Below are 144,179 nucleotides of genomic sequence, written 5' to 3'. Positions count from 1 at the left end.
TGCTGGACTCTAGGCACCTCAAACATTGTCCTTAGCTGAGGGAGAGGTTCAGAGAATATTTTTATTAACTCATGGGATTTATTGCCCATCCCCAGCTGCCCATGAGAAGATGCTGGTGAGCTGCCTTCTTGAACCACGATGAGGAGGTACTGGAGTTGGACTAGGTTGGACAAAGTTAAACATAAGACACACCTGTTGGGTCATAACCTGGTGTTGTGTGATTTTTAACATCTTGAACCACTGCAGTCCATTTACTGCAGATAGACCCACAATGCCCTGGGGAAGGAAATTCCAGAATTTTGACCCAACGACACTGAAGGATATATTTTCAAGTCAGGATGATGAGCGATTTAGAGTGGAACTTGCAGGTGGTGGTGTAACCATTTATCTGCTGTCTTTCTCCTTCCAGATGGAAGCGGTCAGGGGTTTGGAAAGTGCCATTGAAGGACCTTTGGTGAATTTCTGCAGTAGATCTTGTAGCATATACACACGGCTGCTACTGAGCAGTTGGAGCTGCACTCATCCGGGCAAGTGGGTAGTATTCCATCACACTCCCTCTGAAAATCTGAAGTTCATAAGGCCTTTTGTTCAGAATCCATCACTTTCAATGCTATGGCAGGCTTTCTGGGACAGGGTAAGATACCTCTTGGGTTCAATGTCAGGAGGCAGCCACACTCACTTCAAAATCCAATGCATCACGAAATCCTCTCCAGGAATTTGGTCAGTCACTTGGCTAGAAAAAAAAGTGTGAGACCAAAATCACCTCACCTGCAAGTTCCACTTGGCCTGACCCTTCAATCAATGCTATTGAGGGGCAAAGATGTTAGGGGTGAGGTGGGGTGTTGTGCAGTTATTGCAGGGCATCAGGGAGATCAATGTTTTTGCAGCAAGATTAGGAAAATTTGCTAGTTGGATCTGCACACTCTAAACTGCAGAAAGTATGTCACATGAGTTGTGGCCCACCACTGCTCGATGTTTTTTCCAGTGTGTGTACAACACACCCATTATTGAGGCCTTACATAGGGTGTGCCATATAGGCTGCACCAGGACTGCCTATTTTCAGTCCTCTGGCAATGGTCTGGAAGTGAAATCTTTCTTTAAGAGGAGAAAGCTGACAGTAATGGAAGACCCCATGGATTTACAAGAAGAGCTGGGAAATGAGGAAGTGGGAGGCATGCCCCCAAGATCAAATTTTAGCCTGTGTGGAATTTATTTTTGCTAAAATATAAGGAATTGTCAGGAGGTCGCACTGTCAATTAATCTGATAGTTGCCAACGCAAAGGCTCAGACTAGGCAAGTTGGACAGAATGAGCTCCCACAAAATATTTAGATTTTATTGTCACCTGTACTCAAGTATGTGGTATAAGAATACTCTGGTGCGGCCGCATTTGGAGTATTGCATACAGTTCTGGTCACCACATTATAGGAAGGATGTGGAAGTGTTGGAAAGGGGTTAGGGAAGATTTACTAGGATGTTGCCTTGTATTGAAGGGAGGTCTTATGAGGAAAGGCTGAGGGACTTGAGGCTGTTTTCGTTAGAGAGAAGAAGGTTGCAAAGTGACTTAATTGAGACATTTGAAATGATCAGAGGGTTAGATAGGATGGACAGTGAGGGTCTTTTTCCTCAGATGGTGATGGCTAGCATGAGGGGACATAACTTTAAATTGAAGAGTGATAGATATAGGACAGATGTCAGAGGTAGATTCTTTATTCAGAGGGTATGAGAGGCATGGAACGCACTGCCTGCAACAGACCCACCAACTTTAAGGGCATTTAAATGGTCATTGGATAGGCATATGGATGAGAATGGAATAATGTAGATTAGATGGACTTCGGATTGGTTTCACAGGTGGTCGCAACATCAAGGGCCGAAGGCCTGTATTGCGCTGTAATGTTCAATGTTCTGTGTCCTATGTAATACAGTGAAAAATGTACAATATCGCTACACATCTGAGGAACAAAGTGTAGGTACAGAAGCTTAGTTACAGAAATGGAAAAATAAAGAAATAAGTTAAAACAATTCAGCAATACAGTCTTCTTAGTATAAAAATGGAAAAATAAAAAAGTCAAACATTGCAGTTCTTTCTTAAGCCCTGGGCCGGCAAATGCTCTAAGCTCTGCTTTCCCAAAGAAGGCTCACTGTCCCTTGCACTGGGCTAAGACCTGCCCAGGATCATCAGCTACCCTCACTGCTGACCACCATCGGGTACACCAGGCTTCACTGCTGCTCACAAGGCATCAGCCCTTCCTGCCATTGTTACTGTTTCTCACTGCTACTGCCATCCCAACCACTGCCACGCTCCGTTCCTGCGTTAGCTGCCTTGCTGCTCCAATGCTGCTCTGGACATGCAGAAGGTAAGTCAAGGAAGATAGAAAAAAACTAAAGAGCTAAGAGAAAGAAGGAAGAGAAAAAGCTAAGAAGAAGAAGATTGTAAAGCGGTCAAAGCAGATGAGAACTGATCAGGAGCCCTACTCCACCCTACTTCAAGACTGATTCCTTCCATCACTGTGGTACACACATCTACAGGGTGTAACACAGTGACTCACCAAGGCTCCGCCAACAGCACCTTCCGAACCCTGCAACCTCTGCCACCTAGGAGCTGGTGCAGGCAGCAGAATGTCCTGCCCGATCCCCTCCAAGCCGCTCACCACCCAGATTTGGAAATATATCACCACTCCTTCAGTGTCACCAGGTCAAAATCCTGAAACTCCCTCCCCAACGGCACAGTGGGTGTGCCTACACCCTTTGGACTGCAGTAGTTTAAGAAGACAACTCACCACTACTTACTAAAGGACAATTAGGCATGAACAATACCCTGTGAAAGAATAACAAAACAGCAATTTGCCAACTCATCCCAAACTCATAAAATCCCTTCCACCTATCTTTGACTTTCTCTGTGGTTAATATCTGTGAATGGCCATTTGTTCTAATGCAATTATCAGAAAAACAGTTGCTAACAAATTCTATTTCAATGTAACTGCAGAGGGCGTCCTATGACACTCGGTCAGTGAACAAGAAAATCAGGTATGACTCATTGCTAATCTAAATCCTACCCCAGTCCCAGAACCCTGGCTGTAAAGCAATGAAAAAGATGCAGTGTACAGAGTACGAAAACTCAAAAGTTATTTGGAGCCTGTACAAAACATTGCCCCTGCCTCAGCTGGACATTTTTATCCAGTTCTGGGAATCCCACTTTAGCAAACTTGCAGAAAAGATTTACAGGAATGGTTCTAAGGATGAGGAGCTTCAGTTACATGGATAAATTGGAGAAATTGGGCTTGTTCTCCTTAGAAAAGGAAGTTTTAGAGCAGTGTGTAAACATTTCTAAGAGTAGAATAAAGAAATTAGAATAAAGAAATCACTTGGTAGATGTGGCAAGTGATCATAGAATCCCTACAGTGTGGAAGCAGGCCATTCAGCCCATTAAATCTATGCTGACCCTCCCTTTCCTATGACCCTGCATTTACCATGACTAGCCCACCTAACTTAGACATGACTGGACACTAGGAAAATTTAGCATGGACAATCCACCTAACCTGCACATCTTTGGACTGTGGGAGGAAATTGGAGCACCCGGAGAAAATCCCACAGACATGGGGAGAATGTGTAAGCTCCACATAGACAGTCACCTGACGGTGGAATTGAACCCAGGTCCTGTGAGGCAGAAGTGCTAACCACTGAGCTACCGTGCCACACTGGGGTGCGATGGTGAAGTTAGTACTGGCAGTCCAGAGATGAAGGTGATGTATTGTGGACCAGGGTTCAAGTGGAACTTGCATTTTAATAATCGGGAATTAATGATGACCCTGAAATAATTGCTGTTAAATCTGGTTTACCAGTTGTCCTTCAGGGAAGAATATTTATCATCCTTACTTGGTCTGACTTATGCTTGACTCCAGACGAGAGCAATGTGGAGTAACTTCTGTAATGGGCCCAGCAATTCAATCAATTGTATCAAATTCTTAAAATTTTCAATAAAGTAAGAAAACCAGATGGATCACCCAGTTTTGACCAGAATTGATAACGGTAAACTTAGCCTTGTTAACCCTGCACAGATCTCCTCACTAACACCTGGGAGCTGCTGCTAAAATTGGGAGAGCTATCTCACAGACTGGTCAAATAACACCTTATATAGTCAGACTCACAAAATCGTGCCTTATAGACAATGTCCCAGACACCATCATTGTCCCTGTATATGTCCTATCCCATTGGTAAGAGCTACCCCTCAAAGGTGGTGGCACAGTGGGATACAGTTGGGAAAGAGTTGCCCTTGGAGTCCTCATTGTGGAGAAGCCGGTGTTGGACTGGGATGGACAAAGTTAAAAATCACACAACACCAGGTAATAGTCCAACATCTATTTGGAAGCACTAGCTTTCGGGGCGCTTCTCCTTCATCCTGTGTAATATTTTATAAATTCCTGCTTTGGAAATAGAACCAGCCTGACTCGAGATTGGGATACAGACAGCCTCTAACCTCACACCTTTAATGCATTGTCTGGGCTGAGATGTCACCTTTTTTTTAATAAAACCTAAAGTTATCTCGAGAATGTGACTTTAAAAGACGTTCTGGGATTTACATATTAATGAACCAAAACCTGCAACCCATTCTAAAAGATGAAAGATTTAACAGCAATTTTGGTTTGTTTAATATATCATTTCAGTTGCATGACACTGTAATCTTTTGCTATAAATTCAACGTCTTATGATCCTATTTCACAACTACCTGATGAAGGAGCAGCGCTCCAAAAGTTAGTGCTTCCAAATAAACCTGTTGGACTATAACCAGGTGTTGTGTGATTTTTAACTCTGGGAGTCCTCAACATTGACTCCAAACCTCATGAAGTCTCATGGCATCAGGTAAAATATAGGCAAGGAAACCTCGTGCTGATTACCACGTACCATCCTCCCTCAGCTGATTATTCAAGTCTCCTGCATGTTGAACATCATTTGAAGGAAGCACTGAAAGTGTTAACAGCACAGATTGTAATCTGGGTTGGGGATTTCAATGACAATTACCAAGAGTAGCAGCACCACTACTGACTAAAGTGGTCAGGTCCTAAAGGACACATTTGCTAAACTGGGTCTGTGGCAGTTGATGAGGGAACTAACAAGATGAAAAAACACATTTGGCCTCAGCTTCACCAATCTGCCTGCTGTAGCTACATCTGTCCATATCAGTGTCAGTAAGATTGACCACCCACTCCTTATTCTGATGAAGCCTTCACATTGAGGATACCTTATATGGTGTTGGGTGGCACTATCATCATGCTAATTGGGATAGGTTTTGAACAGATCTAAAATCTCAACACTGGACATCCATAAAGCACTGTGGATCATCAGCAGAATCATACTCCAACACAATCTGCAACCTCATGGCCTGATATATTTCCTTATTTCATTAGGAAGACACAGCATCAGAAACAATATTGCCAGTAAGAATTAATTTCAGAGAAAGACCAACACAGAGAGTTGGGCATCTTGGAAAAAACAACTTTTAAGATACAGAACAGCTTCCAAATTAGCTGTTAAACAACAAAATGAAAAATTTAGTACTCGTATATACATAATTGGGGGTATAGTTAATGATGTTATAGCTTACCAGAGTGTAAACGAAGCAACAGATTCTCTTGAAGAAGTACTGATGTTCTCGAAAGAGCAAGACTCAACAGAAGAATTCAGAATTAAGGGGAATCCACAGATAATCTCATTAATGCATACTACAGATAAATGGGAAAACATACTGTAGTGACTTAAAGCCATGGTTCACAAGAGACAAAATTGTTTTTGGAATTGTTGCTGAGACATGTCAGATTTATTACAGTCAAAAGAAGATTTGACTCCAGAAATACCCAGAGATGCTAAGTGAAGTTCAGAAGCTGCACAGGTCATTCCTAAATTGAGAAGCTTAATTTTATCATAAGAGTTCAGAAGAATCCATTTAGTTTTTTTAATGTATAAAACTACAAAAGACACAGGTGAGAAAACACATTGAGCAGGACAGAGACCAGATACTGAAGGTCCTCATCAGTACTGTAAAGCAAGGAAACCTCACAGGCACAGACAGTGCCTAGCTATTAAAAAGGAACATTTTAACTCTAACACAATGGATAACTTGCAAAAAATATGCTGAAGTAGGACACAGTCTCAGAAAAGTATGAAGTCAAGTAGCCACCCAAAAAATGCAGGTGAATTAACTACAATAGAAGGAAGGCCTAATGTGTTCCTACGGGAAATAGGTAATCCAGACCAAGCCTTTTTGGTGAGAAGACATTTATGTCATTGGTCATCTCATTATTTTAAATCAAAATGCAGGTACAAGTCTTATCAGATAGGGAACATTTGTTCATGATTATTGGACTGAATTTTAAGATTTTTGTCCTACAGCTCCATTTATTTAATTAGAATTTAAGATTAAAGGCATGATAAATGTTACTTTCCATTGGAGAGCTAAATACTAGAGAACATATTTGCTTCACAATCAGGATTTTAATTCTTTCTGATATCTTGATGATCTCAATCTTCTTTAAATGTGGAAGGAGTCAAACTATTTAAAGTCAAGGAACAACTGATTCGGGAATAGCCAGTTGTGGGACAACAGGTCAAAGGCGACTGGTAAAACTCTAATCCTATTGGCTCTGCTGTTTTCCCACAATTGTGCCTTTTAATGTCTATCCAATTCCTTTTTAGAAATGATTATTGAATCTCCTTCCACCTCACTTTTCAGTAGTATGTTCCTGATCACAATAACTCGCCGTGCAAAACAAAACCTTTTTCTTTTCCCTCTGGGGTTGCAAACACTGGTTTTATGGTATTGTGCTGTTTGCACAAATGTTCATCCCAACTCATGTTCAGTTATATTTTAAATTTCTCGCTTACGATGACAGTATTTTAGAACATAGTATAATGATGACCGGGAATTCATTGCAAATGGGAATGCAATTTCAATCTGGTGCTTGGCCATTCACGCAGAGCACACATCCAAGTCCAATAAGGGGTCTAGACATATTTGGACAGCATCCCTAGGTTATCCAGTATTTTGCACAAATATTTTGTAATTGCATGAAGGTATGTGTGCAGTCCCTTTGCTGCATTACACACCGGTTCCTACAAGCAGCTCATATTCTCTCCGTGCAAAGTTATGTGTTGTTCGAGAATGTAATCCATTCTGCAAAAATGTGGTTAGCTACTTTAATTGGTGCAAATCACTTTGTTTATGTGTTTATGTGTTCCATTCCTGTAGTGCGTGCATGCAATATGACCAGTTTTTCCTCCAAACATTTAGTTGTTGGCATTGTCACATTTCAAGCTCTCTTGAAGACTGACGTGCAGCCATGCGCACACACTGAAACACGCACACAGAAATATACAGTCACACACTGTCATGCACACACAAGATTCAACACACGTACTCCACCTGAGCTGACCCACACACACACTCACAAACACACACACTCACAAACACACACACACAAAAAGAAACACAGCTCAGGCTATTTGTTGTACTGACTGCACCTAGCCTGTTTGTCATGCTAAGTCAGAGAGTCATAGAGATGTACAGCAAGGAAACAGACCCTTCGGTCCAACCCGTCCATGCAGACCAGATAACCTAACCTAATCTATCCCACCTACCATCACCCAGCCCATATCCCTCCAAACCCTTCCTATTCATATACCCATCCAGATGCCTTTTAAATTTTGAAATGTTACTAGTCTCCACCACATCCTCTGGCAGCTCATTCCATACACGTACCTCCCTTTGAGTGAAAAAGTTGCCTCTTAGGTCTCTTTTATATCTTTCCCCTCTCACCCTAAACCTATGCCCTCTAGTTTTGAAATCTCCAACCACAGGGAAAAGACCTTGTCTATTTACCCTGTCCATGCCCCTCATGATTTTATAAACCTCTATAAGGTCACCCCTCAGCCTCCACACTCCAGGGAAAACAGCCCTAGCCTATTCACCTCTCTCATTAGCTCAAATTCTCCAACCCTGGCAATTGTAAATCTTTTCTGAACCCTTTCAGGTTTCACAACATCTTTCCGATAGGAAGGAGACCAAAATTGCACACAATATTCCAAAAGTGGCCTAACCAATGTCCTGTACAGCCGCAACACGACCTCCCAACTCCTGTACTCAATACTCTGACTGATAAGGGAAAGCATACCAAACACCTTCTTCACTGACTGTTCACAGCCTGTTTGTCATGTTGACTGATTCCAGCCAGTTTGTTATTTGCCTGTTCGCAGCCTGTCTATCCTGCTGAGTGTATCCAGTCAGTTTGATGTACTGACTGCAGCCAGTTTGTCAGTCATGCTGAATATGCTCAGCCTGTTTGTTGTATTGACTGTACCCAGGCTGTTTGTTACTGCCTGTACCCAACCTGTTTGTTACTGCCTGTACCCGGGCTGATTGTTACTGCCTGTACTTAGGCTATTTGTTGTACTAACTGGAAAATGTGCTGGTTCAAAGGGTAGCTCTGCACCTGACCTATTGAAAGGGAACTTGGATTATAGCTCTATCTCCACTTTACAAGTGTGGCTAATGGCAGCTGACCTTTGAATGTATCAACACTCTAGCCTGAATGCAATGCAGACAAGGAGGAAGGATACGACATAAGATATCAAATATAATACATACCACAGGGTAAATATTAGGGCCACAAATCCACTCCTCCTGCCTCCAACCAGTGCAGGATGTTGCAAAACCTGAAAGGGTTCAGAAAAGATTTACAAGGATGTTGCCAGGGTTTAAAGATTTGAGCTACAGGGAGAGGCTGAATAGGCTGGGGCTATTTTCCCTGGAGCGTCGGAGGCTGAGGGGTGACCTTATAGAGGTTTATAAAATCATCAGGAGCATGGACAGAATAAATAGACAAGTTCTTTTCCCTGGGATGGGGGAGTCCAGAACTAGAGGGCATAGGTTTAGGGCAAGGGGGAAAAGATATAAAAGAGACCTAAGGGGCAACATTTTCACTCAGAGGGTGGTGCATGTATGGAATGAGTTGCCAGAGGAAGTGGTGAAAGCTAGTACAATTACAACATTTAAAAGCCATCTGGATGGGTATATGAATAGGAAGGGTTTAGAGGGATATGGGCCAAGTGCTGGCAAATGGGACTAGATTATGTTAGGACATCTGGTCGGCATGGAAGAGTTGAACCAAAGGGTCTGTTTCCGTGCTGTACATCTCTATGACTCTATGACTCAACAGAGAAACTAGCATGCTCTTGATGGGTTGAGTTTTGGCCACGATGGCTCCATGACTTCAGTCTATTAGAAGAATCATTACCAGAAGTTGACATCTAAATAAAATAGGACAAGGAGTTGACCTTCTTCTATGCTACCCCATTGAGAGCAAACCCATTGACTTTGGTTCCACTGCTGTTTCGTTTCCTGCTTCTCAATTGGCAAGTTCCCTCTGTGCCCAAAGTGTACAGGAGAAGGTTGTGGTTTCAAATCCTTCGCCAGAGCCTGGAGGATATTAATCGGCCTGGTGCTGCGCTGCAGTATTGAGGGAGAAGCTGTCTTGCAGGTGAGGCATTAAACAAGATTCTATCTGCCCTCTCAGGAGGCCACAAAAGGTCTTTGCAGAGGAGCAGGGCAATCCTCAACCAACATCACTGCACAAAGGTTTGCTTGGCATCTTGCTGTGTGTAAATTGGCTCCGTGTTTCCTACTTTATAAATGCCCACTTTGTTGGCAGTAAAGCATTGAGATGTGCTGAGATAACAAAGTGTGCTGTATTATTCTACATCTGTCTTTATAAGGAGTGTGGTTAGTGTCAGATTTTTGCCTTTAAAGTGATGCACAGCCACGTGTGAGAGCTGATCAGATTTCCCCTTGACTATATTACAATACTTTTCCCATTACCTGTCTACGGCCTGAATGATACATTCCTCCCATTATCGCAGCAATTACATCATTGGTGAAGTTTCCACTGAAGAGCTGGTGTTGATTATGTTTATTATTAGCTTTCGTTGTGCATCTAGAATAAGGATCTGCATTAAACACTGTTGACTACTTCAAAGACATTTAATTTGCTTTCACTGCAACAATAAGGAAAGAAAGCTCCTTATTTTGCTCTGAATAAAAACGAAAGCATAATTTGGAAATGAATCTTTAATTCCATTAAGGAATAAAAGAGGCACCTTTTAGGCAGTGAAATGACAACATTTCAGTAATGAGGTGGAATTTTAATTCCTATAAATGGAAGGATGCCAGTGTTAAAATGTTAGTTCCCCCCCGCCCCCCCCACCATCTTTTTAATGAATGATGTTCCATTTTCCAGCTATTGATTTCAAGAGAGAACTGAGCACTCAGATCTACTTTACAAAGACAAAATATTACAAAGGTTGAAAATCTGAAGTAAAAACAGAAAATGCTGGAAATACTTAGCAGGTTTCATATTCATTTGCTAAAAGTAAACATTAAATCCTTTTTAATGCATCATAAAGTAAAAAGACAGCAGGGCTGAGATGTGATAGTGATCAGGAAAGATTGAACTAATAGGACTGTTTTCTGTAGAGGTGATGGTGATCTGATAGAGGTCTTCAAATTTATCAAAGAGTTTAATAGGATAGACATGTAAAACATGCTTATTTTTGCACCTGAGATGTGAAGTACACTCTATCAATATAGGGGAGTCACTAATAAATTCAATAAGGAATCCAGGAGAAATGTCCTTTCCCTGAGAGTGGTTAAAATGTGAAGCTCATAATGACAGGGAGTAATTGGGGTGAATAACATGGATGTATTTAACAGGAAGCTATGTAAGCACACAAGAGAGAAAGATATGGATAAGTACATTGATAGAGTTAGATCCAAAAGATGGGAAGAAATCCTTGTAGGATAAGGAGATATAAGTAATACAGTGAATAGCGTCAGGGGTCTGAGGCAGGGTGAAGTGTAAGTGGTTAATGTGAATGTGTAACCAAATAGTCAAAAAGATTACGTGACTGCTGAGAGATAGTTCTCGCTCAAAGCCTCATGTGAGATCTTGTCCTGAATATAGTTGGTATTTAGAATGTTGAAGAAAAGTTAATGACTGTGACAACTAAGCTTTCATAACCATGATCAATCCCACAACAAACTGGGACAACAGAAAAACAATTATTATTATACATAAATACCTGTTGAGCGAAATGACCTCGTTGTGTGCTCTGAATACGGTGTAAACTTTGAAAAATGTTATTCTTTTAAATGCATGTCACTGAATACATTACTCACTGTAAAATTTGTTCTAAATCTTCCAATGTTTATATCGAAGTTAAAAACTGCTCTTAATGTTATTGTGGACCAGTTAATGTTGGACAAGGAGCCAAAAGATTTTAAGTTCGTGACGGCAGCAAATTTGACTCAATATTTTGAATGCCATATGTTTGAATATATGGGAGAGCACAGATGTACCCAGTGCCTAGAACATAAACAGAGATAAGTTCCACCTCATGTTTCCAAGTGACAATGAAAAATCTCAGTGTCTGTCTCATTTTCTTCCATTCTTAGTGAAACTATGATAAAATTAAAATAATGTGAAGCCACATTCGATGCAGAAAATTTAGCATCTGGGAGTAATTTTCAACCACTGCGCTTCCTAAAAGGAAGCTTAGCAAGTCAACGGAGTGTACAAAAGAGAAGCTGGACATTCCTGAGCAGGAGGGAAATGTTCTTCCGATAGGGCAGGCTCAGAAAAATGTTGCATGCTTTTCAAATTGTTATCCTGATATTTGTGCTCTCCATAAAAATGTTTTGTTCACAATGTTTCCTCAGACTTTGTATTATATCTCTGCTGCAACTTAACCAGGGATTCTGAGCACTCGATTGATCCAAAATAAAACCTTTGTATTCATGCTTAAAAATCTCAGTTTTGCATTGCTGTAAATGTGTAAAACCAGTCATTGTAATTACTCCTTTGTCACCATTTCTATGACCAGTAGGTGTGTAAACAGCTCCAAAGATATGTCTGCAGCTCAGCTATCTTTTTCATTTTAACCTCTTCTACAACTGTTGCCAAATCACAAGCTCAGCATTCAGTTTGAACTTGCACTGATCAATATGAAGCTGAGGACCACTCCGGAAAGAACCATTAACTGAGCCCCTACCACTCAGCAGGATGTGAAAGTTCCCATGACACTACTCAGAAAAAAGAGAGTGGAATATTCTACTAGACAGAACTATTCCTCAGCCACTATGACTAAAGTATAGATTTGGAGATTCCTCTGAGATCTAAGTTTGCAGGGTCACGTTCAAAGAAGGATGCAAAGAGTCAGGCACTGAGTGGTAGGCTTGAAGGCCACAGGATAAGGACATTGGGGATCAGGGTACAGTCATGCTGGGGGTTGGGCGGGAGGTCGTTTGACCGTCAATGAAGGAATTTTGATGCTTAGTCACTGTTGTGTTGTGGGAAACATGGCAGTCAATTTACACACAGTGAACTCGTACAATCAGCAACAAGACCGTAACCAGATATTGGGTTTTTTTTTGTCTGATGTGCAATATATATGGTTCAGGATACCAGGAGAACATACCTGGTTTGACTTCAAATAGCGGAAGAGGCAGACTTAGTTTAGTGTCTCAACTAAATCTCCTTAGGCCTTTATTGTAAGGGGTTGGCTTATAAAAACATGGAGGTCTTGCAACAGCTGTACAGGGCATTAATGAGGCTGTACTTGGAATACTGTATTCAGTTTTGGCCTCTTTACCTAAACATGGAAAAACTTGTATTGCAAGCAGTAGGAGGTCCAGTAGATTGACTCCCGGGATGAAGCAGTTGCTGAACAGGAAATTTGGAGCAGATTGCACCTACAGTTACTAAAGTTTAGAAGAATGAGCAGCAATCTTAATGCAGCTTATAAGACTCTGAGGGGCCTTGGAAAGGTACTTGCCTGGGTTCTGACCTCTCTCTTCATCCACTTCTTGTTGCTTCCTCACAGCAGATTTTGAATGGTCACTTTCTGTGTTGCTGCATGAGGCACTACCACATAGCATCATTTGCAGCAAATCCCTCCCAGGAATCAATGCCAGTTTGTCCCTTTTCAATAAGACCTTCAGAGTCTCCTTAAAATCTTTTCTAGGCCCCATTTGAGAAGAGGATCTGGTTTCGAAGCCATTTTGGTGCAGTGAGCAGACACACGGAGCTGTTATCGTGTGATTATGTTGTGATGCTGGTGGACTTGGCTTTGGTGAACAAGCTGGAGTTGGTTCACTTGTTTTCCCATTTGACTTGGTGTATCCTGCAGAGACCCCTGTGGTGGAAATTCTCCATCTCTTAGAGATGCCTTTGGCAGGTCTCACCATCATATAGAAGCCTGGTGCCAGCAACACCATTGTAAACAAACGTCTTCATTCCCCTGTGACAGTCTCTGTGTTGAAACCTGGTTTTACAGAATGTTGGAAAGGCATGATGATTGTGTGCCAAATCTCGTCTCTATTTGAGAAAGCTAGATCCCAAGATATGGGCAATGTTCAGTGTCTTCTAACGTCCTCCCCCTGTCAATAGAAATAACTGAAGATGTCGGTGCATGTCCAAGGAAGGGCTGCTGGAAGATTTTGCTCATATTGTGGGAGAAACCACCCCTTTAGAATGTGGAGTTGAAGAGGTTGAGGCTTGTCTGAATGGCCTTTGCAGTGCGTGGTCATCGGCAAATTGTAAATTATGGAGATGCTGAGGGTCACCTTCATCTTGGCTCACAGCCTGTTTGGGTTGAAAAGCTTGCCCTCGAGTTGAAACTCCAGCATGAGCCCTTATAGAAGTTGGTCAAGTATGTATTCCTTGACCGTGCTGAGGTAGCTAGTAGTGAGAATGGGTGCAATCACACAGTCTTGTTTAACGCCACCAAATATGAAAGGACTCAGTCTCTAACACATTGTAAAGAATGGTTCCTGTGGACGTAAGATTCAATATACTTTGTCTGGCAGCCATTTTGTCACAAAACTAGTCTCACAGATTGCTGACATGTTATTTCGGAGAATTGCTGCCAGATCTGTTTTGTTAAAATAACCTTGCAACTGCCTAAGATTCCACACTTGCCCCCAGATCCCAGACTGGGTTCTGCTTTCATAATGAGGTATGGCTCATTGTGTCGCCTATCTGTTCTGATTCCTACAGAGCCTTGTGTAAACGATTTGCTATGTGCTCACATTCGAACCTGCTTGATCGGCAAACATCTATGGAAACAACAGGGACTGACCGTTAACTTCGCCTGACCGAATGACTTCAGGGACTAATGGTCAGCTCCTGCCTAAAGTGCTAGAAACTGTAAACTTTTGTATGATTTCGGACTACATCTGTCTCTCTCTGTGAGGCATGATATACTCCCCATGGCCATACAATAAAGACTGTTCATGCTCAAGGTCCAACTCCTGAGAATTTCTCCAACAGTTCCTGTCATATTATCATGCAACAGTTGCAGGTTTATCACTATTTGTACCTTATCATTGTTCCCATTGGTAATGTGACTGTCAGTATTTCTCATGGATTATATTCCTTCCACATTCAATGTTCCATAGAAAACATCAAATTAATGTGAAGTAATATCCAGTGTTATATGCTCATTTGCATTATGGGGTATCTCTTTTGACACCTTATGTATGCCTTAGCTCTCTTCCTGCTTTGATGTTTTTATACTGCATGCCCTCTACCATAGGGTCCATTCTAAACAACACCCAGAGACCCATAGACCAACACTCACCAGGTCAGGAATGTCTAACCATAGTTATTGGATATTCCAGTTTCAGGAGGAATTTTACAGGTCAAACTCATACCAGCATTGCACTGGGAAAGGTCCCCCAGTTCTACACGAAGCTTCCTCTAGGTTGTTGAGATTTTGTTTCGTCTGTACATTCCAGCTACTCTCCTTCTATGTGAGCCAGCATTTCTTCTGAGAATTTCCCACTTTGGTGGTTGATACTTCCTATTTTCAATTAGACATGACTCTGAAAAGGATATGCTATATATAGAGTCAGAGAGTCATAGAGGTGTATAGCATGGAAACAGACCCTTCGGTCCAACCCGTCCATGCCGACCAGATATCCCAACACAATCTAGTCCCACCTGCCAGCACGCAGCCCATATCCCTAAACCCTTCCTATTAATTTACCCATCCAAATGCCTCTTAAATGTTGCAACTGTACCAGCCTCCACCACATCCTCTGGCAACTCATTCCATACACGTACCACCCTCTGTGAGAAAAAGTTGCCCCTTAGGTTTCTTTTATATCTTTCCCCACTCACCCTAAACCTATGTCATCTAGTTCTGGACTACTTGATCCCAGGGAAAAGACTTTGTCTATTTATCGTATCCATGCCCCTCATAATTTTGTAAACCTCTATAAGGTCACCCCTCAGCCTCCGACGCTCCAGGGAAAACAGCCCCAGCCTGTTCAGCCTCTCCCCATAGCTCAAATCCTCCAATCCTGGCAACATCCTTGTAAATCTTTTCTGAACCCTTTCAAGTTTCACAACATCTTTCCGATAGGAAGGAGATCAGAATTGCACGCAATATTCCAACAGTGGCCTAACCAATGTCCTGTACCGCCGCAACATGACCTCCCAACTCCTGTACTCAATCCTCTGACCAATAAAGGAAAGCATACCAAACGCCTTCTTCACTATCCTATCTACCTGTATAATTCTTTGTAAACCCACTTCAACCAACAAAATCACACCACATACAAATGAGAAGGGTTCTTGTGGTGTAGTGGTAGTGTCCCTATCTCTAAGCCACAGGCATTGGTTCAAGTCCACCTGTTCCAGAGGTGTGCAGTAACATCTCTGGACAGATTGATAGAAAATACCTACCCTGCAAGAACCCACTTTAACTCACAAAACTGTCACTCTTGAGTGACTACTGAATGTATGATGTTGACCAAAGATGTGCATCCTGCACAAAATGGCAGAATGTAGCAGAAAGACTGCAGTGTTTAGATAATGTGAATCCTTCCAGGAACTCCACATATAGAGTTATAGAGTCATCCAGCATGGAAACAGACCCTTTGGTCCAACTAGTCCATGTCGACTAAGTTTCCCAAACTAAACTAGTCTCATTTGCCTGCATTTGGCCCATATCCCATTTCCTATTCATGTACCTGTCCAAATGCTGTAACTGTACTGGCATCTACCACTTTCTCTGGCAGTTCACTCCATATACGCACCACCCTCTATGTGAAAAATTGCCCCTCAGGTCCCTTTTAAATTTTGCCCCTCTCAGCTTAAACATATGCCCCCTAGCTTTGAACTCTGCCACCCTAGGGAAAAGACCCTTGCTTATGCTCCTCATGATTTTACAAATCTCTATAAGGTCACCCCTTACTTACATGTGTTCAGAACAGAATGAAGATATTGATAAGTGCAACATCCAAATTAAACTGTTAACCATTCATTCAATAATGCTTAGAAATGCTAGCTGACAGTCACTAAACGCTGAGTTTTATAAAAGCCCTCTCCCATTCACAATTTTGGGGTAATGTTGGTTGGCTGTGACCTTTCTCTAAAGAGATGATGAACTCAGTGCTCAACACGACACTGCTGTTAGCAAGAACAAACTGTATCCCCATGCTGCATCAATGTCAGTTTCCAATAGTGTTTGCCTGGTCAGAAAGCACCCTGAAACAAGCATTTGTGCTGGACTTCCATTGTCTCATCAGTCTCTCACTGCCCAGACCTTCACAGCCTCTCTCTCAGCACCACTAAATCCAATAGCAGCTCATGTGGAGGAAAGCAGCCTGAGACTGGAGGAAGAGGGGGAAATGTGAGTGATGGTGTACTGGTCAGAACACTGGAAGATATGTGTGACTGGAAGAATTAAGTTGCAGAACTTCATAATCCATTGCATGGTCATGAAGCTACACAGTTTAAAGGACATGACTCGGAGATGCCGGTGTTGGATTGGGGTGTACCAAGTTAAAAATCACACAACACCAGGTTATAGTCCAACAGGTTTAATTGGAAGCAGCAGCTTTCGGAGCGACGCTCCTTCATCAGGTGATTGTGGAGGGCTTGATCGTAACACAGAATTTATAGCAAAAATTTGCAGTGTGATGTAACTGAAATTATACATTGAAGAATTGATTGTCTGTTAAGCCTTTCATCTGTTAGAATACAGTGATAGTTTCACTTCTTTCATGTGTAAATCACTAGTTACACTAGCACATCTGCAGGCAGGAGTGTGAATTAACACTATGCCACTCTCACAACTAGTTGCTAAACCTACTAAACAGGACAAGAATCCCTCTGGTTGTCTTGGTGACCTCAGAGGTAGTAATCTCAGGATTGCTGCAGTGCCATGTGCTAGTCAGAGTTGGAATGATACAATAAGCAGGATGAATGCGTGGCTTGACAGATGGCTTGAGAGAAAGGAGGGGTTCAGTTTTTTGGGACATTGGGACTGGTTCCGGGGGGAGGTGGAACAATTACAATATGGATAGTCTACACCTGAGCCAGACTGGAACCATTCCCCTGAGGGTGCTTTTGCTAACGTTTTTGGGGAAGGTTTAAACTAATGTGGCAGGGGGATGGGAACCAAATGAGGAAGTTAGTGGACAGTAAGGGCATAGTGACTAAAGCCTGTAAGGAACTAGATAATGACATCAGCATGACTAAGGGGCAGAGTAGGCAGTGAGCTGATGATGAATACAAAGGGACTCCTGGTCTGAAGTGCATTTGTTTTAATGCGAGAAGTGTAGTAGGTAAAACAGATTAACTTAGGGCTTGTGTTAGTACCTGGAAGTATGATGTTATTGCTACTACTGAGACCTGGTTGAGAGAGGGGTATGATTGGCAACTAAATATCCCAGAATACCGATGCTTCAGGCAGGATAGAGAGGGAGGTAAAAGGGGAGGAGGAGTTGCATTACTGGTCAGAGAAGCTGTCACAGCTGTGCTGAAGGAGGGCACTATGGAGGACTCAAGTAGTGAGGCAATATGGGCGGAGTTCAGAAATAGGAAGGGTGCGGTAACAACGTTGGGAGTGTACTACAGGCCGAAAGTGAGTACTGCAGATGCTGGAGATCAGAGTCGAATGTGTTGTACTGGAAAAGCACAGCAGGTCAGGCAGCATCTGAAGAGCAGGAGAGTCAATGTTTCAGGCAAAAACCCTTCATCAGGAATGAGACTGTTGGCCAAGGGGGTGGTGAGATAAATGGGAGGGAGATGGGGCAGTAGGGAAGGCAGCTGAGAGTGCAATAGGTGTGATAGGTAGAAGTGGGGGTGAAGGTAATAGGTCAGAGGGGAGGGTGGAGTGTATAGGTCGGAAGGAAGATGGACAGGTAGGACAGGTCATGAGGTTGGTGCTGAGCTGGAAGGTTGGATCTGGCATAAGGTAGGGGGAGGGGAAATCCACATTGATGCCGTGGGGTTGGAGGGTCCTGAGGCAGAAAATGAGGCATTCTTCCTCCAAGCGTTAGGTGGTAAGGGCGTGGCAATGGAGGAAGCCCAGGATCTGCATGTCCTTGGCAGAATGGGATGGCAGTGGAGTTGATTGATGGGGGTGTCCCAGAGATGTTCTCTGACGTGCTTTGCAAGTAGGCGTCCTTTCTCCCCAGTGTAGAGGAGACTGTATCGGAAGCAACAGATACAGTAAATGATATTGCGGAAGTGCAAGTGAAACTTTGATGGCAGGCTCCTTTGGGACCTTGGATGGAGGTGAGGGAGGAGGTGTGGGTGCAGGTTTTGCAATTCCTGTGGTGGCAGAGGAAGGTGCCGGGAGGGGAGGGTGGGTTGATTGGGGGGGCGTAAACCTGACGAGGGAGTCGCGGAGGGAATGGTCTTTACAGAAAGTGGATAGGGGTGGGGAGGGAAATATATCTCTGGTGGTAGGGTCCGTTTGTAGGTGGCGGAAATGGCGGAGGATGATGCGATGCATACTGAGGTTGCTGGGATGGAAGGTGAGGACCAGGGAGTTTCTGTCCTTATTGTGGTTGGAGGGGTGGAGTTCGAGGGCGGAGATGTAGGCCGTGGATGAGATGTGCTGAAGGGCATCATCAACCATGTGGGAGGGGAAATTGCATTTTTTGAAGAAGGAGGCCATCTGGCATGTTCTGTGGTGGAACTGGTCCTCCTGAGAGCAGATGCAGTGGAGGCAGAGGAATTGGGTATAAGGCATAGCATTTTTGCAAGAGGCTGGTTGGGAGGAGATGTAGTCCAGGTAGCTGTGGGAGTCAGTGGTTTGTAGAAGATGTCAGTGTTGAGTCGGTCACCGTTGATGGAGATGGAGAGGTCCAGGAAGGGGAGGGAGGTGTCTGAAATGTACTACAGGCCTCCCAACAGTGAATGTGGGATAGAGGTACAAATATGTAGAGAGATCATGGAAAGATGTAGGAGCAACAGGATGGTGGCAATATGAGATTTTAATTTTCCCAACAATGACTGGCATTCACTTAGTGTTAGATGTCTGAATGGAGCAGAATTGGTAAGGAGCATCCAGGAGAGTTTTCTAGTGCAGTATGTAAATAGTCCAACTCGGGAAGGGACCATACTGGACGTGGTGTTGGGAAATGAGCCCAGCCAGGTGATTGAAGTTTCAATCGGGGATTACTTTGGGAATAGTGATCATAATTCCATAAGTTTTAGAATACTCATGGACAAAGACAAGAGTGGTCCTAAAAGAAGAGAGATAAACTGGGGGAAGGCCAACTATACCAAAATTCAGCAGGAGCTGGGGAATGTAGATTGGGAGCAGCTGTTTGAAGGCAAATCCATATTCGATATGTGGGAGACTTTTAAAGAGAGGTTGATTAGAGTTCAGAAGAGAAATGTTCCTGTGAAAATGAGGGATAGAATTGGCAAGATTAGGGAACTATGGATGACAGATGAAATTGTGTGACTAGCTAAGAGGAAAAAGGATGCGCACATAAGGTCTAGGCAACTGAAGACAGTCAAAGCTTTGGAAGAATATTGGGAATGTTGGACCGATCTGAAAAGAGGAATTAAGAGGGCTAAGAGGGGTCATGCAATATCCTTAGTGAGCAGGGTTAAGGAAAACCCTGAAGCCTTTTATTCATATATAAGGAGCAAGAGGGTAACGAGGGAAAGAGTTGGCCCACTCAAGGACAAAGGAGGAAAGATATACGTGGAGTCAGAGAAAACGGGTGAGATTTGTAATGAGTACTTTCCGTCGGTATTCACTGAGGAGAGGGACATGGTGGATGTTGAGGTTAGGGATAGATCTTTGATTACTCTAGGTCAAGTCAGCACAAGGAGGGAGGAATTGTTGGGTATTCTAAAAGGCATTAAGATTTACAAGTCCCCCGGTCCGGATGGGATCTATCCCAGATTACTGAGAGAAGCGAGGGAGGAAATAACCGGGGCTTTAACAGACATCTTTGCAGCAGCCTTGAACATGTGTGAGGTCCCAGAGGACTGGAGAATTGCTAATGTTGTAACCCTTGTTTAAGAAGGGTAGCAGGAATAATCCAGGTAATTACAGACCTATGAGTCTGACTTCAGTGCTCGGGAAGCTGCTGGAGAAGATACTGAGAGGTAGGATATATACTCATTTGGAAGAAAATGGGCTTATCAGTGAGAGGCAACATGGTTTTGTGCAGGGAAGGTCATGTCTTACAAACCTAATAGAATTCTTTGAAGAGGCGACAAAGTTGACTGATAAGGGAAGGGATATAAATGTCATATGCATGGACTTTAGTAAGGCATTTGAGGGTTCCCCATGATAGGCTGATGGAGACGGTGAAGTCACATGGGGTCTAGCTGTTCTAGCTAGATGGATAGAGAACTGGTTAGGCAACAGGACACAGAGAGTAGTAGTGGAGGGGAGCTTCTCAAACTGGAGACCTGTGACCAGTCCTGTTCCACAGGGACCACTGTTGTTTGTGATATACATAACTGATTTGAAGGAAGGTGTAGGTTGCCTCATTAGCAAGTTTGCTGATGACACTAAGATTGGTGGAGTGGCAGATAGTGAAGGGGACTGTCAGAGAATACAGCAGAATATAGATAGATTGGAGAGTTGGACAGAGAAATAGCAGATTGAATGAGAGTTCAATCCGGACAAACGCAAGGTGATGCATTTTGAAGATCCAATTCAAGAGCAAACTATATGGTAAACGGAAAAGTCCTGAGGAAAATTGATGTCAATAGAGATCTGCTTGTTCAGGTCCATTGTACCCTGAAGGTAGCAACACAGGTCAGTAGAGTGGTCAAGAAGGCATACAGCATGCTTTCCTTCATCGGACGGGGCATTGAGTACAAGAGTTGGCAAATCATGTTACAGTTGTATACGACTTTGGTTTGGCCAAATTTGGAATACTGTGTGCGGTTCTGGTTGCCACATTACCAAAAGGATGTGGATGCTTTGGAGAGGGTGCAGAGGAGCTTCACTAGGATGTGCCTGGTATGGAGGATGCTAGCTATGAAGAGAGGTTGAGTAGATTAGGATTATTTTAATTGGAAAGATGGAGGTTGAGTGGGGACCCAATTGAGGTCAACAAAATCATGAGAGGTGTAGACAAGATGGAGAGCAAGAAATTTTTTTCCAGAGTGGAGGACTCAATTACCTGGAGTCACGAGATCAAAGTGAGAGGGGAAACATTTCGGGGGGATATGCATGGAAAGTTCTTCACACAGAGGATGATGGGTGCCTGGAATGCGTTGCCAGCTGAGTAGGGGTGGGAATGATAGCATCATCTAAGATGTATCTTGACAGATACACGAAGGTCAGGGAGCAGAGGGATACAGATCCTTAGAAAATTGGCGACAGATTTAGATAGAGGATCTGGATTGGCGCAGACTTGGAGGACCGAAGGACCTGTTCTTGTGCTGTAATTCTCTTTTTCTTTGTTCTTTGTAATAGTTATAGCCTCTAAAATGAAACAAAGAACTGCGGACGTTGTAAATCTGAAACAAAAACAGAAATCGCTGCAGAAATTCAGGAAATCTGGCAGCATCTGTGAAGAGAAATCAGAGCTCATGATTTGAGTCCGGTGACCTTTCTTCTGCTTTCTGTTTGTCGTTAAAGCCTCATCAGGTTTTAGTTGATCTTATTTCATTTCAGTGGACCATTCCTTTTCAATATGTCTAAAAACTTCTACTACAATGAAGACAAGCCATTAGCAATGGGGACTTGATCTATTATCTCCAAGCCCCCACCCCCTATCTAAAATGCTTATCTTTGTTGAAAATTATGTACTTAGGAATTTGTCTTGCTGCTTGAGCTCAGAGAACAAATGCTTTTTTGTTGAACTTCTTATTAAGCTAAAACATTATTTAAAATTAAGTACAAATCTGGGAAATTCATGTGGGTTGAATCATTATAAAGTTATTGTGCCCACATATACTTAATAAAATCAATAAAACTTTGAATACCCTATTAAACCAAAGTCCACCTTTCTAATGCTCTAGTGATCACCCTCCCATCTTCCGCCCTCCATAACAGAGAGCTTGTTCCAAAGCTCTGCTCCCAAGATCTTCAATCAAGGACAGAACCTTTTAAATCAATGCACAGCCAGGCTGGATGCTGGAGTGCATTGAGAATTGTGTTATGCGTTTTATTCACTTGATTCTACCATACACAAATGTACCAGCAAAGAGAATCTTTTACAAAGGGATAATAAAGGATTTATGTTCAAGAGCTTTCACTGTTCCAATTTTAATCATATTTGGCTGAATATACAATCATTGCTGTCCTAAGAACACCGGAGGTACCAGTGTGGGTCAGCAATTATTGAGTTGGTGGGTGAATGAGACTCAGTGTGTATCAAGTTACAGTCTCCAGCGTTCTGTCTGAACTCATATTTATGGAAAGTGCAACATGAGAGGTCAGCCACAGAGGGTTTAGAGTCAAAAGGACATGGATGAGGGTTCATCTGCTGATGAGCAACAGCAACAGTAAATCTGGGAGATTTTAAAGAGGTGGAACCCTGTTGATAAATAAACAAAGGCAGAGAATACTGGAAATGCACTGCAGGGTTTGTTGACATAGGTAGAGATCAAGTGAGTTAATGTTGGTAGTTTTATACTGCATTATCAAAACTAGTCAACACCGGAAACAGTATTGAATGCTATTGTTCTTACTGACGTACTTATTCAAAGTCATGTGCATGGGAATATTATTCTGGCAGCACATTGATCCATGACTAATTGACAGGATGTAGGCTTTCCCACACAGGAGAAAAAGGAAACAGACCATGCTGAAGGACTTGTTCATGAATTACAAAAATATCAGGATGGGAAAAGAGCTTTGGACAGGGCGGAGGGAGATCACATGATTAAAACCTTCAAGAATGTGTCTAGCCAGAGTTGGGAATCCTGTGTAGGAAAGGGAAATATTGGGACTTGAATCGGGGAGGATTTAAACTGAAAAGGTAGTGGTGAAATGGTAGACATAATTCTCTGCTCTTTTGGATAAAAACAATAGAAATATAGATAGTGCTCAGAAAGTAGTGTATAAGTGGATGAGTCACCATTCCAGTGAGAAAGATAAATTATTATTGGTCAATGTGTCTCACAACAATATCTGCAATATTAATTGTCTCAGATGTCATTTGATCTAATCCATTGTGTGCTTCCAACATTTTCACTTTTATTTCAGATTGAGAGCATTCAAGGAAAAAATTATGTTCAAGTCTTGATTTATGTTGGTTAATGAATTAAAGCTGCTTTTACTTTTTTCAATATTAATGTCAATTTTACATCACTTTCATCCTACTAACAGCAATTAACTGGGGATTTGTGGTTATTTAGGATGATACTGAAGCCAGTATTAAAGAGATTGTGATAATCGCATTTTGCAAATGCTCTGTCCAACTGTTCACCTGTTAATAAAGTGTACATTTTATCCTTTGGGACCAATTCATTAATAAATATCACTGGATGCATTTTTGCCACTAAAATAATGCTGGGTTGGGAAGCTTCAACAGGAGAACTCCAATAAAACATTAAAAGTATTTGCTTGACCCATGCAGTCAATCACAATGGTAAATGCCAAATAGCAATCGCAATTTTGTCAAATCAAACTGATGGCATTCAGGGGAGTTTCAGAATTGCCAACTCCAGAAATGAAGAAACTCAATACCATTCAGAGCGAAGAAGCCTGATTGTACTCCTTAAACGGTCTCACTGTCTACCGCTGACACTCTGTGGCTACGTTATGTACCATCTAAAGATGCACTGCAACTGGGAGAAACTGAGGACTGCAGATGCTGGAGATCAGAGCTGAAAAATGTGTTGTTGGAAAAGCGTAGCAGGTCAGGCAGCATCCAAGGAGCAGGAGAATCGACGTTTCGGGCATAAGCCCTTCTTCAGGAATTGATTCCTGAAGAAGGGCTTATGCCCAAAGCGTCGATTCTCCTGCTGCTTGGATGCTGCCTGACCTGCTGCGCTTTTCCAACAACACATTTTTCATGCACTGCAACTGACAAGGGCTCTTTAGAATCACGATTTGGAGATGCCGGTGTTGGACTGGGGTGTACAAAGTTAAAAATCACACAACAGCAGGTTATAGTTTAATTGGAAGCACACTAGCTTTCGGAGCGTCGCTCCTTTATCAGGTAATAGTGGAGGGCTCAATCCTAACGCACAGAATTTATAGCAAAAATTTACAGTGTGATGTAAATGAAATTATATATTGAAAAATTGATTGTCTGTTAAGTCTTTCATCTGTTTGAATACCATGATTGTTTCACTTCTTTCATGTGTAAATCACAAAACCTTTTATAAAAAGTTGCATTCTCAGGTTAGCTGTTAACAATGGTGATAGCATATACTTTCTCACACTCACGACCCCCAACCCAGACAGACACACCCACACCCACACACACACACACACACAGACAAAGACTCACATGCACACATATATTTTGTGGGGTGAATTTGTACTTGCAGGGTTACATTGTACTTTGCTCAAAAACTGCATGCATTCATGAAGAACTCTGAGCTCAAAAACTGCATGAATTAATGTAAAACTCCATTATCTCACTTCTTAGATTAGAATCAAGCTAAACATCATGGCGTAGACAGAGAACACAGGGGGCTAACACCTTCAACATATTGTCTAGCTATCACCATTGTTAACAGCTAACCAGCTCATTCCATACACATGAAAAACTTAACAGACAATCAATTTTTCAATGTATAATTTCAGTTACATCACACTGTAAATCTTTGCTATAAATTCTGTGTGTTAGGATTGAGCCCTCCACTACCACCTGATGAAGGAGCGACGCTCCGAAAGCTAGTGTGCTTCCAATTAAACCAGTTGGGCTATAACCAGGTGTTGTGTGATTTTTATCCTTAGAGTCACAAAATTGTTGTATTGCACAGGGAGGCCTTTGGCCCATTGTTGTCTGCAGTAGTTATCTGAGTATTTTAATTTGAAGCCAATCTCCCGCTTCTTCCCCATAGCCCGACACATTGTTTTCATTTCAATAATCACCTGCACCCTCTTGAATACCAGAAATGAACTTTTCCAAGCACTGCATTCTAAACTCTAACAAACTCACTGTGTGATTAAGTTTCCTCTCGGTCAGTTTTGTATCTACATGGTCACTGGCCATGAACTACAGCTTTCCTGATAAGTCCATCACCTAGCACTGTATCAAACATAGAGTCATAGAACTGTACAGCACGGAAACAGACCCTTTGATTCTACTTGTCTATGCCGACCAGATATCCTAAATTAATCTAGTCCCATTTGATAGCACTTGGCCCATATCCCTCTAAACCCTTCCTATTCATATACCCATCCAGATGCCTTTTAAATGTTATAATTGTCCTCCACCACTTCCTCTGGCAGCTCATTCTATACACGCACCATTCTATACACGCTCATTCTATACACCGCTGTGTGAAAAAGTTGTCCCCTAGGTCCCTTTTAAATGTTTCCCCTCTCACCTTAAACCTATGCCCTCTAGTTCTGGACTCCCCCACCCCAGGGAAAAGACCTTGTCTATTTATCCTATCCATGCCCCTCATAATCTTATAATCTCTATAAGATCACCCCTCAGCCTCCGATGCTCCAAGGAAAACAGCCCCTGCCTATAGAGCCTCTCCCTATAGCTCAAACCCTCCAAACCTGGCAACTTCCTTGTAAATCTTTTCTGAGCTCTTTCAAGTTTCACATCTTTCCTAGAGGAGGGAGAGTGGAGTTGCACACAATTTTCCAAAAGTGGCCTAACTAATGTCCTGTGCAGCCATAATGTGATTTCGAGGTCCATGTACATCATATCAACAGCCTTCCCCTTACCAACCCTCTCCATCACCTCTTCAAAAAATTCCAGCAAGTCAGTTCGAAATTATTTTCCCGTAACAAATCCACGTTGACTGTTTCAAATCAATCCACATTTTTCTAAGTGACTGTTAATTTTTCCTATCGCTGAAGTTACATTCATTCTCGAATTTCTAGACTCTCTTTACACCCACTTCTGCGTAATATTTGAATTCTCCAATCCTCTGGCACCACCCTGAATCCAGGGAACATTAAGAGGTAATTGCTGGTCTCTCTGCAAATTTCCAGCCACATTTCCTTCAATATCTTTACATGCAGCTCAATCTGGTCCCACTGTCTTATTAATTTTAATACCGACAGCCTCTTCTTTATTAAATCTAAACCTTTCTGGTGACCGAGTCTGTCCTCATGGCCTGGACAGTATTCCTCTCGTCGGTAACGAGAAATGGAAAATGTTCACTTAGTACCTCACACATGTCTCTTGTCTCTAACTGTAATCCTAATTAGCCTTACTCCTCCTTTTACTACCCTTTTATGATGTTGATCCATTTCTAAAAAAAATTGTGATTTCCTTTTACATTAGTTGCCAATCTTTTATCATAATCACTCTTTGTATCTGTTATTTTGTTCTTACTCTCTTTCTATATCATATATTTATCTGTATTTATTGCTGGAGACCTCTTATAAGCACACTTTTGCTGCTCTAACTTGTTTGCCATTGAAGGAGCTCTGGATTTTTTTGCCCTATCTTTCATTTTGAGAGAATATTCTTTGACTGTTGCCAATCCATTTCCAATTTAAAAGTAGCCCATTGCTCAGTTACTTCTTTGCCTGCTCGCCTTTAGTTCCAGCATCCGAGGAGCATTCGAGCTTAGGCCGAAACATGGATTCTCCTGCTCATCGAATGCTGCCTGACTTGCTGTGCTTTTCCAGCACCACAGTCTCAAATCTGATCTCCAGCAACTGCCGTCCTCACTTTCTCCTAGCCTTTAGTTCTAGTCTATCCAGCCGAGCTCCGATCATGCCCCATTGAAGTTGGCAGTCTGCCAGTTAATTGTTCTCATTCAGGATCAACCAAAGTGTTTCTAGGTTTGTCTAGAAGTGCCTTTCCAAAGGAGTCAATGGGTGTGGAAGCAATGACCAGTTCCATAGACCTTTCAATTAAGTTAGCTTCAGTGGAATTACACTCTGTGGCTCTGCATTGACATCTGCCTGTCTGGCTACTGTTGGTATGAACTCAAGTCTTGGTATTCTGAAGATGGATATCACTGTTCTTCTAAAATCTAGAAAATGTTGTCAGAATCTTTGCAGTCATCAGAGAATTTAATTCTTCTTAATGCCTTGCTTCCAAAAACAATAAAAAGTTTGATTACAATAGACAATAGATGCAGGAGTAGGCCATTCTGCCCTTCGAGCCAGCACCACCATTCATTATGATCATGGCTGATCATCCTCAATCAGTATCCTGTTCCTGCCTTATCCCCATAACCCTTGATCCCACTATCCTTAAGAGCGCTATCCAACGCTTTCTTGAAAGTATCCAGAGACCTGGCCTTCACAGCCTTCTGGGGCAGAGCATTCCACACACTCACCACTCTCTGGGTGAAGAAGTTTCTCCTCAACTCTGTTCTAAATGGCCTACCCCTTATTTTTAAACTGTGTCCTCTGGTTCGGGACTCACCCATCAGCGGAAACATGCTTCCTGCCTCCAGAGTGTCCAATCCTTTAATACACTTACCTGTCATTCTTTGTCAGCTGTCTATTGATCTACAAAGTACAGATTCATTCTTTGTTTAAATAGCTGAAGTTCCAACAGAATGTCAATCGAGTGTCAATCCACATCTAGATGTTTGACCTCCATCTCTATGATGCAGCTCTATTCTCTTTAGAAATGTCACTATACAAGAGATCTGTATTGCATTGGTAATGCTTTTTTCTTTTATCTTGTTGGCTAGTCTTTTTTTTTGGTTCTCTACATGTCGCTGCTTCAAATGCTTTTAATAAAAACATTGCACGGTGCCTGTATGTGACACTCATGCCAAAAGAAGTGACATAGTTCTGTCACTTCATAATTTTGTGCCATTTTTGAAGAAAGTGACAGGACGAGTGACAATTTCTTCTAGGGCTTTGAGCTGTACTTTGTAATAAGATATCTTGATCAAAACTGGAGCTGTCCTAGAACTCTTAGAGACTATCTTTTTAAATATCAGGCACATCATTTTCCCCGGTTCTTTTCATAAAGAGTACTCACAATTATTCCCTCTCCCCTGAGATTCCTGTCCTTCAGCACAGGTTATAGCTTTCAGTCTTGGCCGTTAAATGTAATCTTCAGCCCTGAACCCAGATGGATGATGAATACTATTACAACTGTTTAGAGCCACCAGCTTCTAGTATTCACTTGCTGCCACCAGTGCTGGCATCACAATGTGGTTTCTTCAAAGGAAAATACTACAGCCACATATGTTAGTCCATATAACACTTATTATGAAGACTGGGTACTTGTTGAGATGAGTGTATTGAAGTTTATTAACATTGACAATGTACACTGATATGATATCTCAGATTTACATATCATCTGAGTTTTATGCTTATTTATGTTGCTGTTACATTATCGACATAGTTAAGTGGCTGATTAACTGATTGACTGTTTAACTGGCTGACAAAGAGGGAGATGGGAGACCTCCTATTCGAGAGTATCGCAACCAGCTGTCTTAAAAGGTATTATGTCTTTCTGATATCTGTGAGATAATACAACAGTTGTGGAGAACGAGAATGTTACAGAGATAGCAGGGAGGGTGAGGCCATGGGGGAATTTGAAACAAACAAAATGCTTGATAAGGTGCATTTACAGGAGCATGCATTTAGTTATTCCAAAATTCCAATCTTTCTAACATTTTCCTTGAATCCAAAAGAAGCAAAGTTTCAAACAGCTTATGATCTAACAGGTAATTCCTATTTTTATGCCACCCAAAATGGAGAGAAAAAGACAAAGTGATTACTGAAATTAAATAGGGGCCATAACTGGGGGAGGCCTACGCCTAGTGGATGTCAATCCAGAGACATCCAGATCACTGGATGTTAATCTAGAGACCCAGAAAATATTCTGGGGACCCACCACGCCAGATTGTGGTATTTGAATTCAATAAAAATCAGGAGTTAAAAGTCTAACAATCACCATCAAATCATTATAGATTGTCAGGAAAAACCCGTCTGGTTCACTAACTTTCTTTAGCGAAGGAAACTGCCATCCTTACCTGGCCTGGACTACATGTGACTCCAGACCCACTGCAATGTGGTTGACACTTGAATTGAATTGAACCGAATTGAATTTATTGTCATGTGTACTGAGGCACAATGAAAAGCTTTGTCTGCGAGCAATACAGGCAAACAAAGCTCTTCACTGTGCCTCGGTACACATGACAAAAACTTCAATTCAATTCAATTCAATTCAAGTGTCACTTAACCACTCTCTTGAAAATTAGGGATGGGCAAGAAATGCCGGCTTAACCAGCGATGCCCTCATCCCATGAATAAATGAAAACAAAACTGACTAAGAATAATCTTGCTTTAAAGAATTGGTTCAAGAATTGGGCAAAGTCTCAACAGGGAAGTGGTGGCTCCAAGTATGCTTATGTTTGCAAGTAAATTGACCTGTCACTGACAATTTGGATTTTGTTGTGAATTCTGCCAATATTTTGGAGGATGAACCTGATGAAGAAATAGTTGACCTTATAAAACTCAGAATAAAATTTAAAAAGTCATCTTCATCTTTCTCATCCATATATGGTTATTAATAGGGACAGTGGTAGGAGGAGCTCATTTCATTTCAGCAATAAGTTTGGTTTAAGCAATATTTTATTATTCATCATTTCATTTCCGTGGGTGTGTGTGGGCAAACTTATTTCCATCGTCTATCTAAATGGTTCCAGCTCACTGGGAGATTTAACCACTGATGCGACAATCAGGGTCTTAGTATTTCCCATTGTATCCAGTTTTTTGTTTGGATGCAAAGACAGTTACTTAAATCCAGTACAGTTGTTCATTGAATAATGGGAACAATGCTCAAAGCTGTATTTAAGACACCAATCCCAATCTTAACACCAACCTGAGCGAGGAAGAGTTTGCAGATTGACAGACAAGTCCAATGAGAAGATTGGAAACAAAAGAAGCCACGCAAGGTTAGTTTACTCGCAGCTGTGTGGCCAAATTGCACCCCAACTTCATTTACAAGCTTGCTGATGATACCACCACTGTAGGCCGGATCTCAAACATTGACAAGACAAAATGCAGGAAAAAGATAGAGTGCTTAGTGGCAGGATGTAATGACATCAATCTCTCTGTCAATGTCAGCAAACTGAAGGAGTTGGTCATTGACTTCAGGAAGTAGAATAGAGGGCACACCCCTGTATGCATCAATGGTGTTGAGATGGAGATTATTGAGAGCATCAAGTTCCTAGGAGTGATGATCACCAACAGTATGTCCTGGTCCACCCATGTCGACATTACAGTCAAGAAAGCACAGCAACATCTCTACTTCCTCAAGAGACTAAGGAAATTCAGCATGTCCGTAAAGACCCTTAGTAATTTTTATAGATACACCGTAGAAAGCATCCTGTCCAGGTGCAGCACGCATGGTATGGCAACGGCTGTAACCAAGAAACTACAGAGGGTCATGAACACAGCCCAGTCCATCACACAAACCAGCCTTCCATCCATTGACTCCATCAGTCCTGAAGAAGGTTTACACCTGAAACATCGACCTCTCCACCTCCTGATGCTGCCTGGCTTATTGTGTTCTTCCAGCCTCCTGCCTGTCTACTTGGGAAAGCAACCAACATCATCAAAGACCCCTCCGAGCCCAGTTGTACTCTCTCTCCCCCCTTTTCTTCATGCAGAAGATATAAAAGTTTGAATACAATTATGAACAGATTCAAGAAAATCTTCTCCTCTGTTATCCGACTTTTAAACGGAGCTTTCAAATGTTAATGTTGATCTGTCTCTTTGCACCTTCTCTGCTGTAACACTGTCTTCTGTACTCTGTTCTGTGACCATGATGCACTCTGTATGGTATGATTTGCCTGGATAGCACAGCAAAACAACAATTAATTAAACTCAATCATACTTTTTACATGAAACTGCGTACTATTAACAATATAAAAACAGACTGCTCAAACTGGTCTCGGACATATATCCTGCACGAGCCTCCCCCATCTTCTTGGGCTCCATTCCTTTCTCCCCCAGGTGTTCATCTAGTTCCTCCGCAAAGGCATCCAGATATTTTCGAATCAAACTGTTCAGAAATATTGTTATACATTTCTGGAGTGGGAGGACTTGAACACAAGCCTCCTGCACCACAGGGGCCCTTAAAATGCATCTATGGCACCCACTTCAACTATTTCATGTGAGAGTGGGTTTCATAACCTAACCACTCACAGGAAAAAGAAATTTGTCATAGATTCCTCATTTGATTTTTGAACAACCACCTCACATTTGCTATTCCTTGTTTTAATCAGTCCATAAATTTAGACTTGGAATTAGAATTAGCTTTATTGTTGCATGCACTCAAAATAATATAGCGAAATGTTCATATCAGCTTTACAGCTCCAGCATCTCCCTTATCTGCTTCTATTCCTATTGAAGCCCTTTATTATTTTAAAGATTCCAAGTTCTCCTCTCAGCCCTTCCTTTTCAAGGGAAAATTGCCCAATTTGTTGAGGCATCCGTGTTATGTCTATTGTGCTTATTTGGTCACATTTTTGACTCTGAGTCAGGGGTTATGGGTTCAAGTGTCATGTCATGAAGTCAAACACGGTAGGCAGACACTGTAATGCAGTATGTGTTTTATTCAGTTTTGTGCTAACACTTGCTCATAGAGTTTGATTCTTCTCCTTAGTATCTCTGGGCTCTGGGCTATTGGTATGCTCTGACCTTACGGGCAGGAGTCCCAATTTATTATGATTTTGGATGGGATACCCCCAAATGTATGCTACTGGGCGATGCAAACTAGTCTGCAGTTAGGGATAACTTTGATGATAACTGAGAGGGTCAGTCAGTCTCTTATTATCTCTTCTTTTTAAGTTTCTTTGTTTATAGCTTCCCTGACATGCTCCAGGTGTGACATTTTCACATGTTCATTGAGGGCTTTACCAGCCAGCCACTAACCTTACATCCACAGTCATTTTTCATTATACACCTGCTTTTATAGTTCAAAGTAAATGTCCATAAGTAATCCAGGTTTTTGATCTATTGTTGGGCCATGTACATTCTTACAAGCCACTTCTTGCCTATTTTAGAGTAAGGCTCTTTCACTCTTTTAATCATTCAATTGTTATGGCTGAGAAAGAGGCCACTTGGTTCTATACCTAGTGCCAATCTCCTACCTTTTTGTTATATCTCTGCACACCATTTCTAACCAAATGATCAGCCAATGCTCTATTGAATGCCTCCATTAAACCAACTTCCACCACGTTTTCATGGAGTTCATACCAGACAAACTAATTACTGTGTGAAAATGTTTTCTCTCATTTCACCCAATGCACAATAGGCTGTATAAGTACTGTAACCCTCTTTATTTATATCTCTTCATTACAATTATCCAGGGTAGTGTCCAAGAACTCTCCCTTTGCACACTCCATTCTACTTTTATCTTGCCCCAATCTCTCTAATATCAAAGGAACATCATCAGTTACATTGTTATTGTTTGTATAATTCACAATACTGCAGTACTGAGGGAATGCTGCTTTGCTGGAGGTGCTCTCTTTTGGATGAGACAATAAAATGAGGCCACATCCACCCTCTCAAGTACCTATAAAAATCCCAGGGCAATGTTTTGAAGAGCTGACAGTCATCTTTGACACCCTGGCTAATATTCAGCTGTCAATTAATTTACCAAAATGCAGAAACCAGAACAGAAATTGTTGAAAAAGCTCAGCATGTCTGGCAGCATCTGTGAAGAGAAATCAGAGTTAAAGTTTCTGGTCCAGTGACCCTTCCTCAGAACGGGTTCTCAGCACTGATGTTGCCAGACCTGCTGAGCTTTTCCAGCAATTTCTATTCGTGTTTCTGATTTACAACATCCGCAATTCTTTTGGTTTTTACTAGAATACTGGTTATGTTGTCATTGTTGCTGTTAATTAGAGCTTGATGTGTGCACATTGGCTGTGAAACGGTTTGGGATAGCCTGAGTTTGTGAAAGGCACTCAATAAATGCAAGTCTTTTCTTTTTCTTCAGACAATGACAACCTCTCAGCTGTGGTATCCAGTGCCTTTATATCCTTTGTGTAGTGTGAAGACCAGAACTGTGAAGAGGACTTTATATCTAACCAAGGTTTTACATTTTGTGGGGTCAAGAGGCGTAAGTATGGGATGCAGGAGGAGAGTGAGAGGTGGGGAGTGGGTCAGGAGGACTCATAGAATCATAGAGATGTACAGCACAGAAACAGACTCTTCAGTCCAACTCGTCCATTTTGACCAGATATTCTAAATTAATCTAGTCCCATTTGCTAGCATTTGGCCTATACCCCTCTCAACCTTTCCGATACATGCACCCATCCACATGCCTTTTAAATGTAATTGTACCAGCCTCCTCTGGCAGCTCATTCCATACAAGCACCACCCTCTGTGTGAAAAAATTGCCCCGTTTATATCTTACCCCACTCACCTTAAACCTATGCTCTCTAGATTTGGACACCCCCACCCCAGGGAAAAGACCTTGCCTATTCACCCTATCCATGCCCCTCGTGATTTTATAAACCTCTATAAGGTCACTCCTCAGCCTCTGACGCTCCAGGAAAAATAGTCCAGTCTATTCAGCCACTCCTTATAGCTCAAACCCTACAATCTGACAACATCCTTGTTAATCATTTCTAAACTCTTTCACAATTCACAATATCTTTCCTATAGCAGGGAGACCAGAACTGAATGAATATCCCAAAAGTGACCTAACCAATGTCCTGTAGAGTGGCAACATGACATCCTAAAGCCTACATTCAATGCACTGACCAATAAAGACAGGTGTACCAAACACCTTCTTCACTTCTATATCTTTCAGAGCTTTCATTAATGCTTAAGTGTCACCTTACATTCATTTAACATATTTCCAGGGAAGTTCCATTGAATTAATGGAGAGAAGGGAGTTGAAAGGGTATGTTCAGAAATGTGACTTGCTGCAGCTATATTTGATGGTACATCCTGTACCCCATCGGCATTGAATAGCAAGGCGTTACATAAAGATATACAGCGTTGAAATAGTCAATCCAACGTAACAAGTTTAACAAGGGTGTTTGAATCCCACAGGAATCTCCACCCATTTTACCTCAACCGCCCTTTCACTGCAACATAAGCACACTTTTAGATTTATCTTCAGAGGACAGAAGTTGTAAAAAATTAAAATGCTTTTAAAACACATTTTCACTTCAAAAAATTTCACAAGTTGCAGACCTTTTTGCCTGTTCAGATCCTAAACTGATGCAGCCATCATAATTCAATACTGATAGCAACACAGTAATAATGTTATTGTTAAATGGCTAAATGGTGAGATTATTACAGCATTGTCCCTGGAATTGTTACAGTTCCTCACTCCATCTCTCTGCCTGAACTTGTCTTGCATGTTTGTCTGGCAGGAACAGACATTGTTTCCCCAGAATGTGCACTGCATAATACACCCTGCCAAGTAATTTAAATACATCCATGTTCAAAAATGGCATCTTGACATTCTTTGGACATTTGTATCCACGTATTGCACTGGATATGTGCTTAGTCTTGCTCCATGTTTTTACTATTCCAAGAGGAAACTTTGCAGTCGAGGACAAAAACAATCACTGTATTTTTCAGGGATTAGAGACCTCATGAAGATCATCAATCCAAAAGACTAACTCTATTTCTATCTCCACAGATGCTGCCTGACCTGGTGGGTATTTCCAATATTTTCTGATTTTATTTATCAAGCACACTAGATTATTTCATCCTGACTTCTTGTGACCTTCAGCCACCTAGCTCCTACATTCTAGAATTCTCTTTCCACAGCCCTCCAACTCGATAAATCCCTCACCACTTTCTTAAAATGTATCTCATTTACCAATTGTTTGATGGCCCATACTACTGAATCCTTTTCTCGATCAGCAATCTTTTTTTGAGCTTTATTACTAGGTGCGTTGAGATATTTCTCCATGCTAAAGTTGCTACAAAAGTGACGACAACTTTTGTGTGTTGTTCTTACAGGTCCTTCTAAAGCTCTTTCCTGTAGGTTTCAGGACTTTTTTGGGTTCTGCTGTGGTTTGTTCAAGGCTAGGGAATGTCATTCTTAATATCTCTGGTAGGCAGTCTGCTTCCAAGAGTTAATGTCAAAATCTGAACAACTAACTTAATGCCAAGAATCAAAATGTATATTTTTAGAGTCGATTCCCTACAGTGTGGAAATAGACCTTTCGGCCCAACAAACCCACAACAATTCTCCGATGAGTAACCCACTCAGACCCATTTCCCTCTGACTAATGCACCTAACACTATGGGCAATTTAGCATGACCAATTCACCTACCTGCACATCTTTGGATTGTGGGAGGAAACCAGAGCACCCGGAGGAAACCCATGCAGACACGGGGAGAATGTGCAAACTCCACACAGTCAGTCACCCAAGGCTGGAATCGAACTCGGATCCCTGGCGCTGTGAGGCAGCAGTGCTGACCACTGAGCTACTGTGCTGCCCTAAAGTAACATAAATTTGGATAATGTGTGTGCATGTAATTAGGACAATTGTTTTGGAACTGTTAAGCATTGTTTAAATAGATAGCAGCATGGATGCTTAGTGGTTAGCACTGCTGCCTCACAGCGCCAGGGACCTGGGACCAATTGGGCAACTGTGTGGAATTTGCATATTCTCCCTATGTCTGTGTGAGCCTGCTCTGGTTTCCTCCCACAGTCCAAAGATATACAGGTTAGGTGGATTGGCCTTGCTAAATTGCCCATTGTGTCTAGAGATTTGCAGGCTAGGTGAATTAGTCATGGTTAATGCAGGATTACATGGATAGGATAGGGGGTGGGTCTAAGTGACTTGCTCTTCAGAGAGGTGGTGTGGACTTGATGGGCTGAATGGCCTGCTTCCACACTTTAGGGATTCTAGGATCTGTTTCTGAGGGGCTGGAAAAGGGAAAATTGGTAATTACATTTGACATGTCAAAAGAATATCCAACCCTTGCGGTGAAAACAAATTCTCAGAATAATACAAAAACTGAGTGTACAACTATCAGTAAAGACTGAATGGAGAAATGTGAACGCTGGCTTAAATCAAGTCTTTCAACATATAAAGAGATTGATAGGGTAAACATAGAGAAGATGTTTCCAATTGTGGGGAGTCTAAAACTAGGCAACATAAATGTAAGTTAGTCATCAATAAATCCAGTAAGTAATGCAGGAGAAACTTCTTCTTATCATAGTGAGTCTATGGAAATGGTTGACTCATAAAGTGGTTGATGTGAATAGTGTGGATGTATTGAAGGGAAAGCAAGATAAGCCCCTGGAAGATGCTAAGGTTAGATGTAGTAGTGTGCCATGCAGTCCCTCACCTTTGCTGGTCTGCATTGCACTTAATGAACTTTGCATGTAAGTTACTCAATTGGAAACATGGGTGATTTACTGGTGTTAGTTAATTGATGAAAGATACCATGGGTGATTTTGTGTTGGAGGAAGAAGTGTTCAGTGTCTAAGAGTACTTGTGGATATAAATGAAAAATAGAAAGGGACAAGGAAGACTTATGTGGTGCAATGGTAGTGTCACTACCTTTGAGCCAGGAGTCTGGGTTCAAGATTTCCCTGCCCCACTTGTATTTCTGAACAGTTTGATTACAAATATATATAGAATTGGACAAGACCAATTTAGAGTACGAACATTAACATTGACCATAAGGACCGAAATAACAGTGGATACTGTAAATCAGAAACAAAAACAGGAATTGCTGGAGATCTGAGTGACCCTTCCACAGAACATAGACCAGTTGGATAAATGCCTTGTTACCATGGTGCAAATTTAATGTGGTTTCACATTATTCAAAAGGACAGAGACACCATGATTGCTCTTGTACAAAGAGTGCTGTAAAAGAGATTCTGTTTAACAACTTGACGATATGAGATATTCTGAGGCAACAGATAATTAGACCAGAACTTGAAAATGAAACCCTTGTGTCTGTTCCCAAAGTGATGATTATAAACCTTTCTGACTGATGATTTTAATCCTTTGTTTGAAATTGTGTTTGTAATATGACTCAGCAATTTAATCTTTCAATAAAAGTCATCAAAGAAAGTGAATTACTTTCAGCTCAAGTATTTTGGTTCCAGAATCTTATGACTCCCCTTGTTGTTAAATCTTCAAGTCATCTTGGACCTGACTTCCTCCGACTGTTAATCTTGTAATCCATCATACTGATTCCCTATTGTGTTTGCAATATGACTGCTGATAGTCTGGACTCGGTCATCTCAGTCTCCCTCTCCCTATTTCCTATCATTCTCTCATTCCTCTTCCATCATTTTTCATGCCCCCCCTTGTCCAAACAGGTTGGAGAAGGGGTGTGGTCAGAGAAGCGATGGACAGAGAGGAAAAGGTGATGGAAGAGAAAGGGAGAGATCAGATCGGGGTGTGTGTGAGAGAGAGAGAGAGAGAGAGAGAGACCAGAAGAGCAGGGGATAATGGCATGACAGTGTGATGAGATTTTCTAATATATTCACAACTGAATTAATGATAAACTATTTATGATTGATTTCCTTGAAGATTCAACAAGTTAACTCATTTACAATAATCAGACCCAAGTAAGATCTCTCCTGCCTTGAGGCTTGTTCTCTCTTCAAGAGACAGAGTCTCACTTACAGAGAGCTTTAACCCAACCCTGGAAATATTGGAGAAACAGCAAAACTGCAGAAGGATGTTGCTCAGCAAACATCAGAACTTGGGCTCCATCTCTCCCAAATCAATTTGTCAAGCAATAAAAGTCCTCACCCTTTATCTCTCTTAAACATTTGATTGCCTTCTCTCCACAAAGTCATCTGACTGTGTGCAAACTGAAAACCTTTCAACTTTTTGACTTCACTTCCAAGAGGTCACTTTTTTTTAATAGATATTTTTATTGAAAATTTAACATGTTTTTACAAGCTTACACATAAAAAAAGGATAACATAGTAATTAAATAGTGAATTACATGCTCGGAATGAAATCGTAATAAAACCTGTATTCATGCGGGATTCCTCCCCCAAGGGGCCCCAGACCAGCCAGAACTGTTACCTCAACTAGATGAAAGCCCTTGACAAAATAGCCGAAATATCTGTATCAGGAAGGGCTGCCATAGTTTATAGAATAATTCACCATATTTGTAAGGAAGTCAAGGGGAATGCATTCCATGATTAATCTGTGCCAATTCGGAAGTCCTGGGGTGCCCTCAGCCACCCAGTTTACTAAGATATTTTTCCTTGCATAAAAGGAGAGAATGGAAAATAATTTCCTCCCGTGCACATCCAGAGAAGGTAAGCTCGAGAAGCCCAGGAGAAGAGATACTGGATTGACTCTAATTTCCATTCGCAAGATTTCTGTCAAGGCATTTGCTACTTTGGTCCAGTATTTGCAGATCTTATGGCATGTATAAGCAGTGTGTGAGTGTGCCCACCTCTGTTTTACATTTGAGACACATTGGAGATGCACCTGCCCTAAATTTTGCCAATTGGTCCGGTGCTATATGAGCCCGATGGAGTATCTTTAACTGAATGTCCTGGGTTCTGTTACAAATGGAGATTTTTCTGGCATTTACCCAGATGTCATCCTACATTTCTGTAGAAATTTCCAGCCCCAATTCCTGATCCCATGTTCTAAGCAGACAGTCCCTGTCTTCTGACACTTCATTATGTAATAAATTATAACAAGTGCTGACCGAGGGTACACCCAGAGGCCACAACACTCTACGTTCTCTATCTGATTTATAAAGGCTATCTAATAGTGTAGTCTCCTTCTGTATGTAATCTTGAATTTGGAAGTATCGAGAGAGGTCTCCATTAGGTAGGTCAAATTTCTGATGCAGCTGTTCAAAAGACATCAGGACCCCCTCCTCAAACAGATCCCCTAAACAGGAGATACCCCTGGACCTCCAGGATTTGAATGTGGCATCTGTTAGCCCCGGTTGAAAACCCCATGCCCCCACTATAGGAGTATATGGGGATATTTTATGTGAATTACCCTCGTTTTGCTGCATTATATTCCAGGCTTTAATTGTGTTTAATACTGTAGGGTTTTTACAGTGGTCCATAATGATTTTCATCTTATCTAAAAATAAGAGATTAGTAAGAGAGCACTTTACTTGAGAAGCCTCGATGTCCAGCCAGATTGATTGCGGGTCAGACGAGACCCAATCGTCTATGTAGCTGAACAGGGAACTCAGCTGATACTTCCTAAAGTCTAGAAAATCCAGCCCTCCCCTTGCTTGTGGAATCTGTAGCTTTCTTAACTTAATGAGGGGCCATCTATGATTCCAGATGAAAGAACGCAACCAGCCATACAATTTGCGCAATGCCGGCCTCGGCAGCATCACCGGGAACATTCTCATAGGGTATAAGAGACGGGGCAAGACATTCATTTTAATTAGAGCTATTCTACCTAGCCAGGAAATTGGAAGATTCCCCCCAACATTGAAGGTCCTGCCTTATCCTTTCTAGTAAATGCACAAAATTGACATTGTATAGCTGGCCAAATATTGGGGTGATAAGAATACCTAAATATAAGAAACCCTCTAGAGACCACCAAAAGGGAAAGTAAGATCCATCCAATAAATGGGACATACTAGCAAGGCCACCCATCGGCATGGCCTCCGATTTTGAGAAATTAATTTTGTAACCTGAGAATGCACTAAATATATTAATAACTTGGATCAGGTGGGGCACAGACATCAGAGGATTACTAAGAAAAAGGAGAACATCATCTGCATAAAGGGTAATTTTATGTTTACCTGAACCAACCCTCGGGGCCATTACATTAGAGTCAGCCCTTATAGCTTCTGCTAGTGGCTCAACTATTAGCGTGAATAGCAACAGTGAGAGAGGACATCCCTCACGGCAGCCTCCACCCACACTGAAGCTATCCAAGCCTAATCCATTGGTGATCAGAACTGCTTTGGGATCATTATACAATGTTGAGACCCATTTAGCAAATACCTTTCCAACGCCAAACCTTTCCAATGTATAGAACAGGTATGACCATTCAACCGTGTCGAATGTCTTCTCCGCGTCCAATGAGACTACTATTCCCGATATTTTTTCCTGATGACAGATTTGAATCACATTCAAAACCCTTCTAATATTATTAGATGATCTACAGCCCTTGATAAACCCCGTTTGATCCTCTTTTATGATATATGGCAATACCCTCTTCAGCCTCAATGCTAATGTTTTAGAAAGAATTTCAAAATCTACAAATAGCAAGGATATTGGTCTATATGATGCGCAATCCTCTGGGTCCTTTCCTTTTTTGAGAATAAGGGAGATATTCGCCTCTTTCAGCGAAGGTGGGAGGCAGCCCTGACTATATGAGTAGTTGTACATGTCCATAAGTGGACCAGCTAATACTTCTGTAAATTCTTTGTAGAATTCAACCTGAAATCCATCTGGGCCAGGTTCCTTACCACTCTGAAGCTGCCTGATTACATCAAGTATTTCCTGGGTTGTTAGGGGAGCATTCAGGACCAATACCTGTTCGGAGGTTAAGTCCGGAAAGGCCAGACTTTTAAAAAAGGACTGCATCCTCCTGGCTCTATCTTCACAATCCCGTGATTTATACAAATCAGAATAAAACTTTCTGAAGGTTGTGTTGATTCTTTTGTGATCGTGAGTCAGAGTACCAGCTCTTTCCCTGATGGGCGTGATAGCTTGAGGAGCCTTTTTTTTGCCTTGCAAGAAATGCTAAGTATCTACCAGGTTTATCACCAAATTCATATAATCTTTGCTTTGCAAATAATATTTCCCTCTTTGCCGTTTGAGTAAGCGCGGTATTCAGGGCTGTCCTAAGGGCCGAAATCCTTTGTAATTTAGCAATAGAAGGTTTATCAACGTACACTGTTTCAGCTGCTTTTAAGCGAGCCTCAAGTAGACGCTGTAGTTCTCCCTTTATTTTTTTCTGGGTCACCGAGTATGAAATGATCAGACCCCGCGCATAAGCCTGAATGGTCTCCCACATCACCGACGGGTTACTAGCCGTACCGGAGTTAATTTCCAAAAAAGTGTTAAACTCTTGAGAAAAATATTTTGCAAATTTACTATCCTTCATTAAGAAGGAATCCATACGCCAATGTCGGGGGGAGTGCCTCATTGTTCCTAGCCTTGATTTCCATATACACAGCAGCTCGATCAGAAATTATTATATTACCTATTTTGCAGAATGATATGGAATTCAAAAAGGTCAAGGGGGCAAAAAACCATATCAATTCTAGTGTGACATTTATGTGGATTAGAATAAAAAGAAAATCTCTGCCTTGCAGGGGGAGGCACATCCACACATCTACTAATCCTAACTCTTTATTCAAATCCGCCAATTGCCTGGATATGGGGGATAGACCCGCAGTACTCTTGGGTATCCTGCCTATCTCCGGGTCCATAATGCAACTAAAGTCTCCCCCTATAATTGTATGACGAGCCCTGAGAGCCATCAGTTTGGAGAAGGCTTCCTTTATAAATTTGAAAGGATGTGGCGGGGGACAATACAGATTCAAAATTCTATATTCTTCTCCATTTATAAGGGTTATAATCAGTATATATCATCCAGATTCATCTTTTATCTGACTTAGGATTTTGAAAGGGAGATTCTTCTGAATAAGAATGACTACTCCCCTACTTTTTGAGCTGAAAGAAGAAAAGAAGGCCTGATCAAATCCACCCTGTCATAATTTCAAATGTTCTTTATCTAGTAAATGCGTCTCCTGTAGGAGAGCTATATCAACCCTTTTTTTGAGGTTTGATAGTATTTTCTTCCTTTTGACTGGTGAATTACTCCCCTTGACATTCCAGGTGCACCATTTAATCGAATGACTAACCATACTCGTCCAGGCAAGTTCGAGACCCCCCAGGAGGAGAAACCCCATCCAAAACCCTCCGGCATAGACCATAGAAAATTCACAAAAATAGAGATTCTTTAATACACTCACACCAATATAATAAAAAACTATTTCTAAATAGAAAAAAAAAACACATATTTAAACTGAGATTTTCCCCATTGTTTCTGGGGGCAACACTTCCTTTCCAAAAACCCATCATATCCTCTCCCAACCAGTGCCCCACCCTCGACCCAGGCACCCATAATAAAATAAAGAAAATTCAAGTGTACTATAAAGCTAAAGTTAACAGTGAGTACCCTACCTCCCCCCACCATCCACACCAAAACTTGAATATATTTGGTAATATTCATACCATGTAAGAACATATAAAACTACAGTCTCAGCAGATAATAATTAAGTATAGTAACCCAAAATAATCGGGGGAAACAACCCCGCTCTAAAAGAAAGAGATAAGGTAGGACAAGGCCGACACCCCTCCTCACCTGAATCAACTAGACCACCCGGCCTATATATATATATAAAAAAAGGAAAATCGCAAAGTGGAGAACAAATAAGCCCCCCTCCCTACCCGCCAGAGATAATATTAAGCGATAAAGGTAATAAGAGAAAAAATACGGTAAACCGGGGAAGGTGGGGGGGAGCAGAACAGCATCATTCACCACTCGAATTAACTCTTACAATTTATTTAAGAGAGTCCAAAAGTTCCTTGGCCTTCTCCGGGGATCCGAAGTTATAGACGGACCCTTCATGGCTAAAATGTAGCGTTGCTGGGTAGCGCAGGGAGTATTGAATGTTTAAATCCCTTAAACGTTTCTTCATTTCATCAAATGCCCTCCTCTTGCGGACTAAAGCTGGGGAAATGTCCTGAGACAGCATAATCTTGGATCCTTTGTAAGGCATGGCTTGGGAATCTTTCCCAAGATTTCTGGAGGCTTCCAGGAGCATTTGCTTCTCTCTGTAGCACTGCAGCCGGAAGAGGACTGGGCGGGGGCACTGGTCCAACCTGGGTCTGCATATTGCAACCCGGTGGGTTCATTCTACCCTTACCTGGCGTGATCCAGCCTCCAGCTTCAGCATCTGAGGGAGCCATTGCTCTAGAAGTACTGCAAGCTGGCCTTCCTCTTCCTATTCGGGAAGGCCCAGCAAACGATGTGATTTTCTAAGGCCTGGACTCGCTGTTCGAGAGTCCGGACCCGACCCACGGCCGATTCTGCAGTAGCCTTGGAGGTTGCGGCCTTTAGCTTCCCCCCTCCGACTCGATGTTCGATTTTTTCTATGTCTCGGTCGTGCTTTTACAGCGTGGCCGACAACGATTCCCACCTGCTCCTGGACTCTCCTATAAAGGTGTCGATCTTCTCTTCAAGCTTGGAAATCACTGCAATAGAGTCTTGGGCAGAGCACTACAGACTCAGACTTGCTGGGTCGCCGCCATCTTGGATCTCCAAGAGGTAACATGTTAAGCCCTCTTGAACCCAGAAATTGTCCAAATCCTTCCATGTCCTTCAGCTTCCTTTACATAGTTGTTTTTAAGGTGGATGTATTCCCAAACAATAGACAAGGCAGAAGCATAACTCTTCAAGAATTTCTAATTGGTCTGCAACAATTCCAGGTCCAAAAACAGCTAATTTCCTCATAGCTTCTCCAGATCGGAGCCACTGACATAGATTGAAGGCACCAATGTTGGGTTTCATGGATAACATACATCAATCAACATCAATCAAGTGAATTCACTTTGCAGGTTTTGCTATTGAAAATACTGATGTCTGTCTGATTTGAAGAGAGAACAACAAGATCTTTAAACTGAGGAGAGTTTGCCGAGACCGAAGATTTCCTGACTTGAGCCAACTGTATAATGGAGATTTGGCCCTTGGTTTTCATTTCTTTGTTCCACTGGCTGTGTCCCTTTAGCAATTTATGATTTGTTACCTTGTTCAAACTGCTTTTATGTGACCTGAGATTCCTGATAAAAAAAATTTACAATTTCTTTTCTTGGCCTCCTTTCCACAGCTATTTTTAGTAACTTTTCAGATTGTGGTTTTTAATAACCACATGTCTTTCTGTTCTATCTTTCCCTGTAAATCATGTCCTGCCTCTTTTGACAATGGCTTTTAAAATGGCTTCTGTAGATTTGCCCCTTATTTCCAATTTTCTTTACTCTTTCTTCCACTTTCTGCTTTTTCTCTGAAATAACTGCATAGAGGCTGGCATCCTGTCCCCAAGTCACCCTTGACTAGCCAGCTCAAAGCCAGTCCCTAGAATGAGGAGCATCTCTGAATCTCCTGTTTCTATCCGTCAGCCAGGACTCCCTGATTGATCCAGATTAACAACCCCAATCAGGATCTCATAGCCAATGAGATACACCAGGCCATGGTTCCAATCATTACACTCTCCTTCAACTGAGTACTATTTCTATTCAACCTTATAAGTACATAACCATTTTGCCAATTACGCCTATGCCCTTTTTTTCATTTCACTTCTGACCATAATTGGTTATGAGTGAGAAAATGTATTCCAGTCAGGTCTAATTCTGAATATTTCTCAAGCCAGTTTCTTGTTTATATATTTTTGAATTTTCTCTTCTATTTACTTATATATAACATTATCTTCCATTGTATTCAGTCCATACGAATTCTGTAATTTCCCAACGGTTATGATCCTAGCCTCATTGATATAGTTGGGTCCTTTAATATAAATGGTGAGAATTATTTGATTCTGTTCCCACTTCTTAGTCATCCAACTAAAGTGTAATTAAGCTGTGAATTTGTATCTCATAACATCAAGGCATTCAGATGGTGCCAGCACTGTAAGGTTTGAATTTCAATCATAGTACTTGGCCTAAACTCATCCTTGTTATATGCTCTGACCCCAAGACAATAGTCACAGAGACTAGTATCAAAATTACAAAGCATTTCAAACAGTTGGCTCACAGGAAAAACCATTCAAGGCAATAATTATAACCAGGGAATGGGGTTTTCATTATTGGGAAATTGTTCTGGGAGGGAGCCAGAGCATATATCGAAGCGATTTTTCTTTTTTTCTCTAATGAAAATCTCAACACTTGCTGGTTATCTGCCCCACTGATATAGCTCTACGTTTTTGTTCAAAGTACCTAGCTTCCTCTGCATGATAACAATCAGTGAGTCTGATTGATGTCATATAAGGAAAATTTCCCCGTCATTCTCTCTGGGTTCTTATGATGGTTTGGAGGTTCCAGTGTTGGACTGGGGTGTACAAAGTTAAAAATCACACAACACCAGGTTGAGGATGGAGTGAGGTTGGGTCCAGGAGATGGGGGATAGGAATTAGGCCAATGATGAGACATTATGCTATGGCAGTGCTATGGGGTTGGAGGGACATTGATTTACACTTTGCCACCATGGTACTGGTGAAACCATCAAGTTTTTATGCTGCTAGTATTTTCCATTTTTCTTTCAGATCACCTGCATTTCTGGGCATTTTTGGTTTTCAGCTCAGCATGGTGGGGTAAGGGGAATGGGAGGACTTTCAGCTGTTTGCCCTTTAATGCTTGCATTCACTGTCCAAATGTATTTGTCTCTTTGCCCCTCTGTCCTAGATGCTCTTTAGGTCTACTCTCTTTGACTACTCCAAATATCTCCTCACATAGCTTATCTTTGGCTAACTCAGTTGGCTGGACAGCAGGGTGGCAATGTAGAATGATGCCACTGCTATGGGTTCAATACCTGCACCAGCTGAGGTGATAGTGAAGGGCTCTCCTTCTCAGCCTCTCCCCTTGCCTGAGGAGTGGTGACCCTTAGGTCAAACCACCACTTTCTAATGAGAGAGCAGCCCTCTGATACAGTAGGGCTGTACCTTTATATGGGGCACCGGTGACTGCATCTGGAGTACTGTGTAAAGTGTTAATCACCTTATTTAATGAAAGATGTAAAAATGTTGGACGTATTTCAGAGAACGTTTACCAGACTAATCCCTGGAGTTGTATTGTGAGGAAAGGTTGATCAGACTAGGCTCTTCCCCACTTGAGATTTAAAAAGTAAGAGGGGATTTGATTGAAACCTAAAAGATCATCTGGATGTGGAAAGGAGGTTTCTTCTTGGAGGACAATCTAGGATGAGTGGTCAGTGTTTAAAAATAAGGGGTCATACATTGAAGACAATTAAGACAATTTGTTTTCTCTCAGAGGGTCATGGATCTTTGGGACTCTTTCTTAAAAGGTAGAGGAAGCAGAGTCTCAATATGTTTAAGGCAGAGGTAGGTAGATTCTTGATGAACAAGGGGTTGATTATTGGGGGTCAGTGTGAATGTGTGGTGAACAGATCAGCCATAACCTTATTGAACGGCAGAGCAAACTCAGACTGTGTGGCTCCCTCCTGCTCTGCATTCATGTGCTCTTGTGTAATCATTAGGGGTCGATTTAGTTCAGTCAGCTGGGCAGCTGGATTATGATATAGAGTATACACCAACAGCACACGTTCAATTGCTGCACTGGCTGGGATTATCATGAAGGACTCTCCTTCTCAACCTCTCTCCTCACCTGAGCCAAGGTGACCCTCAGGTTAAACCATTGCCAGTGTTCTCTCTCTAATTAGTGAGCATTATTGTCCAGTAAGTATATAGCATTTTTACGTAAGTCCTGCCTGCTAATGTTCTTGTGAATCACCGAGTAATATTGCAATACACACTATTGGAATGCAAACCTTATCGATGGTATTTTATATTACAGGGCAATGTCCTATTTGCGAGTCAAAAAGATCACCCTCTCCCTATTTTCTTCCTGTGTCCCAAATTGACAGAAATGCTTTCTTATCTTTCAGCCTGTAGTTAATCTAAAGGCCAGGAACCCTTCACAGACACTGCTTCATCTGCTGTAGATATCCAGAGTATCCTGTTTTTATTTCAACACTCTGCTTTTTTCCTTCAGGCAGTGGTGTTTCTGAAATCAAATGAAATTGGCGTGTTGGAACAAGCACAGTAACATAATATTTAAGTGTGAATTCACTCCAGCCCTTATAACACTCTCCATGGGAAATAAATGTTTAACACATTCTAGCAGAGGTCAAATAAAACACGCTGAATGCAACATCAAAACATTGCCAGAAGATTTCACAACCTTAAAACGAAGATTGTATGACCCAAATGTTTCATGAGGAGTGTAAGAATCTTTCATTAAGATTAACTCCCCAAATACCAAACCAAACTAATAGTTACACACAAAAGAATAAGTGAGGATAATTTACTTGGTAGCTGAAGGGGTTAATAACCATCCAGTATTAGAAAAGAAAGTGTGCAGGTTAGGTAAGTTGGCCATGTTAAATTGCCCATAGTATTCAGGGATGTGTAGGTGAGATGCAATAATCAGGGGTAATACGGGAGGAGAATGGGCTTGGGTGGGTTATCCTTTGGAGGGTCAGTGTGGACTTGCTGGGCCGAAGAACCTATATCCACACTGTAGTGATTCTATAAAGAAATAAAGATCTGCATTGACAAAGTACCTTACACAGCAGCAGTACAGAACTGTAATGTGCTTTACAGTCAATGAAGTACTGTTGAACTTCTGTTATTGCTGGAATGTAGGGAAAGAATAAATCCCAGTGTATGTACAAATAATTAATAGTATTCAGAGCTGTAATTAAACAGTAATTAAACTGCAAATTGTTTTTTGTATCTCAGTAATAGTCAACGTTTGCTCCCTGCTTTTAACAATTGAATGGACCAAATCTATGGGCCTTCTGTTCGATAAAATTCTTGCAGCAGGTGGGTTCCAGATTTATTTAAGATAATAACTCTCAAACCCAGAGTTCCAAACTTCAGGAATTTGTGGAACGCTAACATTGAATCACAGCAGAATGACCAGCTCTCAGTTCTCCAACTGGTGAGAATAAGTTGCTCAGTTGTGTGGTTTATCCTGGTAGCAATGTCTCAAGGCAATGCTGTCAAACTCTGCCTTACATTTCACCTCGTGATAGAGAATGATCTTTCAACAACATTTTCCCAACGCAATTTTACAATCAAAGTGTTATCAGTTCCATGACTCCAAGTAAAATAGTGATGCAAATCATTTGCAATGGTAAAGCAAAAATTAACTAACCTCCTTATTCAAAGCAACAAGATTAGTATGCAAAGTTGACCAAATCTAAGTGAGAAACAATGATCTCTATTCAATCCTCATTAATCCGAACCAACAATGCAGACTTGACATTGCCATCATAGTCTTTCACCATTTGTTACTATTCAGTAATAACTTTCAAAAGGGAATTGAATATATAAACAAACGCAAAGAAATTGCAGGGTTATGCTAACACTATCTCCTGCAAGTTCCCCTCCAAGTCACTCACCATCCTGATTTGGAAATACATCATCATTCCCTTAATGTCAGCTGGGTCAGTATCCTGGGATCCCCGTCCTACAACACTGTGGGTGTCCTTACACCCATGGACTACAGTAACTCAAGAAGGAAGCTCACCACCGCTTTCTCCAGAGCAATGAGCGATGGGCAACAAATGCTGCCCCAGCCTGTGGGGCTTACAGCTCATGAACAAAGTAGAACAATGAGTAAAGGCCTGGGAATAACTTGATGGCTCTTGCAGGGAGAATCAGAAAGTGTGGAAAAACACAGCAGGGCAGACAACATCTGAGGAGCAGGAGAGTCAACGTTTCAGGCATAAGCCGTTCATTAGGAGTAATGAAGGGTTTATGCTCAAACGTCGACTCCCTGCTCCTCGGATGCTGCCTGACCTGCTGTGCTTTTCCAGCACCACACTTTTCGACTCTGATTCTCCAACATCTGCAGTCCTCACTTTCTCTCAGCTCTTGCAGGGAACCTGGCAAGACAGGATGAATACTATCCTTCTGTGTTGTATTGAAGGTACAATAGTTTTGCAAGGTTTTTCACAAGGACACCAGCACAATATAGCTTTTAACGGTTTCTGAGCAGATGGTAGCATTACCAATAAGGAGGATGAAACAGTGCTTACGAATGAAGTGTTTGCCTTATGAAGAAAGTTTGACCAGAACACAGATCGAGTTCAGGAGAAAGCGAGGCAAATAGTACTGAGACATATACGATCCTTAGGGGACTTGACAGAGTGAATGCTGACAGGATGGTTACCCTGTAGGAGAGACTAGAACGAGCAGATGCCATCTAAGAATCAAAGGTCTTGCTTTTCAGACAGATACAAGGAGATTTTCTTTTCTTCAATAGTCTGTGGAATACTCTTCCCCAGAAAACAGTTGGGTCTTAAGTCATTGAATTTATTCAAAGATAGATTTTCGAAAGACAAGGGAGTTGGGGTAATGGAGGGAGAGAGAAAGGAATAATGGGCAGTTTGTTAGGGAGGTAGAATTGAGACCACAGCCAGATCAGCCATGATCTTATTAAATGGCAGTGCGGAGTCGAGGATCTAAATGACCTGCACTTGCCCCTATGATTCTATTAGAGCGTGTCTCACATTTCATGGCAACAATTCTCTTGAAAAGTTTGTGCATTACATTTCGAAACGTTGGTTTTATAAAAGCTTCTCTGTGTTGCCTTCTAGAGAAGAAAGGGATGTAAATACCAAAACACTAGAGAGAGAGAGAGAGAGAGAGAGCGAGAGAGCTGAAGGGTCAGTCTGGGGAAGCTTTGGGCATAATGTAGCAGTTATAGAATGAAGGGCTACTTTTGCATATGAGTAATGTGTGTTTATAAAGGCAAACACGCCGTAACTGTACGTAGTACACTGAATTAAGGGAAGACAGCAACATGCTTCCTTATCTCCACTCACCTGGGAAGGTTAAAAACATCTTGTGCCATTGTTTTCTGTACAGCTTACTGTTTGATATTGATCATTGCTCACTGATATTCCTGGTCTGCTCCTCTCAGGTCTCTGTGATGCTGCTCATTAAAGAGAGGAACCCTTCTTTATCTGATGATCTTGGAGAATTCTGAGAGCTCCACCCCACCTCCAGGAAAGGCATTCATTTTCTTACCTTCCTCCACTAAATACTGACACCTTCACATTCTTGAAATTGCCATTCCCAATACAGCCAAAGCCAGCTCCCCTCCCCCCCCACCCCAGACCACCAGGATCTCAATCACGGAGTGTTGTCTATGGCAGGAACTCTCTGGTGTTAGAACAGTGAGGCTGAGCTGAACATTCTTGCAGAGTCAGTGCTCTGAAGTTCAAGGATATGATTGTTGATCTGAGGTCATACAATCAGAGCATCTCAGTTAATAAGTAAGACTGCAGAGATAAATTGTTCCAAAAATTGTAGTGAATTAATGTGTTTTACAATATAAATCACCAATAAACCTTTTTTGATGGATACTAGAGAACATCATCTGTACTAACATGATAGTCAGAATGATTTGCAGCAATTTGTTCCCACGGTAGTAATCATACATGCTTTATGCTGCAGGGTTCCTTGCAGCCCAGATAAAGAGGTTACTTTTTGTGTAATTGATACAGTTAAGTTCAATTTTAGAATTTCTTTCTGGAGTCTGTGAATGATGTTTGGTGTAAATTGGTGGAATGGACCCTTTGCCTTCACTGCTACTCATCTTCCAGGTTTTAAAATAACACTGGGACATTATCATGACCGACAGGGTCAGCATTTATTGCCCATCTCTACTTGCATCTGGAACAATAACATTGAGCTTTTGTCTTGAACTGTTGCATTCTGTGCACTGAACTGAACTGAACTGAATGCTTCCCTACAATGTGTCCAAGTCAGGATGGGGTATGTGTGAGAGGGAACTGAGACATGATGGAGCTCCCCAAAGCTTTGGTTTCCCTTGTCCTTCTTGGCAGAGACAGACACAGGTTTGAGAGAATCTGGAAGCAATATCCATTTCTTCAGAGCAGGAGTAATGTACTTCATTTAAAGTTGATTAAGAGGGAAGTCACATATAAATGGCCATTCATGGTTGAAATAGAAAAATCTGACCCTGTTCCTAGCACTGTAACTTTCCTCTGCATATGGTGATATCAGAAATAAACATTTCAAGAAGGCAGCATTTTATTTGAAAATAGATCTTTAAGAGGGAGGCTTGTAATAATATAACTTGAAGCACTCTTGGATTATTCACATCTTCAGTCAAAGATGAAGATTGACATTTGAGTTACATTGAATAGATCTCAAAATCAGATGCAGGGATCCGAATGCCTAGTTGCCCTGAGATCATTCAAAGTGATGCAATGGACCTGAGCTCATGTGAGGAGCTACTTAAAACCAGCCACAATGCCAGCTGTCATGACAACAAAAGGTGCTAGGAGGAAACACAACAGAAAATCTTTTGAGGAAATCTCAGAGTTTCTGATATCACCTGGTATCTTAGCTCACTCAATCTACCATTTTTGCTAATGCATCTTCTACAGGAATGGGAGATGTACTCTTTCAGGTGCAGGTTGATGGAAAGTGTAGACCAGCTCACTATGCATCGCAGTCACAGAGAGACTGGAGAGACATATACAATGGTCATGAAAGAAGAGTTAGCTTCTTGTGTGAAGAAATTGGTCGCCACTTCAACATGGACCCAGAACACAAGCCCTTAGTGACACGTTTACCTTCTAAGGAGTAGGCAAAAATGCCTGCAGGTGAACAATGATTCAGGCTGAAGATGATAAGCTTTGATGCTATGACAGAATATGTTCCAGAAAGGCAGCAAAATACAGTGGATGCTTTGACTTGTATCCCAGTGGCAAGATCAGAACAAAAGGTCTGTTGAAGAGGTCAAAGCCTTCGCATTGACCATGCCTACAGGTCTGCCAGCAACAATGCAAGGACTGAATGAATTTCGAGTTGTATAGAGATCTGATTGAGAATGTGCCCGGGTAAGAGAGTACTGCATCAAAGGAAGACTATGCCACACAATCCTATTTTCAAAGCTGACACTACCTCAGCATGGTTGATGGTTTACTCATCAAGATGATGGGGTGGTCAATACAAAAGATGACACTTAGCAGCAATTGCACCAATTGCATTTGGGCATCCCAAATGTTGTTCCAGAGGAGGGATATTCTGTTTGGTAGGCAGGTCTCTTGGAGTTACTGTATTCCCCAACCCTCCTTTGAAATTGATGCCATGTTCCTAACCTCCCTACACTCCAGGTCCTGCACCCTAAAGCTACAGTCTGGAATTGTAACAGCTACAATATGTTATCTGGCTTTCCATTATGACCATGAGAATGCCCTGGGATGGACCAGTTCAAACATAGAAGTAAGATGGTCTTGGCTTTGGTGGAAAAGTTCCAAAGAAGTGTCATACTGTGCTCTAAGCATGAACTCTGCTTCTCTCTCCATAGATGCTGCCAGACCTGCTGAGTTTCTCCAGCACTTCTGGTTTGCATTTCAGATCTCCAGCATTCCCAATACTTATTATTATGTTATATTGGATAATGGGCTAATTCTTTAATCATTTAACATGCTCATCGCATACGGTGTACATCATCACACAAACGGATGCAACATCATATGATTTGGTCTCTTGTACAACCTTGTGGGAGATCACAGCATACAGAGCAGCAAGGCGTGTTCCAATAAAGCTCTGCTTTCCAATAAAGCAGTTTCTTCTGCTTCTGCAGTCTCAATAATATTGTGCATTTGTTGAACAATGCCAAGAATATTGGAAGTGGCAGATATTGAGGGATTGTCTGAAATGACAAGCAAACCAGAGAACCAATTTCTTGGTTGCCTTGCTGTAGGTCTTCCTGCAGAAGGTGGATAGGAGGAGAGAGAGATTCTCTTCCCTCATGGGGCAATGAAACCCTGCAGGGACACACTGTGAAGGAAGAAGGAGCAAGTGGATTCAGTGCTACAAGAAGCTCAGTGGTTTCACCAGAGCAGACAAGAGTAGTGAATGCATGCTGTATGTATGCTTGAAAATACTCAAAAACTGCCTTTTGATCAGCCAGTGGTATCCGAGGCTGAGGACAGAGAATGACTGAGCATCATGCTGTCTGGCACGCGCAGTTATCACCTCAGAAATGTTCACTCTGTAAATCTTGATGGGCAGCGGGCAAGGTGGAACCTGCACACAGTGAGTTACTGGGAACAAGTGAGCTCAGGTCAGGCCCAGGGAGAAGGCATTATGTTATTTCTTGCTCCCCCCATAGACTGTTATAACAGGTTAGGTGGTAGCTTGAATAGGCTGGAGTATAGGGAAAGAATGATGGACATTTATGTAGAGATACATAGTGTGTAGTCAGGATGGCCAGTGGCCCTATTGTCACCTTCAAGGAAGTAATCTGGTTCTAACCTGGCACAGCGCTTTGCACAGAACGTGGCGCTACGTGTACTCTGGTTAAGCAACAGCATCCCTTCACAATCAAAGGTATTTATAATGTTCTGTAAAGAGTCAAGGAAAATATTTTGCATATTATTATGCATCCATTCCATAAGGAGTCCATTAAACAGGAATGACAAACATGGTTTAGAGTTATTTTAATGACAAAGTAAAAAACCAAGATATGTCACAATTGGTTCTTCAGTCACTTTTATTCAATGTTTATAATGAGATTATGCTATTTTTACATACACATTTGTGTTTTCACTACAAACACCATGCAAAGGAAAGAAGCCCAGATCCCACCCCATGACTCTAAAGAGAGGAAAGGAGATCTTACGTAAATACTGACCAAGTTTTAATGATAAGCAATACATTGTAGGGGGAAAGGCAGTGACAGGGGTTAGGCCTGAGTACGCCTCAGGCCCTGGATGGACCTTGCTTGAAATTTTACTGACGGACCATATAAACAAATAAGATGCAAGCTGAGAATTTCCCTGGAGCTCATCCCAAAGTGGTGTTCCCACACCACTTCAGTAAGATTATAGCTGCAGATCAGGAGCACATCTAAGGAAGTTCGCTATATTTCCAGTGACAACCCAAAGCTGTTACCTGTATTTGTACCCAGCCATGGATTTGTCTAGAAAATGTCAAAGCTAGCCCAGAGTGGGTTGTTACAAACAGAATCCACCTTGTATGCATATCCCTCTCTAGATTCTTGATGCCAGAGGTTCTGGTATTTTCCATTTAACATGCCAGACAGCATAGGCAGGCTGAATCCCAGTTATCATACATACTGCAATATGATTCCCATCACAGCAATGTAAGTGAAAGACAAAAGATTGTTGTTCTTGACTGAAGCTAAATTATTTAGTGCATAATCTGAAATAAAGAAGCACATTGTAAATAGTTATGGTGTGCAACTGTTTTCAAGATTTTCTTTTAGTATAAAATATCATCTTTCCAAAATATCACTTGACACTGAAGAACAGGGGGTTCACTTTTCAAACTGAATTTCATTTACATTCTGTATTCCAGTTGTGTAAAATGATGGGTTGTTAATTTTTTTCTATGCACATTTTAATGTAATTATTTATAAATGGAAGTTTTTGTGACTATGACAATACTCACCACCTTAGTAGTTCTGAGCATTGAAAGGAGTAAATATTTGTATCCTTAGGGACAGCACAGTTGTCAGATAAAATATCTGTATCCTGCTCCCATGATGGTATCAATCAAACCTGATTGTACCTACTGTTCTCCTCAGTGTGGAGAATGACTTATGTAAAAAAAAACTTGCATTCTGTTATAAAGATGTGAAATGTTCATTTGCGGTTTCATGAGCTGCTCATAAACCTTTTTAAAGGAGCACACCTTTATGATAAGTAAATAATGGACACTTTTTGAAGCATCTGTTAATTCACATTCTACCCTAGTGAGACACAAAAACTGCAGATTTACATTAATCTTTCAGAATTCACACAGTTTTGAACTTCTGTTGACCAAGACAGAGAGTGGTTCATGTGAGCTTACACATTGAGTTTACAGTTCAACTGTTGGTTCTGCAGTAGGGCAGCCACTTTGGACCCTCTCTCACATCAACATTTCATCTACGTTCTGCACCCCCTTTTCCTGAGTATAGTGTCTACAGCGGACAGAGACTTTCTGCTAATAGCTGTCAAACTTTCTAGAACGGTGAGTGAGAAACTCAACACCATGCAGGACAAAACAGCCTACTTGACTGGCAAATAATCACCACCTTTTAAATTTGCTCCCTTTGCCTCTTATGCACAATGCCAAGATGCATCAACAGACACAGCTTCCAAACCTGTCACATTTATTACCAAGGAGACAAGGGCAGCAGAGACACTTGGGAGTACCACCAGTTGCAAATTCCTCTCCAAGATATACACCTTCCTGACTTTGAATGATATTGTCTTTCATTCTCACTGGCGCTGTGTCAAAATCCTGCAACTTGCCCCCAGATAGCACTGTGGGTGCCTCTACATGCCATGGACTACAACAGTTCAAGGTAAAGGAAGTTAGTGATGGGCAATAAGTACTGACATGGGCAGTGATGCCCACATCTCATGAATGGTTACAACAAAACCGAAACATCTGGACCCAATGAATGAACTTTTAATGATTCTACTTATGATGATTATTTCTCACTTGGCCAAATTTCACAGCTGATACTCTGCGAAATTGTGTTTCCATTTTGCATGGGGACTAAGTGTGTTTCTGCCTTGTTGGGAGGTGGTGTGTAATAGTACATTTTTAATATGTTTATAATATATCTCTAGAATGGGTTTCAATAATAAAACTAACCCTTTACATTTTAACGCAAGAATTTCTACCCAATTTAATTACTACAAGCAGTCAAATACACGCAGAATTGGCAATCCAGCACTCTTTCTAAAATATTCCAAAACTCATTGTGGTCAATCAAGGAGTGGGAGCAGAAGAAGTCCTGTTCATCCCTCCTCACCTGGTATCAGCAAATCCTGAAAGGGAAAGGTTCCCAGTTCTGCTGAAGATTCTCCTTTTCGAAGTCCAATGCCCAGACTCATAACCTCAGCCGCTGTGTGTGAGTCAACCCAACGCTGCACTATTTCTTGGCTTTCATTTTCTTTCAGATAATTAAGGTTTATACCAAGAAGCCCACGCAGTCTCTGAGCAGAGAGTTTCTGAAAGAGATCGGCAATCATGTAATATGATCAGTGTCCCATGCGCTTACTTTAATACCACACCCTCTAAGCTGAGACCAACCACATCTGAAGTCACAGTGTATCTACCTTCTTTCAAAAAATATTCTAAAATGCCTGCACTATAATTTGCAATTGCAAGTTATCCAAAATCCATGATCTATAAAGAAAATGATCTCTCACGAACAAAGCTCTTTGCTCTGATGAAGAATCATCCAGACTTGAAACATTAGCTTGCTCTCTCTCACTACAGATGCTGCCTGACCTGCTGTGATTTCCAGCATTATTCGTTTTCAGAACAAAAGCTGTTTGTTCATCTTTGGCTATCTTTGTATATCTTTGGCTATCTCTGGTCATGCATTGCATGCGTCATCTTTGAAGCATCCAAGTCTTCTAATGGTATAAGTGCAAATTATCATTGTTTGTGCATCTGTTTTAGTTTATTCCTGAGGTGGTGTTCCTTCGCCAGCAAATGTCATTGCTGTGGCAGGTGTTACAGCAGTGGTGCTGCTGCTGAGCCATTTACTGATGATAGACTCTGTAGCCTGTGCAGTTAGTAACATCACTCCTTTCTCATCAGCCATTAGACATTGCAGCTTCTCTAGTTAAATAACGATGTTTGTGGTGATGTCAGTTTAGCTGCTTATTCTCATTTCACTGTATACGATCAAAGTGACAGTATCTCTGCACCAGTCTCAAATTGCCCAGTCAATTGAATTTTGTTGAGACTGTTGAATATTTTCACTCTAACCAGATCAATAATTCTGGCAATGATTTGGCAACTTTGTCAAAGGTAAATTCGGCTTTCACTTTATTTTTGTGACTCACTACTATGACTATTCTTATCTTTTTTTTGTACCGCTGGGAGAGGTAGTTTGTCTACAACATGACATTAGTCACTGGACTAGTCTACTTTCCATGTCTTTGGTAGGTACATTTGTCCACATTCAATGACGGGCACAGTGTTCACAATTGCCGTCTACTCTAGAAATATAATTGGCTGGTCCACATGAATATTCTTCTGGAGCAGGGAAAATACCAAATGGCATATCTAATTATCGGTGCCACCCCAATGGTAACTAGACTTTGGTTAGACAAGTCCTGGTTTCATCAGTTTCATTTGCCAGTATCCATCCTCTCTATTCAGGGCAATAAAACCTACACCTTGGCTTACTGGGGGTAAAATATCTTCAATATTTGTTATCGGCTGGTGAAATATTTTCAATTGAAATCATCTGGATTAACTCATGCTCTCAGTTTTCCTTGTTCTAATCTGTGTTACCGTGCTGCTAATCCAGTCTGCAGACATTACCACTTCCTTGATTTCTCTCTTCTTTTCCAGCTTCTCTATCTTGTTTTAAGGCTGAGTTTAAAGGCCGCTGGAGTTCTTCTAAGCATAAGCTCAGTAGGTCTCACTCTCTCATCTACTTTGAGATGATAATCACCAGGAAGACCTGTAAAAACAACTTCCTGAGCAGCCTGCTGCACGGTGAAACACTGCAAAGCTCTTCTAGTTCATATCAGGTTTACCAGTCCAAACTTCAGGCTTGTTTCAGCCAAAATACATTGCTTTTTTTTAACTGTCTGTGATCTAGAACTCTTGCTCTCGTGATGGCATAGAAGGAAATTTAATTAGTATTTATTTAAGTGTTGTGTATTCTTGTTATAATCATTTTAAGTTCACCAAGAATCCACTGGCGACAGCCAATGTGTACATCGGATGTAAGAACAGGAGTAGGCTATTCAGCCCCGTGAGTCTGTTCCACTATTCGGTGAAATTGTGGCTACTATCTATTCTAACTCTATTCATTTCTCTTGACTCCACATCCCTTTGAATCCCAGGCTTGAAAATATCTTCTAATCTGATATTTAAAAGTATTAATTGAGTCAGCATCTACTACTTTTGAGGGAGATGGTTCCAAACTTCAACAACTCCTTTCATGCAGTAATACTTTTTAAATTCTGTCCTGAATTAGCTGGTTCTGATTTTCAGATGATGTTCTTCATCCTAAGCTCCTCCACCTGTGGAAAACTTTCCCTGAATTGTCAATTAAAACTTGCCATCATTCCAATCAATTACCCCTTTCATTTACATAACAGAGTAAAAGCAAGTCTTTAAAAGCAAGTTAGTCCCTTATATTCTGATCCTTGAAGTTCTGGTAACATCACTGAGCTCCTTCAATGTTCCCGATGTTATCCTCTTTACAATGGGAAAACCAAACATGGAATGCTTCCTGTCACCTGTCATCTCTGCCTTGTCCTAATTTTCTCACCTTGGCCTACTACAGTCTTCCGAGGAAGCTTAAAGCAAGTTCCACACACACACACACACACACACAACACTGGACACTTTATAGCCTTCTAGATGATAGACTTAGATCATAAGCTCTGACCCCATTTGGATTTATGTTTTTTTTATAAGCTCTGACCCCATTTGGATTTATGTTTTTTTTCCCTGGTTTGATTTCTTCTTGTTTTCTTCATATTCCCTTTACCTTTCAGTTGGAGAGCAATAGTTCGGCCATCGACACCTCATCTAGGCACGTGTTTAGTTTTGTTACTTGTCCCACTACTGTTTTTTAATTATTGGGGCCTGTCCTCCACAGGTCACAGATCGTCCCCTACTAACACTCCCTCCCTTCACTTGCTTAAAACCTACTCATTGAGTCATACAGCATGGAAACAGACCCTTCGGCCCAAGCAGCCCATGCTGACCATACTCCCAAACTAAACAAGCCCCATCTGCCTGCCCTTGATGCATATCTCTTCAAAACATTTCTTCTTCATATACTTATCCAAATGTCTTTTCAACATTGTAACTTTACCCACATTCACCATTTTCTTTGGAACTTCATTCCACACACAAACCTCCCTTTGTGTAAAAAAAAATGCCTCTCATGTCTTTTATAAATCTCTCTCCTCTCACCTTAAAAACAGGGCCCCTGGTCTTGAAATCCCTGACCATAGAGAAAAGACACCCTATCTAGACCCCTCATGATTTTATAAATCTCTGTAAGGTCACCTCTCAATCTCCTACACGCTAGTGAAAAGAGTCCCAGCCTATCTAGCTTGTCCTTATAACTCAAACCTTCCATACCTGGCAACATCCTGGTAACTCTTTTCTGAACCCAATTCCTATTCACAGACCTGATGGAAGAATCATTACCTCTATTTCTCTCGGAATAGATCTGCCAGACCTGGTTCCAGCATTTCCTGATTTCCTTTGTGGTTGATTCCTAACTCTCTTCCAAAGTGATTTGTAGTTAACAATGTTAAATCACTGGCAAAGAAGTACAAGGAAAGGTCCATCCCCTCCTTTCTTAGGACAGCTAGTAATTAGCAATGCAATGCAAGATTAGCATTTAAAAAGGATGATCAGCACTTGTAACTCACTCATGATAGGAAATGATGGTGTTTCTTTGTGGAAGTGTGGTCAATATGAAGGAACATCCCAAACTAAACTTAACTGAGTTGCTTTATGAAGAACGTTCCAAAGCATTGAAAATTAACGTGAACGGATAACGAGAAAGCTAATGATACAGTTCCATTGTGTAAAATTTGGCTTATGATCTTTCCGCCTTAAAATAAGACAGTGATTTTCCCCTGGAACTTCGACGTGGCCTCATGCTGAAATGTTGCACTGAACACAAGCTGCCAACTGGCTGAAGGGCTTGAAATGCGCAATTAGAATGACCAGCCCGAGGATTGATGGGTCTTTGTCACTTTGACTATGAGAAGACCTGATCTAATAGCCTCTCTGAGCAACAAGCAGCTCGCTGTGAATAAACAACTGCAATAATTTATACAAGGCCTTTCATGTGTTAAAATAAATCCAAATATTCACAGGAGTATAATAACAAGGGACAGAAGGATCTTGGCATCCTTGTATGTCAAATGTTAACATGATAGCACATCTACTAAATGGAAGGCAACTGGAGGGATGGAGTGCAAAAGTAGGAACATTCCTGTACAGGGCACTGGTGAGCCCTGGGTACAGTTTTGGGCTCCTTACGTTAGGAGTATTGGAAGTGGTTCAGAGGGTTCACTAGGCTGATTCCTAAGTCAAAGCGTTGTATGAGATAAGGTTGAGAAGATTGGGCCTGCGTTCACTAGAGTTTAAAACAATATGAGATGATCTTACTGAAACGTTTCAATTCAGAGGGGTTTCAACAAAGTAGTTGTTTCCCATGAGAATTGAGAACTAGGTGGAAAGGTTTCAAAAATAAGGGGTGTCTAATTAAGATTGAGATGAGGAGGAATTCTTTCTCTGAGAGGCAGTTCGCCTTTAGAATTCTCTTTCAAAAGCTAAAGTGAAGGCAGAGTGATTGCAAGTACTGAAGGTGTGATCTACAAGACAGTTATGGGTTATGGAACTGGGAGGCAACTGGAGTTCAGGCCAGCTGTGATTCTATTGAGTAGCAGAGCAGATTTGACGAACTGAATGGCCAATTCCTGTTTCTTTTCTAATGATCTTATAATTATGATCTAATGCCCAACAGAGATGAGAAGGCCAGATTGCCAAAAGCCTTGCTTAAGGAGCTGCTTAATGGCGGAGGTGGACAGATTTAGAGAGAGAGCTACAGAGCTTATTCTTACTGAAGGGGATTTCAAGCACTAGCTAAAGCTTTGAATCGCCTTTTACTTTCCAATCACTGCTAGAGTTTAAAGCAGGAATTTGAAACGTGTTAGGAAGACTTTCTGGGCCAATTATTCAAGGTGTCAGCAACACTATCCACAAGTGTTTTGGGAATTCTCTGAGGCCATCATCCCGATAAAGGGGAGCACTGTAATACTCCACCTTGCAGCTTCATTATGGCAGGTACCAGAAGATATCGAGGGAGTGGCTGTTCATCAGCACCTTACTGCCTGTATTGTGTATGAGGAATGGCAGTAGGTGAGGCCAAGGAGAGCAGCTTGTGGTGCTGCACAACACTAGGCATAACTGTGATCCCTTACCGGTAAAGAACAAGCTTTCTCCATTAGGACCTCCTTGCCCAGGTCCTTCAGTACCACATCTGAAACCCTGGGTTTGGTTCCTATGGCAACTGACATGTGCCGGTGTGGTAGCCAGCATGCTCTAGCCTTTCATTTGAACATGATGTTGTGATGCTGCTGCTCCTATAACAAGATTATGTTGTCTTTGGATTTTTTTTAAATACTTGTACAATGAAAGGGGAGTGGCCAGCTCTCCCAGTCAAGGATTTTTCTAGTTTGGTTTAGATTTTAGCTGGAAAGATCAGCTTGAAACATTGAGAGAAGAATTTGGGTTTCAACTCTCGGAAACTAGACTGGAGGTTTCATTATTTTGCCTCATTTAATAATCTATAAGAAAAGTACTTCAAATAAAAATGCAGACCCACAGCTCAGGACAAATTCAAATTTTCCATTGGCACCTACTTCTACTTCAGCTGGATTGAGTCTCTCGAATGTTTCATAGTCCATGTTGATCCTGCTGATAGCTAAAATCCGCAGGTCAGCTGCTGTAGCACCGTCTTCAGGAAAATAGAAAGACTGTTACTTCAGCATGTATATGTGCGTCTATGCATTTGTGTTAATATGTGTGAGTATGTGTCAGAATGTGTGCGTGTGTGATTGTGTGCGCGTGCATTTGCCTGAAATGTGTGTATGTGTGATTGCTCATGTACACGTGTGTGGAAGTGTGGTGCCTATGTGTGAATGTAAGTGTGTGCATGGGAATATATTTGTGTGCATGTTTACATGTGAGTGTGTGTATGTGAATGGTGTGTGAATGTGTCTATAAATGTGTGTTTGCATACATATCTGTTAAAGTCTGTGTGTATGTGAATGTGTGTCAGCACATGCAGCATGTGTCTCTGAAGGTGAATGTGAGTGTCTGAACATGAATACATGTTAATTAAAAACCACTATAAAAAAATTCAGAAAGAAGAGCAGAAATATTGCAATTATTAAATATTGTGAATGTTGTTAAATATTTCAACTTTAACAATATCCTCAAAAATTAATCTAGAAACTAAATTTGTCAGATTGTAATATTACTTACCAAGGTACGGTTTGATCAAGTTATAATAGGTTTGCCGGTTAGCAGTGTGATGCTGGAATGCATGTTTAGCAATCCCAAAAATTATTTCTTTCTTTGCCTGAGAACATGCAGAAATATCAATTGGCTTCACTTTCCTGTGACAGAATGGTTAGGACATTATGTTAAAACCCTTTTTTAGAATGATGGTACTGTGTATGTTGACTAAACCAGTCATATTCCCTTAGTTCAAAATGAGGAGCTATTTCCTTCTCATTTTACAGAGAACCTCATTAGTCCATGCCTTGCCTTGGGTCAGTAGTAACAGTCTAACCTTTAAGCTGGTTACTTGAACACACCATGTAGACTTCACTAGGGGGCACCGTGCTTTTGAAGAAACCAGAGAAACATGGCTTCGACTGCAGATTTGATTCACTAACCATTTAACGCAATGGTTAGCGAATGCGCACAGTGGGGAACCAGGGCTCACCATTCGAGAGGCAAGTTAATTAGAGTTTACGACAGTGTTTTCCAAACATTTTCAAACCATGGCCCCATTCTTGAGCCTTGAAAACTGTTCTGACCACTCATTGAGATTTGAGAGAATGGTGAATGTGGGGAGCTGGTACAGATCTGTGAGAATGGAGATGGAAGGACCCCAATGGGTGCAGGATAGAGATCTGTGAGAGCTGGGGCACTGGATTGTCCTGAGAATGGCTGCCTTTTAGAGCTGAACTCGGTCAGACACCCACAGCAGCCATTGTTACCATGGAGCTCGTGACCCCAGATGGGGTCGGCGCCCTCATTTTGGTTTAAAATGTTGATATGTATCTTATTAATGAGGTGATGGAGGGGGATGTTCGTTTCCAAGACGGGTACAAAGACTACAAATCTCCATCATCAAAACGAAGGAGCTGGTCACTGACTTCAGGAAGTGGAGTGGAGGGCACACCTCTGTCTGTATCAATGGTACTGGGGTGGTGATGGTCAAGAGCGTCACGTTCCTGGGAGTGGTGATCACCAACAATCTGTCCTGGTCCATGTCGACACAACATGTCAAGAAAGCACAACAATGGCTTTACTTCCTCAGAAGGGTTAGGAAATTCAGCATGTCTGAAAGGACTCTTGCCAATTTTTATAGATACACCATAAAAAGCATCCTCTCTGGATGCTTCACAGTGTGGTTTGGCAACTAGTCTTCCTAAGACTGCAAGAAAATACAGAGAGTTGCAAATACAGTCCAGTCCATCGCACAAACCAGCCTTCCATCCATTGACACCATCTACACTTCCCACTGCCTTGGGTAAGCAATGAACATAATCAAAGACCCCTCCCACCCTGATTATACTCTCTTCCACCCTTTTCCATTAGGCAGAAGATATACAAGTTTGAACATATGTAGCAACAGATTCAATAACAATTATTTGCTTACATATGAGTTGGAGACAACAATGTGCAGACCATAAAAAGAGATTAGAAACAAAACCATCACACAGCAATGGCAAGGGGCACACTTGTCTCTGCGTCACAAGGTTATAGGTGTCAGTCTTACACTGGGGGAACTGAATACACTTCAGTTCAGCACTGAGGGAGGACTGTATTGTCAGATGTGCCAACTTTAAGAGATGTTAAATGAAGATCCTGTCTGACAAACTTTTCACACAGAGGGTAGAGCATGCATGGAATGAACTGGCAGAGAAGTTGGTAGAGGTGGGTATAATTACAACATTTAGAAGACATTTGGACAGTTATGTGAGCAGGAAAGTTTTAGAGGGATATGGACCAAATGCAGGTAAATGACACTAGTTAAGTTTGGGATATCTCGTCAGCATGGATGTGTTGGACTGACTGGCCTATTTCCATGCTGTATGACTCTTTGTAAACAATTCCATAGCACTATTCCAGGAACAACAGAGACATTCTCCCTGGCCAATATTGGCTCCTTGACCAACATCACTAAAGCTTATTACCTGGTGATTTTCTCTGTTTTGTGTGGAAACTTGCTGTGCAGAAATTGCCTATTGTATTTGTCAATAGCATCAACACTTTAGGATATACCGAGGTTGTGCTCTGTAAAGGTAAGTGCTTTTCTTAGAAACATTTATGATAATCCTACCCATTACGGAAGTGTTTAATTTGACCCCCTGAACAAGGAGCCACCTGCTCACATGAAATGCTCCTTAGCTGTTAATTGCTATCATAGTTGCGACTGTAATGTTTTATCTGACACTTTCTGGAATCCTCAGGTTTAACGCTGCCCAGGCTCGAAGTCAAGTTGTGGTAAAAGTCAACATTTGTTGTTGTGCATGCTTCCAGCTCTTTATCAGATGCTTTTGTGTATTTTTACTGGACAGGCTGAACTGGCAAAGAAGTGAAAGGTGAGGAGCCATCAAGGACCATAGACACCTCTCTCCACTAAAGAGAGTTAATCAGTTAGGTCTGGCTGAAGGGAAACCAGTCCACAAGTGTGGGATAAGGGGAGGAGGCAGAACCCCTTGAACTACCACAACCAGTAAGGGGTTTGAACCCATGCAGTTGGCTTTATTTTGCACCAAACTCCACTCATCGAGCCAACTGAGCTACAAAGAAAAGTGCTAATGCTTAACCCTGAAGAATACAGGCTTCAGTGCCACATCTCAAGGATGGTATGTCAGTGTACTGTTAAAAGATACTCAATATACCTTCACTGTCTCAGATCGTGTGCCTGAGGGTGTAAAGATGCCAGACTCCAGCTTAGTTGGAGGCAAAGCCTACATCAGAGATGTGCTAAAATGATACATCTCAGAGAATGCAACACTCACCTGAGCTCAGTGCGAGAAATGGTTTCTAGTTTCTCTTCACTGGCTGTACACAGCATTGGGCCATCAATTACATTTAATGCAGTTGCATCTAATACCCCAAGTCCTTTCAGATAGTGTGACTGCAATGCAATAGTCTGAAACCAGAAAGATATTTCAAATTAGAGATTGGTTCAGACTCAAAGCGATTTGCAAATGAAACAGAGGCAATTGGGAGGCAATGTTTCTCATACAACGAGCGGTCGAGATTTGGAGTATCCTGCCTCATTGCAGCAATGATTACAGATTGAGTAGCAATCTTCATCAGGGATTCAGACCAATATTCACAGGAGAAAGAATTTAAGGATAGGAGTATGCAGGAGGTGGGAGGAGAGCAACTTCAAAATAAAACAATCTCAGTCTCAATGGGCTGAATTGTACAGTTCTAGGATAGTAGAATTTTATTCCTGATGAACAAAAGTTATATGGATCTGCTGTGATCTAACGGAATGACTAAATTGGCTGAAGGGGCTGAAGGGTCTATTCCTATGACACAGGAATTATTATACCATTTAAGTGAGAGTTTGTAAACCCAGTGCAGCTCCTTACCATTACAGCACTTCCAGTGTTCTGTACTGCTTCTGCAAGTACATCAGGATCTGTTATGTTCCACTGGCTGATATCATCATTGGTGTACACGGTAAGGATTATTCCCAACTTCTTAATCTCTTCTTGAGGAAGTCCTCTGGGGTATATCTGTGTTGGAATTTAAGCATAAATTGATAGCAAGGCACATTTCAAGACAAAGGGAAACCCAACAGGTCAGGTGGAGAGAGAAGCAGAGTTAGCATTTTGAGTGCAATATGATTCTTCTTCTGCTCTGTGACGGAAAGCTGAATAATTGCTGGCACAATGTATGAGATTTCTTAAAAATATACTTCATGGCATGTAAGTGTTGCAGACTAGACCAATATTTTTGTACATTTCTAATTGCCCAGTGGGCAGTAAAGAGTCATTAATATTGCATTATGTTTGAAATCACATGTAGATCTGCTAAGGATGGCAGATTTCGTTCCTGAAAAGACATTAGTGAAGAGACATTCGTATTATTACAACAAGTGACTGTGGTCATATAGGTGCCATTAGGCCAGCTTTTTCATCCAAGCTGCTGTGATAAGATTGGAATCAATGTCCTCAGAACATTAGTCCATTACCCACTGGTATTACCAGTATGCCACCACCTCCCCATAACAACAACTTCAAACTTATATTTATGTAGCCCCTTGGATGTAATAAAATGTTTTAAAGTACGTCACAGAAACAAAGCCATAAAACAAAATTAGACATGCACTGCAATATTTGAGAAGATGGACAGAAGATTGGTGAAAGATGTTTTTCTTTGAGAGCTATCTTAAAGGCAGAGAGGGAAATGGAGAGGCAGAGAGATATGGAAGTGAATTTCAAAGCCTCAAGTTTATGGAGGGTAGCATGTGGGGACTAGCTAGACATGCACTGGAATAGTCAGGTCATGAAGCTAAGGAGGAAGGTTTTTTTATTCACTCATTGGATGTGGGTGTTGCTGGATGGGCCAGCATTTATCGCCCATCCTTAGTCGCTCATGAAAAGGTGCTTGGTGAGCTGCCTTCTTGAACCTCCGTGATCCAGGTGCTGTTGGTAGACCCACAATGCCCTTAGGGAGAGAATTTCAGGACTTTTGATCCAGCAAAACTGAAGGAACGGCGATATATTTCCAAGTCAGGATGGTGAGTGGCTTGGAGGGGAACTTGCAGGGGGTGGTGTTCCCATGTTTCTGCTGCCCTTGTCCTTCTAGATGGAAGTGTTCGGTTTGGAAGGTGCTGTCTAAGAAACTTTGGTGAATTTCTGCAGTGCATCTTGCAGACAGTACACACTGCTGCTACTGAGCATCGGTGGTTGTACAGGAAGTGGATGCTTGTGGATGTGGTGCTAATCAAGCCGACTGTTTTGTCCAGGATAATGTCAAGCTTTTTTTAGGTTGTTGGAGCTGCATCCATCCAGACAAGTGAGGAGTATTCCATCACATACCTGACTGTTGCCTTGTGGATGGTGGACAGACTTTCGGGAGTCAGAAGGTGAGCTACTTGCCGCAGTATCCCTAACCTCTGACCAGCTCTTGTAGCCATTGTGTTTATGTGGCAAGTTGAGTTGAGTTTCTGGTCAATGGTAACGTCAAGTATGTTGTTAGCAGCAGATTCAGCGATGGTAATGTTACTGCATGTCAAGAGCTGTTGGTTAGATTGTCTCTTGTTGGAGAGATTCATTACCTGGCATTTGTGTGGCACAAATGCAAAGTCTGGATATTGTCCAGATCTTGTCGCATTTAGACGTGGACTGCTTCCGTGCCTGGGGAGTCACAAATGGTGCTGAACATTGTACAATCATCAGCAAACACCCCCACTTCTGATTTTACGATGGAGGGATGGTCATTGATGAGGCAGCTGAAAAAAGTTGGGCCTAGGACACTATCCTGAGGAACTCCTGTAGAGATGTCCTGGAGCTGAGATGACTGACCTCCAACAATCACAACCATCTTCCTATATGCCAGGTATGACTCCAAACACTGGAGAATTTGCCCCGATACCAGTTGATTCCAGTTTTGCAAGGGGTCCTTCATGACACACTTGGTCAAATATGGCTTTGATGTCAAGGGCTATCACTCTCACTTCACCTCTGGAATTCAGTTCTGTTATATATGTTTAAACCATGGCTGTAATGAGGTCAGGAGCTAAGTCGACCTGGTGGAACCCAAATTGGGCCTCACCGCGCAGGTTATTGCTGAGCAGATGCTGCCTGATAGCCCTGTTGATGACACCTTCCATCACTTTACTGATGATTAAGAGTAGACTGATGGGGTGGTAATTGGCCGAGTTGGATTTATCCTGCTTTTTATGTGCAGGGCAATTTTCCACATTATCAGTTGGAAGCTAGTTGTCTATCTGTACTGCAACTTCTTGGCTATGGGAGTGGCAAGTTCTGGAGCACAAGTCTTCAGTACTATTACTGGAATGTTATCAGGGCCCTCGTTTTTGCACTATGCAGTGCCTCCAACCATTCCTTGACCTTTTTCTTTCTATACTTGCTTTGTTTGTTGATGAGTTTGACTTGACAATGTTGGAGGATAATTTTACATTGCTGCCTTATGCCCAATACAATATTAATGAAGAGAATGAGTCACAAGGTTTTGGGCTCAACTCCCATTCCAGAACATGAGGGCAAAAGTTAAGTCTGAGGCACTGGAGGGAGGGCTGCATTGTTCAAAGTGCCGTCTTTCAGGAGAGATGCTAAGATGAGGCCCGTAGCCTTTGCAGTATCCAGTGTCTCCAATTGCTTCTTAATTGCAAGTGGCATGAATCAAATTGGCTGAAGACTGGTACCTGTGATTCTGGAGACCACTGGATGGATCACCCACTCAGCACTTCTGGCTGAAGGTTGCTGTGAAAGCTTCAGCCTTATCTTTTGCACTGATGTGCTGGGCTCTTCCATCATTGAGGATGGGAATAATCCTGCACTCTTCATTGAACTAGGATTGATCCCCTAGCTTGATGGGAATGGTTGAGTGGGAGATAATGGTTGAGTGGGCCAATAACATAAAGGAGGATAGTAAAAGCTTTTTTTAGGTATGTGCAAGGCAAAAAAATGGTTAGGACTAAAATTGGGCTCTTGCAGACAGAAACAGGGGAATATATTACGGGGAACAAAGAAATGGCAGAGGAATTAAATGGGTACTTCAGATCTGTGTTCACTGGGGAAGACACAAGCAATCTCCCTGAGGTAACAGCAGCTGAAGGACCTGAACTTAAGGGAATTAATATTTGCCAAGATTTGGTGTTGGAGAGACTGTTAGGTCTTCAGGTTGATAAGTCTCCGGGGCCTGATGGTCTGCATCCCAGGGTACTGAAGGAGGTGGCTCGGGAAATCGTGGATGCGTTGGTGATTATTTTCCAGAGTTCAATAGATTCGGGGTCGGTTCCTGAGGATTGGAGGGTGGCTAATGTTATACCACTTTTTAAGAAAGGTGGGAGAGAGAAAGCAGGAAATTATTGACCAGTTAGTCTGACCTCAGTGGTGGGAAAGATGCTGGAGTCTATTATAAAGGATGAAATTACGGCACATCTGGATAGTAATTACAGAATAGGACAGAGTCAGCATGGATTTATGAAGGGGAAATCATGCTTGACTAATCTTCTTGAATTTTTTGAGGATGTAACTCGGAAGATGGACAAGGGAGATCCAGTAGATGTAGTGTACCTGGACTTTCAGAAAGCTTTTAATAAAGTCCCACACAGGAGGTTAGTGAGTAAACTTAGGGCGCATGGTATTGGGGGCAAAGTACTAGATTGGATTGAAAATTGGTTGGCTGATAGGACTGAAACTGTGCTGACCAGAGGAATCAATGCAAAGCAATAAAGACAGGCTGCAACATTTTCTGAGATCTGATTCCTCAGAGAGATAAATGATTGGAACAAATATATCAGCATTCAGACTGTACCAAAGCGCAGGACATGCAATCAGAATTCATCAATCCCTCTTGTCATTTTTAAACCAGTTGCAATAAATTTCCGATAAACTCATGGAGAAATGTAATTCCAGTAAAAATGCTGAATGAAATTATACGATGAAGAAATATTTCACCCATATCCACATCAGAGGTTGTCATCAAAACTAAATTGCAACATATTGCAAAATATTTACAACAGCAAAACAGACTATTTAGCTCAATAGGTCCATGGAGACATTTATGATCCACATCAGTGAACTGATTGTTTTAGAGCTTGATATTTATACTCAGAGGGCAAATTTCTTCACTCCTCTGACCAGCTTGGACAATGGAATGTGGGAAAATACAACAAGAGTGAAGAAAAAACTTGACTATAAAAGAAGGAAGACACAATTTCCCCTTCAGCTAGGTTAAACATCACACAGCACCAGGTTAGACCATTTAGGACAGGAGAAACTTCTTCACCCAGTGAGTGGTGGCTGTGTGGAATGCTCTGCCCCAGAGTGCAGTGGAGGCCCAGTCTCTGGATTCATTTAAGAAAGAGTTGGATAGAGCTCTCAAAGATAGTGGAATCAAGGGTTATGGAGATAAGGCAGGAACAGGATACTGATTAGGAATGATCAGCCATGATCATGTTGAATGGCGGTGCAGGCTCGAAGGGCTGAATGGCCCATGCCTGCACCTATTGTTTATTGTCTATTGAGATATGCTGGGCCATGAGGTTACACATTGTGAAGAAACATTCTGCTGTTAATGGCCCACAGTGTATCATGGCTGCCCAGTCTTGAGTTGCTAGATCTGATCAAAGTGTGTCCCATTTAGCCACAGTGATAATGCCACACAACTTTGAACGTTATTCTCAATGTGAAGGCAGGACGTCATCTGCAAGGTTTGTGAAGGTTTGTAGCTCAGGTTGAGGTTTAGGGTGTAGGTTTGCTCGCTGAGCTGTCGGTTTGATATCCAGACGTTTCATTACCTGGCTATCGGCCATCTAAGCCTGCACTGATCCAGATCCTTTATCTAAACCTGCCAATTTTCTAAGAATCTGTATCCCTCTGCTGCCTGCTCATTCATGTATCTGTCTAGATACATCTTATGTGACGCTATCATGCGCACCTCTACCACGTCCACTGGCAACACATTCCAGGCACCCACCACCCTCTGCGCAAAGAACTTTCCACGCATATCTCCCTTAAATTTTTCCCCTCTCACCTTGAACTCATGACTCCTAGCAATTGAATCCCTCACTCTGGGAAAAAGCTGCTTGTTGTCCACCCTGTCTATACCTCTCATGATTTTGTAGATCTCAGTCATATCCCCCCTCAAGCTCTGTCTTTCTAATGAAAATAATCTTAATCTACTCAACCTCTCTTCATAGCTAGCGCCCTCCATACCCGGTGAACTTCCTCTGCACCCTCTCCAAAGCATCCACTTCCGTTTGGTAATGTGGCGACCAGAACTGTATGCAGTAATCCAAATGTGGCTGAACCAAAGTCTTATACAACTATGATATTATCTGCCAACTGTTGTACTCAATACCCTGTCCAATGAAGGAAAGCATGCCGTATGCCTTCTTGACCACTCTATTGACTTCTGTTGTGACCTTCAGGATACAATGGACCTGAACACCCAAATCTCTCTGTACATCAATTTTCCCCAGGGCTTTTCCATTTACTGTATAGTTCGCTCTTGAATTGGATCTTCCAAAAGACATCACCTCGCATTTGCTCAGATTGAACTCCATCTGCTTTTCCTCTGCCCAACTCTCCAATCTATCTAGATTCTGCTGCATTCTCTGACAGTTGTCTTCACTGTCTGCTACTCCACCCATCTTAGTGTCATCTGCGAACTTGTTAATGTTGATGGCTCCCAGACCAACCCCCTCCCAACTATACACAACTGTGCCGCCACCTCTGCTGGGTCTGTGCTGTCTGTGGGACAGGACATATTCAGGGATGGTGATGGGTGGGTATCTGGGACATTGTCTCTAAGAGATGATTCTGCTATTGCTTGACTAGTCTGTGAGTCAGCTCTCCCAATTTTGGCACTGGCCCCTGAATATTAGTAAGGAGGCTTTTCATGGTCAACATGGCTGTTTCTGCTGTTGACATTTTGAGATTAGATTAGATTCCCCGACAGTGTGGAAACAGGCCCTTTGGCCTAACAAGTCCAACCCTTTAAAGAGTAACCCACCTACACCCATTTCCCTCTGACTAATGCACCTAACACTATGGGCCCTTTAGCATGGCCAATTCGCCTGACCTGCACATCTTTGGACTGTGGGAGGAAACCAACGAAGACACGGGGAGAATGTGCAAACTCCACACAGACAGTTGCCCAAGGCTGGAATCGAACCTGGGTCCCTGGCACTGTGAGGCAGCAGTGCTAACTGCTGAGCCACAATGCTGCCCAATGGTGCCTAGGTCAATGCCAGGTGATCCATCCAGTTTTATTTCTTTGAGACTTCATAGTGATTGATTCAACTAAATGGCTTGCTGAGCCATTTTGGAGGGCAGTCGAGAGTCAACCACATTGCTGTGGGCCTGGAGTCACCTGTGGGCCAGACCAAGTTAGAATGGCAGATTTCGTTCCCTGAGGAACATTAGTGAGCCAGATGAGTTTCTCCAACAATCGACAATGGTTTCATTGTCATCAATAGATTCTTAATTCCAAATTTCTTTTAATTGAATTCAAATTCCACCTTCTGCAATGGCGAGATTCGAACCTGTGTCCCCAGAACATTAGTTGAGTTTGTGGATAAATAGTCCAGTGATATTACCACTCCCACTGAAGAGTAGAGGTACGAGTGGCATTTGGAGAGCTCCCTTTAGATGAAGGGTCAATGTTGAGCAGTGTTAACTTTAAGGTGAAGAGCAAGAGATTTCAAGGCAGGTGAGAATCTGGAATGCACTGCCTGCTGGGAAGGAGGGATTGGAAGGAATGGCATGTAGCTGAGGTGGGAAACCTCACAGTCTTTAAAACATTCGTGGATAAGCATTTGAAATGTCATAATGTCTAAGGCTGTGAGTGAAATACTGTAAAAGTAGGATTAGTGTGGATAGGTCAGGGCAGACCTGATAAGCTTCTTCTATGTTGTATGACTCTATGTTAATGAGGTGGAAATAGATCATCTTGGTCATGACTCAGATGTGTGGTTGGAAGATTAACTCTGGATCTTTTATGACACCAAATCTGTGACCAAACCAGTTTATAACAACTCTCTGTTGCAAGGAAGAGGGATGGAGTCAATAGTGAGAGAATGAAGCGTGAGAGTGGAGATTCCCCTCTGTACTATTGGAAATGTCATAAATGGGAGGTAACAAAATCTTTGGTTTTCTAATGGATACCCAACCCCACCCCAATTGGAACATGTTCATGGTTAACATGTTGTGCTTGCATAGTGCAGGCCTGGGCCTGGGCGACACAATGGTTAGCACTGCTGCCTCATAGTGTCAGGGACACGGGTTCAATCCAGGCTCGGGTTACTGTCTGCGTGAAGTTTGCGCACTCTCCCTATGTCTGTGTGGGTTTCCCTCAGGTCTTCCAGTTTCCTCCCACAGTCCAAAGTTGTGGCCATGCTAAATTGCCTAGTGTTCAGGGATGTGTAGGCTAGGTGCATGAGTTAGGGGATTGGGTCTGGGTGGAATACTCGTCGATGTTGACTTGTTGGGCCAAATGGCCTGTTTCCAAACTGTAGGGATTCTATGAAAAGAAAATTGGCAAATTCTATAATGAACAAGCAGTAGAATGTTGATTCAGAGGAGGAAAGAAAATTGAGGCAGTGCTAAACATTTCAGAATAAAAAGCGCTATGTTTTGTAGCCCAAGTGACCTTCTCAACCAAGTATAGATCATTTGGAAGGATCAATTATCTTTTCCTTTAGCAATCTGAGGTCTTTGGAAATCCCTTATCCCTGTGGTTTTTATGTGCCATATCTGGACATTACTGTGAACTATCTACTTTGTCATGATGATGGGCGGAAAATCTGTCCTCTCCCCTCCCCTCTCATGACCTTCAATCTTTGTGTTCAGCCACACCTTCCCATACTCCCTTCAATATTGATACTAGAGAAATGCCTTGGATGTGACGCTTTTAGGATTTAATTGAAAGTCATTAACTTAATAGGAACTTCATATTGTGAAAGGAACAACAACAAAAATTGTTCAACATACGATGATCATTTAGAATCAAGATTAATGTGGTGTGAGTGCGTTATAGTGGAATGGACACACCTAGAAAAACACAGGAGAACGTAGATATTCTTCTCCAGAGTTCTGATGTTTTTCTTCTGTAAAAAGAAGTGTCTCCACCTTAAAGTCTTACCTCTCCCAGTTTTCTTTTAATAACAAATAGCTGATCTTTGTTAAAGGCTAAATTTCCCAGTTCAGTCAGGTTTGCAGCCAGGACACTATTGTTCAAACAGGCATCCAGATTGGCCGCAGTATAGGTCGATGGCAGCAAAAAATGGTCAGTTCTGTCTGGTGTTATGAAGACCAGGTCACAGCCTGTGGATGTAAAGGGAATGAAACTGGTGAGGAAGGTAACTGCAGCTTAGTTTCCCAATGAACACAATTACTTCCCATTCTTTTAATTCTTGAATTTAATCACCCACTTACGGACATCAATTCGCCCACTAGTGAGTAGGATGTCTAATATCATCCCCACCATTCACATAATTACAGGGGTTAGGGTTGGTCAGGAAAATAGCAGAAATGACTGTTACTGGATTTAATCAGTCCCTGGTTTCTTTAAACCCATGTTTTAAATGTATTCCATTTGCTCTGTTTATCTTTCCATAGATTGTTGAATATTCCCAAGCGTTATCTGTTTTTGATTTAAGTACTTAGTAATGTAATGCAGGAAAAAAAAGTAGCTATTTAAGCCAGGACATTGCAGAGTGTTGGTGAATCTGAAATGCTGTGGACAGTGAAACTCCTGTTTCTGAATTAAGACGCTCTGATAGATAGAGGGAGGGGGTTTAGAACCTGAGCATCAGATGTCATTCACACCTTGTAGAGGGCAAAAGGGTCAGAGTGAGGATGGCGTACTGAGTAAAGGGAACACAGGTTAGGTAGAGAAAGGGACCACAGAGACCAGTTCTACCCAATAGTCAGAGGATAGTCAGAGTATAGATATCAGAACAGAAGGCTGTCCCAAGTATAGAAGTGGATAACACTGTCGTTATAGAGATTCAGTAATCAATGGACAGATAACACCTTTCATGTCTGGTGCCAGGCGAGGGACATCTGAAACTAAAAGCAAGACAGTAGAGGAACAATCAGGAAAGATGGAGAGTCTGAAGAAGAGTCAAAGCAGACTCAAAACATTAGCTCTGTTTCTCTCTCCACAATGCTACCAAACCTGGTGAGTGTCTCCAGCATTCTCTGGTTTTGTTTCCAATTTCCAGCATCCATAGTGTTTTGCTTTTAATCAGAAATGAGGTTTTAGCTTCTGTTATTAAACTAAAAAAAAATGAGCAGTAATTAAACTGGGAGAGAGAAATGGAAATATGTGGGTAAAATATTAGAGCAGAAAGACAACTTTGGATGCGTGGACCAAATAAGCAATTTTTCGACAAAAACACAGAGTGTGAGGAACAAACTGAATAAATTGCTAATGTCCATTGTACTTGGAGATCATGAGATGGTAGCCAATTATTGAAGCATGGCTGCAAGGCAGTCAGGATTGTAAATTAATACACCAGTTTCCAAATTTACAGCCCAGAAAAAAAATGGCCTTAGTGGTTGAAAATGAAATCACGTCACTGTTGACGAGTGCTAGGACCCAGGCTCCCAGGTCTCTGTGGGCTTTACTGCAGCCTCACAGATCCAAGTCTTCATGAACACCTATGCAACATGCACTGATTTCTTTAGACATAAATTGTTCCTCCAGCAAGAATGCCTGAGCCACCCTGCCTGCCCTCCCTAAATGGTCAGCAACTCAAAGGCAGACTCTTAATTGGTTTGTTCTGGGGAAGCTGGAACGCACACAGCTCCTGCAATCAGACTCCTGAACCAAAAATAAATCAGGAACATTCAACCTAATCCTGGGACCCAATAACGAGCAGTGAGTCAGATTGAATTAACAACCTAATAGTGTATGAATATTTATTTAAAAGTACACAATCTGAGTTAAGTTCAATTTAATGCTCAAAAAGGAAGAAACATGAAACAGCTCCCAAAGATTTTAAATTTAGGTGAGGAACGATTTCAATGGGACACGATAGGGACTGTTTGCAGCAAACTTAGCAAATCGGTTCGTGGGAAAAACAACTGAAGAGCAGCTGAAGGATTAAAAGTCAGACAAAACCAAGTTCAGGCCCTAATGGCAACAGTTGTAGTTGCCAAAAACCATTAACAACACAGACCAGAGTCAGAGTTATACAGCACGGAAACAGACCCTTCGGTCCAACTCGTCTACATCGATTAGATACCCTAAACGGACCTAGTCCCATTTGCCAGCATTTGGCCCATATCCCTCTAAACATTTGCCATTCATATACCCATCCAGATGCCTTTTAAATGTTGTAATTGTTCCAGCCTCCACCATGGGGGAGCACGGTGGCTCAGTGGTTGGCGCTGCTACCTCACAGTGCCAGGGACCCAAGTTTGACTCCCGCCACGGGTGACTGTCTGTCTGGAGTTTGCACATTCTCCCCATGTCTGTGTGGGTTTCCTCTGGGTGCTCTGGTTTCCTCCCACAGCCCAAAGATATACAGATCAGGTGAATTGGCCATGCTAAATTGCCTATAGTGTTGGCTGCATTAGTCAGGGGTAAATATAGGGGAATGGGACTGTGTGGGTTACTCTTCAGAGGGTCGGTGTGGACTTGTTGGGCCAAATGGCCTGTTTCCTCACTGTAGATAATCTAATCTAAACACTGCTTCTGGCAACCCAACTTGTCCAAACATGCACCATCCTCTGTGTGAAAAGGTCACCCGTTACGTCCCTTTTAAATCTTTCCCCTCTCACCTTAAACCCATGCCTTCTAATTTTGGACTCCTCTACCATGGGAAAAAGACCTTGGCTATTTACCCTATCCATGCCCCTTGTGATTTTATAATCCTCTGTAGCATCATTCCTCAGTAACAGACTAAAGAGAAACAATAGAAAAATGGAAACAAAACCCAGATCATGGCAAATGCAAGAGGTTCAGCAAAGCAACAAAGATTGACAAAGCAGATAATAAGTGTTACAACAGACAGAATATGAAAAGAAACCTGCAGTGAATATCAAAATCAACACAAAAAGTATTTAACGTTACATTACGGGTTAGGTACGGATCAGAAGCAATTGGGGGTCCCTTGACAACTGACACAGTAACGTTGGTGAAAATACAGAAATGGTAGTTTGCTAAGTAAGTACTTACTGTAGAAACAAGGGTCAGTATGCCAAACAGCTGGGAAGCATAAAGAATCAGGGACAAGAACTCAGCAAAAAGTAAGTTTTGTTAATGGAGAAATTAAAGAAATATACAGACCAGATGGTTTCCATTATCAATGTTTTAAAGGGAGAAGGTGAGAACATTGAAGATACCCTAACTACTGTGGGTGGCACGGTGGCACGGTGGTTAGCACTGCTGCCTCACAGTGCCAGAGACCCAGGTTCAATTCCCACCTCAGGCGACTGACTGTGTGGAGTTTCCACCGGGTGCTCTGGTTTCCTCCCACAGTCCAAAAATGGTCAGGTGAATTGGCCATGCTAAATTGCCCTAGTGTTAGGTGAAGGGGTAAATGTAGGGGAATGGGTCTGGGTGGGTTACGCTTCAGTGGGTCAGTGTGGACTTGTTGGGTTGAAGGGCCTATTTCCACACTGTAAGTAATCTAATCTAAAAAATACTATAATCTTCCAAAATTCACTCAGTTGGAGAATGGTTCCCTTCAATGGAATATTATAGCTCCGCTATTTAAGAAAGGTGATGGGGGAGAAGCTAAGGAACCAATGCTCCCAATTATGTTGTTGTGAAATTGTTATTTCTTAGGAGAGACAGGGCCATAGAGCATTTAGAAAATTTTCAATTGTCAGAGAATATTACTTTATCATTAAGTTGGAGAAGATTCAGAAAAGATTTACCAGGATTTAACAGGAATGGAGAGTTTGAGTAATAAGGAGAGGCTGGGACTTAATTCATTGGAGTGTAGGAGGTTGAGGGGTGATCTTATAGATGGTTATAAAATCATGAGGGGCATTGATAAGATTAAAGACAGATGTCTTTTTCCTAGGGTGGGGCACTTAAGATTAGGGAGTGTACTTTTAAGGTAAGTCGAGAAAGATTTAAAACAGACATGAGGGGCAATTTTTTTTCCACAAAGTGTGGTTCATGTTTAGAATGAACTTCCAGAGGAATTGGTGGATACAGGTACAGTTAAAATGTTTAAAAGACATTTATGTAAGTACGTGAATATGAAATGTTATTTAAAGTGAGAGAGAGATTTAAAAAAGACATGAAGGGCAATTTTTTTTACGTAGAGAATGGTTCATGTGTGAAATGAATTTTAAATGAGTAGATGTGGATACAGACGAAAGTGAAAACTGCAGATGCTGGAGATAAGAGTCAAGATTAGAGTGGTGCTGGAAAAGCACAGCAGGTCAGGCAGCATCCGAGGAGCAGGAAAATCGACATTTCAGGCTGAAGCCCTTCATCAGGAATGAGGCTGGAAATGTGAATTTTTCTACAGGTGGAGGACTGCATTTACATTATCATCCAGGTCAACATCAAGATGTGGATACAGTTACAACGTTTAAAATACATCTAAGTAAGATCGTGAATAAGAAATGCTTGGAAGAATATGGGCCAAGTGCGGGCAGATGGGACTAGTTTAGTTTGGGCACATGGTCAGCATGGACTAGTTGGACTGAAGGGTCTGTTTTCATGTTTTCTGACTCCATGACTCTATGATGCTAGAACATATTATTTCAGGTACCATTTTCTGCCTTCCTCTGCAGTGGCCTTCCTTTAGTCTTTAAGTTGAAATCAAAGCTCCCCACACACTTTCTTTCTCAAACTCACTTTTTGTTCCAGGACCTTAAATTTTGGAACTCCCAAACATTGTAAAATCTGCAGCTTTTTAAAATGAGGTTTGCAGCAGAAAGTTCATTGCTTCTCATTTAATTTGTTCCACTTTATTTCTTATGCAGCTTGTCAGCGCTATGCATGTGAATTTTGATTGTTTAATCGAGTTTCATTTTAAAAAGAAAGCTCAGGGGAAAGTTTGCATTCTTCTTCAGATGGAGGACTGCATTTACATTACCATCCAGTTCAACATCAAGAAATATCTAACTTAATTGCTGGTTAAATACCTGCAGCACGTTGTACTCTTTCTTTTACCAGCATTGGGGGGCATTTTTCCAACTGTTTATTCAAAGATCCATCATGGACTTTTTCAGTAAAAGTCTGCAGAGTGGAGAACATGGTTATAGTTATTTAATTTGTACAGTATGAATATATAATGAAATTTATTATCTGTTTAGAATTCCTACAGTGTGGGAACAGGCCATTCGGCCTATTGAATCCACACTGACCCTCTGAAGAGCAGCCTAACCAGATCCACCTCATCTCTGCACCCCAGCATTTCCTTTGGCTAGTCCATCTAGCCTGCACAACCCTGGACATCATGGGGCAATTTAGCACAGTCAGTCCATCTAACCTGCACATCTTTGGACTGTAGGCAGAAATCCACACATACAATGTGCACAGTCCACAGAGATGTCGCCTCAGGATAGAATCGAACCCGGATCCTGTGAGGCAGCAGCACTAACCACTTAGCCACCATGCCAACGCCAGTATAATTATTTTATTTTCCTGTTTTTCGTTGGCTTTAGGTTTCGGATGTTGCTATTAAGTGCAGTGTGTATGGCCTATTACTAGTTTCCCTTGAGAAAGTGGTTCTGAACCTCTTTCTGGAACTACAGCAGTCCCTGCACTGAAGACACTCTCACATTGCTGTCAGGTAGAAACTTCTAGGATTTTGTCTAAGGGATAGAGGCAATATATGCCCAGATTAGACTTGCAGTAGAAGTTGTGGTTTTCCCATATGTCTGCTCTCCTTGTCCTTCTAGGTAGTGGACTTTGCTAGTTTTGAAGATTTTATCAAAGGACCTTTGATCAGACAGCACAGTACATTCTGCATACAGTACAACTGGCAGCCACAGTTGAGAGAGTGGATGTTTATGATGGTAAGATGAATAGCTTTGCATTTTCCGCAATAGAGTTGAGTTTGGCAAATGTTGTTACGATCGAAACCTGTGGTGCTGGAAAAGCACAGCAGGTCAGGCAGCATCCGAGGAGCAGGAGAATCAACATTTCAGGCATAATCCTTTCATCAGGAAGCGTCCATTCTCCTGCTCCTTGGATGCTGCCTGACCTACTGTGATTTTCCAGCGCCACATTTTTTGACTCTGATCTCCAGCTTCTGCAGTCCTCACTTTCTCCAAAAGTTGTTATAGTAGCAATTATATGAAGTAGGAACTATTGTAACAACATTTGTGAAATGATTGAACTTGACAACCAATGTGTGTACCGTGGGTGCTGTGCAACAGATTTTGGTTTCTGCTGCCGAGGTGTAAAGAAACAGTCGGCTGCAGAGACAGATCTGCAGGTAATGTGGATCACAAACTAATCATAGAGCTTTCATGATTGGACTTCTTTACTGCACACCCCGATTGTCTGCTCTGTGCTGGGGTCTGGTGTTACTTTACACTTGACCAATATAAACAATGTTGATTTGCCAGCCCAACGTGGTAACAATTCTAATGTCTATTGCTCTACCATTTTAGAAAAACTAATGCTGAGACATGAGATTATTGTAATCTCTCCAATTCACTAGTGACTTGGACCTGCAATACTTGAAGTGTATCATGCATTAAATCTTTCTTACCTGGTGAGTACTAGAAATGGCCACAAAGAAGCCTAGAGTAAAACACGAAGAACATGTTTTAACTATAATCTATCTGGTTTACAACTCATTTATGAAAAGAAACATATTCGTGTTCCTGTGTTTGAGAACTCTGAGACACTCAGGTCCCAGCCAGATTTCGGAATTATGTCGGTGTCTCGTGAAATTACATGATATCAAATGGCAATGGATTACCTCTTCAACAATGAACTGCTTCTGTATGGTTCACTCTGGCAATGGGGGCTGGACAATTCCATCCCCTGCTGAAGGGGGAAGATTTTGACTACCCTTTAGTCACACAGAATGGCTAATGGTACAATTTTGTGTTACATCTTTCAATAATTTGTCCAACATAAAACTTGCCTTTGTTTGCTAGTTCAGTTTGCATTGCAAAAACCCCCAACATTTCAGCTTAATTGTCTGCAACATTATTCTGGCTAAGACACATCGAAGCTTAACTAACGTTACTGATCTGTTTATAATTTCCCCTCGTAAATTTAGCATAGAAAATAGCTGTTAAAGGATTTTTTTTCTTCAGAGGTGTTCCTATGTATCTAAGGTATGTAAACAGAGGACCGTTGGTAGCCACAAAAAAAATTGCTATCCTTGCTGCTACTAATTAGCATGCCTAAGGTTAATGGGATGGATTAATTTTGATTTGACAGTTTATTCACCCTTAAGGAGGTGGTGTCAATAAAGCAGCCCTTTACAAACTTCCTAGCTCAGGACATTGAAGCAGAATAAACCCATAAATAAAATAGATACAGGGTCAAATGGAACTGAGGTTCAAAAGCTGGATTGTCACAGACTGCATGCTTGACACCCCAATCTTAATGATATTGAACACAAAACCAGAAGTTGCTAGAGAAACTCAGCAGTTCTAGCAGCATCTGTGGGCAGAAAGTAGATTTAAACCTGGGTCCAGTGGCCCTTCTTCAGAACTGTTAAGTTTCTCCAGTAATTTCTGTTTTTGTTTCAGATTTTCAGCATCCACAGTTCTTTGTTTTATTTTAATGATACGCAGTTAGATTTCAGGAACACACTATCTGGCAGGATTGACTCACCAAAGGCAATCTTCATCAACATGGTCTTCAGGGAAATGGTCAAATTGGACAACATTCTCTTCTACATCATGGTTAGAAGTCCAAATAGTTCTCTGCAAAAGGAAGCAATAATCTTTGACTTTGTTAAATTGGTCAGACTTTATCAATATCTTATGATGTTACACTACTAGAGATCTCTAATAGGTCATTCAGTCCCTCGTGTTCTGCTTCAAATAGATCAGTGTGATCAAATAGATCATAGAACTTTGCTATTTATTAACCACACCTAGTAGTTAATAATCTTGTTTAACATAAGTCTGCCAAATTCTTGTTAAAAATATTTTGATTTACAAAAATACTGTCCTCACAGTAAGAAGGAATTAAATGTTTATTATCTTTACCAAGCTTATAGCATTATTTTTGTTCCTGTAAAGTGCACAGTCTTTTGAAGATTACTCTGAAAGGGTGTGGTATGTTAAATGTTAGAGCAACAGGTTAAGCTAGCTGTTTCACTCTCCTGCTATGCATGTCACAACAAGCAGTGTTCAGCGCTAATAGGATTCTTCTGTCAAGCCAAAGAAACATTCTGACTATAACACAAATTAATAATATGGCATATGACTTTCTGTGCATAAAAGCTGCCACATTTTGATGATTTCAATTGGCTTTATCATAGCTTTTATGGGATGGTTTACAGAAAGGTTTAGCTTAGCACACTAATTCCAGATGGGGCAGGTTGTCTTACAGGGAATGCCTCGACAGCTTTTGGTGGTATAGTGAATAACAAAGTTATCTAAGATTATAAAGAGATCTTGATCAACTGGGTCAATGGGCTGAAGAGTAGCAAACGGAGTTTAATTTGGATAAATATGAGATATTGCATTTCGGTAGAACAAAGAAAGGCAAGACATCTACAATTAAAAGTAGAACCTTGGGCAGTGTTGTAGAACAGAGAGACCTGGGGGCTCAGGTACATAATTCTTTGATGTTTGCATTACATATAGATAGGGTGTTTAAGAAGGCATTCAGTATGCTTGTCTTCAATGCTCAGACCTTTGAGTATAGAGGTTGGGACGGCCTTTTGAGGACATTGGTGATGCCTTTTCTGGAGTATTATGTCCAATTCTGGTCTACCTGTTATACGAAGGATATTATTAAGCTGGAGAGGGTTCAGAAGAGATTTAACCAGGATGTTGCATGGGAATTAAGAGTTTAAGTTATTAGGAGAGGCTCGATAGACTGGGTCTTTTCTCATTTAGTGTAAGAGGTTGAGGGGTGACTTGAAAGAGGTTTATAATATCATGAGGGGTATAGATAAAGTGAATGGCAAGTGTCTTTTCCCTAGGGTGAGAGATTTCAAGACTAGGGAGCATATTTTTGACATGAGAGGAGACAGATTTAAAAAAGACATGAGGGGTGACTTATTTACATAGAGAGTGGTCCATGTATGGAATGAACTTTAAGTGGTGGATGTGGATACAGTTACAACATTTAAAAGATATTTTGATAGGTACATGAATAAAAAGTGTTTGGAGAGATAAGGGCCAAGTGTAGGCAGGTGGGGCTAGTTTAGTTTGGGATTATGGTCAGCAGGAACTGGTTGGACCGAAGGGTCTGTTTCCATACTGTATGACTGGTTTATAAAATGAATTTTGATTACAATGAGAGTTGCACTTTAAAATTAAACATTTCTCACCCTCACGTGCTCAGTGATCTCCAAGTTGTCAAAGATAACAAACACAGTCGATGTACTATTCACACCTTAATTCCTCAGGCCCTGATGCTCCTTAATTGAATAGCATGACAGGACAAGTTTTATACAGTGTTGTTGTGAAACAAGAGCATTCCACCTTGCTATTGGAAATTAACATTTCACAAGCTATGCTTGTCCTCTTAAGTGAATGAAATGGGTAACATAAACAGAGTAATCTTAAAACAGAGACTTTTAACCAAAGAGTTGCACTTGAGTTAGATGAGTTAACAAAGGAGAAACAAAATCACACTTACTTTGTGTCAGCAGTATAAATCAAGGTTTCTTCTTTTGTTTGGTTTTTATATTAGCAAAAATCTACCCAGCTACAATGCCATGATTCATCTTAAAAGATCAAGGCCAAAGTTTGCTTTGCATTTATATCAATAAAACTGTGGGAAACATCGCTGGAGGAAATACATGGTTAGCAGTACAATGCAGAGAATGCAAAGAATATTTGAGATCAAAAAATGTCCATGTGACATATCCTGCAAACCAGATTCTAAAAATGTAAGAACAGAAGAATAATGGGGTGCAGACTTTTAAAAGTATATAGTAAAATCCAATGGGATTCTAAGTTTAGTCTATCATTAAATATCACAAATCAGCTGTCCAGTCAACTGAGCTAACTGAGCCCCAGTACTGCGTGCGGTGTGGGTGCTGCATGATAGGGAAGATGTGAATGCATGGGAGAATGCAGGAGCAGTTTGAAGAAAGATTCCAGTTGTGACAGCAGACTGAAGAAGATGGGATTGTTCTCCTTGGAGAGACGAAGGTTGGGAGGAGGTTTGACAGGGGTTTTCAGAAGCATGAGCAGGCTGGATACAGTAGCATAGGGAGAAGCTGTTCCCACTTGTCAAACTAAAGAATGAGAAGCTTAGATTTAAAGCAACATGCAAACAAAGCAAGGGTGATGTAAGAAAAACATTTTTCAGACAGCGAGGTGTGAGAGTACAGGTCAATTAGTGTACGGAATGCACTACCTGGCCATGTGGTGGAGACAGGTTCAATTGAGACATTCACAAGGATATTAGATAATTATTTGGATAGAAATAGAAGGCAGGGATATGGGGGAAATGACATTAACTAGCACCAGATGATTGAAGCATTGGAGGAACAGTGTGCTGAATGGCCTCTTTCTATCATTCTATAGTTCAGTTGAGCTCCCAACATGAGGTTCAATCTGGGCATGAGCTCACTCTCATTATGTCACTGAACCTAAGTCAATCATATAGCAACAGCATGTCAACATTCAGGCTAAAACATAACCCCAACTAATGTTTAGGTGGGACAGTCGATCAGAAAATTTACCTCTCGGTGATAAGTTTCATGATAAACACGCGTAAAGGAAGTCTATCAAATGATACAGTAGCTGGGCAAGAGAATGGGATTAAAGTAGCACTTATATAATGGGCCAATGGTCACCTTTGCTGTGATTGGTCTGACATCCATTAGTCACAATACAGACACTCTGACATATCACTGATAGATTCACAAAAATGTTTCATTGTCACTAAACGCTTATAATGCTTCTGATGTTGAGAGATGTGGAAAATGGCTGCAGAGCTATAGAAGTCAGGCTTTGAAGAAGTGGCAAGAGAATAACCAAAGGCATAGATTTAAAAGGAAGGGGAGATGATGGAGTGCAGGCAGCTGAAGACCGTGATGCAGGAGATAAAGGGGGAGAAGCAAGGAGACAGGGTCAGAGGACTGCAGTGGGGAGGCAATGACACTCTTATTGAGTTGGACAATAGACAAGAGACAGGAGGAAGAGGCCCAGGAGGGCAAGTGCACAGAGTCACAGAAGATATCATTCAGATGTATAGCTAGAGCTGATACATTAATAAGTGAGGGAGTGAAACCTGATGGAAGAGATTCAAGCATAACGTGGCAAAAAAAGGCTGGAAATGGATTTGCAGCACAACGTATGTTTGGAGAGGAAAGAGAGGTTGTAGATGAGATGATAGTTTTCAAGGACTTAAAGGGTTGAGCATGAGAAAGGGTAATGCCACTAGCAGTGTTGAAAAGATGATTGGGCTGGGTTGATCAGAATTGATGACAGAATAATTTACAATTTAAGGATCAGAAAGGAAAGTTGGGTGGTTGGCAATTGGTTGAGAATGGGATCATTCAAGAGGGCAGACAGTAAGCGTCATGGTCAAAATGAGGCCCAAAGACATGTTGTGAGAGAAACTATAGAAAAAATAATGTAAATTGAAGGTTGGGGGAGCTGGTTTGGGTGGGATGGATGGTCATAAAGGTAGTTTTGGTTCTTAAGGAAGAAGGAGAAAGAGCTGAAACAGACAAATGCATAGTGTCAATTTTAGTGACATATTCATGGCTCCTCACACTTATTGTTGGAACAGAGGGTAGAAAAGAGGAGTTCAAGAGTGTTGACAATGGAGGAAAAAAGTCAAAAATATTTTTGTTCTTCAGGATGTCCTAGTGGGTAGTTTTGACAGAGAAGAAGGAACCACTTTATAGGATCCAGTCAGGCCTACTGATCTACTGCTAAACCAATATGTACCTAGTGCACTGAAGTAACTCAATAATAATTTTACGTCTTGCCAAAACCATGCCTCTCAAGGAGTGCCTGGTTAGCAGAATTGAGCTACCAACAGGGATAGCCAAACTGAAAGAAATAGTTTAGACAAAAGCTTAACAAGCTAAAGGTGAGGATTGGTTGAGGCAAATGAATGGCCAAAGTGACTTGGAAAAGAAATGTCCTGTCGGTGCAGGGGGGAGGGGGAGTGGATAGCGGGAGGAGGGTGGTGGTGTTTTATCATGTGTACAGTGTCTAACTTTAATCTGTCAAGCTATGCTTCTTGGGTCCAAGTTATTTTCCGTGAGCATTCTTTATTCACAGCTTCATGGAGACACACATTCTCTCCCTTTCAGTTCTCTCTACACCAACATGGTAACACTAACACCATTATTCTATTACCGTCATTACACATTCTGTTGGTAGCTCATCATAGAAGGAGTGGTTAGACATAAATGTAACAAGACAAGGCGTGTCTTAAGTCAACATCATGGGCGTAGAGAAAGTGATTAGAGCAAACGTGTTGGCATGTGTGTATGGCATATTCAGAGCATGGTATAGGGAGGACAGCTGCATGTTGAATTCAGAGAAAAGGCTGAGTGTTAGTTTCTCTCAGTTTCCACCAACAAAAATATAAAGATGAAAGAGCTGCACCTTCTGTGATCTGAGTGTGTTCTACATGCTTCACATCCATTTATAAACTTTTTGAAGGGTGGTCACTGTTGTCGTGCAGGAAGCATTGCTCTGCAACTTGTGCAGATAACCAATGCCATTGGTCAATGAGGAACTGCTCTTGGACAACGAGAATTTCCATCCCAAGGTCCTAAGTTCTGGGAAACACCCAATTGACAAGTTAAATGCCTAGTGGTCTCTTAACTTCTGTAGGCTTTCCATAACAGAGGCAACATAGAGCTTCCAGTAGTTTCCTAGGAGACAGGCAAGCCCCCTGTTATCAACATGAAATTCTATCTATAGATAAATAAAAAGGAAGTGTTTGTTTCTGTCAAGTGTTTAACTTGCGCATCCCATTTTGACAAAGAGCAAATTAACATAATTTTGCCTCAATCACAAAGCAATTTTTAACTCTAACTCACTCTTTCTTGCAACAATATAAACATTATAATTTGAATATCCATTTAAAATCTGAAGTAAGTTTTACTCACCGTTGCACTGCACAGTACTAGATTAACAACAATTTAATGTTGACTAATAGAATGTACATCTCCCAGTAGCTTACTTTTTAAATTACTTTAGTGCCTGCGAAGTAAATTTCTGATCATGTTTCTGGGAGTCAGGGCTGCACTAAGGCATTTCATCTATAACATCGCTTCATAGGAAAGTCCAGGTGTGGTGCATGAATAGTTGTGCAATGGTCTTATTTGAACTGACATGCAAAATTTGAAATTAGTTGGATTTGTTTTGCTTTTCGCTTTCATAGCTTTTACTTCATGCCAAAACCATGTTGAATTCTTAGTCAGGGAGTGCCTGGTTGGAGGACACTGATTGAGAGAATTCTGGAGAAATGTAACCATTCATCTGTGGGTCGATGGGAGCGATCTCCGCTCAGAATCTGGGCTGACACTCAGAATGCAGAGCGATCTCCGCTCAGAATCTGGGCTGACACTCAGAATGCAGAAATGCTGATCTCCCTCGCATGTCTTTCATTTGAACGAGACACTAAACCGATGTCCTAATGGATGAGTTTTCCCAGTGCCTTGTCCAGTATTTATGGTGTCCCAAACAAGTATTTGCATGATAAAAGAAATAATTGCCACACCCAAGATTATTTCTAGGGCACCACCCACTTAAAGGAAGCTGCAAACTTGATGCCATTTGGTGGGTCTAGGAATTAACAGATATCTCTTAAATTCATTCTTGGGATGGGTTAATTACTGGTATTCATTACCAGTGCCCTAACTGCCCTTGGGCAAGTGGTGATGAGCTATATTATTCTTTCTTTCTTTTTTCTTTTTTTTCCCCAGCACCCATGTTGTGTGTGTGCAGGTGTAAGACACAGTGAAAGACACAAGATGCAAGAATCTTTATTCATTTCCCACCACCAGGAAGAAAGGAAACACCCGAGTGGCCAATGACAAGCAGTGCCCTTCACCTCAAAGGGCAACGCTGTGTGATCAAACAGTGAAGGGGAGGGCAGGGATTAAATCAAAATAGAGTTGGAGGGGGAAATAATGCACTCCACTCCCTGCGGCACCCACCTCTCCCTGAACAACTCCAGTGTGTCGGTGGACACCGTGTGCTCCTTTTCCAGAGACACCTGGGCTATGAGCTATATTATTAAGTGCAATAGGCCAATTATGAGTGTAATTAAGATTCAACCAAACTGTGGTGGATCTGGAGTTACACGTAGGTCATACTAGGTAAGTTGTCAGCTTTCCTTCTCCAAAGGATTCAGTGAACCAGATTTTATTTAATAACAATCCAATAACTCCCAGTCACTGAATCTTTTGGGGTTTTTTTTTGGTATATCTGAGCTACATTAAGTTTTATGGAAGGTTGCTCACTCCTAGTGAAACGTTTTTCCATCCTGCCGTATTAATTAGTACCCTATCTTTATGGCACCTTCATGTTAGATTCTGGCAATATGTTAATTAACCATCTTAAAGTCCCTTAATTAGCCTTAAGTAACTTAACTGATTGCCCATTTCTGGTCAGTGGGCGGCACTGTCCAGTTATTCAGAAAGGATTAGAGTGGGTGCTGAAAGATCACAGTAAGTCAGGCAGAATCCGGAGAGCAGGAAAATTGACTATTCAGCAAAAGCCCTTCATCAGGAATTGCTGATGAAAGGCTTTTGCCCAAAATGTCAATTTTCCTGCTCCTCGGAAGCTGCCTGACTTGCTGTGTTTTTCCAGCGCTCACTCTAATCTTGACAGTTATTCAGAATATTGGGCTCATGTCCAAATGCCTTCCTCTGCCAGTTTACAACCCTACCCATCTCCCATTCCACCTTGAAAGGGCTAGTAACATCTGGTTTGGGCCCCTGAATTACAAGTTCAGTGATGTGATCACCATATGCCCACAGCTCTTACAAAGAAGGAGCAGAATTCCCTTCACCTCCTTTGTAAAGGATAAGGAAACGAGCCAGAGGTCTATGGAAAGATGTCTGATCATCAGGACCCAGGCCACACGACAGCCAGTTGGCCCCAGCAGCAGCTCAGTATTCTTGGTTTCATCTGAAACATCAGCTGACAATGATCCTTTCAGTTATTGAGAGATTGGGAATTTCAGAACTGGCACCATTCAGAATATCCACTTCTATTCTACACTGTTGGAAATGCCCTTAAGGGCAGTTAGGAATATGTTCAAAAGGCAGCGGTCATTTGGATGCCAGAAGAATGCCAAAAGATACGTTGGCAATGCCAGTCTTCAAAATTCATTGAGTCTGTATGACTAATCCTTTCCAGTTCCTTTTGCTACTCCAAAAACAGCTTTCTTGCAAGCCTCTGTGTCCTTGCGAGGTGTGGTTATTTATCCCACAGTATTATTACATCTCCCAGTCTTCAACTTAACAAGTTACAATACAATGAAAGGCGAGGTCCCAGCCTCTGCACTTTCCAGCCTGTGAAACGGTGCCATACAGGTGTGGTTAATACACTGCATTCAAGCACAAAGCTGCAGTGTTGTTGTTCAACGAGTCCCTAATTAGACTTCAGCCTTTGGCTATGTTGAGACTTATGAACTTATAGACTATGTAACAAACAAGGCGTATCTGTTCTTTTCAATGGGAGGCCAGTACAGATGGTGACAGAACAGCTATTTATTCTTAACATGGGGAAGAGCAAATTCTAACAAGGAAAAGATGGAATTCTTTGAGCGAAGGTTTTCACAGAAAAACCATCCAACTTCTTTTCCTGGTCAAAATAACAGAATACTATTACTTATCACTCCGTAGATATTTTTAATTAATCTATTCAGACATGTGACAACACACATCAGGAGCAGTGAACCCAGGTTTCTTGGCTCAGAGGCAAGAACACTATCATTGCACCACAAAAGCTCCTTGTATCCCTCTTTATTTTTCATGTTTCTCCTGACCGGTAACCTCAGTTGGCATTAACAAAATAATATATTGCCAAAACCACTGTGCTAATAGCTTTAACCAAGACAATTTCCTCTTCAACTGTGGCAAGCTCTAATTACATAAAGCCTCTAAGCATTGGCAAGGCTCAGCAGTTGACACGTATGCTGTATAATTCAGTATATGTTTCTGATGATCACTCTCCAACATCCCAGCCTCCATTACTCCCCTTCCCCAGTCTCTATAATCTACTCGGTAATGTGGAAAATTGGACTTGTCTACAAAATAGCCTCTGTCCAAACGTGGATAAAATAGTTGAATACCAGAGGTACATTGAGAGTGACTGCACTTGACATCAAGAAAGCGCAATGTCAAGGAACCATCGCAAAACCACAGTCAGTGGCAGTCAGGGAGAAATCTTGGAATTATATTTCTGTTCCTGTACTGTGACTTGGACAAAAACCTGTAAAACACTTCCTCGTATCACTGTTTGTATCCCTACACCACAAGGACTGCAGCAATTCGGGAAGGCAGCTGACCACCACCTTCTCAAGGGCGGTTAGGGCTCGGCAATAAAGGGTGACCTTGCCAATTCATTTATGTCTACAAATGAATTATCAAAAATTCAGAGCCCTAGTAAAATTGAAGTCAATAGGAATCAAGGGAATCTCTCCCCAACTTCAACCACCTGGAAGGACAAGGGCAGCAGATGCATAGGAGCATCATCACCTGTAAGTCTTGACTGATACAGGTCAAAGGCTTAGAATTTCCCCTCACTAATAGGGGTGCGGACGTGCACACAGAGTGTAGCAATTGAAGGTGGTAGCTCAGCACCACCTTCTGAAGGTCAGTTAAGGACAGACAATAAATGCCCTGGCCAGAGTAGCCCACATCCTAAATGACTTCTCTTTTTGGAAGCCATTGTTTTCTGTTTCCCTGGGAGGAAATTCTGAGATCCGAGAGGGCAAGTGTGCATTGCAATGTGGATTGGCCTGAATTCACCCTTAGTGAGATGTATGCTTTCAGTTAAGAAAAATTCCTAGCTTTGTAGTTATAGAATATCAATATTTTAAAAAAAGGAGGAGCTGTGACATTGTACTAATGTTGAATTAGTGTGAGATATATGCTTTAATGAGTGTCCTCTTCATTTGTTATTAATGTGTCTGCAGAATACTTAACTAGCTCTTGTCATAGTCCGAGTTCCTTTTCGTTTCCCTTATTGTTTTTCACATCTTTCCTAACATCTTTATATTCCTAAGTTTTTTTTTAACATCTATCCTAAATGGTTCATCTTATAGTGATTCTTTTCCTTTTATCTATCTACTATGTACCTTTTGCTCCAAATCCACTTTTGCCCTTTTCTTGCTCATCCACATTTCGTCATTGTTCAGTGTGTAGCTTTAGTTTAGTAGAATACATTTCCTTGAAACTATTCTGATTGCATTTCTCCAATCCACTGGCACATGTCTGTATCTATACAGGGAAGATTATGGCTGAAGTTCTGCAATTTCCACCCTTACTCCTTTCAGGATACTTGCTGCATCTCATGTGATCCTGATGAAACATTAATTGCCCAACAAGACCTTTTTATCAATGTTAAGCTCATCCAATGTCCCAACTACCTCTTCCTGAATGACATTCTTCCTTTGTTGAACAGGTCCCATAACACCTACATAATTGATGCCTTGATAGCATTACCTGAGAGCATTTAGAAACAAAATTAAGGATTCCTATTTTCATGGTCATATTTGGAAGAAAGGAAGTCCTCTCCTCAACAATGTCCAAGTATTTCCAGATCATATCTGGGTGGGTGACCTGACTGATGCTTGTATTTAGTATTCAGAGATGTTATGGCACACCTCTACAGCAGGTGAGACTTGAATCTGGATCTTCTGGCTCAGAGGTGTGGGCACTACCAGTGCCACAAGCGATCCATGATGTTTGCACTTACATTGTCAATGCAAATATCCTTTTCTTACACAACAGAGCAAAGTAAATTGATCAATTGGTTCATCATGCATTAATTTTAATAAATATACAATGCAAGAACATTGCATGATAAGTCATTGAACGGTATAAACATATAATAATAATTGCACAAAATACTTTTCAATATAGAAAATATACAAGTACAGTGGTTGCTTAATCTAATATCATTTTATCAGCAAAGGTCCCCTTTTTCACTGTTAGACCTGATAACTGTTGAACATTTGCCTGCAGCCTTTTCTGTTGGCTGTTCTTTATCATGAAAGTTATCAGTTCTATGAGTGAGGGGACGACAGACAAAGATTCTGTTGAATTGCAAAAGATCACAGCTCAACCACAGATTGAAGACAGGAAGGTGTACTTCCAAAATGGGTAATGAGGTAAAGATCAGTGGCAGGAACTTTAAATGTGGTTTCTATCCCTCATCACTAAAATAAACTTTTACACCTGAAATGTTGTCCCACAGAGATAAGCTAAGTTAGCTCAGGCATTCAGGCTCGAAATGAAAACTCCTTTAAGAGCCACAGCCTGCACCGATGGAGACTTTTGGCACTATCACTTGACAGGGCAACTATACAGACAACTGTCAAGAATTCAAGATTTATTCCTCTCTTAATAACCAGCACATGTTGAAAATGACCTCAGATTACTAGTTTCAAGTAAATACAATCAAATTGGAATTTTATTCACTCCATGACGATCCTATAAATACAAAAATTAAGAAAGATTAGAATGCAAGATTTGATAATCACTAATACTTCACCCATTGCTGGTGGATTGTCATTCTGGTTGTGATCCAAATCAGTCCTTAAAATATTATATTTCATACATAATCAGAACATTGTGTAGCTTAGCTTGGCTTAAGGTTACTTAAAAATGGATCATTATAAGCAGATTTCACTTCAGTTACTCAGTTTGTTAAACTTTCTTTGACATCAGTCAAAGAGCTCTGATCCTTTCCGTTGATAGCACAATAGGCTGATTTGCAGTTTATGAAAGGTGTTGCAATGTGATTCCCATCACAGTGATGCAGATGGAGAGCAGGAGATTGTAGCTGTTGACTGAAGCAGAACCAGGCACTGCAAAATGAAGCAAAAATGAAGGTCAACAATTTTCTCCATGGTAACCTTTAACCATTTGAGCCAGTGTTAGTTAATTTTTATTTACAGCTTTCACAGAATCACTTCACTGCAAACAGCACGTCTCAATTTTTTTTAGCTGTACAACACGGAAACAGATCCTTTATTAATCTAGTCCCATTTGCCAGCATTTAGCCCTTATCCCTCTAAACCTTTCCTATTCATATACCCATCCAGATGCCTTTTAAATGATCTGATTTGATTTGATCTATTGTAGTCACATGTACCTAAGTATTTTGCGAGCAGTACAGGCAGATCATAGCAAACAGGGACATATGGATCATAGGGCGAGGTATACAGGGTTACAACTGCACAAGAGGTGCTCAAAGCAAGGTCATCATTAGTAAGGTCAAACAGACTTAGAATTTAGGTTTAAAATTTAGGGCGGCATGGTGGCTCAGTGGTTAGCACTGCTGCCTCACTGCGCCAGGGACCTGGGTGCAATCCTTGCCTTGGGCAGCTGTCTGTGTGGAGCTTGCACATTCTCCCCGTGTCTGCGTGGGTTTCCTCTGGGTGCTCCGGTTTCCTCCCACAGTCCAAAGATGTACAGGTTAGGTGAATTGGCCATGCTAAATTGCCCGTAGTGTTAGGTGCATTAGTCAGGGTGGGTTGCTCTTCGGTGTGGACTTGCTGGGCCAAAGGGCCTGTTTCCACACTGTAGGGAATCCAATCTAATCTAAAAAAGAATCTAATCCAAAAAATGCTGAACAATTATAAGAAATATGAGAATAAGTGTAGAGAACTCTCAAAGAGTCATCTGGTATCATCATGTGTTGTAATCATACCCTCTTCCTCTATTCTTCCAGTTGCACACAATAAACTCAGTTTGTCACTGGTTCTGTACAGTATTATAAGGGTGATTGGAAGTAATTGTGAATCTGTTGTAATACCTCACTGGGGCAGCTGGATATACAGCCAAGCTATTACCAGAATCATCACAAACGCTAGAGCTTTTAGAAAGTACATAGGATTCCCCAATTTACTTTTACACCCAGGTTGACAGAAAACATGTGTTCGGTTTCTGAATTCACAAGAATGACTATTTATTACAAATATATAGATTCCAACTTCAGATAAACAATTGTGAACCATCAACATATAATTGTACTGGTTAAAACTCTAACCATTTATGAAACTCCCCCTCTATGCACATATATGGGGCGGCACAGTGGCACAGTGGTTAGCACTGCTGCCTCACAGCGCCAGAGACCCAGCTTCAATTCCCGCCTCAGGCGACTGACTGTGTGGAGTTTGCACATTCTCCTGCACATTCTCCCCGTGTCTGCGTGGGTTTCCTCTGGGTGCTCTGGTTTCCTCCCACAATCCAAAAATGTGCAGGTTAGGTGAATTGGCCATGCTAAATTGCCCATAGTGTTAGGTGAAGGGGTAAATGTAGGGGAATGGGTCTGGGTGGGTTGCGCTTCGACGGGTCGGTGTGGACATGTTGGGCCAAAGGGCCTGTTTCCACACTGTAAGTAATCTATATAAACAGATACAAAAAATACCCTGGATGTTCTGAATGGAAGGAAAGACGAGAAACAGTTCAATGATCCCTGTTGATCAGGTTTGGCTGAGCTGACCCTTTAGCTGATCATAGAAACATAGGAAATGGAAGCAGGAAAAGGGCTGATTGTCTAACTCAGTCCCCCATTTCCACTTCCATCCTGTATCCTTTAATCCTTTTAGCCAGAAGAACTGTATCTAACTCTTTGAAAATATTCAATGTTTACACTCAGCCACTTTCAGTGGTACAGAATTCCACTGGCTTATCACACCCTGGTGAAGAAATATTCTCCTCTTCTCAGTATGAAATGACCAACACCATATCCTTAGACTACAACCCCTTCCTGCATTTATTCTGACCAGTCCTGTTAGAATTTTATGGGTTGCTGTGAGTCCCTCTCTTTCTTCTAAACTCCAATGAATATAGTCCTAACAGATCCAGTCTCTCTCCATACTTCAGTCCTGCCAACCTACTCACTCAACTTGTCCAAATCACCCTGAAGCATCACTCTGTCTTCCTCACAATTCACTCTCCCACCCAGCTTTGTGTTGTCTGCAAATTTGGGGATTTTGCAGAGAGTTCCCTCATCTCAATCATTTATTAAATGAATAGCTGGGGTGATCCCTGCAGTACCCCACACTAATTGCTGCCTGCCATTCAGAAAAAGACCCATTCATTCCTGCTCTTTGCTTACTGCCTGCTTCCAATTCTGTATCCTTGTCAGTGCACTATGACCAATCCCATGCACTTTAATTTTACACATGCTAATCTTTTATGTGGGATTTTATCTCAAGTTTTTTTGCAAGTCCAAATAAACCGCACCCACTGGCTCCCCCTTATCAAGTCCCTTCATTACATCCTTTACTTTGCATAAATCCAGGCAGACTCTGCCTAATCCTATCACTGTTTTCCAAGTGCTCTGCTATTAAAGTTTTGATAATGGATTCTAGCATTTCTCTAATGCTGATGGCAGGCTAACTGATTTATTATCCCTTGTTTTTTCTCTACCTCCTTTTTTAAACAGTGAGGTTCATATTAGCTACCCTCCAATCCATAGGATCTGTTCCAGAGCCTATAGAATCTTGATAGATGACCACCAATGCATCGGTTATTTCTAAGGCCAGTTCCTTAAGCCCTCTGGGATGAAGATGATGAGACCTTGAAGATATAGACTGCAGCTTCTTGATCTTCCTTCTCCAAATATTTTCACTTCCTTACAGGAAGCCCAGGGTGATTTATAAACTTACTGATTAAATGTTGCAGCTTGCAACAATTGGAAAGGGGACATAAACTGGCTATTTTCAAATTTGAGATGCTTTTTACTGCAGGACAAAACCAGTTGCTTCCCATCCCTTAATCTGATGCCTCCTGACCTAAAATTTCACAGCTCTCAGCTCTTCAGCTGCCTGGGAGCCCATCACAAATTTGTTGGCAGGCAGAAGAACTTTGTCATTGTTAACTGGTCAAAGTTTCACAGACCAGTTAATTGCATGTTGCCAGCTGAATGTCCATTTATATACAACCACCTAACTCCAGCCCATCTGCAATTAGACTTTTCCCACTCCTTGATCAAGCAATATGTTAGCAGCACTTGCAATGGCGTCAGGTAACCTGCTTTTAAAAAGTGCATCAATTCTTCAACAATTCTTGGCTTTTAAACCTCTCCTTTTCCCATTTCAGTCCATAATCAATAGCACCTAAATAAAAAGATACAGTCTTTATACTCTATAGATTAAATGCTTTCTTCATTTTGAATCTGCATGTTTGAATACATGTAGAAACCTCAAGGTGATGCAGTTTTTTTTAAACATTGTCCCATGATGGAACCAACCAATCCTTGCTACAATGTTCATGTCAGAACAACTGATAGAAAATGCCACTTACGTTCCTGAAATGAAAAGTTTCCAAGTCCAGCCGGTGATATTCCACCTCTGAGGCCAATTCCCAGGCTCGTGACCTCATCCACTGTGTGTGAGTTAACCCAACGCCGCACTATTTCATGGTCTTCATTCTCTTTAAGGGAATTCAGGTTAATTCCAAGCAGATCTCGAATGTTCTGGACAGTGAGTTTCTGAAAGACATGGATTGGTCGCAATTCAGTGCCACCATTATCCTCACTCTTGGTTCCACATTGTTATTGAATTATTTCAGAAAGAATCATTTACATAAGCAATGCAGAAACAGAATATTGTGCCTATCTATTTCCTGTTACCAATGCATAAACATTTATCCCAAATGTTTCCAGAGCCCTTCAGCCACTTATCCAATCTAATAATAAGTGGTTAACATAGTTTCTGCTTCAACTTTAAGTCTTTCATATCTGCTAATAATATTGTCCTGATGTATTTAATTCCACTCTTGATGTAACTCTCCCCAATCACTCTAACCGAGTGGTGCTATGAATTGTCTCCTTAATTTGAGACATCTGGGATGGAATTGCTCTTCAAAACTAACACAACTGGGCAGAAGTGAACCAGTCATCTGTGGTTGACCCTGCATCACTTCACTTCCATTACAGACATAGAAATGAATGACAACTGAAATGTTTATTATGGCATTCTTCAGTTAACAACGGTCAAATAATCTGAGTACACCCAGTCTGAGGACACCCCAGTCTGAGTACACAGTTGTGGTTTCTAGTTCAGGCAGGATCTCATAACTATAACAGTTGTGCAGCAAGGAGGTGGCCTGTGGTGGTGAGCATGGGATGGAGTGAATGAATTCCTGTTGATGGGCACTGTGTCTAAGCTCTGGTTCCTGTGTGATGTGTTAAAGAGCTGGATGTTGTTGCAGGCCTCAATGATACCTACTTCCACTTCCACTGGATTGAGGCTGCTGAATGTCTGGAAGTCCATGCTGATGTTGCCAGGAGCTAATCTTTGTAAATCAGAAGCTCGTGCACCACCTTTCAGAGAACAGAAAGAACTGTCAGCTCGATATTTATAAACATAAGCTCTTCATAAAAATAAAGTAAAATGGAAGATTTAATTCATTTGGAATTAATAAGAAACATTCTTGGATAATTCCTTGGTGTACTCAAGCTTGCAATGAACTGCAAATTAATTCATTTGTACAACTCTTCAAATTATCATCAAAGCAGATTGTAATGTAGCTTACCAATATACGGTTTGAGCTGGTTAAAATAGGCCTTGGGATCACCAGCAAGATCCTGGAATGCAACTTTAGCGATCCCGAAGAGTATGTCTTTCTTCGCCTGGGTACACATGGAAATATTCAGTGGCTTAGCTTTCCTGCAACAGAATGGTTATGTTTTTTTATTAACGTGAATACTTTGAGGACTTTGTTGGTCTGAGTTCTCTGATGGGATTGTCATTCCACTTTGCTTTATTTAAACAGAAATTGTCGATTTACAAAGTGATCCCGGACTCTTAGACGTTTTCTGGGTCGCTGTGAAGGCAGTTTACCTGCGAGTTTGAACACTTTCTAGGCTCTACTAAAAATGGAGGCATCAAGTTGTTTATTTTTCCTTTCAGTATTGCCTTTCCAATATATTTGTGCAGTAGGAGCTCAAGCATGCATCAGGGCATGCTGCATAAAACACTTCAGTTTGCTGATTGACAGCAAGTGAAAATCTCAAACTGTTCCCTTGTTTTCCTCTTCAATTGCCTGCATTTGGATCGCATGCTAAAATATACGTCACTTTACTGTAGGCAGCATTGATTTTTGACACGAGTGGGTGAAGCATCAAATATTGATCTGTTAATGTAGCTTTAGAGAGCCTGCCACTCACTTCAGTTCACTGGGAAGTATGGTCCTGAGGTTCTCTTCACTGAGAGTACACAGTAATGGACCGCCAATCGCATCCAAAGCAACAGCATCTAGTGGCCCAGATCTCTGCAGATAATTTGAAATGATTGCTTTGCTCTAAAAAGAAAGGGAACAGTGAAAGTTTGCTTTATTAACTTTTGCTCCATACACGATATAAATTCACAATAGTTCCGAATTACTTATTCATTTCTGCACTGCTATGTATAACATGAGAGTACCTAACTTTTGAAATAGGAAAACTTATAATATGACAATGTGGGCTTGCTGGAAATCTGGAATTGAAATAAAGATGACAAAGGGTCAAAACGGAAGGCGTATTCTTTCAGATGTTGATTTAGTGGCTGTATATTTAGAGATATCTCTGTTGTGGTTGTTACCAAAATGACTTTTGTAGAAATCAAATCCATCAAGACCTAATAAAAAATTTCCTTCATTGCAGTCTTAATGCTCCTTATTTAGCAAATCAATGTGATACCCCATGTTTCATTCATTCACAGGATATGTTGATCACTGGCCATGCCAGCACTTATTGGCCATCCCTAAGTGCCCAGAGGCCGTTAAAAGCATTGTGGGTCTGCAGTCACTTGTGCGCCAGCCCAGATAAGAAGTTAAGTAAACCAGATGGGGCTTTCCTGACAATCAACAACAGCTTCATAGTCATCGTTAGACTCTGGATTCCAGGTTGTGTTCCTGAACTCAAATCCCATCATCTGCAATGGTAGGATTTGAGCCCAGGTCCCCAGAACATTACCTTGGTCTTGGGATGTAAAGTCTAGTGATAGTACCACTGGCCCATCACCTCCCCTTAATTAATCATGATAGCCTAGATAATTTGAATGGCCTTTCCAATAATGTAAGCTGCAGGTGGGTGTTGGAACCACATGGAATTCTGAATGCAGCTGATTCTGAGGGAGTTTCGCCTGCTGTGGGAAGAGAAAACATCAGAGGCATTACCCGGAATTTTCTCATTTGTAGTTGAAGTATTTTGTTGGGACTGGGCCCACCATGACGTAGGGCATGCTTTTACACTCTTCACCATGTTAATGATGTAAATGGCCTCTTGGACTCCTTTCTAAGGGAAACACACAACTGGGGAGGTGCTGCTGCTCGGGCCCTCTGGCATTCACACCATCGTGTTGTATATAAAGCCCTTCTCACCTCAGATTCTGCAAGCCAGGAGCTGTCCCTCACACAGTGCAGGAAAGCTCCTTCCCCTGCTCATCACAGACAGGGACATGGATCATGTGGTGGAGAAAAAAGGCAGTCCCTTTTCCAAACAGTCCTCACAGGAGTCGAAAAGTGTGGCACTGGAAAAATACCTGATGAAGGGCTTACGCCCAAAACATTGATTCTACTGCTCCTCGGATGCTGCCTGATCTGCTGTGCTTTCCCAGCACCACACGTTTTGACTGATCTCTAGCATCTGCAGTCCTCCTAATCCTCACAGGAGGCCTAGCCACCAGGTCCGACCAGTCTGAACACAGACTGCAGCCTGAGTCAGTGCTGTGTCGATTTGGAAGGGAAAGCAAAGGAGCAGAGAATTATTTGAAAGGAGAAAAGCTGCAAAAAATGGCAACACTAAGGAACTTTGAGGCACTGATGCATGAAACATAGAAAGCTAGCACCCAGATGCAGCAGGTCATCAGGAAAGCTGATGGAATGTTGGTCCTTATTTCTAGGGGGTTGGAGTATAAGAGCAGGGAAGTCTTACTGCAACTCTACAAGGTGCTGGTGAAATCACCTCTGGAGGTACTAAGAGCAATTTTGGTCCTCTTATCCAAGGAAATTTATCATTTGACTGGAGGCATTTCAGAGAAGATTCATTAGGATGATCCCTGGTATGGAGGGATTGTCTTATGAGCAAAGGTTAAACAAGTTGGGACTCTCCTCACTAGTGTTTAGAAGAATGGGGGGTGATATCATTGAAACACCTTGGATCCTTAGGGGGCTTGACACGCTAAATGCTGAGAGGATGTGTCCCCTCATGGGACAATCTAGGTCTCAGAACAAAGGGCCACCAGGTTAAGATGGAGATAAGGAGATATTTCTTCTCTGAGGATTGAGAACTCCTGCCACAAGAGGGCTGGAGGGCAGAGAGACTGAGATAGATTTTTGGTCAGTCAGGGAATGAAGGATTACAGTGAAAGTGGATGTGAAGAACATTGGAGCAGCCATGATCCTATTGGATGGCAGAGCAGGTTTGAGGGACCAAATAGCTTCTCCTGAGTCACAGCAATGCCTCCTGACATAACACACAAATATACAATCGGAGCAACAGTAGGTCATTCAGCCCCTCAATCCTGCTTTACCATTTAATAAGATCACTGATCTGATTGTAACCTCAAATCCACATTCCCACCTAACAATGATCACCTCCTTGCTTACCAAGATCCATGCCATGTCCTCCTTTTCTCTGTCTTCAGTGGATGATCACTTCGTGACTTCCAGTTTTAGATTCTCCCACAAGAGGAAATATCCTTTCCATACGCAGCTTGTTAAGTCCTCTCTAATCTTTGTACCAAGTTATGTCTTACTGTCCTAACCTCCAGCAGATGCAAGCTTAGCTCATCCAATGTATCTCAAAAGACAGCCTGCCCATTCCAAATATTAATCCAGTAAATCTCAGAACTGCTTAGAACACATATACAGCCTTTCTTATAGAGGAGATCAATGTTGTGGACAGTGTCCCAATGTGGTCTAACCAGTGTCCTATAGAACTGAAACCATAACCTACTTACATTTGTATTGAACTCCCCTTGCAATAAACAATAACATTCTATTAGCTATCCCAGTTACTTACTGTACCTGCATAAAGCATTTTGTGATTCATGCATTATCACAGCCAGATTCAACTGCAATCCCTCATCATTTACGTAATATAATTCTTTCTTTTCTTCCTGCCAAAGTGGACATTTTCACACCACCTTCTCTCTGCTACCTCACACTAACTCCGACACTGCAAGTGTTCAGTGATGACAACTCTCAATGTTAAATGCATCCTCTCCACTTCACATCCTCCCAAATCCTTTCTGTTCACTCACTTAACTGGGGTCTCCTGCTCCCACATCAACTCAAACTCCTCTTGCATCCACTTCCATTGTACTCAATCCCTCCCTTTGTCTCACAGCAGAATAAACTTGCCCACCACTCTAGCTGATGTCTCAACACCACCCTGAATGACCCACTTGTAATTCCTTGATCTGGTTACACTTGACTTGTGGGACTGACTGTGGTCTGATTCTGGGACTGCCAGGACACAGATCCCTGGACTCAGTGGGTGAGGAAGATAGTAACCATCGAGCCAACCTATTACATGGTGACTACAATAAGCACCTAGTGAGGTATAGCCACCAGGTACCCGCTCTGATTACCACATTAGGAATTTGCATGTCTATTTTCTTGTTGGAAGGGGAGGTGCTTTAAAAGTAAAGTATAAATAAGGCGAGTTGGGATTAAATGAGATGCAAATAAATTGAAATAAAAGTCATTGCCACTCAATGGCAAGTTGCCATTAAGCCTAGACAGAAATATCATGAAAAGAAATTCTCAACATTAAGAATATTTTTTATCCCAACAGTATTTGCACACTTTTCTTGCCATTGCTCATTCTATACCAGGGAGGGGATAATTCTGCTTAATTGAATATTGAATAGAGAATGTTTTTATCGTGTCTTCAGAGGCAAAATTTTCCATTTTATCCCCAGCTCTTGTCATGATCTGTCACAGCCCAAACAGCATTTGAATAGCAGGTACAATGCGTGATCTTCAAGAGCGTAACACAATCAGAAGCTTGCTGCTCATCCATACCGTGTTCAGATTTGGGCTGTTGTTTAGAACAAGTGTAAGAGTATCCGCATTCGTTATGTTCCACATACTGATCTCTTCAGGGCCGTACACAGTAATAATGAATCCCAGCTGTCGTATCCGTTCCTCTGGCAGTCCGCCTGTGTATATCTGTGACAAAATATCACAAAATGTATGTTCAGCCAGATTCAAGCACACAAAATGTCAAAACTGCAGGATGAATTTTACCAGCCATTGACTCAGTGTCAATTGTGGCGAGCTTCATGGAGGGAATTTTGTCCATGAGCCCTGGTGAGGTTTCTCACACGATTCTCCAAAACTTGCCTTAGTATCTGCAAAGCCGGGTCTTTGCACTTCCTTCCCTCTTGCCAGAGGCAGAAGTGCTCCCCATTGCCAGGTATCTTGCAAGGTACCTGATCCATCAGGCCATTCTCCCAGCCAAGCACTGCCAGACAGGAGTTGCCCTGACTTGGTGTGGCTGAGGACGACTCCCCTGAGTCTTTGAGACATGGCCATTTGATTGCCAAATGTGCAGTGTGTTTGTGTCGCATGAGCTGCTGGCAGATGGTGCATTATGACATTGCTATGGAATAGTCCCATGCAGCAACATGTCCACCCCCTAGACAGATCACCGCTGGCAACCACTGCCTGGCTTTGTGTCTGCTCTGAAAAGGAAGGCAAGGTAAGACCTTGTAGTCAGCGTCCAAATAGAATGCTCTGTAAGAGAGTGAGCAAACCCCCCCAGCTTTGAGATGCAGCCTGATCAAATCCTTGAAGTAGGGACCTGTTCTTGTGCACAATGTTCTGGCAGCAGCATTACAATAAAAACGCCATTCAGAATATAGCACTGACATGGTGGTCTGTGTTATGTGTGAATCAGAGATGTGTCATGGGAATGCAGTGAGGCTGGTACATGCCCGACTTCAATGTTCATGGACCTGGGTTTCGGGAACTAATGATCAGTGCCCCACAGAGCATGCAGTGAGATGTTAGCCAGGTCCCTGAGATGGAGGGCTGGAGGAGCAAGCAACGAGTTACTTTTCATGTCGGGAATCATTACCATCCAGTTTCTTTCTGGTAGGTTGGAGAATGGGAAACCAAGTATCAGTGAGGTAAAATGAGGTTCCCATGGCAATACTGAGGCACTAAAATTAATACTATAGGCCTCTTACCATTCATTCTCACCTTACTGTTCAGAACTTGCTTGGAGACTTTGAGAATCTAGTGTTTGCCGATTTCATCATATTTTACCAACTGACTCACCAGTGGTCAAATCATTCAAGGGTTGGGAAGATGCCAACCCACAGTTTCAACATTAGCCTATGCTGTGTAATGGCTGTGTCATAGGTCAGAACTATGAAATACGTTGGATATTTTTAGCTTGTAATTTCAAAGCTTGTAAGAGACCTGCCAGACAAAGAACGATTGTGGATATAATTTAAATGGGTAACCGGATAGAGTGAGCAAGAGAGAGAGACAGAGACAGAGAGAAGGGGAGAAACAGAGGGAGAGACAGAGGGCGAGAGAGAGACAGACAGAGAGAGAGAGAGAGACAGAGGGAGAGAGAGAGACAGACAGACAGACAGACAGAGACAGAGACAGGCAGAGAGAAACGCCCATGGAATTTCGCAAGGGAGGGATTCATTCTTAAGTTAATTCCTGGCCAACATCTCTGATTCAGGCCTATAGTAGTGCTCCAGTGAGGCTCAGTGCAAGCTGAAAGAACAGCAGGGACCCTGAGCCTTTAGGACTCAATATCGAGTCTGAACACCTTCTTCCAAGTTCTTTACCCAACCCCACACTACTGGCTTTATCATGCCATTGGCTTGCAATGCAACCAATCCATTTTAACCTACTCATGTTTCCCATTAACAGCTTTTCATTCTGCCTGGTTTACCAATACCATCCTTTCTGTCTGCCTAACTATGTTTTTCTCTCTCTCGTTAGGTTCCGTCTCTGTTTATCTGCTCACCCATTGGCCTGCCACCCCGTATCTTTAGCATGTATACCACCTTTTCTAAAGAGGGGTCACTGAACTCAAGATGACTTTCTCTCACCACAGAAACTGCTGAGTTTCTCCAGAAATTTTGGTTTTTGTTTCAGATTTCCAGTATCTGCAGCTTTTTTTAAATTTCCCTTAAATTATCCCGGTTGCAACCAACCAAATGGTTGGGTGAATAATCCCTAGCCAGGAGATTAATGCATCCTGCCTGGAATTATCCTGCTAGACGAACACAGCAAGCCAGGCAGCATCAAGAGGTGGAGAAGACAACGTTTCAGGTTTAACCCTTCTTCAAGACCCTCAAGAAGAGTTGCCCCCAAATGTTGACTTCTCCACCACCTGGTGCTGCCTGGCCTGCTGTGTTCTTCCAGCCTCCTGCTTGTCTATCTTGGATTCCAGAATCTGCAATATTTTTGTCTGGAACTATCCTGCAGCAAACTGGGCATCTCAGCCAGGATCTGGGAGTTGCAGCTGTGAGATTTCTTTCTTTTGGCACCATTACAATAGAACCCAATGGTAGATTTTTCCAAATTGCACACTGGCAAATGCGGGCTAGCAGTGGGTCACTCTTTCAGTGATAATTTTAATGTTGATGATCCCATGTCTTTTCCATTCACTCCTTACAAAACCTTTGTTGGTTCTTTCTGGAGTATCTCAAGGTCATCAAATCTGATGGGTTAAAGACACTCCAATCCCAAACACTCACTATACAACGAAGAAGCGTAGAGGTGTCAGTGTGGGCTGCACCCTGGAGTGTACAGTAATGGGAGTCCATTTAATTGGGGGAAAGAGCATCTGAGGAGCAGGAGAATCGACATTTCGGGCATAAGCCCTTCATCAGGAAGTGATAGTGCTGGAAAAGCACAGCAGGTCAGGCAGCACCCAAGGAGCAGGAGAATCAACGCTTCAGGCATAAGCTCTTCATCAGGAATGGCTGGGGGGGAAGGTAGCTGAGAAAGCAATAGGTCGATGAAGGTGAGGGAGAATGTGATAGGTCAGAGGGGAGACTGATGGACCGGTCTGGAGGGCAGTGCCGAGTTGGAGGCTTAAGACTGGGATAATGTAGGGGGAGGGAAATTGAGGAAGCTGTTGAAATCCACATTTATCCTGTGTGGTTGCAGGGTCCCAAGGCAGAATATGAGGTGATCTTCCTCTAGGTTTGGTGGTGGAGGAGGCCTAGGACTTACATGTCCTTGATGGAGTGGGAGGGCGAGTTGAAATGTTCAGTCACAGGCCGGTGGGGGTTGGTGGGTGCAGGTGCCCCAGAGATGTTCACAGATGGCCTCCTTATTCCACACAATTCCACCTCAGGAAGAGCCAGATGGCCTCCTTCTTCCACGATCACAACTTCCCATCCCACGTGGTTGACGATGCCCTCCAACACATCTCCTCCACTTCACGCACCACCGTCCTTGAACCCCACCCATCCCTACGCAACAAGGACAGAACTCCCCTGGTCCTCACCTTCCACCCCACCAACCTCTGCATATATCGCATCATCCTCCACCACTTCTGCCACCTCCAAACGGACACCAATATCAGAAATATATTTCCCTTCCAAGTCCTATCAGTATTCCAAAAAGACCATTCCTTCTGCGACTCCCTTGTCAGGTCCACATCTCTGGGACACCAACACCCACCAACCCATCACCCCGTGGCTGAACATTTCAACTCCCCTTCCACTCCGTCAAGGACATGTAGGTCCTGGGCCTCCTCCACCGCCAAACCATTACCACCCGACGCCTGGAGGAGGAACGCCTCATATTCTGCCTTGGGACCCTGCAACCACACAGGATAAATGTGGATTTCAACAGCTTCCTCATTTCTCTTCCTCCCACATTATCCCAGTCCCAAGCCTCCAACTCAACACCGCCCTCCGGACCTCTCCATCACTTTCCCCTCTGACCTATCACCTTCTCCCTCACCTTCACCCATGTATCACTTTCTCAGCGACCTTACCCCAAACCCCACCCCCTCTCATTTATCTCTCAGCCCCGACCCACAAGCCTCATTCCTGATGAAAAGCTTATGCCTGAAACGTTGATTCTCCTGCTCCTCTGATGCTGTCTGACCTGCTGCGCTTTTCCAGCACCACACTCTCGACTCTTATCTCCAGCATCTGCAGTCCTCACTTTCTCCTAATTGGGGGAAAGACCAAATATCAGTCTAATTTCAGGGTGAAAGCTTGCAATTCAGTTCCTGGAGGCTGAAAGTTGGGACAAACATCTTGACAGCCGGTGACTGGAACGCCATCTGCATTTGCATGGCATGCATTCTCATTGGAAGGCCAACTCACCGGAATGAAGCTCATCTTCCCAAATACGTTCTCCATGGGTAAGCAAAATGTATGTCCCAATTCCCAGCTGAACTGGGCAGCAGAGGAGATCTTCATCTTCCTGCACTCTGCGGAGAGTAGCCACTCTGTCCCCTTGGTTGGGAGATAATTCTGAGGTCGCATAGAGGCAAGCCTGTCCTCATACTGCTAAATGGGAACATTTATTAACTATTTACACTATATATGCAAGTGGGTCAGAGAGAGCATTCCTGGAACCTTGCAGATTTGGTTCTAGATTCCTGTGTGTCCCCTCCATCAGGAGGCACACTGATGATCTATTTATTGTTCATTGGAGAGAAGGATTTACTCATTTTCCTCCACTCTTTGGGAAGAGTGTGACTAGGTCACGGTTGGGATTGGGTGACCAAAGTCCAAGTTGCTCAACTGGGATGAATGGCTTTTGAGGATGACTGAGGGTGGAAGGCTGGAGTATAATTGATATTGGTCAAGGAGGCTCATTAGGGAAGAGCAGAAAAGCTAATATATTTAGCTGATGTCTACACCGACAGCTCAGGTGATTCCAAGGAGTGAACGCTTGTCAGGGTGCCTGGACTTTCAAGTCACTAAGTTATAGGAAAAGTGTCAACTTCCTAGCTGCCTCAACACTGGCCCCTCGTATTAAGTGAGCTGAGACCCAAGTAAACACATAGGAAAAGCTAAACTTCTATCCAGATGCATCACAGCTTGGTACGGCAATTGCTCTGCCCAGGACTTTAAACAACTACAGAGAAGTGTGAACACAGCCCAGACCATCAAGAAAGCCAACCTCCCATCCATGGACTCTATCTACAGTTCTTGCTGCCTCAGGCAGGCAGCCATCATCATCAAAGACCCCTCCCACCCCATTTATAATCTCTTCCAATCTCTTCCCTCAGGCAGACGAAACCACAGCTTAAACACATATACCAACAGATTTGAGAACAGTTTCTTCCCTGCTGTTATTACACTGCAGAATGGACCTCTCAAATTTTCAATTTAATGTTGATGTCACTCCATGTACACTGCCTCTGCAGCTATATCATTGTATTTCTCACTCTGTTCCATTATCCTAATTTGTATGGCATGATCTGCCTGTACTGCTTACAAAACTTTTCACTGTACCTAGGTATATGCGACAATAATAAATCAAATTGAGTTGTCTCTGAGTAGAGGTGACACACCCTTCCACATTTGTCACTCAACCCAGATGTCATAATAGAAGATTTCATCCTAAATTAACAGAGTAACTAAGTTAACTGAGTGTCGAAACTCTGCAATATGAGGTGTCCCAGGATTTTCAGACAGCTTGGAGTCCATCAGTCATTAGGCTTTACAAAATGAACTGTCAAAATGAACAGCCGATGGTCCCTGGTGATGGGTTGTTCAAGGTACTGTAAGCATTTAGCAGGACAAAACCGTATTTTTAAATGATACAGCCTTACCTCACCCAGTTTCTCTTTGAGAACAAGAAGCTGATCTCTGCTAAAAGCTATTTGTCCCAGTTGAGTGAGATTTGCCAACAACACATTATTGTTCAAACAAGCATCTAACTGGCTGGCTGAATAAGATGCAAGACGCAATGAATTACTGGTCATTTCTCCACTGATGAAGCCCATTGTGCAATCTGTGAAAATAAACATGTTTCTTGTGTTAGGGCCATACAGATGTCAACTTAAGATAAAACGTAGAATGGATCTGATCAAACATTCAGGGTGAAATCTTATGATTCTTAGTGTACTAACTGTGAGTTCTATTGGGTTATTTGGGGGGGGTTCCACCATGAGGCATATTGTGTTTTCTCGCCATATCTTACTAAACTCACCTCATTTACGATTGACTCCAGTCCTACGGTGTCCCTCAGATCTGACTCTATTCCATTTTACCATGCATTGTTCCTGGAATAGCTCACCACTGCTGGGATAGGCCAGAATTCAGCACTACCCTCACTGTTATTAAAAGCCCTCTGTCGGTCAGGAACTGCCCTGCACGGTTCCTGGCATTTGGCCCAGACACGGCAGACAGGGCAATGAGTGAGACCTGCTTTTTTGGGAGGTTCCTGGGGACAGGTTGCTGCAGGCACAGGATGCCTTCCACTCCCAGGGCCAGCAGGAGAGTCAATCACAGCAACCATGCCAGCCTGCTCTGAGGTTGTCAGTGGGTTCAGTGCAGTCTCAGCCATTGCCCAGCATTGTAAAGGGAAAGTCAGAGACTTTCTGCTCTCTGCCAGTGTGAATTGGGAAATGCAACATTTGGATTATGTTTTATTTTGCATTGATTACCAGATAATCAGCACTTTGTTCAGAACATGAAGACGGAGGAAAATCCAGAATGGGAAAAGGTCATTCAGACCCACACCCTCACCCCATGTGAAGCCTAGTTAACATTATCCTGTGATAAGCATGTTCGTGAGAATAGGAGAAAGCGAGGTCTGCAGATGCTGGAGATCAGAGTCAAGAGTGTTGCTGGGAAATCACAGCAGGTCAGGTAGCATCCAAGGAGAATTTACATTTCAGGCATAAGCCCTTCATCAGGATCAGATAAGCCTGATGAAGGGCTTATGCCCGAAACGTCGATTCTCCTGCTCCTCGGAAGCTGCCTGATCATGCTAATGAGAATGTCTGGAACGCAGTAACTTTTTGCTCAGTTTTACTCCAGCCCTTTCAGGGAGTCTTCCCAAAAAAGACATTTTTATTTGGTTTTCCTAGGTTTTCTTTAAAATTCAGTTTTTGTTATAATGCCACTTTCAGAGCTGGTTCTTCAGTTAATTCTCACTATTTGCTTTTCAGAATTCTGTACAGCTTTCTTAAGGCACCTGGAGCAGCTATTCCTTAACTCTGAGCGACAACCCCATCTGTGGAGCTGAGAATCTGATGTTTGATTTAAACCATTGTTGTTACATGTACCGAGATACGGGGAAAAGTATTGTTTTGCGTGCGATCCAGACAAATCATACTTTACAGAAGGACATCAGGGTAATAGAACAAAATGCAGAATATAGTGTTGCAGCTACAGAGAAGGTGCAAAGACAGATCAACTCTGGAGGTCTGTTCATAAGTCTGATAACAGCTGGAAAGAAGCTGTTCCTGAATCTTTTAGTACATGGTTCCAAACTTTTGTACCTTCTGCCTGATGAAAGAGAGTATAACCAGGGTGAGAGAGGCCTTAGATAATGTTAGCTGCTTTCCCGAGGTAGTGAGAAGTGTCAATACTGAGTTAGGCTGTCAATCTGCACAGTTCTTTCAGACTTTGGGCATGCCCTAATCCAATGAGCACTGAGGCCAGACGACCAACTACAGACACCAACGCATCCCATGAAATGATAGCTGTCCCTACTGTTTAAATCCCCAACCCACGCTAAACAATATTCCTCCTCCCCCAACACTACCCCAGCAATAATCATTTGAACATTGTGCCACAGTTCAAGCATGGAAATACAGTCACAGCTGAAATAAGTTTGGGAAGCATTGATCTAGAGAAAGGAAAGGGCTCTTGTGGTGCAGTGGTAGTGTCCCTACCTCTGAGCCGGGAAGCCAGGACTCAAGTCCTACCTGCTCCAGAGGTGTGTCATAACATCTCTGAACAGGCTGCTTGGGAAAATACTCTCTAGAGAAAGGAATGCTGGGTGCTTCATAATGTCTTCACTTCTAAACTGTGTGATTGGCATGTCATCCTGGGTTAATTCAGTACTTCAGCTGTAATCAATCGATATGAAATATAGGCTGTTGTTAATGACATACATGGAATAGACAGGACAATGCAGCCAGTGATCCATGGAACTCAATTAATGCTAGTCTCAAATGGGAATTTAGTTTATATATGTGTGACTCTACGGTGTTTTTATATCAATAATAACGTCACACACAATAGGGACAATGAGACTGCTACACATCATTGGATCAACGCCACCATCAAATGTCATGTAATTGTTTTAACCTTATTAAGGAAGAAAACATTGGCAAACCCTTCCTAAAGTTGGCCCTCAATTATCCAGTGTCTCCAATAGCACAGGGAGCAGGGATGAAGGGTCTCACTATAGTAGGATCATAGATTCTGTGCAGCACCACAGAAATGTGGAGCAGAAATCATGCAATAAAGAGGTAAAGCTCAAGGGCAGGTTGTGGGATTGCCTCAGTCAGGTGTACACATGCTATTGTCTGGTACTCACCAGTGGCACGTCTCATTCTCCTTTTAAATAACATCTGGCTGGAGCTTTGTGACGTATTCTCTCCAAGACTCTGCAGAGTGGGAAGTAATAATCTCATTCCCAATTTGTTTATGTGATACAGCTTTAATGAACAATGAACTAGCAAATGGTAAACATTTATCACATGTGTTACACACCACGAGTCAGCATGTGGAATAGACTGCCTTCATTGCTATTCGATGGAGGCTGTTGCTTTGATAAGCACATAGGAAAATAATTGTATTAAGTCTAATATAATTTACAGGGATAATAACATGCAATTAACCCACCCCCGGTCCCATCGAAGCACGCCTGCTTATTGACAGTAGATGTTGCTATCCATGTGCATTCCCAGCTGAAATAGCTTGCTAAATCCTTCACTGAACATTAATGCTATCTCTATTGGATAACACCAACCAGGCTCTGTGATGTATGGACTTCAGCAGCGCCTGTACATGACCCATAGCATATCTGAAACCCTAACCCTTTCACTCTGTCTCTGGCTCATGTTTAAAGTGAATACAAGCCATGAGTAGCACAGACCTTCCCATGACTCTCTGTTTCTCACTCCCCCACCCTCCTTTCTCTCTTTGCCTCCTTTCCAACCTTGTCTTGCTCTTTTCCTCAATGTCCTTTCCCATTCTGTCTCCCTTCCTCCACACTGTGGCACTGAGTGGGGCTTGATCTGAGATGAGCAGGTAAGCGAGTAGTGTCCTGGTGTATTAGGTGTTTGGTCTGCAACACAGAAATGTGCTGGATGTAGGTTTGCTCGCCTGAGTTGGAAGATTCGTTTTCAAATGTTTTGTCACCATACTAGATAACATCATCAGTGAGCCTCCAGTGAAGAAATGTGCTATTTGGACAAACCTATTTTTAGTTTGGTTTAAATCAGGTGCCAGTACTGATTGGACAAGAGGTGAGAATTCTCTGTTGTTTTAGGTCAGACTGACTGTACCCCTGTAAAAGAGGGAATTTCAGAGCATACTGATGCTGTACATAGCAGAGGTAGTGACAGGGATAGTGGCAACTTTGAAAGGAAAAGTTTTGAAAGAAAAGTTTTCTTGCCTTTGTCTATGCCATCAGAAAATCAAGTTAGATAATGCAGAGGCTTACCTTGCTGCTCCTTGCCAAACCTTCTCAGTAAATTATCTCAGAGCTCCCCAGGATTGCTAAATGTATCAGTAGAGACAGGAATAGCTGGTGGATATCTGGACTTGTAGCTACTGGGGAGAGGCCACAAGTTGAAGGGGTAGAGGGTGGGATAGGCTATGGGTCAAGGTGGGAAACAAGATTCAAAAGAATCATATGAAGTGCCACAAGATTACAGGCTCCAGAAACGTAACCAATGTTAAAGCAAAGCAATGTGACACGTGGCAATGTTAAATAAGGAGGACTTTGAGGATCTGTATCCTCAGCAGAGGGGCTCGGTTTATATGTGTGGACTCACAGCTAGCCTGGCCAGCTCATCCCTCTTCAAAAGGAGCTGCCCTCAGTCAACTGAAGCTGTTAAAACCCTCTCTGGAAGGCTGGGCCCAGAGCCATAATATGGCAAATTGATCCACAGCCCATTCACAGAGAGGGGTCCCACTTTTGCAGATGTGATGCTAAAGGTGTGGGCAATATTTGTTCACATTTGATGACCTGGAGAAGGGAATGGGGATCAGGTGCTCCACAAGGTTAGTTCACAGAGTCTGACCCCAAAGACTGGGCTGCAGTGCAAGGGCACGTTCAGGCAAGTGGTCAAAACCAGTGACAGATCTCCAAAGGACACCTCCTGCCCTGTGCGCCAATGACTTCTCTCACACTTCACAATGTACCACCCTCCCAGCACTGTGCAGCAGAAAAGGACTCCAGTTCAGCTTTCAGACATTTCAGCTCGCTCTCCCTCACCTTACAATGTTGGCAGCCTCACGGCTACCTCTCACTGCCATTCACAGAACTCCAGTTATCCAGCCATGGGAGGCACATGACATTACAACACACCCACTGACCTTCTGACCTCCTTATTGTTTATCAAGATGGCCACACTGAAATGATCAATATAAAACCACTTGGGGAGAGGGCACAACTGCATTTCCTGAGCTGTCTCAAGTTCACATTGCTCCACAACATGAAGCCGGCTGTGTGATAGATTTTGAAGGCATCAAGCAATATAGGAATATAGCATTGAGTTAAGAGAATGAGCCCCATGCTCATATTGAATGGTGGCACAGGCTCAAAAGGTCAAATGACCTGCTTCTGCCCCCAATTTCCATTGAACTCAACCTCACAACAAATATTGATGATGACACAATATTTCTGCCTCGTGTACTTTTCCAAATCCCTCATCATACTCACCCTGTATTCTGCCATGATGTGCAAGCCACAGCTGATCTGAACATCTTTCCCACCATCCCAGCTCACACATCCATCAATCCCAACCTTTCCCCAACTCCATGATGCCTTTCAACTTTTAGACACCACCCCCCACCCCCCCAGCAACCGCTGTGTAGTTGGCCAGTGCAGCATCAGGATGAAGCGTGGGAACAACACTGTGGGTGGAATTGGCTTTGCCTGGCAAAGGTTCTAATGGCCAGAAGGGGCTGGAAAAAAATCAGAAGGGATCATCAGGGAACAGAAGCATATGGCGCTCCCACCAGGAGACAGGGGGCTGCACATGCACAATCAACAGTTGCCAACCAATTAGATACAAGAACTCAAGGGCCTTGGCCAATCATGTGACAGACACAAAGTTGTGGTGCCCATTATTACCTCAAATGTCAAAGGTCTGGGTAACATTATTGAAATGACACCCACACAGGCCAATAGCAACCTTCTTGCTGCTTGTGAGGATTTTGTACTTTTGTGGGACTGCACGAAATAAACCCCTACCCATCATAATCCCCCTCGCCCCATCCCCACCCCACACACTGACCCTCACTTCATCAACTTTGACATACTACCGGGTTCACTAGAGTTTCCCTCGTCACTGCAGCTGATCATCCTTCACTCACTCTGTCATTGAGGATGTTTTGAACTGCACTTTGCCCCTCACCTTTGCACTGACCTTAAGGCATGGGAGCAGACTACAGTCATCAAGCCTATTCTGCCAGTCAATGAGGTCGTTGTTGACCTGATAATCCTCAACTCCACTTTACTGCTTTTCCCCAAAAAACCCTGATCTCCCTACTGATCAAAAGTCAGTCGATCACATCCTTGAAATTATTTTGTGACCTGGCCTCCACAGCTCTCCAGGGTAAAGAATTCCACAGCCTCACTACCTTTTGAGAGAAGAAATTTCTCCTCAGCTCTGTCTTAAATGAGTGACTCCTTACTCTGAGATGATGCCCTCTGGTCCTAGACTCTCCCACAAGGGGAAACAACCTCTCTACCATCTACCCTGTTAAGTCCTCTAAAAATCTTGAATATTTCAAAAAGATCTCCTCAAAGTTTTCTAAACTCCAATGAGTACAGGCCCAATCTACTCCACCTTTCCTGACAGGATTGTTTCTCTCAACCTAGTGAACCTTCTCTGGACTGTCTCCAGTGCCAGAATATCTTTCCTTAGATAGATAGACCAAAACTGTTCACAGGATTCCAACTGTGGTCTGGCTAATGTTATTGTATAATTTTGGCAAGATCACTCTATTTTTATATTTCATTCCCTTTGAAGTAAAGACCAACATTCCATTTGCCTTCCCAATTACCAAATGAATTTGGAAGTTGGCATTTTGTGAATTATGGATACAGATTCCTAAATCCCTCTCCAATGGAGCTTTCTGAAATCTTTCTCCATTTAAATGATCTCCAGCTCTCGTATTCTTCCTGCCAAAGTGCGTAACTTCACATATTCCCTACATCATATTCCATCTACCAAGACTTTGCCACTCACCTAAGCTGGCTATGTCCCCCTGCGGACTCTCTGTATCCTCTTCACCACTTGCCTTCCCATCTATTTTTACGTCATCCTTGTCTATAGTACATTCACTTTCCTCATCCAATTCATTAATATATATTCTAAATAGTTGTGGCCTTGGGACTGATGCCTGCGGCACACCACCATAACCATACTGCCACAGATGGCCCTACCAGGAGCAAGCCCCCAAATGCATTGCTCAAGGGATCATCTAAACACGCAATCCTCTCCATCACATACAGGCGGCCATCCTCGGAGGGAAGATGGCAGTGTCCTGCAGACCAGCTGTCCTCTGCCAGGATGATAGTACTTGTGCTCCCACCATTGCCGCTCTGTCAGAGCCTTTGCTGATTGACTGTCAGTCAGCCATCCCCAGTCCTGTCAAACTGTAGACTGAAGATGCATCCTCGGACCAAGAACAGCTCCAGCTCAACCTGAAAGGTCATCTGCAGCCTCCCCCCGTAAAGTCTTCCCCAAGTATCCTGCAGTCGCTGGCCAGCACTGTGTGGAGCACTGTCTACATGGAAGACAGGGATTGCATGAGGGCTCAGTTTTGCCTGTATGTTTGGAAATATTTTGCGTAAACGTAGTCCATAATTTTTTTTCACTTACCGGCTGAGCACTCAAAAGGGTCCAAAATGAAGCTAAAAGGGAACATCAAAACCATACGTTAAAGGAAATCCCCATAAATCATTTGTTCATCATAACATAAACCTTTCATATCTGAGGACTGCATCTAATAGATCATGAGATAACAAGGAAAAGAATAAAAATAAAACACTGTGGATATTGGAAAGCTGAACCAGAACAGAGAATGCTGGAGAAACTCTGCAGATCTGGCAGCTTCTGTGGAGAGAGAAACAGAGTTAATGTTTTGTTTCTGATATGACTTCAGAAGAAGATTTGTACCAGATTTGAAACATTAACTCCATTTCTGTCTCTCCACAGACGCTGCCAGAGTTTCTCTAGCGTTCACTGTGTTTCAAATAGGAATACAGAAGGATTCTAATCTCTTGACTCAATACTGAGCATCAGCAATTTGATGGAGAAGGTCTTGCTGTAAAATATCCTCTTACTAAAGGTACTGAGTACCATAAAATGCTTCAACTATTTCAAGTGTAATCAAATCAAAAGTCACCGTTGGTAAATAAAAACCAAAAGAACTGATGATGCTGTAAATTGGAAACAAAAAGAGACATTGCTGGAAAAGCAGGACCTGAAACGTTAACTCTGATTTCTCTCTGCGGATGCTGCCAAACCTGCTGAAGACGTTTCAGGTCCTGTGATCTTAGACCTGCTTAGCTTTTCCAGCGATTTGGAGTTTTTGGGCCATTGATTATTTTAGTTTTATTTCTGCCAAACTTCCTACTAAAACTTTTTGTAACCAAAATGGAAGAATCTTTGACCAGGGAACTCTCAAGAACTCTGAGGTGTAGAATTCCACAACTTCAATTGCTTTGATGATCGATTTGAATTCTGATGTTGTTTTAATTGCTGCTTGTGGTATTGAGTTCTAAGTGTAGGATTTATTTAGCCAGTTGCAACATAGAGTTTAAAAACTACTGGGACTCATCGGGTCTGGCCACTGAGAAGTCTCTTTTCTAACAGATTTTCCGCATGGTTTTTGGTCTGCCAGACAGTTTTATATTTGGCCTGTAGGGGACTGCATTTGAAAGCAAGGGAACTTCTATAATTTAAAATGCCTTGTTTTTTTTCACACTTGCAACTTCCTGTGGGTTACAGACAATTTCTGATATTTAAACATCCAAAGAATTGACTTACCAATGATAACAATTATCAGCTTCACTGAAAAAATCCAATTAAACATCGATGTATTCCCCATTATTGTTGGTCACTTTTCAAAAACAGAAACAACTTCAGACGTTTCTGCAAAAAGGAGCAAGGGTCTTAATTATCATACAGATGAGTGAAATGCAAAAGCATTGATTTTCGTTGTTAGAAAATGGTGGCCAAGGCGCGAATGGACTCCAACTGCATGTGTTTGTGTTTCTGTTTCCTCTGACTGTGATTATCTGAAGCAATGTGTAGCATCTACAGGTGCCCTGTAGCGACTCACCCAGGCTCCTTCAACAGCACCATCCTCAAACATGTCCCCTACCACCTGGAAGGACCAGGAGAATGGATGCATGTGGGAGCACCACCACCTGCACATTCCCTTCCAAGCTATTTGCCTGGAAATATATCACTGTCATTGGGGCCCAAATCCTGAAAGTACACGTAAATGCACTGAAGGTGTTCCTAAACCCCAAATACTGTAGCTGGTCAACAGCTCATCACCACCTCCTCAAAAACAGTTAGGGATGGGTAATAAATGCTGGTCTAGCAAAATGTGAAATAGAAGAATTCCAGTGCTACACAATGTTGGGAAAAAGCATTATCAAGCCATTGTTCTGCCCACCACTTCCAGTTTTTTCAAAGAAATTCTGGTTTTCTTTATAGAATAATCTTAGATGAAGATCCTTTCCTTATTTAACAGTTGTATTGCAATCAATTGGCTATAACTTCCTGTCCCACCGCTGGGTTTTTTGGACTCACAAGGTCAGGTTAATTTGATACTGAGCCAGTTCTGTCACTGTACACTGGGTACCCTTTCAATATGCGAGGTTCATGACAATTTGGCTCAAAACAGTGACTGGAACTGAAGAAAGAACATGACCCAGATAGATCAGCCTATTGTCCACACAAAGAGAATAAAACCCTTGTGAATCTGAGATAAAGTCATCATGTACTTACACAACTGCACTGTCACTCACAATGAGAAAGGGCAAACTAGCATTTTACACTACATTCCAAAACCTGGTAAATGGGCGAGGTTTTAATAAATAACAGTAAATCATCTTCCATCTGATCTCAAAGCCTTTACTTCCAAATTGAAATTGTTTTCTTTGTCTGGAATTATCATTTATTTAAATACTTCAAACAGTTATTAAAAGTGAACATTGATAACCATTACACACTCTTTTTAAAAGAAAAATATTTTTAACAGTGAGGAGCTATAAATATGTTGAAGCTACAATAACCTCCTTAAGTAGAAATTTATTTAACACTTATACATTAAGCATCCTACCATGCAGAGTTCCTTCAGTTATAATAAATGAGAATTAAATTCAGACAGTTTTATAAAATGCATACAAACCTCCTCCATCACGCTTCTGATTCTGTGCTCAGTTAATGCCCAAAAATCACTCCCCAATATAGGTAAAGTCATCATAGTCTTAACAAACCAAAGGGCTGCTCTCTCATTAGAGAGAGAGAGAGAGAGAGAGAAACGACTGGTGGTGGTTTAACCTGAGGGTTACCACACCCACAAGCAAGAGAAGAGAGGTTGGGAAGGAGAGTCCTTCATGGTAACCTCAGCTGGTGTGGGAATTGAACCCATGTTGTCAGCATCACTCTGCATCATAGCGTGCATATCAAATAATAGACCTGTGCTACAGATCACTGCACAGGACAATTGTAGCTCTGACTTAAACAGTTAACCCACACTGTAATATTTTCCACTAGCCATGCTGAACATATTTCACTGAGTGCATGAAAAATAGTCAAGGTTCCTCTGCAGTTACTTTCTGAGGATTAGTTTCCTACGACTAACTATCTTTGGAGAGGTGCAACCTGACAAGGGAAGATTGTGTCCACAATGTTGGAGAAAGTAGATTTGCATTAATTACCCTGAGATGTTTCTCCACTGCCTGAAAGTCCAGTTCCACAGAATATATCAAAAGCATGCTTAAGTAATACTGCAGCTGACATCAGTACCATGTGAAAATAATCCCATTAATCCTAAAGAAAATTCCAAACTTGCCATTTTAATATAAAATTGTTCATTTTAAATAAGTAGAAGGAAAACCCAATCTTGATAACTTACCACTTGCCTTGTGGGCAGCCTACTGAGCACAGCGCAGAGTGTCACTGTAGCTAACCTCTTACAAGTTCTCTTTGTACTGCAATTCAGGTGTGGCTCATGCGTCTTCATGAACGTAATCCACACTTCAGAGCAGAGATACCAATGTAACTCACCTTCACATCTTAAGGGCTGGTCCATCCTCCCAGGATATTTGTCATTTTTTGGCAATCAGAAAATTGCAGGTCTAATCGTTTTCCTTCAAAGTAAATAAATGTCACATTTTATTGTCTGTTGTCAGTCTTTCTTTGTTAATTTCCCTCGATTCCAGTTCCCGTGACAACAAACATGAACAGCTCCAAGGACACAACTAATGGCTGTTCTTGCAACACCTCTGAAAACACTCCCTTCAGTTTTTCACGTATCCGTTACCTTATTGCACTGATTGCATCAAACGCTGAGGCACAGAAACTGGCCATTCAGCCCTAATGACCTACATCAGTGATTATGCTCCACGTTCCACAGTCAGAATCTTAGAAAGGCTTGAAAGATGTGGAGAGAATCATCCAGCGAGACACATCTTGACTTCAGGAACAATTCACTGCTTCTGTTAACTCAATTCCAAGCATGGAAGACAGAATCTCACTAGGCAGTGCAAAGATGCTTCTTAGCAGGGATTATTTCTTGTAACAACCTTTTTAACTGCACATCTTGCCCCATTAATATGCAGCTTTCTATCCTGCCACCCTCTATGTGCAAACCGGACACATGAGTTCACAACATGGCCACTAGGGTGGGTTCCTCGCTACTTCAGCTCGTCACTTGCCTCAAAGGGTCTCCATGTTGCACAGTACCAAACAGCATTTCAGGGCACAGCCCACTGGCACTTGCTGCACACCCACCTCATCCACAGACATTTGCATCTGGTAATTGCCAGTCGCCTCATGATCCTCATGGCACTTGCAGGATAATTAGAAAGTTGAGGGTGCACCAGCAACTCACATTGATTCGTTGCTGCAAGGACTGGCCCCAAGCCTATGGATTTTAATAGAATCCCTGCAATGTGGAAGCAGGCCATTCAGCCCATTGAGACCAGGCCACCCCTCTGAAGAGCAGCCTACCCATATCAACCAACCCCCCAACCCAATCCTATCCCTTGCATTTCTCATGGCTAACCCAACTAGCCATCTTTGGACTGTGGGAAAAAAACTGGAGGAAGCTCACGCAGATATGGGACAAATGTGCAAACTCCATAGTGTCACCCGAGGCTGGAATTGAACCCAGGTCTCTGGCGCTGTGAGGCAGAGATGCTAACCACTGAGTCACCGTGCCACCCTTATTTTGCTAGGGTGCAACTCAGACCTGTTCACTTGCTACTTACTGCACCTACCACCATCTCCCCCCCCTCAACATGTTCACAGCATCCCTGCGTTACCATGCCTTGCAGTCATACAGCCAGGAGGTTGGCCTTGCTGGTCAGCAAGTCCTCCCCAAATGGCAGTGCACCAGCATCTTTCCCAGCAAGCAACACTGCTCGTGCAGCAAAAACAGGAAGACATGTCCTAAAGCTATAGGAGAGTAGTTTCCATCGAGACAGCCATTCACGAGGGGTCCTGGCCCAGTGGGTCAAGGGCAGCCTCCCTTCCCAGTCCACGGGATTGGCCATGGTTAGATATTTGGGCAGCGAGGCCTCAGTTAGGAGGTCAGGGCGATTGCAGTCCAGGGAGTGGAGCATGCTCAGTCCTGTGGCACCATAGTGGTCTGTCTGGGGTTGAGGGTTTAGGAACTTTTGCAGTTCGGGAGATAGAAAGACATCAATAAGGGGTCTGGGTCAATCTCACCTAGGGTTTACTGTAGTTTTAATCAATCTGTTCAGAGTTGTGAGGACGCACACCACCACTTCCCAGAGCAGGTAGAACTTGAACCCAGGCTGCCCAGTGCAGAGGTACAGACACTACCACTCCACCAAAAGAGCCCTCATCTGGGACTGTTCTGTTCTGAAGAAGAGTCATAGAGATGTACAGCACGAAAACAGACCCTTCAATCTAAGCCGTCCATCCAGACCAGATATCCCAACCCAATCTAGTCCCACCTGCCAGCACCCGGCCCATAATCCCTCCAAACCCTTCCTATTCATATACCCATCCAAATGCCTCTTAAATGTTGTAATTGTACCAGCCTCCAGCATTTCTTCTGGCAGCTCATTCCATACACGTACCACCCTCTGTGTGAAAAAGTTGAACCGAAGGTCTCTTTTATATCTTTCCCTTCTCACCCTAAACCTCTATGTCCTCTAGTTCTGGACTCCCCCACCCCAGGGAAAAGACTTTGTCTATTTATCCTATCCATGCCCCTCATAATTTTGTAAACCTCTATAAGGTCACCCCTCAGCCGCCAACATCCAGGGAAAACAGCCCCAGCCTGTTCAGCCTCTCCCTATAGATAAATTCTCCAATCCTGGCAACATCCTTGTAAATCTTTTCTGAACCCTTTCACATTTCACAAAATCTTTCCGATAAATAGGAGACCAGAATTGCACGCAATATTCCAACAGTGGCCTAACCAATGTCCTGTACAGCCGCAACATGACCTCCCAACTCCTGTACTCAATACTCTGACCAATAAAGGAAAGCATACTAAATTCCTTCTTCACTATCTTATCTACCTGAGACTCCACTTACAAGGAGCTATGAACCTGTACTCCAAGGTGTCTGTTCAGCAACACTCCCTAGGACCTTACCATTAAGTGTATAAGTCCTGCTAAGATTTGCTTTCCCAAAATGCAGCACCTCACATTTATCTGAATTAAACTCCATCTGCCACTTCTCAGCCCATCTGATCAAGATCCTGTAGTATTCCGAGGTAATCTTCTTCACTGTCCACTACACCTCCAATTTTAATGTCATCTGCAAACTTACTAACTGTACCTCTTATGCTCGCATCCAAATCATTTATGTAAATGACAAAAAGTAGAGGGCACAGCACCAATCCTTGTGGTCCACTGGTCACAGGCCTCCAATCTGAAAAACAACCCTCCACCACCACCCTCTGTCTTCTACCTTTGAGCCAGTTCTGTATCCAAATGGCTAGTTCTCCCTGTATTCCATGAGATATAACCTTGCTAACCAGTCTCCCATGAGGAACCTTGTCGAACTCCTTATTGAAGTCCATATAGATCACGTCTACCACTGTGCCCTCATCAATCCTCTTTGTTACTTCTTCAAAAAACTCAATCAAGTTTGTGAGACATGGTTTCCCACGCACAAAGTCATGTTGACTATCCCTAATCAGTCCTTGCCTTTCCAAATACATGTACATCCTGTCCCTCAGGATTCACTCCGACAACTTGCTCACCACCGACATCAGACTCACTGGTCTATAGTTCCCTGGCTTATCCTTACCACCCTTCTTGAACAGTGGGACCAAGTTAGCCAACCTCCAGTCTTCCGGCACCTCACCTGTGACTATCGATGACAACATATCTCTGCAAGAGGCCCAGTAATCACTTCTCTAGCTTCCCACAGAGTTCTAGGGTACACCTGATCAGGCCCTGGGGATTTATCCACCTTCATGCGTTTCAGGACTTCCAGCACTTCCTCCTCTGTAATCTGGACATTTTGCAAGTTGTCACCATGTATTTCCCTACAGTCTATATCTTCCATATCCTTTTCCACAGTAAATACTAATGCAAAATATTCATTTAGTATCTCCCCCATTTTCTGTGGCTCCACACAAAGGCCGCCTTGCTGATCTTTGAGGGGCCCTATTCTCTCCCTAGTTACCCTTTTGCCCTTAATATATTTGTAAAAACCTTTTGGATTCTCCTTAATTCTATTTGCCAAAGCTATCTCATGTCCCCATTTTGCCCTCCTGGTTTCCCTCTTAAGTATACTCCTACTTTCTTTATACTCTTCTAAGGATTCACTCGATCTATCCTGTCTATACCTGACACATGCTTCCTTCTTTTTCGCAACCAAACCCTCAATTTCTTTAGTCAACCAGCATTCCCTATACCTACTAGCATTCCCTTTCACCCTGACTAGAATACACTTTCTCTGGATTCTTGTTATCTCATTTCTGAAGGTTTCCCATTTTCCAACCTTCGCTTTACCTGCGAACATCTGCCTCCAATCAGCTTTCGAACGTTCTTGCCTAATAGCGTCAAAATCGGCCTTTCTCCAATTTAGAACTTTAACTTTTAGACCTGGTCTATCCTTTTCTAAGCACACCGGAGTCAAAATGTTAACTCAGCTTCTCTCTCCACAGCTGCTGCCAGACCTGCTGAGTTTCTCCAGCATTCCCTGTTTGTTTCTGATTTCCAAGCTCTGTAGTATTTCGCTTTTGTACAATAAAAGATGGATGGGAATGGGGAAATGCAAGAGGGGTATCGACCATGTTCAGGAGCTCCCTGGCTTGTGGGGTCATCGGGGGCAATGCGTGACCTAGAGTTGGCAGCTTGGATGCCAGGGGCTGGGGGCATAAGGTGTTGGCTCATATAGATGGATTATGTGGGCATCTGTGAGATGTGGAGCCTACGGGCTCAGAATTCAGGGCCTCACCTTCACATAAAGGACAAGGTTGGAAACTTCTTCCTGATGACAGCTCTCTGTCATCTTTCATCATTCTGGAAATCAAAACCACACAATGGCAAAGAAACCAGCTGTGACCACATCCAGAGTGGGCGGGCTATGTGTCTTGACCTGTGAAGGCAGGGATCTGCAAGACCTACCAATTTGAGGTCCTTTTAGAGGGCAAGAACATTTCATACCATCCCTTGCATTGTACAGCACACAGCCCTTTGGGCTCCCTAATCCGTGACAAACTTAATACTCCTTGTGTGTGCTGTACATGTTAATGTCATTGCTGACTGAAGTAACACCACAGAGGCCGGCATCTCGTCATCAGATCCCCTTTATTTACACACGGAGAGTCCTTGGCACTGATCCAGTTCCCACAGAGCCAGCTCTCAGAGTGAGCAAAACCCCTGACACTCCTGTTTATATCTGTCAGCCAAGGCTCCATGATTGGACCAGGTTAACAGCCGCAGTCAGGGAACTCCTATTCTATGAGGTCCCCTTGCTGATCCCATTACAGTCACAACATCCTTCCCTCCTCTGAATCTGAGGGCATGAGCTCCTCCTGGGTTCAGGTTACAGTGTGTAACCCACAGTAACCCGCCGCCTGAGGCCGGAGCTCCTTGGAAGAAATTCATTGTCCCCTTCAGGCAGCAAAGGTTGTTAAGAAGGCATTCGGTGTGTTAGCTTTTATTGGTAGAGGGATTGAGTTTCAGAGACAGAAGGTTGTGCTACAACTATACAAAACTCTGGTGCGGCCGCACTTGGAGTATCACATACAGTTCTGGTCACCGCATTATAGGAAAGATGTTGAAGCTTTGGAAAGGGTTCAGAGGAGATTTACTAGGATGTTGCCTGGTATGGAGAGAAGATCTACTGAGGAAAGACTGAGAGACTTGAGGTTGTTTTCATTAGAGAGAAGAAGGTTGAGAGTTGACTTAGAGACATATAAGATAATCAGAAGGTTAGATAGGGTGGACAGCGAGACTCTTTTTCCTCAGATGGTGATGGCTAGCACGAGGGGACATAGCTTTAAATTGAGGGGTAATAGATATAGGGCAGATGTCAGAGGTAGTTTCTTTACTAACAGTTGTAGGGTGTGGACTGACCTGCCTGCAACAGTAGTAGACTTGCCAAGTTTAAGGGCATTTAAATGGTCATTGGATAAACATATGGATGATAATGGAATAGTGTAGGATAGATGGGCTTCAGATTGGTTTCACAGGTTGGTGCAACATTGAGGGCTGAAGGACCTATACTGCACTGCAATATTCTATGTTCTATGTTCTAAAGGCATCAAGGTGAGGCGAAGGACTGTGTCCTTCTCAGATGCTAAAATCTCTTCAACGCTGGATGGACAGGGAGAACCCACGGGTTCCGCCAGCCTTTCTGACTGTTCTGAGCAGCAGGGCATGGTTTGTTCCTGCACCGTTTGCAAGTTTGCAGCTTCCATATGGCCCATGTGCTTTTTCAGGACCGTCTCACCTGCTCGCCACGGGACCCGACCTCACATCAACACATGCAGGGCCATTCCTGTGGTTCCTACACCAAACATCTTCTCCTGCCTCTCTTGTCTGGTGGAGTCCTATATCTGGCACTGGCGTTCCCACTGCCGTTTCGCACCCCTCCTTCCCCCAGATCCAGGAAGATCAGATTTAACCTGGTACAGACTCTTACCCCCCATTAGCAACTCTGCTGGAGCTATCCCTGTAGTTGCATGAGGGTTGGTCCCATAATCAAATAGGAACTGGGGCAGTTTGGTATCAAGTGAAGCTGTTTCTTTAAGTCGGCCTTCAAAGTTTGGACTCCTCTTTCTGCCAGACCATTGGATGATGGGTGGTATGGAGCTGTGTTTAGATGATGGATACCACTCAACTTTAGGAAATACTCAATGATGGCCCATTATTTGTGGCCAACACTTCCAGGAGCAAAAAATGTGTGCAGCTTTCCTATGAGGTCCACCTGGCTGTTTGATAAAAGAACTCTATGCAACTTCCAACCACTTTGAGTAGGTGTCCACAATCACTAAGAACATTGAGCCCATGAAGTGACCTACATGGTCGATGTGTACCCAAGTTCAGGGTTTATCCAGTCACTCCCACAAATGTATGGGCACTGCTGATGATAATTGTTGTCCTTGTTGGTACTCTGGGCACTGCCCCATTAATGCTGCTATGTCTGCATCCGGTCCTGGCCATCAGACATAACCTCTCGTCAACATCTTCATTTTGGAAACCCTTGGATGGCCCTGGTGGAGTCCAGCCAATATCCGGTGGTGACTTTAGCTCAAGACAATCCCTGTAATAATATGCCATCTTCTACAGTGACCCGGTTTCTCCAAGTCCAGAAAGGTTTCAGTTTGGGTTGTAAGGGCCCTTTGGTTTCCCCCCATCAACACCAGCTGTTTCAATTTTGTCAGGATCGGATCTTTCCGTGTCCAAAGTCTGATATTGTCAGATTTGTCAGGATACGTGCCCAGAGGATTTAAAACCATTAAGCACCCTTCCAGTGGTGGGTGTATCCCCCAGTGGGAGGTGACTCAATGCATCCGTATTTGCTACATGGCCGCCCAGACAGTGTTCCAACTTGTAATTATATGCACTGAGTATTAGAGCCCACCGCTGTGATAACATAAACAGCTTCTGAGGCCTTGGCATTTTTTTTAAAGTTGGAACAATAGAAGCAGCCTGGATGGGTGTGGCCAGGTCTCATAGACCAGGACTTTTAGGATTTTTTTAGCATTTAGGTTTAGCAGAAGCAACTGGAGCTTTGGAGAAGTAGAAGCTATTCTTCCTTTCTCTCAGTTACAGCCAGAAACTGAGGTTTCTCTTCTTATTCCAGGGCATTGCATATGAGAAAATCTGATTTCTGAATTTGACTTTTTGCCCTGGGGGTGTGGTTATGGGATGTTACTATATTGGAGCAGTTAACTAGTAATAATTTTTCTGTTATGTGTTCCAATAGTGTTAAGTTATTCTAAAGTTCCTCATTCTTTGGTTGTATTTTAACTACAGTGTTATAAGTAAATTGTATTTTGTTTCATGTAGAATAGTTAGACTAATTGATTTGCATCTGAAACACAGTACATTATGTTTGCCTTTAAAATAAGTAAAAGTTAGGGTATAGGCTACCCTCTTAAAATATCTTGAGGGGATCTGGTCTAGTCCATAACAATGACAAGATGGGAGACGCGTTTGGGATATTGCAAGAATCCATTTTCTAATCAATGCCAATGGTTTAGATGAGGGGACTGAGTGTATATATCCAACAAAGCTGCTGACACAAAAGCGAGTGAGAAGCTGATGAGGACGCTAAGAGACTGCAAAGTAATGGATTTGAAAGTAGAGTCATACCAGACTCAAAACGTTAATTCTGTCCCTCTCTCCACAGACGTTGCTGAGTTTCTCTAGCACTCTGAGTTTGTTTCAGACTTCTGGCATCTGCAGTGTTTTACATTTGTCTGATGTTGACCAGTTAATTGGCGCAGATGTTTTCAAAAATGATGGTAATCCAACAGTTTTGGGGGTCCTTTAATATGAATTTGCAAAGTGCAAAGGTACACAATGAACTAATAGGCCGAAATGATGTTTGTCTTACAAGGGATTTGGAAAATAAGGTAGGGGTTCTCTTCCTACTGTGGGGCATTGCATGTGAGAAAACCTGATTTCTGAATTTGCCTTTTTGCCCAGGGGGTGTGTTTATGGAAAAAAAATTCCTTACATTTCCAATGTAAGGAAATATTTAAAGAAATAAATAGAGCTGGCGCACTTACCTAAGCTTCCTATAGATGAGATGCAACAAAGTTCACCAGATTGATTCCTGAGATAAGAGACAGATATCCTATGAGGACAGAATGATTAGAATGGGCCTAGATTCTCAAAGGTTTAAAGGAAGAAAAGGTGATATAATTGAAATGTATAAAATTCTTAGAGAACTTGACCAAGTTTCAAAGCTTGTTTCCCATGTTTGGAGAGTCTAGAATTCAAGATCATAACCTCAGGATATGGAATCAGATATTTAGGAGGAGATCAGTAGAACTTGCTTTATTTGGAGGGCTGGAATTCTCCATCCGGGAACACTGTAAATGCCCAGTCAATGTGTATACCTACAATAAAGAGAGAATAACCTTCCCCAGTGTTCAGCCTAAAGTCATGCATAGAAGCCTAAAGTAGTGTTTAGGTTATGATCGTAGAATCATTTCCCAGGATTCAGGAGAAAGGGCTGTAAAACGGAGTTCAATGCATCTGCAAATTTGTGAAGTGATGTTTTGATAAATGGCTCTAAAAAATAATTTCTCAGGCATTGTGGCAACATAGGAAACATTGGAACCAGAGGAGGCCATTCAGCCTCTTGAGCCTGTCCTGACATTCTATGAAATCATGCCTCATCTGTGGCCTCTTTTGGTCCATGAGGCTGGTACCCTGTCACCAAGTCCCCTTTATTTATACATGCACAGTGCACTGGCTGTGACCAGCCAGCTCAGAGTCAGTCCCCGAAGTCAAGAGACTCTCGGAATCGCCTGTTTATACCTGTCAGCCAGGGCTCTCTGATTGGCCCAGATTGACAGCCCCAGTAAAGGATCTCACAGGTTCTCAAGATCCTCCAGCTTCCAATCACTAGATCCCTTATCCCCCTAAGTCTGGGGATGGTCTTTCTCTGGTAGCCTCACCTACATCTTCACCCCAGGTCTGGCTCCTCTGACTCAGACCTGCGTACAGGTGGCATTTACAGGACTATAGCCCATCTCTTTCATTTCGGGTGAGTTTCTCCTCTTCTTCTGGCGGTAACATTATTGAGGCTGCATCCATCTTGGACTCTGAGGTTTCCTCAGTGCTAGATGGAGGGGGAGAACCTACAGTTTCTGACAGGCCTTCTGGCTGTTCTGGCAGGGAAGGGGAGCAGGTATGTTTTGTGCCTGCCCCGTTTGCAAGGTAACAGCTTTCAGGCGATCCACATGTTTGTTCAGGACCACCTCACCTACCCGAACTTTGTAGGTCACACAGGACCTGACCTCGTGTCAAGCTTGCCTCGTACCCAAGCAGGGCCATTCCCCGTGATTCCAGCATCAAAGTTTGTCCCCTGAATCCCTTGGAGGAAGCATGTGGCTATTGGCATTCCTATTGCTGTTTCACCCTCTCCGACAGGTGTGGGAATATCAGGTTTAACCAGGTGCAGAGATATCTCGCCATCAACATCTCTGCTGGAGCTATCCATGTAGTTGCATGAGGGGTGGTCCCATAATCGATCAGGAACCAGGACAGTTCAGTATAGAGTGAAGCTGTTGGCTGCTTTTTTAAGCCAGCCTTCAACATTTGGAATGCTCTTTCCATCACACCATTGGATGATGGATACTTGCCTCTTCTCAGTTGGCATCCCTGAGTTTGCTAAATGACCTTTATGTACATCCAACCACTTTGAGTGGGCGTCCACAATGAGCAGGAACATTGATGCCTGGAATGACATGCATAGTCAACATGCAGCCGAGTGCAGGGTTTACCCATCCATTCCCATGAATGTGGGGCACTGTGGGCAACAATTCATGTCCTTGTTGGCACTCAAGGCATCAATGCAGCTATGTCAACATCCCATCCTGGCCACCAGGCATAACTTCTCACTAACCTTTTCTTCACCAATCTTCATTTCGGAAACCTTTGGATGACTCTGGTGGAGTTCAGTAAGTAACTGGCTATGACCTTTACTTGGGACAATCACTCTTGCTCCCCATCGTGGTATGCTGTCTTCTACAGTGATCTGGTCTGGCCTGGTCCAGAAAGGTTTCAGTCCTGGTTGTGATGGCCCTTCTGTCTCCCCCATTACTACCAACTGTTTTAGTTTTGCCAAGACGGGATTTTTTCTGTGTCCACAGTCAGATATTTTCAGCGGTGACTGGAAGGGTGTCCAGAAAGTTTAAAACCAGAATGGACTCTTCCAGGGCAAGCACCACTGGTGAAGCATCTGCCAGTGGGAGGCAGGTCAAGGCACCTGCATTAGCCATTTGGCCTTCAGGACGGTGTGCCAACCCACATGTCATTTCCAGGGTGTGCATTCTCCTGGATACTAGCCTACAAGTTTTCTTAGTCAGGTCAGGCCTTGTAGGACTCCTTTGCTGGCCCAGATCCTGATGAACATTTTTGCCATTTGGCCAAAGCTCAACTTTGTTGTGGGGTTTCACTATATATTGGTCTAGGGTCTCTCTGCTCAGGATATGTCCTACCTTAAGCTCTGCAATTAGAACATAAGACATAGGAGCAGAAGTTAGGCCATTCAGCCCATCGGGTCTGCTCCACCATTCAATCATGGCTGATACGTTTCTCAACCCCATTCTCCCACTTTCTCCCTGTAACCCTTGTTCCCCTTGACAATCAAGAACTATCCAACCCAGTCTTAAATGCACTCAATGACCTGGCATCTAAGCCCCCTGTAGCAATGAATTCCATAGATTCACCACTCTCTGGCTGAAGAAGTTTCTCCTTATCTCGGTTCTAAAAGGTCTTTCCTTTACTCTAAGGCTGTGCCCTCGGGTCCTAGTCTCTCCTACCAATAGAAACATCTTCCCAACATCTACTTTGTTCAGGCTATTCAGTATTTTGTATGTTTCAATTAGATCCCCCCTCATCCTCATAAGCTCCATCAAGTACAAACGCAGAGTCCTCAAACATTCCTCATATGTTAAGCTTTGCACTCCCGGGACCATTCTCATGAACCTCCTCTGAACATGCTCCAGGACTAGTACATTCTTCCTAAGATATGGGGCCCAAAACTATATGCATAATACTGCAAATATGGTCTGACCAGAGCCTTATAGAGTCTCAGAAGTACATCCCTGCTTTTATATTCAAGTCCTGTCAAAATAAATGCCATCATTGCATCTGCCTTCCTAACCATTGACTCAACCTGCAAGTTTACCTTGAGACAATCATGGACAACAACTCCCAAGTCCCTTTGCACTTTAGATTTCTGAATTTTCTCCCCATTTAGAAAATAGTCCATGCCTCTACTCTTCCTACCAAAGTGCATGACCTCACACATTTTCCACATTATACTCCATCTGCCACTTCTTTGCCCATTTTCCTAACCTGTCTAAATCCTTCCACACCCTCCCTGCCTCCTCAATGCTACCTGTCCCTCTACCTATCTTTGTACTGTCTGCAAGCGTAGCCAGAATGCCCTCAGTTCCTTCATCCAGATCGTTAATGTATAAAGTGAAAAGTTGTGGCCCCAACACTGAGCGTTGTGGAACACCACTTGTCACTGGCTGCCATCCTGTGAAAGACCCTCTAATCCCCATCATATGCTTTCTGCCAGACAGCCAAGCTTCTATCCATGCTAGCACCTTGCCTCTAACACCATGGGCCCTTACTTTACTCAGTAGCCTCCTGTGCAGTATTTTGTCAAAGGCCTTCTTGGAGTCCAGATAGATAACATCCAATGATTCTGTTTGGTCTAATCTGCTTGTTACTTCCTCAAAGAATTCTAGCAGATTTGTCAGGCATGACCTCCCCTTGATGAAACCATGCTGACTTTGCCCTCTTTTACTGTACACTTCCAAATATTCAGAAATCCCATCCTTCACAATGGATTCCAGGACCTTACACATGACCGAATTTAGGCGAATCGGTCTGTAATTTGCCATCTTTTGCCTTGCTCTCATTTTAAACAAGGGTGTTATATTAGTGACTTTCCAGTCCCCTGGGACCCTCCCTGATTGTAGCCATTCCTAGAACATCACCACTAACACCTCTGCTATTTCTTCAGCTATCTCCCTTAGAACTCTGGTGTGTAGTCCTTCTGGTCCAGGTGACTTATCCACCTTCAGGCCATTCAGTTTTTCTTGCACCTTCTCCTTGGTGATGGCCGCCATACACAGATCTGCGCCCTCACTGTCTTGAATTCTTGGGAAATTACTCGTGTCTTCTACCACAAGGACTGACACAAAGTAATTATTCAGTTCCTCAGCCGTTTCCTTGTTCCCCATTACTATCTCCCCAGTGTCATTTTCAAGCAGTCTATTGTCCACTTTTGCCTCTCTTTTGCCTATTATGTATCTGAAGAAACTCTTACAGTCATTCTTTATATTACTGGCTAGTTTACCCTCATATTAAATCTTCTCCCTCTTTATTTATTTTTTGGTTGCCCTCTGTTGGTCTTTGTAAGCTTCCCAATCCTCTGGTTTTCCATTGTCCTTTGCCACATTATATGCTTTCTCCTGAGGGTTTATGCTGTCCCTGACTTCCCTGGTCATCCACGGTTGCCTCATCCTCCCTACACCATGCCTACACCTAAGTGGTGTTCCCAAAGCTCAGTCAGACAAGTGAGGGTTTCCATTACCATTGGGATGCCCTGTAGTTCCTATGCTCCACTTTTCAGAATTTCTAATGACTATGCCAGTTGAAGTGCCTGTTTGATGGTGAGTTGGGTTTCAGCTAGTAGGTGCTTCTGCATTGTTTTATCATAAAGCCCACACAATTAACAGCCTCTCAGCATCTCACTTAGGGTTAAACCGAAATCCTATGCCTCTGCCAGTTATCTTAGTCTTGTCAAAAATCCCAATATAGATTCCCCTGGTCCTCGAACGGCCGGCTGAAGCTGATAATCTCTCAGAATTAGAGGAGGTTTGGGGCTGTAATATCCGTAACTAACTCCATGAACTCTTAGAAGGCTTTAGTGTCTAGTATCTCTTGAAAGTCAAGCCACTTATAACCGAAAATGCTACGGATCCAAAAGCCATCAAAAGGATTACTCATTGCTTTTCGTCTCCCACAATGTGACTTATCTGGATAAATTTTGCATTTTCTCCACATACTGGGCCCAGTCTTAGATGGCAGGATCAAACGAGTCAAGCTTCCCAAATAATGGCACGATGCCAGAAATGCCAAGGTGACTAATATTCTGGCAGGGAGATTTGCTAGAGCTGCACTGGAATAAACTAGTAAGGTGGGGGGGAGGGGGGGGGGTGGGGGTGGTGGGATCCAGGGAAATAGTAAGGAAAGAGATCAATCTGAGACTGGTGCAGTTGGGAAAAGGAGCGAATCAAACAGGCAGGGCAGGCAGGAACAAAGCAAAAAACAAAGTAGGACAGATAAATTAAACTGCATTCATTTCAATGCAAGAGGCCTAACAGGGAAGGCAGATGAACTCAGGGCATCGTGAAGAACATGGGACTGGGATATCATAGCAATCCCAAAGACATGGTTCAAGGATGGACAGGACTGGCAGCTTAATGTTCAAGGATACAAATGCTACAGGAAGGATAGAAAGGGTGTAAGAGAGGAGGGGGAGTGGCGTTTTCTGATAAGGGACAGCATTACTGTTGTACTTAGAGAGGATATTCCTGGGAATACATCCAGGAAAGTTATTCGGGTGGAACTGAGAAATACGAAAAGAATGATCATCTTATTGGGATTCTATTATAAACCCCCTAATAGTCAGAGGGAAATTCAGAAACAAATTTGTAAGGAGATATCAGTTATCTGTAAGAATAATAGGGCGGTTATGGTAGGACATTTTACACTGCCATAGTGTTAAGAGTTTAGACGGAGAGGAATTTATTAAGCGTGCAAAGAAAAGTTTCCAATTCAGTATGTGGATATTCCTATGAGAGAAAGTGCAAACCTTGATCTACTCTTGGGAAATAAGGTAGGGTAGGTGACTGAGGTGTCAGTGGGGGAGCACTTTGGGGCCAGCAGCCATAATTCTATTAGGTTTAAAGTAGTGATGGAAAAGGATCTAAAAGTTCTAAATTGAAGGAAGGCCAATTTTGATGGTATGAGGCAAGAACTTTCAAAAGTTGGTTGAGGGCAGATGGTAAAGGGACGGCTGGAAAATGGGAAGCCTTCAAAAATGAGATAATGTGAGTCCAGAGACAGTATGTTCCTGTTAGGGTGAACTGCAAGGCTGGAGGTGTAGGGAATGCTGGGTAAGTAGAGAAATTGAGGTTTTGGTCAAGAAAAAGAAGGATGCATATATCAGGTATAGACAGCAGATATTGAGTGAATCCTTAGAAGAGTATAAAGTCAGTAGGAGGATACTTCAGAGCATAATCAGGAGGGGGAAAAGGGGACATGAGATACCTTTGGCAAATAGGTTTAAGGAGAATGCAAAGGTATTTGATGAATACATTAAGGACAAAAGGGCAACTAGGGAGAGAATGGGGCCACTCAAAGATCAGCAAGGCAGCTTATATGTGGAGCTGCAGGAGATGGAGGAAATACTAAATGAGTAGTTTACATCAGTATTGACTGTGGAAAAGGACATGGAAGATATAGAATGTGGGGAAATAGATGGTGACAATTTGAAAAATGTCCAGGTTACAGAGGAGGAGGTGCTGGATGTCTTGAAATGCAAAAAGTGGATAAATCCTGAGGACTTAATCAGGTGTAACCTCGAACTCTGTGGGAAGCTAGGGTAGTGATTGCTGGGCCCCTTGCTGAGGTTTTTGTTTCATTGATAGCCATAGGTGAAGTGCCCGAAGACTGGAGGTTGACTAATGTGGTGTCACTGTTTAAGAAAGGTGGTAAGGACAAGCCAGGGAACTCCAGACCAGTGAGCCTGACATTGGTAGTGTGCAAGGTGTTGGAGGGAATCCTGAGGGACAGGGTGTACATGTATTTGGAAAGGCAAGGACTGATTAGGGATAGTCAACATGGCTTTATGTGAGGGAGACCATGTCTCACAAACTTGATTGAGCTTTTTGAAGAAGCAACAAAAAGGGTTGATGAGGCCAGAGTGGTAGACGTGATCTATATGGACTTCAGTAAGGCATTCAACAAGGTTCCCATGGTAGACTGGTTAGCAAGGTTAGATCTCATAGAGTACAGGGAAAACTAGCCATTTGGATACAGAACTGGCTCAAAAGTAGAAGACAGAAGGTAGTGGTGGAGGGTTGCCTTTCAGACTGAAGGCCTGTGACCACTGGTGTGCCACAAGGATCAGTGCTGGGTCCACTGCTTTTTGTCATTTATATAAATGATTTGGATGTGAACATAGGAGGTATAGTTAACAAGTTTGCAAATGACACCAAAATTGGAGGAGTAGTGGACAGCGAAGAAGGTTACCTTAGATTACAACAGGGTCTTGATCAGATGGGCCAATGGGCTGATGGAGTTTAATGTGAGGTGCTGCATTTTGGAAAGGCAAATCGGAGCAGGACTTATACATTTAATGATAAGGTCCTGGGGTGTGTTGCGGAGCAAAGAGATCTTGGAGTGTAGGTTTCTGGTTCCTTGAAAGTGGAGTCTCAGGTAGGTAGGATAGTGAAGAAAGCGTTCAGTATGCTTTCCTTTATTGGTCAGAGCATTGAGTATAGGAGTTGGGAGGTCATGCTATGTCTGTACAGGGCAATGATTAGGCCACTTTTGAAATATTGTGGGCAATTCTGCTCTCGCACCTATCGGAAGGATGTTGTGAAACTTGAAAAGATTTCAGAAAAGGGTGTTGCCAGGGTTGGAGGATTTGAGCTACAGAAAGAGGCTGAGTAGGCTGGGGCTGTTTTCCCTGGAGTGTCGGAGGCTGAGGGGTGACCTTATAAAGGTTTTCAAATCATGAGGGGTGTGAATAGGGTAAATAGACAAGGTCTTTCCCTGTGGTAGGGAAGTCCAGCACCAGAGGGTGAGAGGGTAAAAATTTAAGAAGGTCCTAAGGGGCAACTTTTTCACACAGTGGGTGGTGCATGTATGGAATGAGCTGCCAGAGGAAGCGGTGGAGGCTGGTACAATGACAGCATTTTTAAAAAGCCTCTAGGTGGGTATATGAAAAGGAAGGGCTTTTTGGATATGGGCCAACTGTTGGCAAATGGGACTAGATTAGGTTAGGATATCTGGTCGACATGGATGAGTTGGACCAAATGGTCTGTTTCTGTGCTGTGAATGTGTTGCTGGAAAAGCGCAGCAGGTCAGGCAGCATCCAAGGAGCAGGAGAATCGACGTTTCGGGCATGAGCCCTTCTTCAGGAATGAGGAAAGTGTGCCAAGCAGGCTAAGATAAAAGGTAGGGAGGAGGGACATGGGGGAGGGACATTGGAAATGCGATAGGTGGAAGAAGGTTAAGGTGAGGGTGATAGGTGAGGGTGATAGGTGAGGGTGAGGGTGAGGGTGTTTCTGTGCTGTACCTCTCTATGACTCAATGACTCTTTTTTTATTTCATTAAACAATACAAGTTACTAACAATGTTAATATGATCAGCCGTTCACAAGAAACAGCAATTTACAGGGGGAAAGGGCAACAAAGCTAATCTATGACTTTTTAAAAATTTTATTAAATAATACAGTTTATAAAACAATTGACATTAATAGCTGTATACAAAGAAACAGCAATTTACAAGGGAGAGGAGCAGCAAAGCCAGATTTATGACTCTATATCAGTCAGCCAGGGCTCCCTGATTGGCCCAGGTCAACAAGCCCAATAAAGGATCTCACCAGATTCCAACCACTACAGCCACATCCATTCAAACCTTTGCTTAACAAACATTTACCTTCTCAGCTTTAAAATTATCAGCTGATCCAACATCCTCTGTTGGAGAAGCTTAAGGTCCCTTTACACTCTGCACTACAGTGTCTCTGAGTTAACTCAACCTGGATATCTTCTAATGCCCTGAAGTGGTGAGCTGTGCAAAATATTGCTATGTCAAAGCTCACCAACCTCGAGATAATAAAGAACACAATGTCAGCACACGTTACCTCCCAAGAAAAAGTGTGTTGCTGTTTTCTATAATTACAAAAGAAAATTCATGGTCTTTGTTCTCAGTGCTGACCATTTCCAGCTAGTCAACTTATATAACAGAATTGACAAAACCCCATATACAATTCAATTTTTTTTATTGAAAATACATACAAAAGTTAATTTTCCAAATATATTAAGACTAAAAGAACAAATGTGTATTACATACATACTGGGTTAAACAGCAATTTATATAAATATGTAATGGTTAAGGCAGTAACTATCGTTTAACATATGAAGGCAGTAACTATTGTTTAACATAGAAGACAAAAGTCATATGGCAGTTTCCAACCTGCTCTTTCCCAAATTTATTACCTTAGTTCTTGCTGACTTAGAGTTAAATGCAACACAGGCAAGAACGTCTGTCGGCACTTTTCTCTGCTTGCCATTCTGTTATCAGTTCCAGAGCCCGGGGCTAGGGAAGGGGGTTGCAGTGTTACTGAAAGATGAGCTGTGGCCCTTATATAAATAACCGGATACTGGGCGGACGTGCGTACTCCACCCACTGATTCCTCAAAAACAAGCTGGCAATCTAGAACGGAGGCAGAATCTCAAAAAGGTAAGGCAATCAGCTGAAACAAGGCAGTGTCAGCTCTGCACATGTCCCAGTTCCAAAGAAGGTGTCAACTGGTGGATTCGAACTGGGAGACAATGGCGACTTGAGCCTGAGAGTCTTCACGTTCGGTTCTCACCCAAAAACAGACAGAAACCATACCTCTCACCTCTGCCCATTCCCAAGCCCTCGTTGGCTTTTACCCATATAATGTGACTTTTGCTTAGCTATTGGCTACATTATAATCAAGCCAACCAATACAGGGGCTTCGTTATGAAAACATGTATTAAATTAGAAAGATAATTTGAATTTTAAGCAGCAACTTCATCAGGAGTATCGGAGTAAACACTTGGGAGTCTGGTCAGTCGTTGAATGAGGTTCTATTCAATCTGCAACATAACTCCATATTCCTGCCTTTGTCCCTTAGCTCTTAACATCTGCTATAAAATGAACTATTGATATGGCATTCAATGCTGTTTGCCGAAGAGAATTCCAAACTTCTACCACCTTTCACTCTACAAAGAGTCCATGATAAGAAAATTCATAAATATTTCTGTATGAGATTTGGTAGGCAGTAATAAGATAAACCTTTATTGAATGCTTTTGGATTGTCATCATTCTAATGACAGCCCAGAGTTGCCCTAAATTATTTGTTTTACAATTGATCAGCACAATGCCTAGAAAGCTAGTTTACAGTCATTTCAACGTTATAAACAGAGTTCAATCTACTTGTGCTGAGCTTTTTAAACCTTCTTCAATATCCTTCATGATTCTTTCCATTTAACACAGTAGGTAGCATAATGGGATGAAACACTATTTATGAAAGGCATTGCAAAGTGATTCCCAACACAGCAACGCAGATGGAGAGCAGGAGACTGTAGCTGTTGACTGAAGCAGAACCAGGCACTGGAAAATAAAATGAAACGATAAGAAATATACTGTTAATAATTATCCTATAAAATATTCCTTAGCCTTTCACAAGTGGACATCTTTCACAAATATTACTTCATGCAAAGAGGCTGCAGTTATTCTTTTCAAATTGGCATTTTCTTTAACACCACAGTTAGAAATTCTTCCTGTTAAACTCAATAACACACGCAGTTAACTGGTTTGGGGATACCATTATGGAATTCGTAGTGACTCTGTGTAGATTAAATGCCTAAGCACACACAGTGCTCTCAAGGGCAGCACAGCTGTCAAACAAAAGATTTCCAATTTGTTCCCATGATGATGTTTCTTATCATAGCCAATGCTCTTGTCAGTGCTTAATAAATAAATTGCCACTTACATGGCAGAATGGAAAGATTCCCAAGTCCAGCCGGTGATATTCCACCTGTAAGGCCAATTCCCAGACTCATCACCTCAGCCACTGAATGTGTGTTAACCCAACGCCGCACTATTTCATGGTTTTCATTCTCTTTAAGGGAATTCAGGTTAATTCCAAGCAGATCTCGAACGTTCTGGGCAGTGAGTTTCTGAAAGATAAATTGGTCATAATGTTACAACAGGATATTCTCATTCCTGACTTCATGTTGTTCTTTAATGACATCAGAAGGTGGAAGGCGCAATTAAAATAACAATGTACATTGAAGGAAGCAATATGCAAACAGGGTGTTTAACCCGACATGATCACGTTATCATTTACAATCTAGATAAGTATAAAATCTTAATCATATATTTACCAACCCTGTTCCCCTTCAATCTCATCTACCTATTTAATCTGATCCTCAGCCCTAGCATGGTGCCTATCTCAATGTCTTCATTCTTTCATGTCTGCCAATCGTACTGTTCTGATGGATTTAATTCCACTTCTGAAATGATTCCCTCCAAACATTCTGAACTGTGCAGCTTTAACTGAATGGTTCCATGAATTGTCTTTTTAATTTGAGACATTGGGGGTGAAATTGCTCTTCAGAACTAACACATCTGGGCGGTAATGACGCACTTGTTGGTGATTGATCTTATAACACTCCACTTCCATCACTATTGACAACTGACATATTTATTGTTACATAGTTTACTTAATAATGGTCAAGCAATCAGAGTTTACTCGGTGTGAGTACAGCCTGGTCTGAGTACACATTGGTCTGAGTACACACCGGTCTGAGTACACCCCATTCTGAGTAATCCCCAGTCTGAGTACACCCCAGCCTGAGTACAGCCCAGTCCCACTTTAAATCTGGTTGAAATGTAATGAACTTCCTGGTTCCCTTTTCTTCACAGCTGAGATCATGATATTCAGTTGTTGTTTCTAGTTTAGGCAAGATCTCATAACTATAGCAGTTGTGCAGCAAGGAGGTGGCCTGTGGTGATGAACATGGGATGGAGTGAATGAATTCCTGTTGATGGGCACTGTGTCTAAGATCTGGTTCTTGTGTGATGTGTTAAAGAGCTGGATGTTGTTGCAGGCCTCAATGATACCTACTTCCACTTCCACTGGATTGAGGCTGCTGAATGTCTGGAAGTCCATGCTGATGTTGCCAGGAGCCAATCTTTGTAAATCAGAAGCTCGTGCACCACCTTTTAGAGAACAGAAAGAACTGTCAGCTTTATAATTATGAACATGAACTCTTCATAAAAATAGAGAAAAATGGAAGATTTAATTCATTTGGTATTAATAACAAGCTTTCCTGGTTAAAGCTTGCAATGAACTGCAAATTAATTGATTTGTATAACTGGGTATAGGTTTGCTCGCTGAGCTGGAAGGTCCAGCAAGCAAATCTACATCCAGAACCTGAACCTGAGCTACAAATCTTCTCAAAAAAATTTGTATAACTCTTCAAATTATCATCAAAGCAGATTGTAATGTAGCTTACCAATATATGGCTTGAGTTGGTTAAAATAGGCTTTGGGATCACCAGCAAGATCCTGGAATGCAACTTTAGCGATCCCGAAGAGTATGTCTTTCTTCGCTTGGGTACATGTGAAAATATTCATTGGCCTGGCTTTTCTGCAACAAAAGAGTAATGCATTTTGTAATCATTGACACTTAAGCAACTTAGGTAGTCTGCATTCATTGACGTTTGCCCTCAGTTATTCACAAAATTCTCCTTTGGACTTCTGCAGGTTTGTTTTGTCACAGCTCGGTCAAATAGAGAGTCAGAGAGCAGATTTGCAGAGTAGCTTTAGAGAATCTGACACTTACTTCAGTTCACTGGGAAGGATGGTCCTAAGGTTCTCTTCGCTCAGAGTACACAGTAGTGGACCACCAATCGCATCCAAAGCAACAGCGTTTAGTTGCCCAGATCTCTGCAGGTAATTTCCAATAATTACCTTGCTCTGAAATGAAAGAGAAAAGCTCAGTTTATTATCTTTGTGCCCCATACATTCTATAAACCCAGAATATTGTTGGATTACGCATTCGTCCTTTTCACTTCTTTGCACTACTTTGTAAAATATGTGAGAGCTTATCCATTTGTACAGGGGAAAATATTAGGAATTCATATCAATATAGGGGAAAATAGTAGAAATCCATATCAGTATGGGGAAAATAGTAGGTATCCACATCAGTATTAACAACATGGTTAGAGAGGCAGAGGAAAGATTTATGAGGAGGTCACAGCAATGAGGAATTTTAGTTCCATGGGCAGGTTGCTGAAGCCAGAACAAATCTCCTTAGAAAAGAGCGAAGGCTGATTAGACTGAGGTGTTCAAAGTCTGGATAGAGCAGCTAGGGAGGAACTGCTTCCTGTGGTGGAATGGTCAAGAACCAAGTGACATCAAGTTAAAGTGATTGACCAGTTAAAAAAACCGAAAGGCAGCACAGGGAAAAATATTCTACAAAATAAGCGAATCAAGAATTCAAAAGCAGAAATTGCTGGCAAAACAGTTCTGCTGAAGAATCACCAGCCAGGAAACATTAACTCTGCTTTCTCCTCACAGATGCTGCCAGACCTACTGAGTTTCGCCAGCAATTTCAGTTTTTGTTTCAGATTTCCAGCATCCGCAGTTCATCATTTTATTTAGGGATCAAGAATTCACTGTCTGAGAATGCAGTGGAAACAGAATCAACTAAAGCTTTCAAAACAGAATGGATGTGTCATCAGAAGAGAAAGAATTTGCAACTACAGCCTAATGGTGATGAGTGAGACTAGCTGATTTGCTCCTGCAGAGGCCCTGACACTGACACAATGGGTCAAATGGTCTCCTTCTGCACTGTGATAATTCTCTTATTCTATGTTTCTCACTGAAATGTAACAGAAACTAACAAGCAAAGTGCCTTTCTGTATTGATTGAGTCGCTCTATACTTGCAGCATTCAGTAATGTCGCTACCAAAGTTTTTTCTTGTCAGAATCAGGTCTGTATAGATCGAATTCTCTTCATGCACCATAGGTTTGTTTTAGCTCAAAGAACATTTCTAAACTAGCTGATGACTAATGTATTAGCACATCACAGGTAGCAATAAGGTTCCATTTTTGCCTTAGTTTTTCTCATCACTCATTGCAGCCCAAACAACATTTGAATTCTGGGCATAACGCGTGCTTTTTATCAGGGTCATACAATCAGAAGCTCGGTGCTAATCCATACCGTGTTCAGATTTGGGCTGTTGTTTAGAACAAGTGCAAGGGTATCTGCACTTGTTATGTTCCACATGCTGATCTCTTCAGGGCCGTACACAGTAATAATGAATCCCAGCTGTCGTATCCGTTCTTCTGGCAGTCCACTTGTGAATATCTGTTCCAAAATATCAAAAAGTGTACATTCAGCCAGATTAAAGTGCGCAAGATGTCAAAACTACACTTGTAAACTTTAGTTCTCTTATAGATTGCGTAGTGGTCATGGCTATCTCTTTCTTTCTCATGGCTACACAGCAATGGAAAGCAAATGATGGGACTGTGCAACACCAATGGGGCCCTTGCAGTGGGTCACACTCTTCGAGTCAGTTTTATATTGGTGTCCCGATGTCTTGTCCAATTGCTCAGTTCATACCCTTCAACTCCTGTTACACATTCTTCCATGAGTGTCTCAAGGTTGGGAATCTCACAGGTTAAATTCACTTGAAATCCAGCCACCTATCTCTGCAGCCTGGGTGTGTAGTTGAATCATGCAATTCACACTTCACTAAAACTACAATCTGATCTTTCTTGAGGGTCACCAAGATGCATTTATTTGGGCATCCTAAGACTTTACAAAATGAGCTACATGTTGAAGCAAGTACTATGACGGGAAGTTGAACAAACATATGTGGCAGAACACATTAGAGGGTGGCAATGACGGATTTAGATGAGGAAAAATGCAAGAAAGGCTTGAATGGAGCATAAACAACAGGGTGGTCTGATGGGGCTAACTGGCCTGTTTGTATCCAGTTTCTATGCCACCCTATGCATGGATGGTTCTTAGGGATTAACTATGTTGGATACTAGAAGTATACATCAAGGGAAGAATATATTTCCAAATGATGCAACCTTACCTCTCCCAGTTTCCTTTTTAGAACAAGAAGCTGATTTCTACTAAAAGCGATATGTCCCAGTTCGGTGAGATTTGCAAGGAGCACACTGTTGTTCAAGCAAGCGTCTAACTGTTCAGTAGGATACAGTGCAGGCAATAATGTATTGCTGGTCATATCTTTTGCAATGAAGCCATTGGTACAATCTGCAAGCACACAAACACATTTGCATTCGACACATGCAGATGTCAGTATATAGACACGTAACATACAGCCAGACTTGGCTGGGAATGGAGCCTGAGGTGTAGGACCTAATCATGCTACAGGTTCACAAGATACTCTGACACTGAGCCACATGAGGTGACATTAAAAATGATGACCAAAGGTTTGGTCATAGAATAGGGTTGTAAAGACTATCTTAAAAGGACAGAAAAGTACACGGGCAGAAATGTTTAAGAAGGCGAGTCCAGATTTTGGAGCCTTGATAACATGGTTGCCTATGGTCAAGTGATTAAAATCGGAAAAGCTGAAGAGATCGGCATTGGAAACACATAGATGGGCTTGTGGTCTAGAAGTGGCTATAACGATAAGGAGGTGTAAGACAATGGGGAGGTGTTTAAATAAAGAAACAGAGGTGGCTCCCACCTCAAAAATGTGTTTGGGCAATGAGTACGAGGTCAATGCATAAACAGGACATGCTGCCAATTTGGATGCAGATAGCAGAGTTTTGGATAGGCAGAAGTTAACAGTGAGTGGAAAATGGGAAGCTGACCAGCAGTGCATTGCAGTAATGAAGGCAGGAGAAAGTAAAGGCATGGATGAGGATTTCAGCGGCCAATGAGCTGGGGTGGGTCGGAGCTAGATGATGTCACATAGGCCTACATCAATAAACAGTTTGCCTCATTGCTCATTACTTACCAGTGGCACGTTTCACACGTCTTCTAAACAAGATCGGTCTGAGTCGTTGTGATCCTTTCTCACCAACAGCCTGCAGAGGGTCAAACAAGCTACTCACTCTTGTATTCATTTATATCATACATTTTAAACACATAATTAACTCAATAGCCATATAGCTTGTTTTAAAGACTGATTGACTAATGGGTGGCACAGTGGTTAGCATTGCTGCCTCACAGCACCAGGGACCTAAGTTTGGTTCCATTCTAAATGACGGTCTATGTGGAGTTTGCACATTCTCCCCGTGTCCGCACGTTTCCTCCAGATGCTCCAGTTTTCTCCCACAGTCCAAAGATGTCCAGTTTAGGAGGATTGGCCATGGGAAATACAGGGTTACAGGGATGGGGTTGGGTCTGGAGGGTTGGTGTGGACTCAATGGGCCAACTGGCCTGCTTCCACACTGTAGAGATTCCATGACTATGTTCCACAACGAGGAATGTGTCACTTGAAGTACCTTTGCTCTTATTGATTGGTTACTGCTATTTTTTAAATATTAATATAACAGAGCACAGGTCAACTTCTCACATTGACTCACTGCCCTTATCAAATCTGCACTTCTCAAACTTTGCCTTAATTATTATACAATATTTTACATCAGACTGATCTTGGAATGATTGTGCGCTCTCTAATTAAATTTTCAATGATATGCAAGAGATGATATCAAATTCCTCTTACCGACTGAGCATTCAAAATGGTCAGAAAGAAACCTGAAAGGAAATATCAGAATAATCTGTTAAAGGAGAGTTCCGCAAATCATTTGTTCATCAAAACGTACACACTTCATACCTCAGTGCAACATCTCACAGCTCATGAATGAACAAATCAAAGAACAAGAGAAACTGTTTCAGATCCCCTAACTCAAGACATGAGCAATTGAATAATAATTATCACTGATTTGATGGAGAAGGTCACTGTGTGGATCAACTGCTTACTCAAGGAGAGTATTTTTATAAGGTATGATTTCTCTGGTTAATATGCAAAGCAAATCTTATCACAGTATGTGTGAAAATAATAAATGAAACTAAATTAAATTAAAATATACCTGCTACTGTATGGAGCAGTACCATTGTAATATCCAAAATGAATCATTACAAAGTGAGGATATTACAAAGGAACAGAATGCTTCAATAACCTCCGAAACAACTAGATGCATAGTGCTACTTTTTATTTAACAAATTTTCCACTGTGAGGCATTAAGAGATTAATGAAAGAATCCTGCACTCCAATATATTCAGGAACTCTGTGGTATAGAGTTCCACAAATTAAATTGTTCTGAAGATAGACTTGAATTCTGATTATAGGCTTTTGTTCGTGATACCAAATCCAAAGTTCAAGACTTCTTCAGTCAGCTGAACACAAAATATAGTTCAATCATTTCGAGTAACAGGGCATTTCATCTGCAGCTGACTGTACAGTTCAGGATCCCTGCTCTGTAAAGCCAGAACAGGTCAATGATGCATTGCTTTCATTTCCCTGGCATGTCACAATTGTGGCCTGTATTAGGCCACAGATAGATCCCAAAATTGAAAAATAGCAATTAAAGGCATTAACCTACCAATGACAATGAGAGTTATGAGCTTCATTGGAAGGAGGCAATTGGACACTGGTGTATTTGCCATCATATCTGGTCAAATGTAACACTTTTTAGAACCAGAAACCAGTTGGATTTTCCTGTAAAAAGGGAATAAAGTCATGATTAGCATACACAGGGCAAGTAGCAGTGGCCACATTTTTCACGAAGCAAGTGCACCCCGAGCTT

The 144,179-nt window shown here is 42.2% G+C and overlaps 3 protein-coding genes across 8 annotated transcripts in view; all 3 read right to left on the bottom strand.

Annotated features, from left to right (window-relative positions):
- Positions 1-53,672: 53,672 nt before the first annotated feature.
- Positions 53,673-87,046, bottom strand: LOC122560384 (mesothelin-like protein). Of its 4 annotated transcripts, none has more exons than XM_043711019.1 (11): positions 86,889-87,044; positions 81,455-81,546; positions 80,373-80,404; positions 78,796-78,889; positions 73,820-74,001; positions 65,569-65,715; positions 64,984-65,117; positions 62,207-62,340; positions 61,582-61,676; positions 55,968-56,166; positions 53,673-54,361 (listed from the first exon to the last, which is right to left on the bottom strand). In XM_043711019.1, exons 2-11 carry the CDS (start codon positions 81,507-81,509, stop codon positions 54,267-54,269), a joined length of 1,167 nt encoding a protein of 388 aa, XP_043566954.1. In that variant the 5' UTR covers positions 81,510-81,546; positions 86,889-87,044; the 3' UTR covers positions 53,673-54,266. The 4 variants fall into 4 exon arrangements, with proteins under 4 accessions (XP_043566954.1, XP_043566955.1, XP_043566956.1 ...); XM_043711020.1 differs by lacking the exon at positions 86,889-87,044 and adding an exon at positions 83,441-83,520; XM_043711021.1 differs by lacking the exon at positions 86,889-87,044 and adding an exon at positions 81,835-81,896.
- A 4,725-nt stretch (positions 87,047-91,771) lies between these two features.
- On the bottom strand, positions 91,772-118,566 carry LOC122560533 (mesothelin-like protein). 3 transcript variants are annotated; one of them, XM_043711253.1, is made up of 11 exons: positions 118,417-118,566; positions 116,161-116,265; positions 114,991-115,022; positions 110,466-110,535; positions 107,743-107,924; positions 101,988-102,134; positions 98,143-98,276; positions 97,509-97,642; positions 97,202-97,296; positions 96,276-96,462; positions 91,772-92,827 (listed from the first exon to the last, which is right to left on the bottom strand). In XM_043711253.1, exons 2-11 carry the CDS (start codon positions 116,219-116,221, stop codon positions 92,739-92,741), a joined length of 1,131 nt encoding a protein of 376 aa, XP_043567188.1. In that variant the 5' UTR covers positions 116,222-116,265; positions 118,417-118,566; the 3' UTR covers positions 91,772-92,738. The 3 variants fall into 3 exon arrangements, with proteins under 3 accessions (XP_043567188.1, XP_043567187.1, XP_043567189.1); XM_043711252.1 differs by lacking the exon at positions 118,417-118,566 and adding an exon at positions 118,265-118,333; XM_043711254.1 differs by lacking the exon at positions 118,417-118,566 and adding an exon at positions 117,536-117,604.
- An 18,081-nt stretch (positions 118,567-136,647) lies between these two features.
- LOC122560532 (mesothelin-like protein) overlaps positions 136,648-144,179 on the bottom strand; it is a 25,743-nt gene continuing 18,211 nt past the window's right edge. The window contains exons 2-11 of the mRNA XM_043711250.1: positions 143,976-144,091; positions 143,096-143,127; positions 142,385-142,454; positions 141,491-141,672; positions 140,608-140,754; positions 139,225-139,358; positions 138,896-139,029; positions 138,505-138,599; positions 137,368-137,554; positions 136,648-136,985 (exon numbers count right to left, since the gene is read on the bottom strand). Coding sequence (XP_043567185.1) covers positions 136,897-136,985; positions 137,368-137,554; positions 138,505-138,599; positions 138,896-139,029; positions 139,225-139,358; positions 140,608-140,754; positions 141,491-141,672; positions 142,385-142,454; positions 143,096-143,127; positions 143,976-144,042 — 1,137 coding nt within the window. The 5' untranslated portion in view covers positions 144,043-144,091 and the 3' untranslated portion in view covers positions 136,648-136,896. The remainder of the gene's footprint in view (positions 136,986-137,367; positions 137,555-138,504; positions 138,600-138,895; positions 139,030-139,224; positions 139,359-140,607; positions 140,755-141,490; positions 141,673-142,384; positions 142,455-143,095; positions 143,128-143,975; positions 144,092-144,179) is intronic.

Source organism: Chiloscyllium plagiosum, chromosome 21, assembly GCF_004010195.1.
Source record: "Chiloscyllium plagiosum isolate BGI_BamShark_2017 chromosome 21, ASM401019v2, whole genome shotgun sequence".
Lineage (NCBI taxonomy): Eukaryota > Metazoa > Chordata > Chondrichthyes > Orectolobiformes > Hemiscylliidae > Chiloscyllium > Chiloscyllium plagiosum.
Note: the sequence above shows the minus strand (reverse complement) of the source record. Positions and strands in the feature narration are given on the sequence as shown.

Excerpts from the sequence above, each read along its gene's own strand:
- LOC122560384 (XM_043711019.1), bottom strand. The coding sequence starts at position 81,509 with ATGTTGTCCAATTTGACCATTTCCCTGAAGACCATGTTGATGAAGATT. Across the intron at positions 80,405-81,454 it reads GTTGATGAAGATTGCCTTTG|GCTTCTTTGTGGCCATTTCT; the intron begins GTGAGTCAATCC and ends GTTTTACTCTAG. Across the intron at positions 65,716-73,819 it reads TTAAAAGAAAACTGGGAGAG|ATATACCCCAGAGGACTTCC; the intron begins GTAAGACTTTAA and ends ATTCCAACACAG.
- LOC122560533 (XM_043711253.1), bottom strand. The coding sequence starts at position 116,221 with ATGGGGAATACATCGATGTTTAATTGGATTTTTTCAGTGAAGCTGATA. Across the intron at positions 107,925-110,465 it reads GAGAATGAGACGTGCCACTG|ATTGCACAATGGGCTTCATC; the intron begins GTGAGTACCAGA and ends TTATTTTCACAG. Across the intron at positions 96,463-97,201 it reads TCAATCCAGTGGAAGTGGAA|AAACTCACTGTCCAGAACAT; the intron begins GTAGGTATCATT and ends CATGTCTTTCAG.